This window comes from Dama dama, chromosome 16 (genome assembly GCF_033118175.1).
Source record: "Dama dama isolate Ldn47 chromosome 16, ASM3311817v1, whole genome shotgun sequence".
NCBI lineage: Eukaryota > Metazoa > Chordata > Mammalia > Artiodactyla > Cervidae > Dama > Dama dama.
In genome coordinates this window covers 26,333,127-26,455,022 of record NC_083696.1, presented here as the reverse complement: position 1 = coordinate 26,455,022, position 121,896 = coordinate 26,333,127, and the positions used below count along the sequence as shown (strand labels likewise).

General features: G+C 49.6%; 1 protein-coding gene across 5 annotated transcripts; it reads left to right on the top strand.

The window, feature by feature from the left end:
• The first annotated feature begins 347 nt into the window (after positions 1–347).
• On the top strand, positions 348–92,260 carry PHF2 (PHD finger protein 2). 5 transcript variants are annotated; one of them, XM_061163601.1, is made up of 22 exons: positions 348–376; positions 55,407–55,492; positions 60,683–60,797; positions 66,384–66,544; positions 69,315–69,456; positions 70,256–70,442; positions 71,502–71,664; positions 72,633–72,720; positions 73,191–73,297; positions 74,881–74,972; positions 76,280–76,369; positions 76,980–77,339; positions 78,683–78,802; positions 79,239–79,357; positions 81,136–81,314; positions 81,461–81,531; positions 82,374–82,537; positions 86,819–87,093; positions 87,903–87,998; positions 88,514–88,623; positions 89,215–89,620; positions 90,273–92,260. In XM_061163601.1, the coding sequence occupies exons 1-22, from the start codon at positions 363–365 to the stop codon at positions 90,359–90,361; spliced, it is 3,234 nt and encodes a 1,077-aa protein (XP_061019584.1). In that variant the 5' UTR covers positions 348–362; the 3' UTR covers positions 90,362–92,260. The 5 variants fall into 5 exon arrangements, with proteins under 5 accessions (XP_061019584.1, XP_061019585.1, XP_061019583.1 ...); XM_061163602.1 differs by lacking the exon at positions 348–376 and adding an exon at positions 9,731–9,879 and having other exon boundaries at positions 76,980–77,033; XM_061163600.1 differs by lacking the exon at positions 348–376 and adding an exon at positions 9,731–9,879 and having other exon boundaries at positions 86,840–87,093.
• The last annotated feature ends 29,636 nt before the right edge of the window (positions 92,261–121,896 follow it).

Below are 121,896 nucleotides of genomic sequence, written 5' to 3'. Positions count from 1 at the left end.
TAGGGTTGTTGTAAATGTAATTAGTTAGGTTAGGATGATGTCATCCTGGAGTGGGTTGGGCCCTAACCCAACAAATCTGTTGTCTCTATAAAAAGGGGAAATTTGGACAGAAACAGACACCCACAAAGAAAATGATGATATGAAGACTGGACTAATGCTACCACAAGCCAAGAAACTACCAGAAGCTGGAGAGAAGCCTAGAACAGACACTTCCTGGGGTCTTCAGAGGCAGCATGGCCTTGTTGGCACCTTGATCCCAGACTTCTGGCCTCTGGAACCCTGAGACAACACATTTCAGTGGTCCTAAGTCACTCAATGTAGTACCTTGACAAGGAAGCCCCAGGAAGCTTGATATACTCTGCATGCTGCTGTCCTGGTAAGTTGCAAACTGTGTTCTGTCCAAGGGTCTCTGAAATCATGGGGGGGGGGGGGGGGGCGGTGGGGGGAACACCACCATCCCAGACCCTTAGCTGGGTGTGACTTAGCTCTGGATGCATGTGTTTCTTTTTTCTTGACACCCAGAACAGTGACCAGAAATGGCCCAGTCAGAGCTGAGTGCAAATGGTTCCACTTGGAATGAACCTGCAAGAACTATGGCCCTGCCTCTCAGGCAGGCAGAGGCTAATTTCAGGCTGAAGATCTTAGGTCTTTCTTGCTTAGAGAGATTCCTGGCTCTCCACTGGACTCTTTATCCATCTGTTGGTCCCCTGGCTGCTTGGAAGCTCAGCCATGAGTAGAACAGAGACCTGTCCATACTGGTTCACTTCCTCTGAGTGGACAGTCATGTGGAAATGCAATGCAAAATTAAACCCATGTGAAAATGCAATAGCAATGATAATACACTCTATGAAGGAAAATGCAGAGGAAAGTAGGAACTTGACCATGATGGAGGAGGGTATCCCTCTGAGGGAAGATGTGGAAGCCAGGTGGGAATTACCCAGGAGAGCTTGAGCTGCTTCAGGGTGGGTATCCTGGCTGGCCTTAGCCTGCTGTGCCTGGCAGGCACTAGCACCCATGATAGACCTAGCCAGACCTGTTCACATCACCTCTTGGCATTTTTGCATGTCCATTCCTGCAGACCTGACTAACCCAACAGTGGGCTATAGGAGGGCCACCTTATCCCAGTTTGACCAGAATAGCCTTGTTTTTCCCTGTTCTGGTGTTTTATTACCAGCACGTTTTTGGATAGTAAATTATATGGTCATCCAGCTGAGGGACCTTGATCTACAAACTCATAACTTCCAAACATCACTGGGCCATCCTAGAGATGGACAAAAAGAAGGCCAGTCTTTCATCAGTTCAGTTCAGTTACTCAGTTGCGTCCAACTCTTTGCGACCCCAGGGACTGCAGCATACCAGGCTTTCCTGTCCATCACCAACTCTCAGAGTTTATCCAGACTCATGTCCATTGAGTTGGTGATGCCATCCAACCATCCCATCCTCTGTCATCCCCTCTCGTCCTGCCTTCAATCTTCCCCAGCATCAGGGTCTTTTCCAATGAGTCAGCTCTTCACATCAGGTGGCCAAAGTATTGGCGTTTCAGCTTCAACATAAGTCCTTCCAATGAACACTCAGGACTGACTTCCTTTAGGATGGACTGGTTGGATCTCCTTGCTGTCCAAGGGACTCTCAAGAGTCTTCTCCAATCAATTCTTCGGCGTTCAGCTTTCTTTATAGTCCAACTCTCACATCTACACATGACTACTGGAAAAACCATAGCCTTGACTAGACAGACCTTTGTGGGCAAAGTAATGCCTCTGCTTTATTATATGCTGTCTATGTTGGTCACAACTTTCCTTCCAAAGAGTAAGTGTCTTTTAATTTCATGGCTGCAGTCACCATCTGCAGTGATTTTGGAGCCCCCAAAGATAAAGTCTGTCACTGTTTCCACTGTTTCCCCATCTATTTGCCATGAAGTGATGGGACCAGATGCCATGACCTTAGTTTTCTGAATGTTGAGCTTTAAGCCAACTTTTTCACTCTTCTCTTTCACTTTCATCAAGAGGCTTTTTAGTTCCTCTTCACTTTCTGCCATAAGGATGGTATCTTCTGCATATCTGAGAGCCCCATGAACAGTATGAAAAGGCACACTTTCATACCTATCAGAAAAACCCAGAAGGCTTCTGAAGTTCCCATGGCTTACTGTTCATTTCAACTGCTTCTGGTTTAGCTCACTGAGGTCCAGGTAATCCAAGAAGAGCCTGCTCTTAGAACTTTCTTTGCATTCATCACATGAACTCGTCCACTAACAAAAGCACACACCCAACCTTGAATTAGTATCTCCTTTCTGACATCTCTCCCATGACAGCTATTAGTTGTCTGTTTCCTGCTCTGGCATATGAGGTAGGAATGGTGTATGCCTTGTCCATTACTATAACATATGCACTAGTTGTGTGCCTACACATTGGATAATCTAGATTAAATGAACAAATTCCTAGAAACACACAGCCTACCCAAATTGAATCATGGAAAAATAGAACATCTGACTAGATGTAAAGAAAAACTCATAATTTAGCTTCACTGAATTCTATCATGCATTTAAAGAAAAATTAACACCAATCCTTCCTAAAGTCTTCCCAAAAACTAAAGAGGAGGGAATATTTCCTAGTCCTTTCTATGAAGCCAGGATTACCTTGACAAAAGCCAAATAAAGATTCTGCGAGAAGACTACAAAACAATATCCTTTATAAACATATGTTGAGGATGCAGAATCCTCAACAAACTACTAGGAAACCCAACTCAACAGCATATTCAAAGGATCAAACACCCTAACCAAATGGGATTTATTCCTGGGATGTAAGGATGGTTCAATATCCTTAAACTCAATTCTAAAAAATCAGTGTAATACAGACCACATTAACAGAATGAAGGGGAGAAAAACAACCATATGATCATCTCAATTGTTGCCAGGAAAAAGCATTTGACACAAAACAAACAAACAAAAAATAAACAACAACAACAACAAAAAATCTACAGACTAAGAATAGAAAGAAACTTCTTCAATATAGTAAAGGCCATATATGAAAAGCCCAAACCAAACATCATACTCATACTTTCACCTACTCAATGGTGAAAGACTAAAAGCTAAAAAAAAAAACAAAACACTTTCCCCCTGAGATCAGGAACAAGAGAAAGATGTCCACTTTCATCACTTCTATTCAATGTGCTATTGGAAGTTTAGCCAGAGTAATTGGGCAAAATAAATAAATAAATAAATAAAATGAAAGAAAGAAAGAAAAGGCATTCAAATTAGAAAGGAAGATGTAAAATTATTTCTCTTCATAGATAACATGATCTTACATAAAATCATCAATATTTAAGAACTCTGAGGACTCTACAAATAACAGAACTAAAAAACAAACTCAGCAAACATAGAACATACTGAATCAATAACAAAAATCAGTTTGTTTCCATATACTAAGAATGCACAATCCAAAAAGGAAATTAGAAACACAACTCCACTTAAAATAGCATCCAACAAATAAAATACCTAGAAATAAACTGAGCCAAGGAGACAAAACATTTATACACTGAAAATGATAAAACATTGCTGAAAGCAATTTAAAAAGACATCCCATGTTCATGGATCAGAAGACATACTGTTGTTAAGATGTCAATACTATCCAAGTGTTCTACGGATTCAATGCAATCCTTGTCAAAATTACAATAGCCCTTGTGCAGAAAGGAGAGGCCAATCCTCATGGCTCAGATGGTAGAGAATCTGCCTGCAATGTAGGAGACCTGGGTCAATCTCTGGGTTGGGAAGGTCCTCTGGAGAAGAAAATGGCAATCCACTCCAGTATTCTTGCCGAGAGAATCCCATGGACAGAGAAGGCAGGCAGGCTACAATCCATGGGATCACAAAGAGTTGGACAAAACTGAGTGACTAACACACAATCCTCAAATTAATATGGAATTGCATGGGGCCCAGAAAAGATACAAGCTTGAAAAAGAAAAGCCAAGTTGGAGGTCTCATCCTACCAAATTTCAAAGCTTACTACAGAGTCATAGTAATCAAAATAATGTGGTACTGGCATAAAGATACACAAACCAATGAAATACAATAGAGAACCCAGAAATAAACCCTGGTCCAAATGGTCAAATGATTTTTGTCAAGGGTATGATGACCATTCAGTGGGGAAAGGACAGTTCTTTCAACAAATGGTGCTGGGAAAACTGGATATTCACGTATGAAAGAACTAAGATGAACCCTTACTTCACACATCCTATACAAAAATTAATTGAAAATGGACCAAAGTCCTAAACTTAAGAACTACAACACTTTTTTTCTTTTTTATATTCTTAGTTTATTTTTTAGATTGCATATGTGAGTAATAACATACAGTGTTTGTCTTTCTCTGACCTATTTTACTAAGGATAATTCTTTCAAGGTCCATCCGTGTAAAATTACAACACTCTTAGATGAAAACATATGGAGGAAAGCTTCATGATATTGAATTCAGCAAAGATTTCTTGGATATGACATCAAATGCACAGGCAACAAAACAAAAAATAGATGAATTGGGCTTCATCAAAATTAAAAACTTAAAGTGCACAGGATGGGAGAAGATAATTGCAAATCATATATCTGATAGGCAATTAATATCCAGAATATATTAAAAAATCTGCAACTTAGCAAAAAGCAACCAACTCAAATCAAAAATGAGGAAAGGATTAGACTAGACATTTTCCAAAGAATATATATAGATAGCCACTAAAAACACAAAAGATGCTCAATATCACTAATCATTAGGGAAATGCAAATCAAGGCCACAGTGATCATGGAGTTTCAGTGGAACTAAATTTTTGCCATTAAAAATTGGTATTATATTGGACTATATATTGAGAAATCAATCAAAATAGAAAAAAATGTACTTCAAAAAAAAAAAAAAAGAAACACAATGAGACACCACTTCCCACACATTAGGATGGCTACAAAAAATAGAAACAAACAAACAAAACCCAAACCAGAAATAATGTGTTGATGAAGATGTGGAGAAATTAGAACCCTTGTGCACTGTTGGTGGAAATTGAAAATGCTGTAGCTGCTATGAAAAACAGTATGGTGGTTCCTTAAAAAGTTAAAAATAGAATTACCACATGATTCAGCAATTTCACTTCTGGGTATACACACAACAGAAGTGAAAGCAGGGACTTGAGCAGATATTTGTACACCCGTGCTCTTAGCCAAATGGCGGGGACAACCTGTGTCTAACAACAGTGAGCAAATAAAGCAAATGTGGCACATCCATACAATGAAGTATCTTAAAGTCTTAAAAAGTAAGGAAATTCTGACACATGCTACACCATGGATAAACTTTGAGGACATTCTGCTCAGTGAAATAAGCATCACAAAAGGATAAATAATATATGACGCCACATATTGAGGTCCCTAGAGCAATCAAATTCATAAAGACAGAAAGTAGATTGGTAGTTACCAGGGGCTGGAGGTAAGAGGTATTGGGGAGTTAGGGTCAGAATTTCAGTTTGGAAAGATGAGAGTAGTTGTAGAGATGGATATGCTTGATGGCTGCACAATATTGTAAGTACACTTAATGCAACAGAGCTGTACACTGAAAAATGGTTAAAATGGTAAATTTTATGCCATGTACATTACCACAATGGGAAATCCTGCACCTGCCTGTGTACATTTTGTTGAGTAGTGGGTGAATGAATAAACATACTGGAAGAGGCTGCTTTTCGACTGGGTAATAAGGTGACTGAAGCACGTCGTGTCCTCAGACGCTTTCTGCAGAGTATGCAGCACTGCAGTCATGCTTCACCAGAGCGCCAGGGTGGAGGGGCAGTGCGTGGGCCATGCAGTTTGGCAGCCCACCCCCTCACCCCTACAGTATGCCAGGGGTGAGTGGTGAGGTCTCAGACGCTTGCACAGACTCACGGGTGATGTGCCACGAGGAATGGGGCAAACTTGGGCAAATGGGTGTTGAGGCAAGGGGCAGACCACATGGAGGGCCACTGATCTTAGGGTGGAAGAGTACCAAGGCCACCCCCCATTTTTTTTCTAGGTCTTTCCATGTACGTTCCCTTTGTTTTCCTTCCCCGACTCACCACTTCTAGGCCTCTGCTTTCAGGTCACCTCAGAAGCTCTCCACCTCTGCCCAGCCCTGACCCTGTGCCAGTTTCCATAGGGCGCTATGATGCTCAGCCCACTACATGTGTTGCCGTCTCCCTTAACAACCATATGAGCGTCACAGCACTTGGGGCTGCTAAGTGCTCTGTGGCTACAACACTGCTCAGGACATAGCAGGTGTTCAATATATGTTGACATCAATATATATGGAAATAAATGACAGAGAGGGAGGGCACAAAGATAAGGCAGGCTTTCTGAGAGAGGATAAGAGAGAAGTCATAGGGAGAAAGTCTCTTCCAAAGAGAGGAAGAGTCTGGGACCCATATTGAGACATTTTAGTCTGTAATTGGCAGGCAGCCTTGGAAGTGCTTTGAGTATTAGGAAAGTATCTCAAAAGACACTTCCAGATACAAGAGGTCATGGATGTAGACAGGGGAGTCCTTGAGGGCAGGGGGTGGAGATGGGTGGGGTGGGGTGGCCAGAGCCACCCCAGAGGTCTGCAGTGAATGACCTGGGGTGGAGGATGGGCTCCCATGCCTACGGCATGTGCTTGGGGTGCCCTTGGAGGCGACCAAGGGGTGGCAGTGCAGGCTCAGGCCCTGGAGAAGTCTGGGTTCCTGGCTTGCTCCTTCCTCTCACTAGTCAGCTGACTTTCTCCATTCAACTGCTCTGAGCCTCAGTTTTCACTTTCAGAAAATGGCATCAATACTCTACCACATCTATTAGTTGCTCGGTCGTGTCTGACTCTTTGCGACCCCATGGACTGTAGCCCGCCAGGCTCCTCTGTCCGTAGGATTTTCCAGGCAAGCATATGGGAGTGGGTTGCCATTTTCTCCTCCAGGGGATCTTCCCAATCCAAGAATCAAACCCCTGTCTCCTGCATTGCAGGCAGATTCGTTACCTTGGCCACCACGGAAGCCCTGTACCTCTCTACAACACCTGTTTATATACCTATCTCTAAAGTGGCAGCAGTAACACCTAAGGTGTCAATGTGAGTGCTGAGTTTGTAATAATCACTACCCAGGGGATATGCTAAGTGCTTTACAAGCAGCTGGGTGAGTTCTGGTCCATGTCTGAAGAACTAAACGCAGTGCACTGTACCTGGTAAGCATTTGATAAATGCTGGGTATCTATTATCATTATTTGTAAAGTAGGAAATGGAAGTGTCAGAGATGAGGACTGCCCACAGTCAGAATGGCTTACCCTGGACCACAGTCAAGTTGGTCTCTAGAAGTTTCTGGCTCCAACAGATGACAAGTGGAGGGATGGGGATATTGCTGATTTAAGTGCTTCAGTACTGCCATGAAAAGTGGAAAGTAGTGAAACTGTTCATCCCTCAGTCGTGTCTGACTCTTTGTGACCCCATGGACTGTAGCCCACCAGGCTCCTCTGTCCATGGGATTCTCCAGGCAACAGTGCTGGAGTGGGTAGCCATTCCCTTCTCCAGGGCATCTTCCTGGCCCAGGAATTAAACCTAGGTCTCCTGCATTGCAGGCAGATTCTTTACCATTTGAACCACCAGGGAAGCCCATTCAGTACTGACACGGGAGAAGGTAACTCAGCAGTGCCCAGGCCAGGCTCTTTGGGCCTCCTCGCAGACTTTGATCTACAGGCTGAGCACTGTTTACTTGCACCAATTCACATCAGGGTGTTAATTGTGGGCCATGCTTAATAGTTACTCTCTTTCCAGGGCCATCCAGGCCGTCATCAGAAGGATCAGAAGGAAGGATTCTGGAAGGGAGGATAACAGCTGGAATTCAGATAGGAAGGTAGTCCAGATCCTGGGCAGCTCACCAATGTCTAAGAGTGTGTATGTGTGTGTGTGTGGGGGGGGGGGGGGTGGGGGGATAGAGATAATTCCTTTCTCCTCACTTCCCCTTTCTCCAGCTTCTTTTCCCCACTGTCACCTAGTCCCTCCCAGCTAAGGCCCAGCTCTGGGCATTGCTCAGGCTGCAGTTGAGGGGTCACCTGTAGAGGGAAGGTGGGCAACAATGTGAAGGCAGATTTTGACTCAACAGGAGAGAGGGCTTCAACTGAGCTGCCTACAAGTGGAGCAAGTGACCCTTAGGAGCTGTAGGCCTTGGTCGGGTACCTGTCAGGGATGCTTCTGTGAAGTGAGCTGGACCGGGTTTCCTGCCCAAAATCTGGAATTCTGTGCTTGTGGTGGCCAGCATCTCCTAGCACCATACAGGGAAGATGGGGAAGACCAAGAGAGTGAGGGAGCACAGACAGGTTCCTTACTTTGAATCAGGAGCCAGCTCTGCTCTAGCATCCTGAGATGATCTCAGATGGGCAAAGTATGCAGCAGCTGGGTAGCAGGCAGGGGAGAGTCTGCTATAGAATGCCTTGGGAAAAGATTCCTCAGAGCCAGGGCCTGAACCCCTCACCCCCCACCCCCCCAAAGACCCTGACACTCATAGGTGAGGTGGGATGACCACTAGCCCAGAGCAACATGGCAGCCCTCTCCTCCTATATTCTTGTTTCTCATCCTCCTATATCCTTGTTGCCACGAGCAGAACTCAGCAGTTTGGGACACAGACAGGAGGCCTGGGGCCTACTGTCCTTCCGGCACGTTAGGTCTCCCAGGCCTGGGAAGTCCCACCAGGGCTCCTGGGCAGCTCAAATTCCAGGTAACCTCTTCCTCTTCACAGAGCTGACCCTTGCCGGCGTGCTTCTGGAACCTTTGAACTATGTCCTCCTCTGCGGGCTCAGCATCAAGGGAAGTCCACAGATCTTGTGAAGGAGGGAGGGCAGTCCCCAGCCAGGAATAAGGGAGAAAGGGAAGTTGTATTCCAGCCAGAAACTCAGTTGGGAAGGCAGGAGGGAGGAGGGAACAGGAGGAACAACCCCCAAGCTGCCCCCCTGCTCTGCTGCTTATCAGAAGAAACTTAAGAGTCAAGTAGTAGCTCCTCTGCCTTCTTAACCAGGAAGGACGTTTTCCTTCTCCTCCTCTAGGGTCTCACCCCACACTCAGGGGTCTCCCAGACCTGCTTTCCCCTTGTATCCTCAGTCCACCTTCTAACCCGGGAATCCCTTGACCCACCTTCTTCCAGGTGACGGTCTTCCAGCTCCCCTTCTCCCCTTCAGGGGTCTCCTTGCCCACTCTCTCCCTTGGCAGGGTCTCCCCAGCCCACCATCTCACCCTGCAGGTCCCCCGACCCACCTTCTCCTGGCAGGGTCTTCTGGTCCCTCTTCTCCCCCAGCACGGTTCCCCCGGACCACTTTCTCCCCCGGCAGAGGGGTACCCCGGCCCGCCTTCCCCGCGGTCCCCGGCCCGCCTTCCCGCGGCGGGAGCGGCGGCCCTGGCTGGCGGGCGGAGGCGGCGCCACCCGGGGCGCTGACGTAGAGGCCGCTCGGCGGCCGGGGGTCCCTTCGGTGGGGCCGCGGCTCCCCGCCCGCCGCCCCCGCGCGTCCATTCCCTTTTGTGTCCCGCGCGCGGCCCGCTCCCCGCGCACACTCGCGCCCTGCGCCCCGCGGGCCGGCGGGCGGCTCCCGGCGCGGCCCTGCACCGCGCGCCCCGCTTTGTGTGGACGCGCCGGCCGGGTGCGCGCGGGCTGTCGTGCGCCCCCGGCCCCGTCCCCGGCCCCGGCTCCGGCCCCGGCCCCGGCCCCGGCCCCCGCCCGGCCCGGCCCGCCTGGCCCGACCCGGGAGCGCAGCGCGGGCCGAGGGGCGGGCGGGCGGCGCGCGAACATGGCGACGGTGCCCGTGTACTGCGTCTGCCGGCTCCCCTACGACGTTACCCGCTTCATGATCGAGTGCGACGCCTGCAAGGACTGGTTCCACGGCAGGTGAGAGCGCAGCCGCCCGGCCCCGGCCCCGGCTCCGGCCCCGATCCTCGGCCCCCGGGCCCCCGGCCCCCCGGCCCCGGCCCGGTCCGGTGAGCGCCCTGCAGGCCCCCGCCCGCCGCCTCCCGCCGGCCGCGCGCCCTTTTGTGCCCGGGGCGGGGGCCGGGGGCCGGGGCCGGGCGGGCGCCCCTCACCGCCGCCGCGCACAAAGCGGGTCCGCGGGGGGCGGCGGGCGGGGGCCGGGCCGGGAAGTTGGGGCGCCGAGCAGGCCGGACCGCCTGACAGCGGGCCCGCGGAGGCCGGGCTCCCGAGGCCCAGGCCCGGCGCCTCCCCCGCGAAGTTGCAGGAACTTTCCCCGCGCGGGCCCGGGAGACGCGCGAGTGGCGGGCTCGGACGCCGGCGGGGCTGGGACGGACGTGGGGCCCGGCCAGGTGGCGGCGGCGCGCCCACCGTCCGCCGCAGCCCGGAGCTCCGGCACCTTGTCCGGGAGGCAGGGACCCCTGCCCGGCCCCAGCGGGGCTCCTGGACTCGGTCGGCCTGCACATCCCCGGCAGGAGTGTGGGTGACAGAATGGTGGGTCTATGTGGGTGTTGTGGCTTTGCCGCCTCCTCTTTGGCCGTCACGTTTCCCCGTTCCCCTCCTCTGTGTTCCAGACACAGGCCCACCCTGGTTTTGACTTGACCTTCTGCTCTCAGAGGAAGATGGGGTGGGGGGAGGTGAAGCTTGGCCTTTGCCCGTGACCATGACCTGGCCCTGTGCCGAGTTTTCAAAAGCCAGAGGCCCCTTCCCACCCAGAAGTAAGTGGCGGAGGAGGAAGAGGAGGTGATCCTGGTGCCCAAACTGCTCCAACAGGTTCTCTAGTGTTTGGGCCTCAGCGGAACCGCCAGAGGCTGGCCAGGGTAGTGTGCCCTCCTAGGCTCCAGTCTTGGACCCAGCCGGAGCAGGGCTGGGGGCAAGAGACTGCGTGTGTGCTGGTAGCTGGTCCTTCAACTTCCAGAGAGGCGAGTCCCATCCCCCCCGCCCCCCACCCCGGTTTTAACTGTGGATGGGCGAGTGGCCCTTAAAGGTAGGTTGTGTTATCTACTTCTGACAGTTTGCATGTGTGGGGGCTAGGCAGCCAGATGTGACAGGGCTTGCTGAGGTTGGTCAGTGCCAAGCCTGAGTCCCAGCTCAGTGCCCGTGACAGGGACTCCAGTGAGGAGGGGTGAGACTCCATGGGATAGGAGCTCCCACTGAAATTGTGGGGCTCCTGGGCTGCCTTCCCAGGACTGTGGAGACCCTGCAGAGCCGTGGAGGGTGGAGTCTGAGCACCGGGCTCTGCCCAGAACAGTGCTGCTATGCACACCCACCAGTTGGCATCCTCTGAGCTCATGTCTGGATCAAGGGTGAGAGCTGCCATATGATCATTCATGGCTCCTCAGGTCCAGAGATGCTGAGAAGCTGGCCTGGAATGCCCTGAAAGTGGTGGGACCTCTCCCTCCTCCCCCACCCCTACCCAGGGCCTGCACGCCTGCCCAAGGTGCCCAGGCTGGAGGAGTGTGAGGGCCTGGGAGGACCCTTGCCTGGCTTCCCTCCTTTGAGTTGGGCAGGCAAAAGCCAGTTCTGAGCTGGACTTTGAGAAGGGGTGTAGTGAGTGGGAGGAGTGGAGGGGGTATGAGAGCAAGCCAGGGAAAGGGGCTGAGGGCCGGCCTGAGGGGATGGTGGCATTTACTGGGTTGGCATAGGTGGAGACAGGGAGAAAGATGCGCCCTGACACCTCAGAGGGGATGTTTTGGGGAAGTCTTATCTCTTTATTTCTTATTTCTCATGTGACATCTTTGATTTAATCTGATATACACACAGATCGTTTGATCAGCACAGATTCATTTCCACCTATGTGGGGTCACCCTACGGTCTGAAAGGGGCTGTGCTTCCCTCGTGCCGTGGGGCACATCTTCTCTGTGTAATGAAGGGTTGCTTACAGAAGTGAGTGAACCCTGAGGGGCCAGAACACCTCCTGTAGTCCTTAGTCTCCTGAGTGGCAGGGAGGTGCTGGGATGGGAGAACACCGGGTCAGAGTTTGGGACCATTGTTGGCGAGGCTGGGCAAGGCTATATGCGGCCCTCACACCCTTGGGCAAACCTCCCACCTCTCTTGTCATGACCCTTCTCCACTGTGACAGAAAGGTGTGTGACATGATCCACAATGTTTCCAAATCTCCAGATATTCCTGGATGGATGACCCGCTACTCTTTGCAGATCCATGGACCATCTGTACTGTTGTTCACTTCATATCCAACATCTCAACTCACTTTCTAAAAGTTTGAATACTTTGTAACTTTTTATCTTGAGAGAATTTGAAGAGTTACAAAAAAAGGTACAATTTCCCTATACCCCCACACCCTGCCTCCCCTGAAGTTAACATCTTATCAAATTATGTTGCAAGCATAGAAACAGGCAGAAACACTGGGGCTGCACTGCTAACCAAACTTCAGGCCTTGGACAGATTTATTTAGTTCCAGGACCCCACATTGCATTTCACTCTGGTGTCTCCTTACTCTCCTGAATCTTTCTGTTCCAAGGAAACTTCGTATCATTCCCTGAAATAGAACATTAGTATAACTTGCTGTAGACAGTACTTGTAAAAATAAACATAACTGTGAAAGTAACAGGCTCCCTCTTGTTCCACCTGTGACCCTTCACATCCCTACAATGAACCCCACTTTGGATGGATTGGAAGGGAGTCTCTGAAGTTACTTTCACTCCCAGTGGCCGTAGGACTCTAGCAGCAGTGCTGGCTGAGATCATGGTTGGGGCAGTCTCCTTCTATAGGGGAAGAACCTGCTCCCAGGATGTGTCCATCATGGCAGGAAGCCTGTAGAACCCTGACTACCCCTTCTGGCATTCTCTGCAGCAGTCTTGCTGCTGGACTGAGCTGGTACTTGGGCAGCCAGGAAGGCAGGAGCTCATGTTCCACCCTGTCTTGACCATAACTGGTCACTCCTGGGGCTAGGATAACTTGTCAACCCAATCTGCCTTCCTTGCACTCACTGCAGTGTCACCTGGAAATTGACTTTGACTAGGAAGGGATGGATTTTGTGGCTGGGTGTCCTTAGAGCTGTCTTATGTGTCTGAGCAGATATGGCAGTGCTCAGGCATTGGGAACCTTCCTCCTCAATTAGGGTGTCACAAAGCCAGTTAGGCCAAGCAGTGGGGGGCTTCTCATGCTCTGCCTCCTGCCAGACCCTGTGTGTCCCTCCATCCCTGCCTTTGGCAAGGCATCTGACTGTAGACCAATAGCTCTAAGGGAGTGACCTGGGCATCTCACCTTCTTACCATCTTGATGTGAAGCGTCTCTGTGGAATATAGAAATGCTTCTGTTGAAATATCAGAGATCCTGAAGCTTCCTGACCCTCTTTAAGCTCCTGTTGTGTTGAGCTTGAAGGGTTTTGGGAAGCATAATCAGTAAAATTGATTTTAAAGAGTTTGAAAGCTGAGGTGCTGTGCCAGTCCTTTAGAGGCGGAAGTTCCATTTATTCCTCATCAAGTACTATGGGGTGCATGTTCTGTGTGGGGTGCAGTGCTAGTTTTGTGGTTTCCTGGGGTAACAAGGCAGATCCCCTTGCCCCTTACAGGTGTTCTTCTGTGGGAGTCAAACTTGTAGGCTGGGAGTTCCATCCCAGCCTGGGGAGTGTTTCAGAGCCTGAGGGAGCACTGCAGGGGCAGGGAGGCTGCATCAGGGACAGCCCGCAGGTGTGGCTGGAGACGGGAACCCCTCTGGGGCGCTGAGCAGAGCAGTAGGAGGGGACTGAGGACTTGACAGGGCCCCTCTGGATGCTGTGCGCACAGCTGGGGAAGAGGACAGGAACAGGAGCCCCTGCCCAGGTGAGAGGTGACAGGCAGGACCTGGGGGTGAGGACTGGGGTGGGGGAAGGGGTTGAATTCTACAAGTACTCAAAGGTGGGCTGGCAAGACCTGCCTGATGTAGATCCCCTCTGATTCCTGTGTGTTTGTTCTGCCCTCTGGACTGCACGTGCCCTCCTCGCCAGGGTCCTATCGCTGTGCCCATCCTTCCCAGGACTGGTTGGCCTCTGTGGGCTTTTGCCATGTGTTTCACCAGCTTTCAGCTTTTTAGGGCAGATCCTCTTCCTGGGTCCTTGGCCCTCATGGCTGCTCAGTACCATAGAGTGGGATGGTGGCTAGCTCTGTTGGCCAGCGAACTATGTGCACTTGGAGAGAAAGAAGGGCCTGCCAGGGCTCAGGCCTCAGTGTTGCGATCTGGGAGAGCAGAGCTGGCAATTAAATCTTCCAATGTGAGATCCCTTAATACAGTGGGAAGTGCCCTTCACATGGCGACTGAGTTGTGGCATGTTTGACGTGGTTAGGAATAATGATTTGTCATTTGAAAATGAAGAATTCTCACTGAATGAGCTTAAGAAATTCCAGAAGAGGTTGGGGGAATGTCCTGCCAAATTATAGAGGGCAGAACAGATATCCCCTGTCCATCGATCCTTTCCAAATGAGATGAATCTCAAAGGAAGCTACTTGGAGCTCATGGTAATCACCAGAATGTTTGCATGTTTGCTTTTATTGAAAATATTGGCCTGGAAGCATGCTTGATGTGAGCCTCTGCACTGCAGCCTATGTTTGTTTGGGGCCTCTTGGGCTTAGGTGCGGCTACATATGGCCTGAGTTTGGGCAAAGTTTGGGATACTTGAAGTGGACCCTGCCCCTCTCTGGTACCATCTGTAGTTCTGTCCCCTCACCTCTGTGATCATGGCACTTGGCCATGTGGAGGGCCTTTTTCCAAAATAATGAGAAGTTTTGCTGTTGGGAGGGAGTGTTGGCCAGAAAATAATGTTCCACAACAAAGTATGCTAGAAGAATCTTAACTGCTAAGATTCTGGTGTGGGTAAAGCAAAGCTGTCAGTTGACTTCTAAGTGACTGATGTGACTAGTAGCACTGCAGGGCTCACACTCTGTCTGGCTTTTACGGTGTCAGAATCAGTTCCCAGTCATCCTTTTTTATTGGATGGTGGTGAGCCGGACGGGCCACCTTGGCCTCCCACTTATAGTAGAGGGAGAGGGCCCTTGTCTCCTCACCCACAGCTGGTGTATGCATCTTTGCCAGGGGTGGGGGCAGAAGTGGCATTTGGCATATTCTGGCTCAAGTATGTTGAAAACTCCATACCTGCCCACGGTTTTGAAAATGCAATGTGGGTAGAGACATCTCAGCAGAAAGGCCACATCCAGTGGCAGGTAGGGAAGCTGGGCTCTCTGCAGCACCCTTGGTGTCTCAGGTGTCCCCAGCATCCCCCTGGCCCCCCACTTAGAGCTGCGTCTCCATCTCTGCACCTTGCCTCCACGTCTCACTCCAGCTTCATCCCCTACTGTCTGTCTCACTTCTCAGCTTTTGGGCTCGGTGGTGAGGCTAACGGCGCTCTTTGGAATGGGTCTTGGCCCTGTGCTTTAGGACACAGGGTCTCTTCACTTCCCCCCAAAGTTTTGGGTCATCTGTGGAAAAACATAGTTAGAATTCCAGCCGGTGACTGGCTTTGCCTCTCAGCATAAGAACTGAAGGTCCTTGTGGTGTTTGTCCAGGCAAATGGAGAAACGAGCCTCTCATCCTTTTTTAAAAAATTAGGGTGAAATTCACATGCCGTGAAATTAACCATTTTATAGTGCACAGTTAATAGCATTTAATACATTGAGGATATTTCACAGCTGTCACCTCTGTCTAGGTTGTGAACATTTTTATCACCTCAAAAGAAAACCCATTCGACAACTTCCCCATTCCTCCTCCCGTCAGTCTTGGACAACCACCCATCTGTTTTCTGCCCCTGTGGATTTATCTATTCTGGACATTTCGTATAAATGGAATCATACTGTATGTAGCCTTCTGTGTCTGTCTTCTTTCACTTAGCATAATGTATTTTTAGGATCATCCACATTGTGGTGTGTATCAGAACTTCTTTGATTTTTTATGGCTGAATAATACTCCAGTGTAAGGATATACCACAGTTTGTATATACATCCATCTGTTTATGGTTATTTGGGCTTTTTCCACCAATGGCTATTGTCAGTAGTGCTGCTGTGAACATTTGTGTGAAAATATTTGTTTGAAGACTTGTTTTCAATTATTTAGGGAATTGCTGGGTCATATGATCATTCTATGTTTAACTTTTTGAGTAACCAGCAAACTGTTTTTCTATAGCAGCTGCACCATTTTAACATTCTTACCATCAATGTGGGAGCACTCTGATTTCTCTTCATCCTTACCAACACATTGTTTTCCATTTTTAAAATTATGGGCGTCCTAGTGGGTGAGAGGTGGTATCTCATTATGATTTCATTTTGCATTTCCATAATGGCTGATGATGTTGAATATGTTCTCATGCATTTGTCCATTTACATATCTTCTTTGGAGAAATGTCTGTTGAAACAGGTTGCCCATTTGAAATTTTTTTTTTTTTTTTTAATTTTAAGAGTTCTTTATATATTCTGGACAATAGACCCTTATCAGATACAAAATTTGCACATGTTTTTCCATTCTATGGGTTGTCTTTTCACTTCTGTGTTAATGCCCATTGATGTACAAATGTTTTTAATTTTGATGAAGTCTAATTTGCCTTTTTTTCCTGTTGCTTATGCTTTTGGTGTTATATCTAAGAATCCATTGCCAGATCTGGAGGTCATGAAGATTTACCCCTTTGATTTCTTGTAAGAGTTTTACAGTTTAGTTCTTATATTTAGTTTTTGATTCATTTTCAGTTAATTTTTATATATGATTTGAAATATGGATCCAACATCATTTGTTTGCATGTGGATGTCCAGTTGTCCCAGAACCATTTGTTGAAAAGACTATTTTTTTCCCTATTGAAAGTCTTGGTATCCTTGCTGAAAATCATTTGACCATATACACGAGGATTTAATTCTGTACTCTATTCCATTCCATGGTCTATATGTCTATCCTCAGGCTAGTACCACATTGTTTTGGTTACTGTAGCTTTGTAGTAAGTTGGAAGTGTGAGACTTCCAACCTCGTTCTTTTTAAAAAGATTTCTTGAATTTTTGGAACTCCTTGCAAATTCCATATGAATTTGAGAATTAGCTTCTCCATTTCTGCATAAAGGGCTTTTGGAATTTTGACAGGGATTGCATTGAATCTGTAGATCACTCTGGGTAGTACTGACATTTTAGTATTACATCTTCTGATGTATGAGCATGGGGTGTCTTTCCATTTATTTAGATTCATGTATTCCCTGATTGCTTTCAGCAATGTTTTGTAGTTTTCAGTGTACAAGTTTGAAATTTCTTGATTGAGTTTATTCCTAGGTACCCCATCCTCTTGGATGCAACTGTAAGGAGGATTGTTTTTGTAATATCTTTTTTTTTTTTGTATTGTTCATTGCTAGTGCTCTTACCCATTTTTATTTAAAAAAAAAAATCAGCTTTTAACATGTGGCAGTGAAATTTCCTGAACCAGACATGCTTGGGGTGCAGGTGCTGAGGTATTCACACACTCAGCTGCACGCCTTTGGATGTCTTGTGTCCAGAGTGTCTGCATACCCTGGGAGGCATGCTACTTTCCTTTTTAATCTTAAGTGTTCATTGAGCCTTCCCTCTGTTACATCCTGGGTTAGGCACTTTTCATACACATGTGGTGGGGGTGCTTCTTGTGTTGTCTGGGGATTGCCGTGCAGGTCTCTACATCCTTTATGGTGACCGTTGAGGAAGCTGCAGCTGAGTAGTCAGGGCTCGCTGCTGGGCATGTAGTGTATGTGGCCTTGCTGACCTTCCCACTGCCTCTGAGTGCTTGGTGGTGGGCTTTTCTGAGGCGAGCAAGCTGAGGCTAGAAAGATCAGCTCTCTGAGGTCAGCACTACAACATGATAGGCTGGGACAACAGCAGCTCCCTCTGCCAATGACCCTTCATTGATGTTAATGACAGGATTCAGTGCCCAGGACCCCAGAAGGCGAGAGTTCCCAGCGGTTGTGAACCTGCGGGTTGGGTCAGCACTGCGCCTTGGACTGAGCAGGGCATGAGGGCAGTGAATAAGCTCCTGGGATGGTAGTGCATCCCTGAGCCTTATGCTGGGGCAGGCCACTTACTTGCCCAGGAAACTTTGGGCACAGTCTCTGGCTGGGTGTATCTGGGTCTGGGTCTCTCCAGTAGGGTGCCGTTTTTTGCTTCACATAGAAATGCAGGATGGAACTCGTTTCTTGTGCTCTACACAGCATGGGCTGGGCACAGGTCCCATGGTACTGGATAAGTGTGAGTGGCTGGACAGGCCTTGGAGACTGCCCTGGGGCCAGGTCTGAGCTCATAGATGCCTACCACTGGGACAGACAGACTTGGGCTGGTAATCCCAGACTGATGCATGATCAGCCCAACTGCATGGACTCTGATACTTGAAAATCTTTTTGTAACTTTGTGACTTTGCCTCTCATTTTATCCAACCCTGAAGAAATGCCCCCAGATCAGAGTCTGGATGTGAATCCCAGCGAAGTTGGGCTGGAAGGGGAGTGAGAAAGTGCTTTCTGGGAACAGTGGGGGCACATAGGCCCTTCCCTGCCCAGGCTCCGTCTCACCACCCTCCTGGGCTGACTTGCTGTCACCTGGAGGGATGACACAGATTTAGGGGTTCAGCCCCCATCTCCTGCAGAAGAGGCTGAGGCCTGGGGCCCTGTGCAATATGACTCGGCATCCTGGGACAATCAAGAAACTGCGGCCTGGTCCACTCTGCCTTCCAGATGAAAAGGCCCAGGGAGGTGTGCAGTGAGCTCCCTAGGAGGACAGCCTGGACTCTGTGGGGAGGGAGATCCCACAGCATCCTGTGAAGCAACACAGCGGGTGTGCATCAGAGCTGGGATGGGTTCTCACTAAACATCCTTCTGCTGCCATTTGCAAAACTCCAGGGTTAGTTGCCTTTGTTGGTACTTGTGGAGTCTCTTTCCTGGAAAGAGACTATGGCTAATCTCCCAGCTGTTTTGGAGCTATTGCTCATAAAAAAGGGGGTACCTGGGGGCGGTGGATGGGTGTTTCTTGCCTCATTGCTCCCAGCAAAAGATACTTTCTGTCATTCCCTTGTTCTTTTCAGCAGCTCCCTGAGGGCACTACACTTGGGTCTGCTTAGGAGAATTTGGCTTGGAGAGGGCCAGCAGCCGGCCTGGGTTGCTGGCTGATAAGTGGCATGTGTGGCTTTGCCACCCTGCCTTCCCCTTGGCACATTCAAAGTCTGGCAGGCACTACTTCCCCCGTGCTGTTGGAGGGTTAAAGTCTTAGCTGCTGTCTGGTCTTGTGGTCCTCATGATACCTTGTTGTCATGGTGACCTTTTGATCCCAGTTTGGGTACTTATGTAGCCGACCCCCGTCCTATCCTGGTACTGCCCCTGGGCCTCTCCAGCATCCCTCTCAGAATCCTGGGCCCCTGTCTGCCAGAACCCCTGCTCCCTGCCCAGTGTGTAAGCATCAGGTATTTGCATTTCAGTCCCTGGCTCCAGAAGTGGAGGTGGACAGGTGAACCTGGGAGTAACTCACTAAGGGAGGGTGGGGCATCTTTGTGAGTCCTGGGGCCATGTTGTATTATACCCCCTCACTTCACGGGGCCACGGCTAGGTGTGGGACTAGGGCTCTGAAGACCTTTTCCCTAGGTTCTGCCTCAAAAGCCGTGCTTTCCCAGACCCTCCACGCCATGTCCCAGTCCTGCCCATCCGGTACCCTTCTCCAGCTCCCCAGGGCACGTGGTTCCTTTCCTTTCCTCCACAGACAGTGTGACCCTCTGGAATAGAAGGTGGGTGTTGGTGGGATCAACATGTGGCTCTGCTCCTCCCAACGCTCAGCAGCCGAGATCCGGAGGTGCAGCCCTGCGTGATCCTTCTGCAGAGCAGCCGTCCCAACCTCAGGGCTGTGAAAAAACCAGGTGCTGGATTGAAGCTTGGAGAAAGAGGCAGACAGATTTGCATTCAATTTGAGAAAAAACTTTTTGATAATTGAAATCGGCCCCAGACTGGACATGTCTGGGGAAATACACCATGCACGTTAGAGCAGGATCTCTCCACCTGGGCTCTGTGAACACTGAGACCAGAAAGTTCTTTGCTCTGCGGGATGTGGAGCAACCTTGGCCTTTGCCTACTAATCCAGGAGCACCCGCCCCTCATCTGTGACAGCAAAAGTGCCTCCAGGCATAGGCTGATGTCCTTCAGGGGATAGTTGTCCCTGGTGGAGGCGAAGAGGTGACTGAACATCTGAAGAAACATATTCACTTTTGTTGGGTGGAAAATGGAGCTTCTGACCCCTTTTCTTTTTTTATGTTTATTGTGATAGGAATAACTGCATTTATTCACTTAAAAATAGTTATTTGAACAAATTGCAAGTGGAACACTAGGACATGACTTTTTAAAAAGGAGTGTGAAGGAATCAGTAGTGAAAAGTTATCTTCTCTCCAGAACCAACTCGATTGCAGCTCTTTAGGAAAAGCTCCAGGGAGATTTCTGTTTATACAGCATTTGTGTGGCGCAGCCCGCTCCCTTTCCTCAGGCACACAGGCACATAGGCACATGCTGCGGGCACGGTTCTGCCTGGGATAGGGTTCTCACAGAGGCCTCCGTTGTGCCATCTGCGCTCAAGGATGCATTTTCCTGACTCCTTGGTCCTGGTTGGCGTTAAGCTTGCTTCTCATCTGTAGCAACTACAGTTTTGCGCAGGGAGCATCCTGGTACATACAGTTATGTGGTCACATGTACAACTTTATCTGTTGGATAAATCCCAAGATATAAGGCTGCTGAGTTGAAGGGGACTGCATTATAGGTTTTAAAATTGCCAGATAGGTTGTACAGATTTCTCTACACACTGGCAACGCATTTTCTGAACTTTTTGATTTTTTTTTTTTGTCAACTCTGTCTAGAAGGTGAAAAATTGTTTATCTCACTGTGGTTTTAGAGTACAGTTTTTATATATTATTATTTCAGTTTGTAGTTGTCTAGTTATTAACTCACTTTTAAATTCTTTTCGCCCTGCAATTGTAGGATTTTGGAAATGGCCCTGATGCTTTCTAATAAAGACAACAAGAGCAGGTTGAATCTGAGAAGTAAAATGAGAGGCAGCCTTCTTCTGTTGGGTCAGGGCAGGGTGGGATGGGGGTGTCACTCCCATGCTCTCCCTCCTCCTGCCCCAGTAGTACTCTGAGCCCCTGCAAACCTCTAGGACTGGCAGAGGGTGAAAGCTCACTTGTTTGCTAAATACTGCCTCTCCCTTCCTTTTTAAAATAATTTTACTTATTTATTTTGCTGTGCTAGGTCTTTGTTGCTCCATAGGCTTTTCTCTAGTTGCAGCGAGCAGGGGCTACTCACTGCTTTCAATGAACTATTTCTCATCACGGTGGTTTCTCTTACTGCGGAACACAGGCTCTAGGGAGTGCGGACTTTAGTTGTTTTGGATCCCGGGCTCTAGAACACAGGCTTAATAGTTGTGGTGCATAGGCTTAGTTGCTCTGTGGCATGTGAGTTTTTCCTGGATCAGGGATCAAACCCATGTCTCCTTCACTGGCAGGTGGATTCTTTACCATTGAGCCACCAGGGAAGCCCCCACCCCCCCACCTCTCCTTTCCTTTTGAATCTTATTGTGAGGTCAGCCTCATTTGCTTTTAATTCTTTATCAACTTTTATTTTAGACTTGTTTTAGGTTTGTAGAAAATTTGCAGCCTTGGTCGAGTTTGTGCATACCCTGGCTTAGTTTCCCTGACTGTTAGCATCTCACATCACTGCCCTACCCTGGTCACAGAGCAGGAGTTCACATTGTTCCATTGCCATACACTCCCAACTCCTCGTCCTCCCCACAGAACCAGGTTTACTGGAGGCTTTGCATGCCTTGTCGTGGCCTCTCAGATCCCTTTGTCCTCTGATCCTGACACTGAAGACCCTCCAGAGTTTGTGTACCTTTGAGGAGCCATGTCTCTGGCTTGTGTGACTTCCTTGTGGCACCTTCACATACCCCTAAGCCTGGGACCCCAGCCCCAACATGGGGACTCTAACTGCTCTTGGGGCTGTCTGTGATCCTGTGAGAGAGCTGGGCATCACTCAGCAGCCCCATGCGGCACAGACGTGGGGTGTATTCCACGTGGTCCTGATCACAAGAGCTGCCATTTAGGATCATGGTGCTGCTTCCCTTTCACAGTTTCTTCTAGATCTCAGACTTGTTTTGTTTTATTAGATTTCAAACTACTCTTTGGAAAAGAAAGATGTAATTAGAGTGGTCTTTTGCACCTCCTCTCTGAAAAGCTGACTGAGAGAGTGGTCCCTCCCCATCCCTGTGTTCTGCCTTAGGGACCAGTGTTACCACCATCCAGACACTTCAATGCCTCCTGCCCTCCAGACACTCCACTGGAGTAGGATGTGCGAGTGGGGGTGTCCCAGGGAGCATTTGGTCCAGGGCGCTCTTTTGCAAATGAAAAATGGAGGCTGCCATCAATCTGTGTCCTCTCTTAGCCTGGTGCTCTTTCCAGACCCTGGGGCGTTTCCCACAGATGGGCTGGAACTCTCTTGGTTGGTTCTGCCCTTGGGAAGGCCCCCTGCCACCGGTGCTGAGAAGCACGTTTGAGTGCTGGAAGCCATGTATCCTCGTGATTCAGTGAGTGACGACTGTGAGCCCCTATTCGCCTTGTGGTCAGGCTGCCTATCTGCAGTGGGAGGCTGTGACCAACTGGCCTTGAGGTTCTGGGGTCAGTAGGAGGCGGCCTGATGCTGTCCTGGTAGAGGCGTGCCCACCTCTGGGTTATCCTGCTGGAGCCTCCCCTTTCTGCCTGCCCTTTTGCCCTGTCCGCAGAGCCTCTATCACCTAGGAGGCCTGGCCAGCTCCCCGAGGTTCCTTGTTGGAACCGTGGATCAGGATCCAGCCTGTCTTTGACACCTCCTGCCACCCCAGAGCTGGTCACTAGAGGCCTGAGGGATGGCAGAGCTGGGCCTGGTTGTGGCCTTGCTACTTCCCTGCTGACACTCTGGGATTCCAGGATTCAGTTCATTTTTAAACTCTCAGGGGAGTCTGTGTACAGATGGTCCCTGTGCTGGGGCTGCGGGTCTGGATGATAGCTCACGGTCACAGCACCCCGTTGTACCAGGGGCTCGCTCCTCTGGGAGCGCACAGTCACCTCGCAGTGCTGGCCTGTTCACCGTGATCTGCACGCATTGCGAGTTAGTGAAGGAAAAGGCTCTTGGCGAAGTCACCCGGCAGCGATTGGCAGCCTGCCACTCTTACCAGTCGCTTGGCCGGAGAATCTTCAAGGCCTTTCCGGAAGTGTCCAGTCTGTGGGGCGGAGCTATGGACATGGCCCAGCTTGCTGGCATCGTCAGTGTCGGATGGACAGAGGGCCCTGGTGCCCCTGTACAGTGAGATCTGGGGTCTTTGCGTGCCTCATCTCATCCGCAGGGCCTGTTCCAGGAGCCAGGTGAGGCCCCTAACTTAGGCTGGATGTGGTCAAGCGCAGCCAGTGTCCTTTCATCATGCTCACTGCCCACTGGCTATGCTGGCTGTGCTGTTAAAGTGTCCCTTGAGGCCCAGCTTGTACCATCCTAGCCTCATGGCCTGGTCCCCTGCGGGATAGGTCCATCAAAAGGTGCATCATAAGATGCTTATCTCAGAGGGCCGCAGCACATGTCTGCTCCAGGCCCCACACCTTGTGTTTGTGCATTCTGAGAGTCTGGAGCAAGGGCCCACTGGAGCCCATCCAAGTTTCCATATCCTGATCTTTGCTTTTCTTGTCCTCTATGGTAAACACATGAACACACACATACACACACAGACCAAAAAAAAAAGCAAAGGACAGATACTAGAATGTTCCAGCAGGATAGAAGCACACCAGTGAGTCCTCCATCCAGATGTAGCCACACTACAACCAGAGCACACCCTTCATCTGTACTGTCACTTGGAGGGTCACGGCACAGACCTCCATCCCAGGCCCTACCCCTAAACACCCTCCAAGGGATATGTTAGGGGCTGAGGACAGGCACCTCACCTCCCCGGGCCTCGAGTGTTATTTCTGTTGATATGACCTTGGATTGCATTTGCTCTCAGGTCAAATTTGTCTTTCCAGCCACCTTGTGAGTCTCTGAGGGTTTTATCCAGATGGAAGGCTGTAATTCCCAGAGCTTCTTTTTGCTCTATATCTGCATACAATTGGTTTCCTTAGAAACTGCTGGAATAAATGCTCCAGAACCTGCTTTTGATTTTTAAAGAGAACATGCCATTTATCTGGAATATCTACTAAAAATTCACCGGAACAGGTTTAAAAATATATAAAGAGACATTTTGAATATTCATTTAATATATCAAGGATTCTAGACTCTTATTAGATTGAAAAGATGATTAAATAAATTATAATGTACTCACAATAGGAAATTATCCAGTCACAAACAGTGATGTTTATGACAAGATTTTAATGATATGGGAAAACATTTATGCTATAATATTAAGTAGGAAAATAAAACAAGATGCTATATCATCTATATAGGATGTTAGTTGGTATGAATCAATTAAAACAGAAGACATGCTGGAAGAAAATGTTAAGAGGGTTGAGAGTGTTTTTTTTTTCCTGTTGCTTTCATACTTATCTGTACTTTTCAGCTTGTTTTCTAGGAACATAAGGTTACTTTTATAATCAGAACTAAAATAAGCATGAAAATAAGATTGTCAGAGTGTAGAGGTCATCCTGCCCTTCCTTGCATTTCATAGGTTTTGTAGACTATAGTAAGGCCCCTGTATATGAACAAGCTCTGTTCTGAGAGCAGGTTTGTTAAGTCCAATGAAGTTAGCCTAGGTACCTAACTAACACAACTGGCTATATAGTACTACACTATGATAGGTTTGTATTACTTTTCACACAAATAATACATAACAAACAAACACAAAAAATAAATACCATATTTTTAATCTTACAGTACAGTGCCTTAAAAAGCACAGTAGTGCCAGCTATATTGCTACTGCTTTTACGCTTGCTTCCAGACATCTTGGGCTTGAAACAGACACTATACTATGGAACTCTATACATTGCTGTAGTAAATACACAAAAGTACAACTGCTTGTAGAGAAAGCACGCATGTGACACTTGTGTGATTGTACATGAGAATGTACATTCGCGTCTTTGAAAATTCTCGAGTTGAAGGTTCATATGTAGGGGACTTACTCTATAGGTTTTATAGACACTAGGGAATGAGTGTCTCCCAACCTCACAGCCACCTGGAAGCTAGGCTGAGGGCGGCCTTCTTTAGGACCCTTGACTCTGAACGTCCTTCAGGCAACCCTTCTTCTGATGCTATCCCCCCCAACCCCCAGTAATGCTTAGTAGCCTGGCCTGCAAACTGTCTGCTGAGAAGGGGCTCCGTCTGCCACCCTTGTGGAACTTCAAGCCTCATAGGACCCTGTACCCACTTTGGATCTCCCAGGGATGGGGCCTCAGGCTAATGGGTTGAGGTAGGCCCCTCAGCTAACTAGGAGCAGTGACTGAAGCCCAGTGACCACTTCCCAGAGCAGCAGGACCATCCCTGTCACCAGCTGCTCTCATGTTGGAGTGTCCCACTCTATATGGGGACCCAAGAGTGCAGCCAGCTTTGGAGGACAGAGCCTGTAAGCCAAGCTCCTTCTGGTCTGTCCTCACATTTCTCTTCTTTAGACTGGCAGCTAAGCCCCTAGTTACTGCGCTCCATGTGAGGGATGAGCAAGTGGGGCCTCAGTGCCCCAAAATGTGGTTTGCAAGGCTTATGGGGCTGTTACCCAAGAGGGGGCCCTTGGGAAGATACCAGCAGACAGCAGTCTTACCAGACATGCTAAAGGCACAGAGCTTTAAGCCGTGACTTAGACATGCCAAATAGTTGCTCATATGTACTTGGATACTAACAGATACTAAATTAATAGAGTAACCTAAGGCCAAAAGTATGGAGAGCTACTTTCAATTGGTTCTACTTTAGGGATGATAGCAAAGAATTCTGAAAATACAATATAAGCCATAAGAGATTTAGGATTTGGTGTTATAGAAAATATTTCCTGACCACATGCACTGTGTGACCCTTCATTTTCAAAATGCTGATTCTGGAATGCCCTGAGAACGTGTGCATCTGTGTGTCTGTGCACATGTCCTTTCTGAGTGTGCCAGGTGGCGGAACATCCCACAGACGCACCCGCTGGGCACGTGCCCTTCCCAAGTACGCCTGTCCACACAGCTGGTTTGCACCAAATACGTGCATATTCAAAGAGGCCCTATTCTTTTTTTCTTATGCATTTTACAAAATTCAGTTTTATTCTTTCCAGCTTTATTGAGTTACAACTGACAAAATTGTAATATATTTAAAGTGTACAATGTGATGATTTAATATAGGTATACATTGTGAAAAGATCCCTACAATTGAGTAAATTAACTTATCCATCATCTCACATAGTTAATTTTTTTTTTTTTTTTTGGGTTGGAACACAAGTTTTAGTCTCTTGGCAAATTTCAGTTATATAATACAGTATTATGAACGCTAGTCCTGTGTTATACATTAGATCCTCAGACTTGGCCCTTTTACCAGCCTCCCCAACTCCCCACAAAGATGCCTTGTCTTGGAGGGATGGTAGACCTGGGATTCCTAAGATGACCCCATCAAACAGAAAGTCAACATCCCTAAGATAAGTCACTTTCTTTACTTCACTGAGCTCGTATTACTGTTAGTTTTACTCCCATCACACAGGTGATACAGTACTGTTTCAGATTTGAGAACTGGTTTCTGTTTGAATTGTGTCTGTGGCAGTCAGCAGGAGTGGATGTTTTCCCAGTTGCTCACTTTCCAACTGTCCATCCTTTTGGGTGAGCTGAACCCAGCTATTCCTGACTTTTCTTTGGAGCCAGGCTCCTCCTCTCCTGTTTTCTGGATATGGGGTCTGTGCTGAGACAGCTGCAGGGTGCTTGAAGCAGAAGGGGCAGAACCAGGTTGAGTGGGTGGCCCTCCTGGGGGGCAACCTTGAACAGCTGTGGGTGAGGAGAAGTCAAGAAGTCAAGGAGGTTTGCTTGTTTCTGTTAGGACCCTGTGCCCTGAACAGGAGGGAGGGAAACTGCGTGTAGCACTGGGTCAGCAACCCAAAGGGGTCTGGAGGTACCCACCGAGAACCAGAGCAGAGACCACCCTGCAGAGTCTGGTAGCCTTGTTGGGCCTTGCCTTCTCCACCTAGCCCAACCCCGTGTTGCACGGGCAGGTACTGGGGCTCTGGAAATGATGAGCAGGCTGTCAGGTGTGGCTGAGACCTCTAGAGGAGGAGAAGATGATGTCAAATACTTTCCCAGCCCTAAAGTCCTGCGCTTCTTGAATGTGATTGTTTTCTATGGTTGGTTGGGTCTATCCTGGGGAGAGAGAGGGTGTCTGGCCATTGCAGCTGGTCCCCAGAGCTTTGAAGAGCTGGTAGGCAGGGCCAGTGGGTAGAGTTGTTCTAGCTTCTTGGGGGCTTGCCTCCTGGGATGATGCTGATGCCGACAACTAAAGGTGTGTCTCTGGACGGAGTTAGGGCAATTGTGCCTGAGAATCTCAGAATTTCTGCCAAGTCCTAAAAAAAATACAAAGTGCCTGGCTCTGAGGTACTGGGAAGTGTGCAGCAGGAGAGGCAGGCATTCTGGGACCTTTGTTCTGGTTCCTCTTTGCTCCTGGACCCCCACCTGCTGGCTATGGGAAGGGGGAAGACAGAGCTCTGGAAGGAAGGAGAGCGGAGGCTGCCAAACCTCAGTTGCCCCACCTGCGGAATTGGAAGTGGCTGCTGCTGGGTGTGTGGGGCGGTGGACATGCAGTGCCCAGAGTGGTGTGGCTTAACAGCTCTGCTTATACTGGGACGTGAGAGATGGCTGAGTGTTCTGAGGTCTGCTGGGGAAAGGCCCCTGATGTCTCTCGGAGGAACCTGGCACATCCTCTCAGGAGTCTGGGACCTACCCTGTAGGTGACATTTCAGTTTCCCAGCCGCTGAAGCCCTGTCATTCATCTCCTACTGCTTTCATGGACTCTTTCAACCTCGCTTTCTATTCAGTGTGGGAAATACGTGAACAGCCACAAGTAGGGGGTTTTTAAAGAACTCCTCTCTTCCTATCTCTCTGTTTCTCTGATTTTCCAACTCCTTCCCTGTCCAGGAGAGCACCTCAGCCTGGCATCTTCCTCCTGTAACACCCAGAAGGGGGATGACCAGATGTGTACCGTGGTGCTCAGGAGCACCCTCTTAAGTTTCAACACTTCATGCAGCTCAACTCACAGGCCTCTGCACTTCATCTTTCTGGAGGGCCAGCCAGTCTGCCCCTGTGGCCTTTGGCTGCTCAGCCTTGGTGGGAGGCCTGCTGCCTATCTCATGACCACCAAAGTCCAGAGGCCACTAAGAGAAGACAGGAGAGCCTGATCCATTCAGGCACAAAGCCCCCTGTGAACCCTGTTTATTCTGACAGGTGAGAATCAGGCTGACAGATAATGATGACGCCAATTCCCTATGAACGTGGCTACGCTTTGTGGGAGCCTTGCCAACTTCCTCGTTGCCAGATTGTTGACACTTGGCTCCCATCCCACCAGAAAGGCCATGACGAGGGGCATTGGGTATTTGCAAGGGATGGGCAGCCAGCAGGGACCCCATGAGCTGGATGCAACTTCCACAGGTGGTGGTGATGAGTAGGGAAAGCCACCAGCCTCAATCAGAGTGCTGTGCGCCCGCTCGTCCTGGCCCTGACGGCTGTCCTCTGGAGGAGGGCACGGCCCTGCATCCTGGCCCTTCCCGGGAGGTCCCGCTCACCTTTCAGGCTGTGAGAAGGCCCAGCAGGGTGGCCCTGAGGCTTGGGGTGGGGTCCCCTTGGCCGGGAAGATGGGTTGAAGAGGAGCACAGGCCTTTTAGGCCAGGCTGGCTCCACAACTGGAGTCTTGGTTGCCGTGTGCTCAGGTCTCATCCTTGTTTTGTGTCCCCAAGAATGGCACCCTCAATGCTGGCCCCTGTGGGCCTAGGTCTCTCTGCCCCAGGACTGGCTGTGATCCAGAGAAGAGCCCAGGAGGGTGTCCTCTTGACCCTGAGCCCCAGAAAGTACAGTTGTCCTCCGGAGAATTCTACCACGGGCATGTGCTGTTGAGTGTGTCCTGGCGGGTCAGCCGCCTCTGACCCCAGGAGAGGATCCGGCACAGAGGTCCCTGTGCAGGGGACTTGATCACTCCCAGGAGGGCATTTCCCTGAGGCCCCACTCTGCCCCCGCGCTACTGGGGGTCCAGCACGAGCCCCCACCTTTCCACACGAGTGCTTCTTGCCTGTACCCTCAGAAACTGTTTTTATTGTGTGTGTTCTTTGTAAGTGATTTCAGTTGTACCAGTTTTGTTCCGCAGCCCCTGCTTCCCCTTCACTGCAGGCCTCAGCAGGCCAGCCCTGCTGGACACGCTTGGTTGTCCCAGAGTCCCAGGGTGAGGTCTGCTGACCAGCCCCCGCGTGAAGGTGGAGCCGCTGAGACACCTATGGACCCTGCAGAGGCTCCCAAGGGCAGTTTCAAGGGTGGCTTGTGGGGCTGGGGCTACCCTCAGGGTTAGTTTTCATGTCCCGTACATTCACCTTCCTGGGGCGGTGGCAGGCAGGGAATCAGGTGGCACTGGGCTGGCCTGGAGGCAGACATGCACTGCCCCGGAGCAGGCTCACGGGGCACACACTGCTGCCGCCCCTCCACAACCCTGGGTCAGCCTCTCTGATCTGTAAGTCCAAGAAGTGAGTTTCCAGAGGGATCAAGGAGAGGGTTTCAGACAGATTCTGGGTGAGCGATGGTCAAGGTTTTGTAAGGAGATGGGGAGTGCCCAGAGGATAAAAGACCAAGTAAAAGGAGTGTGCTACATTCATTGTTTGAATGCCAGTGTTTCAAAACAAGACCCAGTGCCAGTAAATAGCTCGTGAGGGAGCCAGCCTGCCACCTGGAGTGTTTGATGGCCACGCCCGCATTTCGCCTTTCCTGGTCTCCACTAAAGCATGCAGTGTCTCAGCCGAGACAGGTGGGGTCCAACCACCGTTTCACACATTGTGGGGGTTCAGAGCCAGAAGGGACTTAGACATGCAGGTAGGAGTGCTAGATAAAATTAGTTTCAGTTTCTATTTATCAGAAATTCATATCTGACCGGGTGTCCAGTATTTCCATTTGCTAACTCGGGCCACTCTGTAGCCCACACCTGTATCTTTGTCAGCCAGGAAAGGTGGACTCCCAGGCTCCCAGCACTTTGCAGGGAGGGAATCTGGCCATTGGGGTACCTTGTGTCCCCCAGATTGATCCAGCCCGCTTTACCAGTGAGAGGAGAACCTTGCAGTGGTGTGTGTGTGTGTATATATGGAGTACATGTGGGGGATGTAGTGTGCACGTGTAGAGTGTATATGTGTTTGTGTGTGGCATGTGGGGTATGTGTATATGTGTTGTGGTGTATTTGTATATTTGTGTGTGTATATGTATTTTTGTATATGTGTATGGTGTATTTGTGAGTGTGTTTGCATGTATATGTGTATGGTGTGTGTGTGTTATGTGTGGTGTGTGTGTGTGTGTGTGGCAGCCACAGAGCAATGCAGTAGCATATGGCCACCTGTGTCAGCACCCTGAGAATTCGGGAGGGCCCTCGTAAAACGTCGAGGCCATGGATGCTGCACATGCTTTCTCCAGAAAAGCAGACACACTGGGAGGAGAGTCTAAGAATTTTCCTGAGCATCACCTTGTGAATCTCTTGGTCAGAAATCTGCCGTCACTGTGGGAGCCCAGGCCAGTGCTCCACTGATCTGAGACCGCCTGGCCTTCCTACAGGGTGGGATGGTTTTGTACCCTCGGATCTGTGCAGCCTCCTTCAGCACCTGGCCTGAGTGAGCCCCTCACCTGTCCCAGCTTCTCACCTGTAAAGTGAAAGTGGTAGGACCACTTCGAAGGTTGTCGTGCAGATTGAGTCCCAGGCCAGCAGCCACGCTGTGATCACACCCTTGTGGCCTGTCAAACTCAGCAGGCCAGTGTGGACAGGGTCTCAGCCCTCTAGCCTGGAGGCAGTCAGCTGGAGCCCCCTTGGCTCAGCAGGGTAAGTTTCAAGTAGCATTATGTCATAAAAGAGGTAAGCTTTGCTCAGGCCTGAGAGAGAGAAAGACTGTCATGACCACAGTCATGTTGAGTTTACAGCCAGGCTCTGACTGGTGGAAAACACACAAAGTGGGGTCTAATCCTTTTTTTTTTTTTTTGATGTGTTTATTTGGTAAAAATTAGAGAAGAAATTAGGCAAATTAGGCAAATGGACTTTAAAAACCAGAGTTTTGGATTATTTGGCATTCGGAAGGGGTAATTGATTGCTGGCAGGAAAATCGGCATCCTTATCCCTTTCACTGTTCCCAGGAGGGTCTCCATGGGCCTGAGAGGACGGTGCCCAGTGAGAGCCCCAGCGCCTAATGGGCACACCAGAAAGGCTCCCAGGAGGGTGGGAGCAAAGCCAAAACATTGTTTCTGGAGGATGAAGGATGAAGGAAAGGACCCGAGGCTGGTGGTACGGCTCACCTGTTGCAATATTGCCCCCTCGGGGCACACAAGTGTGGTTCTTGTGCTGTGACGGACTGGTGAGGCCATCGGGAGCTGCTGCTAAGTCGCTTCAGTCTGTGCGACCCCATAGAGAGCAGCCCACCAGGCTCCCCTGTCCCTGGGATTCTCCAGGCAAGAACACTGGAGTGGGTTGCCATTTCCTTCTCCCCACAGGGAGCTAGAACTTTCTAATTCTTCCAAAGCCTGGGGTTAGGGGCCCTGCTTAAGAGTCTTTCCTTCAGGGAGGAGTGAAGGACCCCTCCCTAAGAGGGAGAACCCCTGAATCTCCTGGACCAGCGGGGGCACAGATGTGGGAAGGGAGCTGAGACATGGAGACAGACTCCCAGATCTGTGGTTTCCCTTCCCAGGGGCCCAAGGCTGCAGAGGCAGTTGGCCCAGGTGATGGCGCTGGTGCTGGGAGCCTCACAGTGGTGCCCTGGGTCATGGTGCCCAGTTAGGACAAGGCCCAGTCTAGACCCCAAGCCCCCTCCCCCAGGGCTCTTTCACCACTTGGTGGGCACTGGCAGGCAGTGGACACAGTCTGTCCTTTGGTTGACTCTGACGTGCCATGGGACCCCCAAAGTACTGCTGGCACTGGATTCCCACTGCCCGCACAGCTGGGGTCACAGTCCCTCCCTCCTCCCCAGGCTAGCCCTCGCCTCAGGGCTTTTTCAGTTGGTTTCTGCCTGCAGCCTCCCTTCGCTCAAGCCCGCCTGTACCTGCTGCCCAAACATTCTCTCCACTAGGGCTGACTACATGGAGACCTGGATGCCCACAGTGTCTGCAGATGCCCATGGCAACCCTCAGCCTGGGTTGGGACATGCTGGGTGCCCCTGAGTCCTTGCCAGCCTGTCTCAAGTCAGGACCACACAGGCTTCTTGATGCACCCTATACCTTTGCCCAGCAGCACCCCTTACCTGCAGACCTGCTTGTGGAAGGAAGCCTTATTCTCCCTTCAGGCTGGCTTGTTCCGGATACTGCTGGAGCTTTTATCTGATCGCATCCCCATGGGATTGTATGTTGGGCCTGGCCGAGTGCACTCACCTTCAATGCTCACCTTGTCGTTGCCCCGTTAGTCAGCATCTGGAGGCTGCCCAGTGGCCACCTCTGAATCCCCAGGCCACAGCCAGTTCTGGTCCTGATGGGCTCAGGGTCTGGGGTGGTCCATCCTATACTCACTCAACCCGGCTAGAGTGTCTGTGGCCATCTCAGAAGCCTGCTGGCCAAGGGGGCATTTTTGCTATTTGAGGGGACACCCTGATCCTGACCTGGGAGCATATGCGGGAGCACCGAGAGGGGGAAGGAGGAGATCCTGAGATAAGGAGGCCCCTCTGAGGTGGGAGACAGATGGTGCTCCAGATATGAGACCAAGAGGCAGATGGTGGGTGGTGGGTGGAGGAGCCCCTTCACCAGGTGGGTGCTGAGGGTCAGGGGGCCTCAGCCTGGAGCCCTGAGCTCTGCTTCTGGCATCAGGGAATGAGGGAGAAGAGTGAGCTTAATGGGGGTGCTTTTCAATTTAGAGAGATGATTTACATTTGTATCGGGTTCCAAAATTAAACAGCAGCATATTTCACCATCTCATTACCCAGTAAGTCAGCATTTCTTATATCCTAGTTTTTGTCTGTTTGCTTGCTCATTTTTAAGTTGTTTTGGGTAATCTGTGAGATATATATTGTTTCTGTAGGTTTTTATTAATATTTCCTTCATAAGATTTTCGTAGCTTTTCTTCAGCATTCTCACTGGATGGCTCCTCCCCATGTCTCTCTGGGATTTTTCAGTTAGTAAGCATGTGGACACATCTGGAACTTTTCCATGTGATTAAAAAAAGACTTTTTAAAAGTAGTTTTAGATTTACAGGAAGATTGTGTGGAAAGTGCAGAGTCCCCATGTATCCCTTCATACTCATCTTGTCAGTGTGATGTATTTGTTATAATTCATGAGCCAGTATTGATACGCTATTACTAACTAAAGTCCATAGTTTACATTGAGATTCACTCTTGGTGTTTTACACTCTATGGGTTTGGACAAATGTATAATGACATGTATTCTCCATTATAGATATATTACTGAGTATTTTCACTGCCTTAAAAATCCTCTGTGATCTCTCCCCCCATCCATACGCCCTGGCAACCACTGATCTTTTACTGTTTCCATGGTTTTGACTTTTCCAGAATGTCATATAGTTGGAATCATACAGTATGTAGTCTTTTTAGGTTGGTTTCTTTCACTTAGTAATATGTATTTAAGTTTTCTCCATGTCTTCTCCTGGCTTGATGGCTCATTTCTTTTTAGTGCTAAGTAGTATTCATCATGGCATGGATATGCCACAGCTTTTTTATCTATTCAACAACTAAAGGACATCTTGTTGCTTCTAAGCTGAATAAAGCTGCTAAAAACACCCATGTGTAGGTTTTTGTGGGAATGTTAAGGTTTCAATTTATTTGAATAAGAACCAAAGAGTGCCATTTCTGGATTGAATGATAAGAGTACACTGAGCTTTTTTTTTTTTAAATTGAACTATTTATTTTGTATTGGAGATTAGCTGATTAACAATGTTATGATAATTTCAGATGGACAGCAAAGCGACTCAGTCACACATATACATGTAACCATTCTCCCCCAGACTCCCCTTTCATCTAGACTACTACACAACATTGAGCAGAGTTCCCTGTGCTGTACAGTAGGTCCTTGTTGGCTATCCATTTTAAATATAGCAGTGTGTACCTATCCATCCCTAACTCCCAAACTATCCCTTACCCCTGGTAGTCATAAATTCTTTCTTGAAGTCTGTGAGTCTGTTTCATAAATAAGTTCATTTGTATTGTGTCTTTTTGAATTTACATATAAAGGATGTCATATGTTATTCTGCTTTTCTAACTTCTCTTCACTCAGTGTGATAATCTCCAAGTCCATCCTTATTGCTGCAAATGGCATTATTTCATTCTTTTTAATGACTAATATTTCACTATGTATATGTACTACATCATCTTTATCCATTCCTCTGTTGATGGATGTTTTAGGTTGCTTCTGTGTGCACCCCTATGTTTATTGCAGCACTGTTTACAATAGCCAAGGATACACTTAGTTTTCAAAGAAACCGACAAGCTGTTTTCCAAAGTGGCTATACCATTTGCATTCCCGCCAGCAATGCATGAGAGCACCTACTGTTGCACATCCTTCCCAGCTTTTGGTGTTATTAGTGTCCCGGATTTTGACCATTCTAATTGGTGGAGCTGTATCTCATTGTTTTAATTTGCATTTCCCTGATGACATATGATGTAGACCATTTTTTCATATACTTATTTACCAGCTATGTACCTTTCTTGGTGAGATGTCTGTTAATGTCTTTGATTCATTTTTAAATTGGGTTGGTTTTTTCTTTTTTTCATTTAATTAATTTATTTTAATTGGAGGATAATTACTTTACAATATTGTGGTGGTTTTTGTCATACATTGTTGAATTTTTAATAGTTCTCTCTGTATTTTGGATACTAGTAATTTTTCATATATATGCTTTGCAAAAATTTTCTTTCAGTTTGTGGCTTATCTTTTCATTCTCTTAAAAGTGTCTTTTGCAGAGCAGAAGTTTTTAATTTTAGTGAAGTTCAGTTTATCAATTTTTTCTCTCAGAATCATGCTTTTTATTGTATCTAAAAGTTGTCACCAAACCAAGGTTATCTAGGTTTCCTTGTATGTTATCTTTTAGGAAATGTATAGTTTTGCATTTTATACTTAGGTCTCCCACCCGCCTCCTTTAAACAAATATTATTTATTTATTTTTGGCTGCACCGGGTCTTAGTTGAGACATGTGACTCTTTTCTGTGGCCTGTGGACTTCTCTCTAAGTTGTGGCACGTGGTCTCCAGAGCACGTGGGCATGGTAGTTTGTGGCACATGGCCTCTCTAATTGAGGCACGTGGGCACCGTTGTGGCACACAGGCTTTGTTTCCCTTTGGCATATGGAATCTTAGTTCCACAACCAGGAATCCAGCCTTCATCCTCTGCTTTGAAGGGTATATTCTTAACCACTGGACTGCCACTTTTTGCATGTGGATGTTCAGTTGTTCTAGCACCATTCATTGAAATGACCATCTTTCTCCATTGTATTACCTTTGTTTCTTTATCAAGGGTCAGTTAACCATGTGTATGTGAGTCTATTTCTGTCTTTCTTTTGCTGCATTGATCTGTTTATCCATTCTTTCACTGATACCAAGCTATCTTGATTACTTCTGTTTAACAGTAGTAAGTCTTGAAGTTGGGTAGTCAGTCCTCCAACTTCTTTCTTCTCCTTTAGGGTTGGCTATTTTGTTTAAAATTTATAATCAGTTTGTCAGTATCCACAAAATAACTTGCTTTCTTTTTGATTGAGATTGCATTAAATCTGTAAAGCACGTTGTGAAGAACTAACATCTTGACAGTGTTGATTCTTTGTGTCCATCAATATGAAGTTTTTTCCCATTTATTTAGTTCTCATTTGTCAAAGTTTTATATTACAGTTTTCCTCATATAGACCTGTGCCTATTGTGTTAGATTTATACCTCAGTATTTCTTTTTTGGGGGTGCAAATGTAAATTGTAAAGTGTTTTTAATTTTAATTTGTCATTGTGATATATAAAAAGAAGTTTACTTTTGTATATTAACATTGGTATCACACAACCTTGCACTAATCACTTATAGTTTCAGAGATTCTTTTGTTGATTGCTTAGGACTTTCTACATAGACGTCATGTCTTCTGTAAACAAGGATAGTTTTATTTCTTCCTTCCCAATCTGCATATTTTTATTTCCTTTTCTTGTCTTCTATTATGAGCTATATTTTAGGAGCTTCTAGTTCTGTGTTGAATGAGAATGGTGGTAATTAATATTTTTGCCTTATTCCTGATCTGGTTTCTCATATTAAGTATGATGTTAGTTGTGGGGGGTTTTGTGTGTTTTTTGTTTACTTGTTTTTTTAGGTCTTTTTTACCAAGTAGAGGAAATTCCCCTCTGTTCCTAGTTAGCTGTGAATTTTACATGAAGGAATGTTGGATTTTGTCGAATACTTTTTCTACAGCTATTGATATGATTATATGATTTTTCTTCTTTAGCCTGTTTTATGGTGGACTGTGTTATATTTTCAAATATTGAACCAATATTGCTTATAGGGGAAATAAATCCCTCTTGGTCTTTTTATATACTGTTGAATTTGTTGCTAACAGTTTGTAGAAGATTTTTGTGTCAATGTTCATACGAGATATTGGTCCATCGTTTTCCTTTCTGTAGTCTTTGTCAGTCTGCTATTCCTTTCTCTGTCTTTGTCTGGTTTTAGTATTGAGGTAATGATGGCCTCATAGAATGAGATCGCAAGTATTTCCTTTGCTTCTAATTTCTAGAAGAGATTGTAGAGAATTGGTATAATATTGTCCTTAAATGTCTGGTAGAATTAATCAGAGAGCCCATCTGGGCCTAATGCTTTCCGTTTTGGAAAGTTTTAAAATATTGATTCAGTTTTTTTAATATAATAGTTATATAGTCATAAGCAGATTATTTCTCCTTGTTTGAGGTAGATTGACCTTTTAAAAAAATTTTTTTCATTTAATCTAGGTTATCAAATTTTTGAGCACAGAGTTGTTCATAATATTCCCTCATTAACCTTTCAGTGTCCATGGGATCTGTAGTGATGGCCCCCTTTCATTTCTACATTGTGTTGTCTCTCTCTTTTTCTTTGTTAACCTGGCTAGAGGCTCATCAATTGATTGATCTTTCCCAAGAACCATACTTTGCTTTCTTTGATTTTTTTTCTATTGGCTATTTTCAATTACATTAATTTTTGCTCTTATTTTTATTGTTTGTTTCCTATGCTTACCTTGGATTTAGTTTTCTTTTTTTAGTTCCTCTAGTGGAAGCAGAGATAACTGATTTTAGATCTTCTTTTGTGGTGTTTGCATTCAGTGCTATAAATTTCCCTCTAAGCACTACTTTTACTACATCCCATAAATTTTCTGAAGTTGTGTTTCATTTTCATTTAGATAGAAATATATTGAAATTTCTCCTTAGACTTAGTCTCTGTGTTATTTAGAAGTGAGTTGTTTAATCTCCAAGTCTTTGGAGGGAGGGGAGTTTCTAGGTATCTTTTTTTTACTTGTTTCCAGTATAATTCCATTGTGGTATGTGAGCATCCTTTGTATGACTTATAGACTTTTAAATTTGTTAGTGTATGTTTTATTGCCCAGAAATGTGATCTTTCTTGGTGAATGTTCTGTGTGAGCTTGAGAAGAATGTTTATTCTGCTTTTGTTGGATGATGTATTGTATAAATGTCAATTAGATCAACTTTGTTGGTGGTGGTGTTCTGTTCAATTATGTCCTTACTTAGGTTTTGGACTGTTGGATATGTCAACTATTGTTAGAGGATGTGAAAATCTCTAATATAATGAATTTATCTATTTCTCCTTCAGCTTATCAGTTTTTGCCTTTGGTATTTTGATGTTCTGTTATTAGGCATAGACACATTCAGAATTGGTATATCTTCCTGGAAATTGAACCCATTTATCATTATGTAATGCCTTTCTTTATCCTGATGATTTTTGTTCCTCTGAAGTTTATTTTGTCTGAAATTAACTTAGCTACTCTGGCTTTCTTTTTCACTAGTGTAAGCAACAATATATATTTCTTCATTCTTTTGCATTTTCCCCTTCATCTAAAATTTTTTACTTATTTCCTAATAGACTTTTAATTTTTAGAGCAGTTTTAGATTCAAACTGAGCAGAAAGCGCAGACAGCGCCCATCCTGCCCCACCCCCACATTGTCCCTTTACTTTTAATCTCTCTCTTAATATTTAAAGTGAGTTTCTGGTAGAAAACATATGTTTTATTCCCCCCACTCTTATTGTCTCTTTTAGTTTGTATATTTAGATCATTGATGTTTAAAGTGTTTATTGAAAATGTTGGATTAATATCTATTTGTTTCCTTTTTCTTTTTGTTGTCCTTGCTATTTGTTTCGGTTTTTGTCATCCAGTCTTTTTCTACCTTCTCTGGTTTTAATTGAGCATTTTATATGATTTTATTTTTTCTCCTCTCTTAGTATATACTTCTTTTTAAACTGTTTTTTTTTAGTGATTGTCCTTGAGTTTGCAATATATATATATATTTATGGCTAAGCCAAGTCCACTTTCAAATACACTCTACCACTTATGGATAACTCAAGTTCCTTATAAGAGTGTCCCCTACTCCTCCCTTTCATCTCCTATGATATGGCCATCGTTCATTGCACTTATCCATAAGCTATAACCATCAAATTCATTGTTGCTGTTATTATTGTGAACAAATAAGACTGGGCACGCAGTCTCCAGTAGTTGTGGGACATAGGCTCAGTTCCTCTGAGGCATATGGAGTCTTCCCAGACCAGGGATCACACCAGTGTCCTAGCACTTCCTCTTGTTCCTTTCTTAGGATTTCCATCTCTGAGCTCACCTGGCCCATCTGTTCTTACATGTTGTCCATTTATTCCATTAAAACCCTTAACAAAGTGATCATGTGCTGTGCTTTGCTGCTTTGGTCGTGTCTGACTCTTTGTGACCCCATGGACTGTAGCCTGCCGGGCTCCTCTGTCCCTGGGGATTCTCCAGGCAAGAATCCTGGAGTGGGGTGCCATACCCTCCTCCAGGGGGATCTTCCCGACCCAGGAATTAAACCCACATCTATCATATTGCAGGCAGATTCTTTACCGTCTAAACCACCAGGAAAGCCCATATAGTAATCATAGTTATTTTAATTCCTTATCTGATAATTCCAACATCCCTGCTTTCTCTCTCTCTCACATATCTCATGCTTTCTCTGTTTCTTCAGACTTTTTTTTTTTTTTGCCTTTTGGTATGCTTATTTTTTTTTGTTCCAAAAAAAACATTTTAACGACAAGAAAACTGTCCCCTCTCCAGTGATGCTCACTTGTAACCATTGTTCCCGGTCACCTCCCTCCCGTCTCTCGTGTGTGGATGTCGGGATGAATCAGTGTGCTGCTTCCTGTATTACAGCATAAGCGTATCACCGTCAGTACACACCTTTGGATGCATAATGATCTGATAGGTGGAAACTGACTGAGCAGCTCCCCTGTGGTTGGGTACTTTAGTTTGTGAGTTTTTTAGTCTCTCCTGACCTGGGGAGGCTGGAAAGCAGGTTTTCTTGTTGTAGTTTATGGACACGGAGGCTGAGAGAGGCCCAGAGGGGCAGCCCCCCTCCCGCCCCCAGCCACCCTCCTGCATCCTGCTCACCCCGATGCTGCTGCAGGCCTGGGTGGGACTAGGACTCTTGGCATCCCGGCGTCGTGGCGTTCCACATGCTAGCTGTGCTGTTAGTTCTGCAGGTCAGGGTCCCGGGGGAGCTCCAGGCCCAGAGTCTCCTGGACAGATGCAGTCCCTTTGTTGCCGTACTGCCTTCCAGCCAGAATGTGTGCAGACCCCGTGCTGGTGGGGGAGGAGGGGTTGCTGCAGACATCACTGAGGCCTGGTCAAGGACATCACTGGAAGGCCTCAGAGGCTAGTGGCACCTCTCACTACCCTGACACTGGGCCGTGCAGGAGGGCCTCCGCTGGGCTCAGCTGCCCAGAGCAAGGGGGTACCTTCTGACCTTGTGTCTGGGGTAGGGGTGGAGCTTGCAAACTGCCCACTGGACCACAGGTGTGTGCTGGGCCCATGATGTTGGTCCACACAGGGTTTTCAAAAAGAGTTCCATTAGCTACAACATACTAAAATCATGAGTTCCCTGGTGGTTCAGATGGTAAAGCGTCTGCCTGCCGGGGTCCAGCCTCAGCAGGATCCAGGGGTACCCTCAGGATGAATGGCTTCGGCGAGAGAGAGAGAGAAGACACATAAGACCAGCCTTGATAGGGTCAAGTCTGCGAGGGAGAGAAAGAGAGAGAGAGAGAGAGAGAGAGAGAAAGAGAGAAAGAGAGAGAAATGACCAGACGGGGGTGCTTGCAGGGTCTGGCAGAGTCTGGCAATGCTTTATTTTTTACTGTAGCTTTTATACCCTAAGTTAGTACATTTTTAGGGGAAGAAAGTTTAACATTACATCATCTTGTCCCTCAGGAAACCAGGGTGTTTCCAGTAACCTCTTTGTGAGTGTCTTATACATTATCTTCTGGCCTTGGGGCCTATTGACATTTTATGACCTAGGTGAATGCAAAGCTGTTTCCCTGTAATCTATTCTTTAATGAACACAAAGGTTAGTCCTTTTGCAGAAGTTATTAGTTGAATTTATCTAAAAGGTTTACAACACAAAGACTCTGCAGCTCCGGTGAGGCAGCCCCTGTTTAGCATTCCTGGTTAAAATGAACAATTCTAACCACTTTTAAAATAATATTTTTGTGTTACATTAATACGCATTTGCCAAGCAGGCTAGAATGCCAGCAAAGGGGTCTAAATTGAAACACTCCTTTCATCCTGGATAATCTTATAGGATACTGCTGTCTGGGGGACATGTTGATTAAAGTTCTAAGTTGATTCTGTTTGGAGAGAAATCGGGGAAGGCCTTCTACCTGTGTCACAGAACTTAGGGAGTAGTCTAGTATAGCAAGCATCAGAAAGACAGAGATCATCTTTAAGGTGAGCGCTGGGGCAGCTTTTCGAAATTCCTGAAGTCCTGATCTGCCTTGCTTGTCACGCCTTCTCCTCATGACCTTGTCATGGGTGGGATCTCGTGTGCTGGCTCCCGGCATCTGCCTGCAATGCGGGAGACCTGGGTTTGATCCCTGGGTCAGGAAGATCCCCTGAAGAAGGAAATGGCAACCCACTCCAGTACTCTTGCCTGGAAAATTCCATGGATGGAGGAGCCTGGTGGGCTACAGTCCATGGGATCGCAAAGAGTCAAACACGACTGAGTAAGTTCACTGGTTCCCTGGTCACATAAAGATGCGCATTCCTAGGTTTTCTTGAACAGTTGGGAGATCTGACAGAGCTCCGTGCGCATCCAGTGGGCATCCACAAGGTGCCCCCAGGGGCCTGCTCGGCCCTGGGCTGTGGTATCCTCATCTCCATCGCTCACTGAGCTGAGCTGCACCTGCCCGCTTTGCCCTGTGGCCCCCGTGCAGCGTCCACTGTGCATAGTCAGGGCCCACTTGGCGGTTGTTCTGGATGACCCTCAGATCCCCGCCGGGCAGACATGTGGTGGGTGTCTGAGGGCCGGCCGCATGGAGACCTGTGAGCGCCAGGCTTCTGTTGTGTTCTTAGAGCTGTGTCAGGGAAGGCTGTCCCCGTGCGCTAGGCAGCCTGCTTCCTGCTGTGTCCCAGAACAATGCTAAACGAGATTCGTTAAAGGAATTAAAGCAGGGTGGGCAGGCCGGCTGACCATACTTAGCCTTAGTGTCCTTGTCTCACAAATGAGAGGCTGGACGGGATGGATTTTTGCTGAGAGTACTTTCATTTCTGATGCTACGAGAGCCTTTAATTCCAACCTGCTTGAAGCAGCTCTCAGAAAGTTCTGAGCACATACCATAAGCACATGCCAGCACTTGTTTATGACCCACATTCTATGCAGATTTATTTTCAAGAGCCTAAAGAGTATTTCTTTAAAAGTTTATTTGTATATACTTAAAAAATTCAAATAGCTCTGATGTGAATCAAATCAGTTTATTGGGATTACAGTTGTTTTTTATAATGTTTAAACAGAGATAGCAATATGTACACACAGGAAAAAACTTGTCTTCAGTGATAAGTCTGTCTCCTCCTTACTGACCACCAGGCTTCTCCAAAGGTAGCCACTGGGGTTCAGTTTCTGAGTCTTTCCAGAACATTCTGATTACAGAGGAGCATGTGTTTGCATTTTCTTCAGTTCAGTTCAGTTCAGTTCAGTCATGTCCGACTCTTTGTGACCCTGTGAACTGCAGCGTGCCAGGCCTCCCTGTCCATCTCTAACTCCTGGAGTTTACCCAAACTCATGTCCATTGAGTTGGTGATACCATCCAACCATCTCATCCTCTGTCATCCCCTGCTCCTCCTGCCCTCAATCTTTCCCAGCATCAGGGTCTTTTCAAATGAGTCAGTTCTTTGCATCAGGTGGCCAAAGTACTGGAGTTTCAGCTTCAACATCAGTCCTACCAATGAACACCCAGGACTGATCTCCTTTAGGATGGACTGGTTGGCTCTCCTTCCAGTCCAAGGGACTCTCAAGAGTCTTCTCCAACACCATAGTTTAAAAGCATCAATTCTTTGGCACTCAGCTTTCTTTATAGTCCAACTCTCACATCCATACATGACTACTGGAAAAACCATAGCCTGGATGAAATGGACCTTTGTTGACAAAGTAATGTCTCTGCTTTTAAATATGCTGTCTAGGTTGGTCATAACTTTCCTTCCAAGGAGTAAGCGTCTTTTCATTTCCTGCAGTGCCCTCCAAAACGAGTGTGTGCCCTGCCCCCTCCTACAACTTGTGCTCTTTGCCGCACAGTGTATCCTGGAGATTGCTCAGATGGCAAGTGTAGAGTTTGTATTTCTTGGCGCTCCAGACATTTGCCCAAGTCTCCCCTGGATGGGGACCTGGCTGCTGCTGCAGTCAATGCCCTATGCACACCTTCGCTAGTGTACCTGTGCATTCTTGGAAGGGGGCCGCAGACAGGATGCACACGTTCCCAGTATCAGCAGCTCCCATCCTAGAGGCTTTGCCAGTGTGTGTTTTCGCTGAGAACATAGAATGCTTGTCTGTCTATGGTGTCACACCCCAAGTACTCTCCAACGTCTTAGGGCTGTGCCGGCTAACAGGTGGGAAATCTTGCAGTTTTAGTTTGCATGTCTTACTACAAGTGCTGTTGCATCCCTTTCCATATGTTGAAAAACCGCCTTGTCCTTTTCTATGCATTGTTTACTTAAAGCCATGATTTGAATCACTGGTCAGGCAGTTTCACTGGTTTTTTTTTTTTTCCCTACAAAAAGTCTTCCTACTGTTTCCACCATTCTTGACATGTGGTCCAGACCTAAACTGAGGTCTCCCCGAGGCACATAGCTCTCCACAGAAAGCTGTCATTGATTTGGGTACTTAGTATTTTTGACTCCTGCTGCTGATGTTCATTGTTTGGAGTTATTTGGATTTTTGCGTCCCTGAGGCCAGAAGCAGGGCACCCGTTCAGGGCCGTGGGGAGGTGTTCCCCGCAGCTGCATCTCTGTGGGGTGCGGGAAGGGCCCGGTTTCCCTCGGGGCCCATGACCAGCCCTGATGTGGCCTTGGTTAATTAATGAGTGCCAGGAGCCTCTGTGTCCTGCTTGCTTCTCTCCAACAAATACTTGCCTATGCAAAACCTGCAGATGTGGTTTTGTACTTTTACATGCTTTAGGGGTAAGATTTTAAGAAGGCAACCCTTCAGTTCAGTTCAGTTCAGTTGCTCAGTTGTGTCCGACTCTTTGTGACCCCATGAATCGCAGCACGCCAGGCCTCCCTGTCCATCACCAACTCCCGGAGTTTACTCAAACTCTTACCCATCGACCCTTAGGAGGATTGTTTTAGCTACCTCTGCATGAGCATCATGGGACCTTCAGTGCTGACCTCCCTCTGGTCCCCTCCTGTTCTTGTTTGCTCATGGTTGAGGGGTGTCTGCTCCATGCTGTTCTCTACTGGGGCCTCTGTGCTGACTGGAAATCAAGGACTTCCCTGCTTCCTCTGGGATGGGGCTGCCTGTGAGTTTCTAGGTTGTGGAATTTCAGTGCTGTTGGGACTTGGGAGATGCGCTGGGCAAAGCAGTTTGCTTAGGGCTGAGTAACAGGGTTCATGGAGGATAAGTGACTTATGTCCCACGTGGAGGGGGTCTGCTCCACCTGTGGTTTCCACCAGTCAGTCGCTCTGGGGGTTTTCCTTTAGCAAATATAGTCAAGAAATGAGGCTGAGCAGTGAATTCCTAGGTGAAGCTGGCACCTGGGCACAGATCATGGCCGAGGGCCAAGGATGCTGACCGGGAGCAAGCCTGGGACTCATGCTGTGCATGTGGCCTGCTTTTCTGCAAGGGGTTGTAGCCCAGTGAAGGAAGTTATAGCCCCGGTGGCTCACAGAAACCCCAGGTGAGAGCTGAAAAGAGCACAGGCTTGGCCCCACTTGGCTTCCTAAAATAGGCCCTGCTCTCGCAGCTCCTAGGCCTAGCTTGTCTTTAGAAATGGGTCTGATCCAGTAAGTTAGGTGGGGCTTGGGATCCAGATCTTCAAAGCCTTCCCAGAAGTTGTCTAGACATATTGCCAAGACAATATATTTGCCAGGACATATTGTTAAGTGGAAACTCCAGGGCAATAACTGGGTCAGCCCTGGACACTGAGGCCGTAGGTCAGACGTTGCAGGGGCAACAGAGTGACCTCCCTCCCCTCCAGAGTCCTTTTTGACCTGGTAGTGGGCCTGTCCCACCCAGGAGACTCCAATCTGCATGTCCATAGGGGCACAGCTTGACGCATGGGGGCACAGCTTGACTCAAGTCTGTGATCTATGCCAGCGCTCCGCATGGGGCACTCATGTCAGAAATGCAGCTCAGGTGTGGTCGTGCAGAAACACCAGGCAGTCCGGAATGCAGTGTACATAGGAGACCACCGGCCTGGAGCCTGTGAAAGGGAGCACCCCCTCTCCCATTTAGGACTTCCCTGGGAACTCAGCCAGTTATCCAGAATCTGCAGGAGACCTGGGCTCGATCCCTGGGTGGGAAAGATCCCCTGGAGGAGGGCATGGCAACCCTCTATAGTATTCTTGCCTGGAGAATCCCCATGGACAAAGGAGCCTAATGGGCTACAGTCCGTGGGGTCACAGAGTCGGACACAACTGAGCAACGAGGCACACACAGCAGCGCCCCCATTTCAGGAGCCAGAGGCTGGGCAGCTGGTGCCATGTGTGATCTGGGGTCAAATGCAAACAGCTGTGAGGAATGTTGTTGAGACAACTGGGAAAATATGGCTATGTAGACATGTGCTTTAGGATATGTCTTATGGTGTTAACTTTGATGTTGTGGTTATGGTGGAGACAGCTCAGTTCTTAGGAGACTGCAGGGTGATGAATTAGGGGGCCGGTCCTCACGTCTGTAACAGATTTGCAAATGTTTCAGAAAAAAAAAAAAAAAAAAACTACAGAGATATAAAGCAAATGAGGGGAATTGTTAACCATTGGAGAACCTGAGTGAAGGGGACACAGGTATCCATTGCAAGTTTTCTGTAGGGTTTAAGATTTCAAAACGGGCAGTGGGTTGGGAGAGCCCTCTCAGGTGATGGTGACATTGGGTGGACAGCACACTGTCACCTGTCTGCCTCTGCCTGTGTCCTGTCTGTCCCAGAGTGGCACCTGGGTGTAGACTCCCCAAGGCTGCACTCTGCCTCCCTTGGGACCCTTCCCAGGCCCCTTTGCTTGCTCCCCTGACCCCGCTCCTCTCTGTCCTGCCAATCCTCTCACTGCCCCTCACACTGCCTTTGTGCCTGTACCAGATGAAGGAGACTAGGAACGTGAGTCATTTGCCTCAAGGTGGCTGGCAGAAGCGGTATGTGAACATGGGGGACCTTGACCTCCACCTCTACCCATTAGAGTGAGCGACATCAGTTTATAAGGTCATGACCCACCTTGTTTAAACCTTTGAACTGGGAGAGAGGCGTTTCTTCCCCTACAATGATGCTTCCTTCAGATTGCTGTGAGTGGTGCTCTTGGGTTGGCCTGGAGGATGAGGGACACTCCTGTCCATGCTTGTCTGCCTATGGCTTCTAGCCCCCTGGGGCTTTGATCCCCCCATTGCTTTGTCCCCCATGTTCCCCCATATCTTCCACCCCCCTGGAAGCTTATGTTTCCCTGGGTGCCCCATCCTGCTGAGGGCAATGTGGAAAAGCACTAACAAAGACATTACAGCCAGGAAGGAAACGCTGTGGGCACGATGGGGTGGGTCTCAGCTGATCAGGGGCCACTGGCCCCTTATTCTCTCCTAGGAGACAGGGAGGGCTGGCTGGAGTCCATTCACCTCTGAGTCCTGGAGGAGTGGACATGACACATCTGGGAATAGGAATAGATGTTGGCATTCTTTCCATGCAGATTCTTTGTTTTGCACTGGAATTTTGCTCTTTCTCAGCCACTTGCTGACAGAAGGGAGAGCTTGTGTCATGATCCATCAGCTCATCAGGAGAAAATGATGACAATGACGATGCTGGTGATGCTGGTGATGATGATAGTGGTGATGGTGTTGATCATGATGGTGATGACTATAGTGACCGTGATGGTGATGGTGAAGGTGGTGATGACTACAGCAGGCAGTAAACTGTCTTTGCAGGCTCTTGCATTGTGTCAGGCATGGCGCTGGGCATTGTACATACAGTCCTTTCTGAGCTTACTTGCCTCACCGGCAGGGGTTAGGAGAACAATTGTCCTTCACGTTCTGGAACCTCTTTTCATTTCTTCTGAGTATTCAGTCCCTCCCCACAGCCCTAGTTATCTGTGACTGTGTAATAGCCACCCCCAAACGTAGTGGCTTCTGACAATACCTGCCTGGGTTTTTTGTTCGAGTCTACGTCTGGGCTCAGCACCACCAAATGGGGGGCTTTGCCCCCAGCAAAGCTCTGTCATTGCTCTATAACTGGGTCCCCACAAGGCCCAGATGGAAGCCACATGGTCTGTGTGATCCTTGTTGTTCAGTCTCTAAGTGATATCCAGCACTTTGCGCCCCCATGGACTGCAGCATGCCAGGCCTCCCTGTCCCTGACTATCTCCTGGAGTTTGCCCAAGTTCATGTCCATTGAATCGGTGATGCTGTCTAGCCATCTCATCCTCTGCCTCTTGCCTTCTCCTTTTGCCTTCAATCTTACCCAGTCAAGGTCTTTTCCAATGAGTTGGCTCTTCACATCAGATGACCAAGATATTGGAGCTTCAGCTTCAGCATCAGTCCTTCCAATAAATATTCAGGGTTGATTTCCTTTAGGATTGACTGGTTTGATCTCCTTGCAGTCCAAGGGACCCTCAGGAGTCTTCTGCAGCACCACAGTTTGAAAGCATCAATTCTTTGGTGCGCAGCCTTCTTTATGGTCCAACTCTCACATCCCTACATGACTACTGTAAAAACCATAGCTTTGACTCTACGGACCTTTGTCAGCAAAATGATGTTTCTGTTGTTCAATCTGCTGTCTAGGTTTGTCAGAGTTTTCCTTTCAAGGAGCAAGCGAGCATTTTTTAATTTCATGGCTGCAGTCACCGGTGATTTTGGAGCCCAAGAAGAAAAAAATCTGTCATTGCTTCCACTTTTCCCCCTCTATTTGCCATGAAGTGATGGGACCAGATGCCATGATCTTAGTTTTTTGACTGCTGAGTTTTAAGCCAGCTTTTTCCCTCTCCTCTTTCACCCTCATCAAGAGGCTCTTTAGTTCCTCTTCACTTTCTGCCATTAGAGTGGTATCATCTGCATGTGTGACCCTTGGGGGTCCTGATATACTGAGTCCTCAGGCTGACTGCCTTCCAGAGTTGGGAGCGAGACCCTCCTCTGTGGCACAGTGTCAACTTCTGCTGCTCCCCCCCCCACCCCGCCGCCCCAGCCCCAGGCCATGGCTGGCACTCTGTCATCCCGGGCACACAGGCAACCCACTGGCAGGCTCTTCCAGCTGGGCCAGGTCTGGCTGTTTCCTCTTTTCTGTTCCTCTTTATGAACTTGTCCTTTGAGGGCTCAGCTGCACCGGGGGTCCAGTCCTTATTGCACCCCCGCCTCCTTCTGTGGCAGAGTGTTTGCTACCCACTTCTGCACAGCAGGCCTTGGCTGGCTGGGAGCTGTGAGGGCTCCTGAGGTGCATACGAGGTGTGGGCTGCAGACAGACCCGGCTGACCTCACCTGCTCTTGCCCCACTTCTGTGTGGTCTGGGCAAATGTGGGCCTCTCTGGGCCTCAGTTTCCCCCTTGCACACAATACCTGAGGGTCTTAGGGTGAAACCACAAAACCTGTGGACAGCTGCTGCCTGGGAGCATCTTGGGAGCACCAGACATATTGTCTTGAGCCCCTGTATGGCTCTGAAGGTGTCAAATCCCTCCTCCCGCTGTTATTTCTCCCCGTTGTGTGGAGGTTGTGCGGCTCCTGGACTCGTGGCTGGGCACTCAGTGAGTGGTTGCTTACGTGATTAGGGTCTAAAGGACCACCTTAAGTTTGATGATGTGTGGCTGGTGACCGTCTTGAAGCAGAGTTGTGACTAAGTTGTGGTCCCTATGGCTTTGTCGTGTGGAAATGTGCCAGTGACCAGTTTCTGGGCACCTGCTGGAGACTGCAGGCAGGAATGTGGGAGAATGCAGGAGGAAGGGGATGGCCCTGAAGTGGGGCTGGCTTGACATGGGGTGAAGTCATCATGAGGGGAATCGCTGAGCACCCCCAGGCCTTCTGGGGCTCCCTGGCCCACCCAGGCTTGCATGCAGGTGTCCACCTGCCCTGCCTCTCCCTGTTGCCTGCAGCGTAGACTCTTCCCTCCACCAAGCTCCTAGGGGAGACCCAGGGGCCCTGAGATGGGTGTCCCAGGATGGAGAGCTCAGGTATCCCCCTTCTCAGTGGGATACCAGGACCTGAGCAATGTGGAGGAGATGAGCTAGGAAGGGACATGGTTCTCATCTTCTGAATAAAGCAAGTCTTTTGCTACTTGTTATGAAAAGGAATACATACTCATTTCAGTGATTTAGGAAAATACAGAAAGTGTAAAGAGAAAATAAGCTTGCCATTGCCCGGTACCAGTGTGGAGCCCTCTTGTGTCAGTATGTGCCGGGGCTGTAGTTTGAGTGTCTGCACATTGTGAACACGTAAACTCAAAAATGTATAAAACCTGAGTTTTGACGGCTTTGTGATATCCTGCTATGTGAGCATAGCATGACCTGGGTCTCTGACCTCCTGGCTGGAAAAGTTTACTGTTCTTAATTTTTCGCTATTGTGAATAATCATGGGGTGGACCATCTTGCATATGAATCTTGTGTGCATTTCTACTTTCTGCCTTATACTAGGTTTGAGATTGTGGAATTACTGGCCCAAAGGATGGAAACCTTTTTTAAACCCAGGCACACACGACTGTGTCTGGGGAGGCTTCTTCCCATGTTAGTTCCTCCACGGGCAGGATGAGTCCAAGTGGCCCTATGTGCCATGACCATTATTGACACTTCAGCTGTGCCACCTCTGCCCTCCTCGGTGCTTCACAGTGCGGGGGCTGGAACATGAGGGGAGTTCTGCCCTTCCACCTTCCCTCTGGAATTAAAAGAGGCCACCTCCTTTTTTGGAGGCTCCTCCTCTAACTTAAAAAAATCAAAACAGTGTTACAGAAGTTGTGATTTACGGTAAATCAACATCCTTGACAACACAATAGGAAAAAACCACAATGCAGTCTAATTTTGGATTCATGAGAAAATTCCAACCTTGATTCTCAAAGACTGAGCAGAAGAGAGTGGTGCCCAGGCTGGGCCAGGAGCCTATGCCCTGGGGAGCTCCTCTGGCAGGGCCATTACCACGAGGTCATACCTTGCTTGCTTGGGGGTAGGATTCTAGAACGTGCTACTGGAAGTTGCCCTACTGGCAGGCAGAGCTGCGATTCCTGTGGGATGGCCACAGAAGAGCTGTTCCTCCCTTGATCCCCCTTGGCCCTTGGTTCGCGAGGGTCTCACAACCGGAGCATCTCCAAGGGGTAGTTTTGGATTTTTCACAAAGAACAGGGAACCCAGGCTTCCTTGGCAGCAGGACTTCCTGGAGGGGGGATAGCCGCTTTGACATTTCTGACCTCATTTTGCCACCTTTGCAAGTGTCTGAAACTTGCAGCATCAAACTCCTCAGTTCTCTTTTTCTTGGTCATCTTTGGTGTCTTATCTCCCACTCACCTCTGTCTTTGAAAATTCTGTTGTCTTTCTACTTCCTGGGCTCTGGGCACCAAATGAACATAACACTTGTTTGGGGTAGGCTTTCTGGCATGCTGGGGTCAGATCAAACCAGTCCCTAGCCTCACCAGGTCATGAGCCCCTGAAAATGCAGTAGAAACGTCACTCATTCATTTCAGCCTTCTCCTAGGGACCTGGGGTCCTGGGTGCTGACGACCTGGATTTTCTCCAAGGTAGGGAACGTGGGGTCAGCAAGGTCCATGTTGATGTCTTAGGTGGTCCTGGCAGTCTGTGCTTCTGCCTGCTGTCCACCACCTGGGTGGACCACAGCTTTCCACCCTGGGCACTGGGGCTGGGCAGGCTGGATTTGACCCTCACAACTTCCTGTCCTTTAAAAAGGCATGTGGCCTGTGGGGTGCTTGGGGGACCACTATTCTCATCAGAATTGAAAAGGACAAATGCTACAATTATCTGGCTGCCTGTGTCTTTTTGCAAAGGTGTCAGAGCTGTTGAAGCTGTTCTGTTTTTGAACGGATATCCTGGGTGACGTTTGTCCCCATCTAGCCTCTGAGGTCTACGTAGGGTTCCCCTGCCTTGGTCCCACAGCACCTCTCCCAGCTTCTGGTTTTTCCCTTCTGCCCTGAGCTGCCTGCCTCCACTTTCCCTCTCTCTTGCTCCCCTCCCCTGCCTTACCCTCAGGCTCTCCCCAATCTGCTCACCTGGCCAGCTCTGCCTGAGGCCTGGCTGACTCTCCCAGGCTGCACTTGGGACTGCCTTGTGCGGCTGTGATGATCCTAGGGACACGGATGCAGCTGGGCCCGGCCACGTTTGAACCCTTTGAACCCTTGCTTGGGCCTGGAGTGTGTGGCAAGCTTCAGTGCCTGCTTCCCAGGAGGGCAATACCCACCTTCCATTGAGAAGCTCCTGAGTCTGGGGCAGGGCGCTGCGAGGGCCATTCTCACCACCTCTTTGGCTCACTGTGTCCGCAGAGAGCCTTTGCCTGCTGCAGTTCCACCAGGGACAGGGACAGGTGAGGATCTTGGGCACCTTGCCACAGATGCAGAAGGACTAGCAGGCTGGGCCTGCTGAGCTCCCAGTGTCCATCCAGAGAAGTCATTGGGTGCCCAGCTCTTGTTGTGAACCAACAGGGGTCTCCAATGGAGGGAGGGCCTTCCAAATTCAGTACAGTCTGGCTGCTTGGGTTCAGGTGGCCCTTAACAGGACTGCTGTAGAGGGCATGCATGTGCAGGCACATGCATATTTGGAATTTTCTTCAAACTGATACTCCTTGGTGGCTCAGCAGTAGAGAATCCACCTGCAATGCCCAGAGCTGCAGGAGGTTCAGGTTTGATCCCTGGGTTGGGAAGCTTCCCTGGAGGTGGAAATGGCAACCCATTCCAGTATTCTTGCCTGGAGAATTTCATGGACAGAGGAGCCTGGCAGGCTACAGTCCATAGGGTCGCGAAGAGTCAGACAAAACCGAAGTGACTTAATGTGCATGCTGGATGCTCTTTAATTATTGATACTTGCCCGCTGTACTTAGTGAGGGCAAGGCAGGGGTTTGGTGTGTATTAATGTGAAATGTGTGCTTCTTTTTTTGTCTTTAAATATTGACTCATCACACTAGCAGCCACTTAATGTGAATACGTCTGCATTTCTCTTCTCACCATGGGATGGCATTAATCACGCACACTAAACGTGTGATCGATGTAGATGCAAGTTGGGGTGACAGTCTCCATCAGAACAGCAGTGTCTTTGCTTCTGGCTTTGGGGCAAGAAAAATGCTTCTGATGTTTCTGTTGTTCTGATTTTTTATAATTTCTCAAATAATTTCTTAGGAGCCCTCAGAAAGGCTTAATGTTGGGATAATAAAATAAAAGAACTGTTTTCAGTAAACAACGCTGACAGAATGGCAGTGAGCAGATGTGGTCTAGTGCTCTGCCCCCAGGATCTTGAACTGGGCAGTGGGTCCCGGGACCCTTAAGACAGGATTAGGGGCGGTTCCCCCCTGCACATGGTATACCCAATGGGCTGGATCTGGAGACTTCATTTCCACATGCCAGGTGGCCTTGTTAGGGTCATGGGCACAGACAGGCAGGGTGGTGATGCATCTCTCTAGGGGGGTAGTTGCTGCTGGTATTTCCCATTAGGAGAGGGCAGGCATGCCTGGGGTCACCCCACTGGGTGGCCCAAGCCCTGGGTTGCTCTCCTAGGTGAGGGGCAGCCCTCAAGTGTGCCCAGCAGAATGGGGCCCACCTTCCTTGTCTCTCACTTTTGCTTTCAGTCCTGGGGCCTTCCTGCTCAACACAACAAACAGCCAGACCCATCCTGGCCCAGGTGAGACCTGTGCCCCCCAGGTGGTGGTATTCTAAAGAGGGGGCTCCCAGGGGTGGGGTGGGGGTATCTGCATGCACAGTTCACATGGCTGTGACCTCTGGGTCTCAGTTTCCCCATCTGTCACAGAGGCCCCTGCTGTGGGCCTTCCAGAGCATGATGAGGCTTCAGTGATGTGTGGGACCAGCAGGTGGTGTTTGGGGGAGCCAGTCCCAGGAAGTAGGCCTGAGAAATGCCAACTGGGGGGGTTGTATTTAAGGCGCTTTGGTTTCCTTCCCTTTGATTGACTTGAAACTCAACCCTTATGAGGCCTTTGGGTGGGAGTGGTCCCCCCTGTGCCCTTAGAGCCTACGTTGGAGAAGCCCCTTGGGCCTGCCATGGTACACCTGACTCCTGACCTGTTGAATGGGCCTTGTGTCACCTGACCTGAGACCTTCTGCCTGCCTGCAGGGTCAATGCTGGCACATAGAGGCCTTGCAGCAGAACCATTGCAGCCCTTCTCATTTGTCCCTGGGTCCCTGGGCAGGCAGGGGTTCGCAGTGGGCTGTGGGTATGCATGACCTCTGCTGGGACAGAGACAGACCCTTCAGGGGAGGTCGCCATCCTCAGCGTTTGTGAGCTCCAGGAGCTGCCAGTGAGGAGCAGCCTAGAGCCAGTGCCCAGTGTGGACATGCAGTCTGCACGGTTGATCTAAACTAATAACACAGCCAGCTATTTTACCAGCAAAATGGGTTTATTCAGGCACAACAAAGAATTACGGTTTGAGACATGCAGTCTCTGGTGAGCACAGGCAAGTCCAGGGAACAGAGGAGAGGACCATTCTTTTATGGAGGAAAAGGGAGAGTTGGGAGGAGCTGCTGTTAACAGAGGCCCTTGGAGGAAACTGGGAATTTGAAGTGTAGTGGCGCTACCGGTAGGTCTCCGTCTTTCTACATTTACCTATGCTGGGTGTGATCATCTGAATGGAATCACAGTTTGTGGCCTTCTATGTCTGGCTTCCTTTGCTCAGCACAATGCTTTTCAGGTTCATCTTTGTTGTAGTGTGTATCAGCACTTCGTTCCTTTTTAAGGCCGAATAGTATTTCGTTGTATGGCAGTGTTGCAATTTGTTTATCCATTCATCAGTTAGTGGACATTTGGGTTGCCTACATCTTTTGGTTCTTGCAACTACCGCTGCTGTGAATATTTGTGTATAAGGATTTGTTTGAGAAACTGTTCTTAGTTCTTTTGGGTCTATACCTTGGAGTGGAATTGCTGGGTCATCTGATACTTTTATGTTTAACTTTTTGAGGAACCGCCATACTGTTTTTACATAGAAATTGTACCATTTAACATTCCTACCTGTGATATGTAAACCATTATGAAAGTCACTCAGTTGTGTCTGACTCTCTGTGACCCCGTGGACTGCAGCCCGCCATTGTCTTCTGTCCATGGAATTCTCCAGGCAAGAATACTGGAGTGGGTTGCTGTTGCCTTCTCCAGGGGATCTTCCCGACCCAGAGATCAAACCCGGGTCTCCTGCATTGCAGGCAGATTCTTTACTATCTGAGCCACTAGGAAAGCCCTGTGATAGGAGAGCATTCTAATTTCTTTGCATCCTCACCAGTCCTTGCTCTTTTCCCATTTTCTTTTTTTCAACTATAGCCATCCTAGTGAATGTGCAGTTGTATCTCATGGTTTTGATTTGCATTTCAGTGGCATCCAGATGACTAACAATGTTGAGGATCTCTTCATGAGCTTGTTGGCCATTTGTATTTCCTTGGAGAAATTTCTATTTGGAACCTTTGACCATTTTAAAATTGATATGTCTTTTTTGTTGTTGAGTTGTGAAGTTCTTTATTCATTTCAGTGATAGACCCTTGTTAGGAATATGATTTGCAGATATTTTCTCCCATTCTATATAGTGAAAAGCCTTTTCACTTTCTTGATGTCCTTTAATGCAGAAAAGTTCTAAATTTTAATGATGTCCGATTTGTTTCTTTTTCCTTTTGTTGCTTGTACTTTTTTTTTTTAAACTTTTAGTTACTTTGTCTTTTATTCACAATGTTTGGGCATATTAATTTTATCTTTTTTTTTAATGCTATTTTTAAAGCAACAGTGGAGGTAGGAAAATATCTTTTACTCTTGAAGATATTGTTAGCATGGTCTTCTTTAGTTGCTAAGTCATGTCTGATTGTTTGTGACCCCGTGGGCATAGCCTGCTAGGTTTCTCTGTCCATGAGATTTCTCAGGCAAGAATCCTGGAGTGGACCGCCATTTCCTTCTCGTGTTGCTTGTACTTTTGATGTCCTATCCGTGCCCAAATCCAAGGTCGTAAAGATTCACCCCTGTGTTTTCTTCTAAGAGTGTTATAGTTTTAGCTCTCATGTTTAGATTGTTAATCCATTTTCAGTTAATTTTTGTGTGTGTGGTGTGAGGTAATTGTTCAGTTTTACCCTTCTGATATCTAGTTGTCCTAGCTCCCTGGTTCAGCTCCCTAGGGAAGGTGACTTACAGCAGTCCTCTTCATGGGGTCCGGAGGGGCCCTGCCCATGGCTGCAGACTCTATGCTGAAATGATGGGAGTGCCTGGGCTCTGAGACACCCCAGCTCCCGCCTCCTGCCTCAGCCTCTCTGGACTCTGTAGTGACAGGTAGTGATGGCTCTCTTGGAGGCAAGCCTAAGGTCTGGCCAGTCCCCTCTGCCTCTCCCAGTCACACATGGTGAGGCCTTCCTTGACCCTCCCTCTCCATTTTGAGTCCCCCACCCCATCCCTGTAAGCTACTGTTGCCACACGTACTCCGCCCCAACTGCCCTCACACCACCTTCCCTTTCTCCTGAGGTGTTGCCGAGCTTTGCAGGGGAAGCACTTTAGGAGTTGCTGACTGCTGGTGATAATCTGTTTCTCCTCCGTTTCAGCTGTGTTGGGGTGGAAGAGGAGGAGGCCCCGGACATCGACATATATCACTGCCCAAACTGTGAGAAGACCCACGGCAAGTCCACCTGTAAGTATGGCCCCTTGTTGCTGCCCCTCACATCTGACGGTGCGGCTGAGGTCTCTGTGTGACCTTGATCCCAGCCCCAACTGGACCCTACCTTGCTGGAGTCAACTGCCCTGTGTAGTTGCAGCCAGGGGCCTCTGGTGCCTAGGGACCTCCTCCTGTCTCATTTATTGCCCCTCATGGCCTTAGTGGGCCGGCTGCGGCCCTCCTGATCATCTCCTGCCTGCAGATGCAGCTAGGGCCCCTCATGGCCTTTGCAGAGAGCCCGCCAGCCTCTAAAGGCCTGGACTAGGGTTGCAAACTCAAGCATTTGCAGTGACTAGGCAATGTGAGATGGGGACATAGACTGGGAGATGTCCAAGGGGCCATCCATCCCATCTCTGCCCAGCTCTGCCCAGCTGGCCACTTCTTATCTGTGTAGCGGTCTAGGAATGTGCATTATTGGGGACCTGTTCTTCCCATCTCTAGCACTCCTTGCTTGGAATCTTAGTGATCCCCTTTCTCTATCTTTTTTTCAGCAATGAAAAGCATTTTATTTCCTGTCAGTTCCACATTATTAATAAAGAAGAGTACAGAGAGGACAACTAATAGTTTTTTTTTTTTTCTTAATTGAAGTATATGGCCAAGGAATTTTGTATTTTTGAAATGCAAAAGAATTCCCATTCTCACACTACTATTTGTGCATCACAAAGACTTTATCATGCTCCCCTTCCATGTGGCCCTTTGGGGGTATGGGGGAGGCCCAGTGGCTGCTCTCCAAGGCATGGGCTTATCCAGGGTGGCTCTAAAGGGCCCCACATCAAGGCTGGGAGGCAAGTTCCAAGGCCAGGTCCACATGGGAGAAGAACCATGATCTGCCGGGGCTGGAGCACTGGCGCCCTGGTGGGGTAACCCTGTGGATCCAGTGGGCATAGAGGTGTGGAGTCCTGTGGATCCACTGGCGCAGGGTGAGCCCACCCCCAGCAGACCCCCAGCAGTCCTGTTCTGTGGGTTGAGGCCGGCCAAGGGAGCCCGTCTAGCCCTTTGGGAAGCTGGGTGAAGAGCGGTCTTGTCTCACCTTGACCTTTCTTGGGCCTCTCTCTTTGCCTGTGCTCCATCATCTCTGAGTGACCGTAAGAACTATATTCATTTTGGCTCTTGTGCCCTGCTCTCCAGCACATTGTGGGCATGTGGTAAATGCATGAGCAGAAGATGAGAAGGCCTGGTGGCTTCTGAACTTCCCAGGCGTGAAGGTTCTCAAGTTCCTAACTTAACCCTCACAACCCTAGCAGTTGACAGCACTGATGCTCACAATATGTCTGCCCTAAATTACCCCATCCTTCTGATAATGGCTTCACAGCAGACACAGGAGGATGTCTGTCGCCCCGTGGCTTAGTCTGCATTTGTAACACCTTGTGAAACTCCAGGAAGGCTTGGAGGCTAGGGGAGATGAACAGGGTATGCACTCAGGCCTGCCCCTCATGGCCCTGGGAGTGGGATGGGGGGCCAATAAGGGCTGGAGCTGGGAGACACCTCCCATATAGATCTGAGTGCCAGGGTAGGCACTACCCTGGGGTGTGCTCAGGGAGGATGGGGGGCCAGGACGCCTCTATAGCACTGTTCTAGATCAGCAGTGTGGGACTGCAGCCTGGGGGGACCTGGAAACCCCTCCCTGACTGTGTGCATTGCGTGTGTGCATGCACATGGGCGTGCATATGTGCTTGATAAATTCTGTGGATCAGACTCCCCTGATGGGCTGTGTGTCCAGCAGGGATGAAGGCACACCTTCCGCCAGTGCGCATTCCTACACTGCCCATCACCCTTCATTTTACATGTGTGTGCCCTGACCCGAGCCTGTCTGTGACAGACTGGTTGGTTTCTGCTGCGTGGACTCCAGTCACACCTTCTGCAGGAAGGCCCCCTGATGACCCTGTGCCCCCTGGGAACCACCCAAGCCCACGTGCCTGCCTCATTTCCCTGTCCTGGCCTGGGTGCGGTCTGTGGTGGGCACAGTGAGCTGAGGCCAGCAGGAAGAGGGCCAGGACAGGATGGAGTGGGGATGGAGCACTAGGAACGGATGGAGGCAGGGCTCCCAGAGCGAGCTGGACCTGAGGCCACATCCCTCGTGCTTTGCCTTGTCTTTACAAGATCAGAGGATTCCCCCTCCACACTGCTGCCATCTGTCCCTTGGACTGATTTTGGTTTGTGACTCTCAGGCCCACAGGTTTACCCATGAAGGCTCATGGGAGGCAGGTGACATGACCCTTAAAGTGATTTTGAATCCTAGTGTTGCCTCTTTTTAGCTCCATGACTGCTTAAGAGGTTTTGTTGTTGTTCAGTTGCTCATTCCAGTCCGACTCTTTGTGACCCCATAGACTGCAGCACGCCAGGTTTCCCTGTCCTTCACTATCTCTTGGAGCTTGCTCAAACTCATGTCCATTGAGTGGGTGATGCCATCCAACCATCTCTCTGTTGTCCTCTTCTCCTCCTGCCTTTGATCTTTCCCAGCATCAGGGTCTTTTCTAATGAGTCGGCTCTTCTCATCAGGTGGCCAAAGTATTGGAGCTTTGGCTTCAGCATCAGTCCTTCCAATGAATATTCAGGATTGATTTCATTTAGAATTTAAGGAAAATTTTAAGAGGTTACTTACTTTCCTTTTCTTACTTTCCTTTTCCCTGAGGCAAGCATCGCTGTCACACCTTTGGGATGGGGCAAGCCACACTTAGGAGGGTGGGCTGGGCTGTGTTGCCAAATGTCTTAGGGATACCTATTGCCCCTGTAACCCAGGGGGGATCTGCTGAGTCCCCTCCAGCTTCCAGTTTTTCCCTGGGTACCTTGTTAGAGGGTGTCTTGGGCCACCCATAGGCAGGAGAAGACTCAGCCTCAGAGCTCAGGAGGGTTTTCTACCCTGGGGAGAGAAGGAGCCCACCAGTCAGGGCTGCAGAGGTGTTCAAGAGTAGCCCTGTGAGCTCAGACCTGCCTCACAGCTTCATCTTTGGCTGTTGTCCTAGCATCCCTGCTCCAGCCACAGTATCAGGCATATTCCAGCCTCTACATGAGGAACTTGAAGCTGCCCAGTCCCGAGTGAAGGCCCGGGAAGCCCAGATGGCCCAAGACTGCCACTGGCTGCTGGTCAGCAGGGGCTCCAGGCCTGGCTCCTGGCAGACAGAGGAGATGCTGCTTCTTTCTTCTGCTGCCCACTGCTGTATGCATGGGCCCCCTGCATGTCTGCTGTCTCTGGGCTGTATGCCCCCTCCAAGACTCAGTCACCCCCTGTGTCTCCTGGCACAGGGCCCTCCATACTCAGGAGGAGCCCGGAAGGCCAGGATCAGCATTAAAGATGAGACAGAGAGACACCCAGTAACTTGCCTAGAGTCACACAGCTACAGGATAGGTGGGCAAGAAAGATTTGGACTCCTCTGTGGGTCTGGTGGGGCTTCCCTTGTGACTCAGATGGTAAAGAATCTGCCTGCAATGCGGGAGACCTGGGTTTGATCCCTGGGTTGGGAAGATCCCCAGGAGAAGGGAAGGGCTACCCACTCCAGTATTCTTGCCTGGAGGATTCCATGGACTGTAGTCCATGGTGTTGCAAAGAGTTAGACATGACTGAGCGACTTTCACTTTCACTGGGTCTGGTGTTACCACCAGAAGTTCTAGCTCCAGCCCCTCCTTTCTAGGACCTGGCCTGATTTCCATAACATGCATTTGCACTTTGGTCTGGGAGATCAAGCATGATGTAAATATCACCTATTTTAGGAGACAGTCTCAAGGAACTCTGACTTGATAAGACAGGGAAGAGGCGGCAATTTGGAGCAGAGGTCAGCTCAACCACCCTGCACCCAGTGCCTTCCTCTTCCTGCTTTAGGCAGGTCCCACCCAGGAGTAGTCGTCAGCTCCCTTCATCCCCACAACCACTGAAATACAGGCGGACTGCAGCCCCCACCTGATCCCTGTCTGTGAAAGACAGACACTCTAAGGGCCCCGCCAGCTCTCCCTCACCTCCAGTCACACCTCTGCCTGAGGATCATGTTTAAAACCCTGACAGGCAGCCCCCCAGGATGGGTCTCCATGCCTGGCCCATCTTCACTCACTGAGTTATCCATGGCTGCCCTGAATAGGGCAGAAGGTATTACGGAAATAGCTTCCTTCCCTCTGGGAGCTCGAAGTCCAGTAGGAGCGTATGTTAGTGTGTGTGCATATTTGTCCTTATATTTGTGTGTGTCCTAGTGTGCATGTGCGTGTCCTGGTCCAGTAAGGGCATGTGTGCTTACATGTGGATGTGCATATGTGTATGTGCATGAGCATGTGTCACAGTCCAGGAGGGACAGGTGTGCATTCTCATGTGTAAAAGTCCAAGATGCGTGTGTCCAGTGCCCTGGGAGCAGGTGTGATAATAGGATACCCTGAGGATGGGCAGGCAGTGGTGGGCAGGGCGTGGGGAGGGCAGTGGGCATAGAAGATACCCTGAGGACGGGCAGGCAGTGGTGGGCAGGGCGTGGGGAGAGCAGTGGGCATAGAAGATACCCTGAGGATGGGCAGGCAGTGGTGGGCAGGGCGTGGGGAGGGCAGTGGGCATAGGAGACACCCTGAGGATGGGCAGGCAGGGGTGGGCAGGGCGTGGGGAGGGAAGTGGGCATAGAAGATACCCTGAGGATGGGCAGGCAGGGGTGGGCAGGGTGTGGGGAGGGCAGTGGGCATAGAAGATGGGTCTGGCCTGCCCTGCCTGCGAGTTGTGGGCTGTCATGGCAGCAAAGATCCCAGTAGGGAAGAACAGTGGTCTGTCTATTTAAGGGCAAGTCTGAGGGTAAGACAGGTGAGAGGGGTCCTGAAAAGTGAGCCTGGGTGGGAGCTTCTCAGGGGTCACCTCTGATGAGTTCTCAGCGGACTGAGTGCTGAGCGAGGTGGGGCCCTAGGAAGCCCCAGCTTTTGAGTGCCATTGTCTGAGTCAGCAGGATGGGGAGTATGGGGTAAGAGGTGAGGTTGGGGGCTGTGACTCAGGATGTGAGAGGTGGGAGTTCCTGACCATGTGTCACCCCGGGGTCCTGAGAGGCCGGGGAGGCTGGGTGGGTGGGGGCCAAGGAACCCCAACTTCTTTGCCTCTGAGAGGTCTGAGTCTTGCAGCATTCATGGTGGCTGCCCTCCTGGCTGGGTCTCTGCAGGCATGGGGAGAGGCGGGGGTTGCAGGTGATGACCTGCCTCCTGTTTCCCCCACAGTGAAGAAGAAGCGAACCTGGCATAAACATGGCCCCGGGCAGACGCCGGAAGTGAAACCCGTGCAGAACGGCAGCCAGCTCTTCATCAAGGAGCTGCGGAGCCGAACCTTTCCCAGGTGAGCAGGTCTTTTCCTCTCCAGCCTGAGGTCTGGATACGCACCCCACACTGGGGCTCCAGGGCCATCGGCTTCCCTCCAGGGGAAGCAGCAAAGTCCCAGAAGCTCCAGGTGCTCCCAGCACGGGAGCTGATCTCTCCCTTCTCAGCACCTCCGAGGATAGGTGATTGTAACCCTCTTCACAGCCCTGGAGGGAAGAGTCTTATCTCCCCTACCTGGTATGGCCCTTCGCACAGCACATTCCTGAGAGACAGCCACTGTCCTCACTTTATGGACCAGGAGTGGGGGCTGGTATCCAGCCTGAGACCACCCTTTGGATGTGGCGGGTCCTGGTGTCATATAGCCGTGGGCTTTCCTCCATGCGCATGGCCTGCAGGGGTGTCCCTGTTCTTCTTAGAGTGCTCCTCCCCCTGTACACCCTTGTCCCATGTGAGGGCAGAGGGCAGGATCAGGGTCACAGGAAATCACTTCTGGTGGGGGGGCACCCTGACTGCGTGGATATGTGGTTGTACAGACAGCTGCTCTGAACCACCCTTGGCCCTTCACAGCTGGAAGACAGCTTCTGTTTGTCTGACAAAGTCTTTCCTTCTTTTTTGAGGGATAATTTGATGGACACAGATTCCTAAGTTGGTGGGTTTTTTCTTTTAACATTTTAAATGACTCATTCCACTCTCTACTTGAGTGCATGGTTTCTGGTGAGAAATTCAGTGCAACTCTTTTCCTTGCTGCTCTGTGGATAAGGTATTTCCCCTCTCTGGCTTCTTTCTTATTTTCTTTTTTCCCATCTTTATTGAGATATAATTCATATACCATGCAATCCATCTATTTGAAGGGTAGAGTTCAGTGTATTCCCAGCTCTGGGCACCACCTCCAGTTAATTTTGGAGGGTTTCCATCACCTCAAAAATAAATTGATGATCCACATTCCTCCCAGAAGTTCTGCCACTAATCATGCTTTCTATCACTGTAGATTTGCCTATGATGAACATTTCCTCTAAAAGAAATCGTATAATATGTGGCCCTTGTGACTGGCTTACTTCACTTAGCATAATGTCCTCAAGGTTCATCCAGGGAGTAGCAAGAGTCCTTTTGCTTCATTCCTTTTTTTGTGGCTGAGTAATATTCCTTTTGGATAGATCGCACTTTGTTTGTTCATTCATCAGCTGATAGAAATTTGAGTTATTTCTGATTTTTGACTACTGTGAAGAATTCTACCATAAATGTTCTTGTAAAATACTTTGTTTGGACATATATTTCCATTTTTTTTAGGGGTTACTTAATATATAATTGTTTGAAGAATTGCCAGACTCTTTTCTTTTTTTTAAATTAATTAATTTTTTAAATTGAAGGATAATTGCTTTACAGAACTGTGTTGGTTCCTGCCAAACATCAACATGAATTAGCCATAGATAGACATATGTTCCCTCCCTCCTGAACCTCCCTCCTCCCTCCCTCCCCATCCCACCCCTCTAGGTGTAAGAGGGTTCCCTTTTCTCCACACCCTCTCCAGCATTTATTGCTTGTAGACTTTTCGATAGCAGCCATTCTGACTGGCGTGTCATGGTACCTCATTGAGGTTTTGATTTGCATTTCTCTGATAATGAGTGATACTGAGCATCCTTTCATGTGTTTGTTAGCCATCTGTATGTCTTCTTTGGAGAAATGTCCGTTTAGTTCTTTGGCCCCCCTCTAGGTGTTACAGGGCCCTGGTTTGAGTTCCCTGAGTCATACAGAAAATTCCCATACCACTTTCCCTTCCCACCAGCAGTGTCTGAGGGTTTCAGTTTGTGTCCTTACTAGAATTTGCTATTATCTGACTTTTTGAGTTGCTTCCCTTGCGGCTAAGCTGGTAAAGAATCTGCTTGCAATGTGGGGGACCTGGGTTCGATCCCTGGGTTGGGAAGATCCCCTGGAGAAGGGAAAGGCTCCCCATTCCAGTATTCTGGCCTGGAGAATTCCATGGGCTGTATCGTCCATGGGGTCACAAACAGTTGAACACGGCTGAGTGACTTTCACTTTCATGGTGATTCTATCTATCTATCTATCCTTGCAGATGTGAAGTGGTCTCTCACTGTGGTTTTAATTTGAATTCCCCTGATGACTAATGATGTTGAGTACCTTTTCATGTTCTTGTTGGCTATTTGTCATTTGCCCATTGAAAGTTGTTTTTTGTCTTTTTGAGTTGTAAGAGTTCTTTGTGTATTTTAGATACAGACTCCTTATTGGATATATGATGTACAAATCCTTTCTCCAATTTTGTGGGTTGTCTTTTCATTTTTTTGGTGTCTCTTGAAGCACAAAAGTTTTAAATTTTCATTAAGTCCAAGTTATTTTTTCTGTTGCTGCTTGTGTTTTTAGACAAAAACAAAAAGAAACTATTGCTAAATTTAAGGTCATGAAGATTTATGCCTATGTTTTCTTGTAAAAGTTTTGTAGTTTTAGCTCTTATATTTAGGACTTTAACTCATTTTGAGTTAATTTTTGTATATGGTATGAGTTAAGGGTCCAACTTCATGCTTTTGCATGTGTATATCCAGTTCTCCCAGTTATTAAAATAATTATTCATTTGCCATTGAATTATCATGATACCCTTGATGAAAAGCAGTTAACCATAGATGTTTGGGTTTTTTCTGGACACTCAATTCTGTTCTACTGATCCATATGTCTCATATTATGCCAATACCACACAATCTTGATTACTGTAGCTTTGTAGTGAATCTTGAAATTGGAAAGTACCCTCCAACTTGTTCTTCATAAAAAATATTTTGGTCATCTGTGTGCCTTGTATTTCCTTCAGTATTTTAAGTTCATCATGTTGTTTTCTGCAGAATAGTCAGGTAATATTAAGATAGGGATTGTGTGGAATCTGGAGATCAGTTTTCTATTATTTCTTGAATCCCACTCCTTCCTTCAAGATTTGGTTTCCTCCTTGTTGAGTTATATCCTTTAGTAGTTCTTTCAAAAAAAGCTCTATAAAAATATTCTCTATGTCTGAAAATATGTTTATTTCATCTTTATTTTTGCATGATTCTAATTTTCTAAAATGGATCTAAAATTCTGGTTATAAGTTATTTTCCTTTAACTCCAGAGATATTATAATATTTTGTTTCTTTTGACATTTCTTGTTACTGATATCAGCCTAGTTGCTGGAGTTTTTGTTTTGTTCCATTTTCATTTTTGGTGAATAATCTGTTTTTCTGTCTGGAAACTTTTGAGATTTAAAAAAAAATTTTCATATACCTTACGTATAATGCAATGCTGCTAATATGTTGCTTTTATTTATCCTTCTCAGGACTCAGTAAGCACTTTTAATTTGAGGAATCATATTTTATCTACGTTCTGAAACATATTCTGTTCTCTGTTTTAATAGCACTTCTTCCCTATTCACTCTTACTTTTTCAGATCTTTTTTTTTTTCAATCAAATTCAATGTTGTTTAGCCAGCTACCGTATAATGCATCTGCTGAGTTGTAAAAATTTCAATCATCGTATTTTTCTTTTCTATAATTCCTATTCCTTTTCATTGTTGCCTGTTCTTTCCCCTCCTCCTCTGTTCTTCGCTTTATCTTCTCTTTATTCCTTTGAATGGATTTAATGTATTTGTCTTAAAATCCCCTTTATGATTATCCCATTATCCTCAGTTCTTGGGCTCTACTTCTCCGGGCAGAAGAGGCTGCTGGCTCTTCCTCCTGAGGGTTTACCTCCTTGTGTGATGCGTGATCTTCAGAGGGCAAGATTCCCCTGGCAGCCAGTCTGCCCTGGGCTCTGAGGTGTCCCCACACGATGGTTTCATATTTGCCTCTTGCTGGGTCCTCATGGGTTTTGTAGCTCCAGACCCAATCCACTGGGTATGGTGTGAATCCGGAATTCTCACTAGTGACTAGAGAAGAGCCTGGGATTCCAGCTCGTCAAGGGCAGCCTTATACCTCCCGCTGCCTTGTGGCTTCCACGGCTGACTCTGCTGTCCCAGTGCTCCCAGAGCTTCTCACCGCAGATGCCCAGCACACTCCTTCTTCCTCACTCTCCGCTCTCTCCTTCTGGTTTATCTCTAACACTCCGCCCAAACCCCAGAATCACTCTTCAGTGCTCTCTTTCACTGGCCCCTGTTAACATATGGCAGTGGTGCGGGCGCCCCTCCTGGAGTCCTGGCCTCCGCGGAGACCGTGACACCATGCTCTGCTGGCTGTCCTGCCCTCCTGTCTCCTCACCTGCTCACAGCTCTTCCTGAGGGATTCTGGGACCTCCGCTCACTCCCCACTCTCTATTTCTCTGGCCTCATAGATTGTCCCTTGGCCAGCGGTTCCTCAGCTTCTTTCTCCAGCCCCTAGTCCTTCTGAGCTCCTGACCTGTCTGGATGTGCACCTGCATCCACTGGCCAGTCCCAACAAGTGTGTCCCTACTCAGTTCTGGGTCTGCTCCAACCCCACTCCTGCCCCATCCCCAGGCCTCAGTCAGCGGCCCCAGTCCCTTGATCACAATGACCAGTCCCTCGGCTGCTCACCTTTGCCCACACATCATCTGATTCTTGAGTCCGCCACCCCCCTCTCACTGTCCCCTTCTGGTCCAGGCACCGCACGCTGAGCCTCTTCCTCCGTGGTCACCTGCCCCACCTTGGTCCCGCTGCTGTCCGCTGTAGGTCTGCAGAGCTGCCAGATGAACCTCTGACTGTCCCTGCCCTGCTCACGCTGGCCAGTGGCTCCCCGGTCCTCTTGGCATGAGGTGGCCTGGCCCACCACTGACTTGGGTGCTTCCCTCTGCCCCCCTGCCTCAGCCACCCAGGTTCTTCTCATTCCTCACACTTGTTGCATTTTCCTCTCCCCAAGGCCTTTGCTAGTACATACTTTCTGCTCGGACCCTGCCCCTCTCATTCCCATTCCCCCAGGCTTCAACAGGCCCTGTCTGATCCTGCTTCCTTCCCTCTCTGCTGTAGCACTGCTCTCAGCTGTGGGTTAATGGCATTGTATGCTCGTCTGATGAAAACCCCTCTCCAGCATCAGCACACAGGGGTCTTTGCAGCTGGGCCCCGCAGGTCCCTGGTGCCCAGGGTGGCATCCAGCGCACAGGAGACAGGAGAGCTGCTGACCACAGCACCCCAGCCCAGCCCTGGGTCCTGTGCTTAGATTGTCCAGGGGGTAGGTTCTCTCTGAAAAGAGGTTTATCTCCATCAGCTGTGCCCATAGGATCTAACCCCTGTGCAGCAGTTTGACCTCTGAGTACTCAAGAAGCGTACTATTGAATGAGAGGCGAGCGGAGAGCAGGGAGGTTGAGGAGGGATCTTGCTCACACCTCTCAAGCCTCCCTCTGTCGTAAGAGGGGCAGGTGTGGTGTGTCCCCATTCTCCACTCACCCTGGCCCTGGACTCCTGGACCTCGAGGGTCTTGTGATGAGTGTGTGTGTGGAACCCTGCCGTGTCTACCCTGTGACCACTGAGTGAGGTACTGCCGCAGGTCCTCCTTCTGGGGCGTGGGGGCAGGGGTGGTAGGGCTCGAGCTCAGGCTCCGTGTCTCCGGCCCTGAGGCCCTGTCCAGGCCTGCCGTGGAGGCTGGGACCTGGGCTTGACGTGACCTCCGACTTGTACTTCCCTGCAGTGCAGAAGATGTGGTAGCCCGCGTGTCGGGCAGCCAGCTCACGCTGGGCTACATGGAAGAGCATGGCTTCACCGAGCCCATCCTTGTCCCCAAGAAAGATGGGCTGGGCCTGGCGGTCCCAGCCCCCACCTTCTACGTCAGTGACGTTGAGAACTACGTGGGTAAGTGTCATCTCCTGCGAGTGAGTTATGAGTCCCCTGAGCCAGGAGCCCCTGTGTACACTGTGAGCTGGTATGACTCTGGATCCCTCCCCATGCTCCATTATGGGTGCTCTTAGAACGAGACCCCATGCCCCAGCAAATGATGTGTGACCCAGGCCTCCTGCCTTCTCCCTGCCCACACAATTGAGGCTGCATGGGGTCACCTGGCTTCTGCCAGCTACAGATTTCGTTATTGTTGGGCGCTAATGACAGTCATGCCTGGGAGGGCCTCAACTGTGTGGTCCTCTGCCCCTGAGGTTTGGGCCGTGTCCTCCCCAGCTGACCTCCCTTGTTTGCCCCAGACATGCCGTCCCGTGGCCCCAGGGCTTCCTGTCCTTCTGGATCCCTTTGGGTTCTCGCTGGAGCTGTTGGTGCTCTGTCTTGTGTTCCCCGCAGCTCTCAGTGCTGTGGACACACTTGATCAGGACACCTCTGGGTGGAGCAGGTGCTTGTACATGCTGGCATCATCTGGCACAGAGAGGCCAGATGTAGCCTCTCTCCAGATAGCCCAGCATCATCTGGCACAGAGGCCAGCACACGCTTGCAGTGACCTTGGAGGGGCTGGTGGCCACACTGCCCTGGCTCTGAGGCTCTCATGGTTGCCAGGGCTTGGGGTGGTCACAGGGATGCCTGGGTGGCCAGTGCAGAGAGGGGAGAGGAAAGAGCCTGAAAAGGCAAATGCCTCAGCCCACTCTGGCCACATACTGGACAGAAGGGTTCAGGTACTTGAGGCGCTCAGACAAGTTGTTCAGTCTATGAGCTCTTGACCCTCTGCATCCCTGATGCTGTGAGTTGGGGGTGGGGGGCAGATGGGTGTGAGAATTCAGGGAGATCATCTGTACAAGCCATTCAGGAAGTCAGTGGCATTCTGGAGAATGGGGCTGGGGTGGGGAACACTCCTTCTCTAGAGCCCACCAGGGGAGAACGCCAGGATGACCAGCTTGTGGCGGGGAGGAAGAAAGGACTCACATTTTCATTCTGGCTGTGACCACCGTCCAGGGCAGTTTCTGCCATGTCGTAGCACCTATAATAACAGGTAATATCTAATGAGTGCCTACCAGGTGTCAGGCATTTTTATAAGCAATTTCTACATAGGAGCTAGTGTTGTCCTGCTCACAACTCTGTCCCCAGGCCCCAGGCTCAGCCAGCTGCAAAGGGCAGGGCCAGCCCTGACTCGGATGCTGCCTCTCCTGCTCCCCAACCAGCTGTGCCTACAAGAGTGGGAAGAGGCTTACCGAATAAGGGAGGAGATGGTTCAGAGGTTTAAAGGTCTTTCTTTCACTTCTTAGTTAGTTTTTTTTTTTTTTAAATGCAGCTTTTCATACACACACAGAATAAGAGAAGTAAGCAGTGAACCCCTGTGTATCCAGTACTGGTCACAGAACCCATCAGCTTTGAGCTGTTTATCCACCTCCCCAACTCTGTCCTCCCCCAATTATTTGAAAGCAAATTTCTGGTACATAACGTCATTTAACCCATGAAGATTCCAGTACACAGCACTAACAGTTTTCAAAAATATATAATCATTATTATATATTCCATTATTATTGTTATATTATGTAGTTATATATTATATAGTTATATATTATATAATTATTATTATATAGTTCCATTATTTCCCTTTATGACATTAATAATAATTCCTCAAAATCACCTAAGGCTCACCTGCATTCTCCCCAAATGCCTCAAAAACACCTTTCTTTGTGTCTGGATGTTTGAATCTGAATCCACACGAGACCCTCACACTGCATTTTGGGTTTTATGTCCCTTCAGTCTCTTCTGTATCAGCCCCCATCCTTTTCCCATTCCCTTGGTTTGTTGGAGAAATGAGGTTGTTACCCCTGGAGAGTCTTTCATATTTGTGACTTGGGAAAATCTTCTATTGGGGATTTGGTTGACAGCATCCCAGTGGTGTCATCTAATGTGTTCTTCTGTCCCAAGTGGTTCCTGTAACAGGTGGTTAGAGGTTGCTTAGATTTGAGTTCATGTTGTCGGCAGGACTCCTTAGGGTAGGGGTGTTGCCACCCACTTCTTCTCAGTGGTCAAGGCAGTGCGGTCTCAACTCTCCACAGAAAGCTCCATCAGCCTTTCAGCTCATTGTCTGAGCAGTGGTGAGGACTGTTGCAAAGGAAGAGTTGGCTACTTCTGTCCTTTTCTCTTCTTCTATTATAAGTCTTCTGTAAAGAACTTTTTCTCATTACTTGGTTATCCAGAATGCTATGTCTGTCATTAAAACATTTTTACCCTGAACTTTCCCCATCAACTATAGAAAACGTAGGATCAATGTTTTTCCTTTTATTTATCAACCTTCAGAATGTGGAGTTGGTGGCCTAGAAATACAATTTTTTGATTTAAGAAGTTTTTAAGTGTAAATATGTCCCATGCGTTATTTTGGACATATCTACACTAAAAGCACCTCCATTGTTTAGCTGAAGTTTAAGTTCATGTGGTGTCCTGTATTTTTATTTGCTTATCTGGCCGCCTCGGCTGAGGCTCCTGGTTGTGCCACCCCACTGCACCAGGGGATCTTCATGGTCACCCAAGGGCAGGAGTGGGCAGGACAGGTGGGAGGAGGGTCAGATTTTAGAGCCTAGAGCCTCAGCTTTCCGCCTTCCCCTCAGTTGTCTTCAGAGGGTGAGTGAGCATTCTCTCTGCATATCCTGGCCCCCGAACTCATGGGAGGCCACATCACCATCCTGGGTGCACTCACCCTCCCCCGCTGCCTCCCCAGGCCCAGAGCGAAGTGTGGATGTGACAGACGTCACCAAGCAGAAGGATTGCAAGATGAAGCTGAAGGAGTTTGTGGACTATTACTACAGCACCAACCGCAAGCGGGTCCTTAACCTCACCAACCTTGAGTTCTCTGACACCAGGTGAGTGGGGCCAGGGCGGAGGGATAGAGAGAAACACGGGTTTGGAACATGCGGAAGATTTAAAGAGGAGGGCCTGTGACTGAGGCTGTTGAGGTCAGGGTGGCCTAGTTTATGATTTGTGACTGTCTTGTCTGAGCAGGCATGACCCTGAAGGCAGAGATGTGCCCAAGGCAGCAGGAACACTGAAGCCCTGTCCTCGGCTTGGCTGAGGTGTCACCGCACAGGTGCTGCTGAGCTGGACGCTTTTGATGCAGTACTGTGCGTTCTGTCCAGGACAGTGCCATTGAACAGAATCACAGGCTGTCTTTGTCTTTTCTCATCTTCCCTGGAGATGAGATCTCTGGTCTGACATGGCCCAGCCTGGCGAGGAGTTGCCGCAGCCTGTTGTCTGTTCTGGAGGGCGGTGGCGTTTCCTTCGCCCGGGCTATTCATGAGCAATGACGTTTACTCTCAAGGCCCCATCGTTCCCAGTGATGCTAGCACGAGCCCACCTGAAGTCTCTTTCCAGTTCTCCAAGAAGGAAGTTATTTCCGGGGTAGATAGTTCTCGGGCCTTCTCTTTGGGTGGAGAGCCCAGTGTTAGATGCCTGCCATAGCTACACCTGGTAGCTGGGCTCCTTCCTGCTCTGTGAACCTCGGTTTGCTACCCGGGAGAATGGGAGCAATGCCCTGTAGCCTGAGGTGGAGAAATAGGTGTGGGACTCATATCGCAGAGCACCTTGCCCTTCTTCCCCAGGGGCATAACAAATGTGCTGACGGTTCCTGTCACTGTTGACCGCCCTTCTTGTCCCTGACCCCAGAATGTCCAGCTTCGTGGAGCCTCCTGACATCGTGAAGAAGCTGTCCTGGGTAGAAAACTACTGGCCTGACGACGCACTACTGGCCAAGCCCAAGGTGACCAAGTACTGCCTGATCTGTGTGAAGGACAGCTACACCGACTTTCACATCGACTCCGGGGGCGCCTCTGCATGGTACCATGTGCTCAAGGTGAGTGCTGGCCTCTGCTTCCCACGGGGGCCCTACCTGAGCCTTGAGGGCAAGACCTGCTCTTGACCAGAGCTGGCAGGACCGTCTGTAGTCCCCACAGGCCCTAAGAGTGGCCAGCGTCAGGTGGGAGGAGGGACAAGATATTTCTTCACAGAAAGGACACAGATGTTGGGCCCTTGGGGAGCAACTCAGGACCAAAGCAGCACATGTGTGGTGCTTTTTCTAAAGATTGAGGCTCATGAAGCAATGGGAGGAGGCCCACTGTAGTGGTGACCAAGAGCTGTGTCTGGGGAAGGGAGAACAGTGCTGGGGAACCTTCCTGAAAGAGGGGGTGAGGGAATATCCCTCACTTGGAGAATGAGGGGTTGGCTGGGGGCCAGGGAGCAAGGCTGCGGTGGCATCTGAGCAGCAGAGAGAGCTAGGGGACTTCTGGCTGGGAACATATAGGGAAGCTAGAGGAAAAGGGAAACGTGAAAACAAGACCCTAAGCATCGGGCTCACCATCCCGACTGGAGTCTCCCAGACATGCTGGAGGCTGGGCTAGGATAGGTGGCTCAACTTCTGATCCCAGCCCTTTGAGGGCCTGAGCAAGTCCTACTACCCACTCCTGCACCCTTTGTGCATCTCCTGGCCTTAGCCTGTCTGCCCTGGGAGTGAGGACCTATCGATCTCCCTAGATGAAGCGCAGAGCTAGGCTATAGCTGGCAGGGGGTACCATCCTTCCATCTCCAGTGGGACCCAGGCTACTGTCAAGAGAAGAGCTTTCTTAGAATTCGTCAGACTGCAGGTCACAACTTTGTTCCCCTTGGCATGTACAGCATCCATAGTGCTGCAAAGATATGGAGTGTGGAGTGGCAGGGGTTGCCCTGAACATGCTGGAGCCACCTATGCCCAGGATCTTCCTGACATGCACACTTCTGGATTGCAAAGCACATGTGGCCCCAGTGTTTCGGGGGAGGATGGTGTTGAAGCTGGGACCCATCCAGGGACATGGTGGGCATTACCCACCCCCAGCATCCCAGCATATGACAGTTTCTGCCAATGGCCTTTTGTTGGCAGGGGGAGAAGATCTTCTATCTCATCAAGCCAGCTTCAGCCAACATCTCCCTGTATGAACGCTGGCAGTCGGCCTCAAACCACAGCGAGATGTTTTTTGCCGATCAGGTGGACAAATGCTACAAGTGCACCCTCAAACAGGGCCAGACCCTCTTCATCCCCTCGGGTGAGTGCCCTGCCCCTGTGTTATGTCCCCCACCTCTGATGTTTGGGAGGTCATGCCTTGGCTGTGTGCTGCCTTGCCTTCGGGTCAATCCTGCTCTGTGGTCATTTCTGGGGCCACCGCGGGGCCATGAGGCCCTGCAGCCTCCAGCCTGGCTGTACTCCTGGAGGCCAGGCCTGTGGGATTGCATGGGGCCCTGAGAGCCCAGCCCAGAGAGCCCAGTCACACTGTCAGAGGTGGTGTTTGCTGATCTGGACATTTCAAACACAAAGGGGAAACCAGGATACAAGCAGATAATGCCCTTTACAGATGTCACTTTGCTTCACCTGTAAATACTTCACCTTTTAAGGTGAAGGTATCTGTAAGTTTTCTTTTTAAAAATAACATAATTACAATACTATCATCACACTTTAAAAATGAACAGTTAACCATTCCAGTATTACCCAATGGCCAATCAGTGTTCAGATTTTCTGGTTGTCATATATGGCGGCCCTCACATTTCCACTGACTTATGTGCCTCTGAGTCCTTCCTGATCTAGCCCCTACTCCTGTTTCCTACAACCACAGTTATTTCCCAGAGTCTGGGGGGACAACCTCGGCTCTCCTGGGAGTTGTGGCAGCTCTGCCTGTCCGTCCGTCCTGCATGTGGAGATCAGGAATGCCAGGCAGCCCACCCCTGGGTTGGGCCTGAGCAAGTCTCCTGGGCTCCTGGGCCTGGGTTTCCCTGTCTATACCACACAGGGCTGGATAGAACAGACTGGGCCAGTTCGAACACAGGCTGTCCTGGGAGGGCACACCCACTCATTACATAGAAGCCAGGGCCAGAGCACCTGCCGGGTCCCCGGATGGATGGGGGCACAGAGGAAGGGCTGGCAGGAGCCGGAGCCCATGCTGGCTGGAGTCAGGCCAGGTATGCCACGAGCCTGGCATGAGAATACTGTGAAGAGGTGGCCTCATCCCTGTCCCCGCAGGCTGGATTTATGCCACTCTGACGCCTGTGGACTGCCTGGCCTTCGCGGGACATTTCCTCCACAGCCTGAGTGTGGAGATGCAGATGAGGTAGGGCCACACCTGACTCCCAGGCTCCACCATGATATGATGATACCTCCCCTGAGTCCTGGCTGGGCCCAGCCCATGGGCGACCCTCGGCATGGCTGTTTGCCTAGCCAGGTGTCTGCGTGGTGGGGAGGAAGGAGGAGATGAGCTGTGATCCTCCCAGGGCTCCTGAGTTGCCTGGTTGCTGGACAGCCTCAGGCCTGTAATAGACCTGGGGGGAACTGAAAGGCCAAGCCGCCTTCTCCTTGGGCACTGACCCAGAGCTCTAGAAGCCATGGCCCGTGGGGCTCACCTTCACACCAAGTGGTCATCCTGAGGTGGTCCCCTGGTTCATCTTGCTATTAAGGCCCCGCAGGGAGGCCTGAGCGGGCATGGCTGCAGTGTAGCCTCTGGTTGTGGCGTGGGTTCACCTTCCTTTAGCATTACCTGCTCAGGGCTTCATACACTGAATAGTTCTTTGCTGTGGCTTCCAGAGCATACGAAGTGGAAAGAAGGTTGAAACTGGGCAGCCTGACTCAGTTTCCCAACTTCGAAACTGCCTGCTGGTACATGGGGAAGCACCTGCTGGAGGCGTTCAAAAGTACGTCATCTCCCGGTCAGCGTCTTTGCCTGTGGCTGTGGGCAGTTTGCGGGTGGAGCTCAGGGATGCCGGAGAGTGGTCACAGTTCTGCCATCATGCAGCAGGGCGGCTGGGCCCTGGGGCACAGGCTGAGCGCTGCCCTCATGGGGCCTGAGCGGAAAGTCCCTGCAGCTCCCAGGCCTTGCTTTCCCTGTCTGTGTGCTATGGGGCTGGAGTGGGCTCTTGCCTGCAGGGTTGTCTGGTGTTGCAGAAGGAGCTCTGGCCACATGTTTCCAGACCTGGTGTGTGTTCTGCTAGGTCCCTGTGGCCCTGTGTGGTTACTGACAGGGCTCAGTTGGGACATCGAGAGGCCTGGGGTCTGCCTGGCTACCAGCCGAGGGACCCCAGTAGCATCCCTGCTGTACTGGGGGAGTGTGGATGCCAGAGTCCCCCAGGGAAGGCTGTGGGGCGGATGGGCTTTGCTGGGTCCCTGCCCTCCATGAACATGGCCCTCCATCCTACGTCCTGCCAGCCCTGCCTTTGGGATCAGCTCCAGGTGGCCAGCTCCTGCTCAGGTCTCCAGACTTTCTGCAGCCATGTGAGGGATACAGGAGGAGCATTTGCTTTCCTGGAGAGCTTCCTTTTTCAGCAGCACCTGCCTTCCAGGAAGCTGCTGTTTTGTGTTCTGATAAGAGCCGCAAGTAGAGACCTTCTTATCAGGACTCCTTTGTACTTTGACTCTGATTTGAGATCAGAAAGCTGAAAATGGTTCTTAACCTGGGCTGGCTAGGTTTCAATGAAATTCATCCATCATTTTCTAAACTTCAGCCCTGTACTCCAGACAGAAGGAGTGCCCTGCTCTGGGGTTTCTTGCTGGGGAGATGGAACGGGGGTCGTGTGGGCAGAATCACACCCTGGGGACCTGGGGACAGCTTGACCAGGGTGACCGCTGACTAGCTGGGCCTTGCTGGGCTGCCCTCGCCTCTCTGCCCTGGGCCTTCCTCTGTGATGGGACTGACAGTTCAGCAGCCTCAGAGCTGAGAGGGCCCAGGGGTTTGCCACAGGCCAGACATGGTCATCTGGTGGTGTCAGAGCTCAGGGCTGCTCCGCCTCCACGGTGAACTCTCTGCCTGAAGGGGGAACACTCTGTCCCTTCTGTTTGGGGGCAGCTCTGGCTCCCAAGGATGTGATTGAGGTGGTGCTTGCCTTGGGCTACCCCAGTGGGAAGTGGGCCCACTGCCTCAGCTATGCAGGGGGCTGTGAGAGGGTGGGAATCAGAAAGCATTGGGGATGCCTGGTTTGGGGCATGACTGTGGTCCCTCACTGTTGCAGGCTGGGGACCAGTGCAGGGGGGAGCCAGCCCACCTGCCTGAGGGGCCTGGTGGGTGGACAATGGGAAGGCCAGTCCTGCCCTTTGGAGAACATCTTAGATGGGCATCCCCTGGGTTCCAAGAGGAACCGTTGGCAGTTGGGCAGGTGGTGGTGGGTACATGCCTCTGAAAGGTCTGGCCCTGAATATCCCCTACCACTGGGGCTCTAAGTCACCTGCAGGTGGCAGGGGAAAGTGGGTACCCTCCTGAGCAAACCCGTCCGTCTTCCCCCAGGTTCTCACAAATCTGGGAAGCAGCTGCCCCCTCATTTAGTCCAAGGAGCTAAAATTCTCAATGGTGCTTTCAGATCATGGACGAGAAAGCAGGTAGGGAAGTGTGCTAGGCGTGACCCAGGGCAGAAGGGAGGGTGGCAGGCGGGGCGTCATCCCTCGGGCTTGTCCTTCCTTTGGTGGGAACTAGCATGAGAGGAGCAGGTGGGGGCCGCCTGGCCAGTCACATATCTGTTGGTGGGGGCAGATGCGGGAGAGGGCCTGCCACCTAGGGACCTGGCCTGAGGGGTGGGGCTGGGTGGCAGGGAGATTCAGTGAGAGGAAATGAGGTGGTAGAGACAGCACTGCGTGGACCCTGAAGGCCAGGGAGTGGGGAGGACTTGGGTCAGTGACTGGCTGGAGGTTCACATTCTGAAAAGGAGAGTGGAGATGTCCTCGTTGTCCCACTGACTGGTGCAGGCATCACCTCAGGGGCTGGCTTTGCCCCAGTGACTAGGACAGCCCCTTTGCCCTATGCCCCTCCGTCCCCCCCACCCCCGACCACAGGAGCACTGCCCTGTGCCCCTCATGACTCCCTTGAAGTAGCATTTCTGGGTGCCCCCCACATTGAAAGCATTAGCACCCTCACTAGCATCCATGCAGTGGCTACTTCTCCTTAGGGAGACTCCAGAAAAGCAACTTCCAACTTCCCTTGGCATCCTGCCTGGATTGTTGGTACAGAGGGAGGGGAGAGGCCTGGTGAGCCTTGGGGCTCCCTGTCTACTGCCTTGGGAACCCCTGCCAGTCAGGGGTGCCAGCATAGTCTGAGCAGATCCCACCAGGCCCCCGGAAAGTCTTGAGGAAGTGGGGAGTCCAAGAGGGGAGCACTGTGCATCTCTCATGGGTGGGCTGAGTGGGGTGGGGCAGCAGGTACCCTCACAGGGCCCTCCTTTGGTTCTCAAAGCCTGGAGTGGGACAGGGTGTGCCCCCGACTCACACCAGTTGTCTGGCCAGGTGAAGTGGCCTTCTGCCCAGGAAGAAGGGATGGCCTACATTCACATCACAGCTGGTAGTAGCACTGGGCACCCTCTCCCCTCTGGGACTTACTTGTCCATCTGTAAGAGTGGGATCACGTCAGAGCCTCCTCGTCGGCACAGTGTCTGGCTAGAGTGGGCCAACTCCCTTAGGGGCCCCAGCAGCCAGTCCACGCCTGTGACAGGGCCTTCCCCTCTGCCTGTCTGGGCAGCAGTGGTGCTGGAGGTCCTGGCTGGGTAAATGGGGGACAGCCTGGAGGGACAGAGGGCATGAGTCAGGAACCACAGCAGCTGAGCCTCCTTGGGGCCCCTGTGAGTGGAGGGGGGGTGGGCGTCTGTGCCCAGACTTGGCAGCTGACCCGCTGACCCTGTGCATGGGCTGTCCTGCAGGCTTTGGCAGAACATGAGGACGAGCTCCCAGAGCACTTCAAACCCTCGCAGCTCATCAAAGACCTCGCCAAAGAGATCCGGCTCAGTGAGGTAGGGCTCACCCTGGTGGCCTGCTGACCCCGTTGGAGGGATGTCTCTGCCTGTCTTCCCTGGTCATCCTGTGAGGGTCGGCCACGTGAGAGGCAGCCCCTCCTCCAGCCCTCTGGGGCAGGGTCGCCTGCAGGATGACGCTGGATCCTAGGCCCTGGGGGCAGACTCGCAGTCTCCTGGTGGGATCCTCGGGAATGAGAGAGTGTGGGGACATTTGTGCAGCCCCCTGTGGGGTGGGGAACGACTCTGCAGCAAGGACTACTTCAGCCCCTTGAGACCCAGCTTGTGCGAGCCTGTCTAGCCCCCAGCCTCCCCGTGCCTTAGGCTGGGACAGCAGTCCCCACCAAGGAGGTAGAGGGGTCAAGTGACTGCCGATGTGGATGGTGTGAGACAGTTGTGAAATTGTCATATGGATGGTGTAGATGGTGTGACTGTGTTCATAGATGGTGTAGATGGGTGTGAGCTTGTGATACAGATGGTGTAGGATACATGTGAGCGTGTTACCAGTGATGCAGACAGATGCCCCTTTTCTGCCTGTTTCCCGTGGCCTGGGGCTGTGAGACCCTCCTAGCAGGGCACTCTTGGTCACTTCTCCCTGTCCTTTTCCCAGAATGCCTCCAAGGCCTCCCGACCTGAAGTGACTGCGGCTGTCTCCTCAGACGAGGTCTGTTTTGGGGACCGGGAAAAAGAGGAGCCCCCATCCCCCATTGAGGCCAGCCCCCCACGGTCCTTCCTGGAGAAAGTGTCCAAAAAAAAGACTCCCAAAACCGTGAAGATGCCCAAGCCGTCCAAAGTTCCCAAGCCCCCCAAGCCCCCCAAGCCTCCCAAATCACTGAAGCTGAAGGATGGGAGCAAGAAGAAAGGGAAGAAGTGCAGGGGCTCAGCGTCACCCACCATCCCCAACCTGGACCTGCTGGAGGCCCACACTAAGGAGGCACTGACCAAGATCGAGCCTCCTAAGAAGGGCAAGGTGGGTGGTCTTGCCCTCCCTACCTGTAGTCAGTGGGCCTGCAGACACCTCCAGGGGGCAGGCCTGTGGACTGGTGCTGGACCTGCTGTGTCCTTGTGCTGGAGACCCAGGGCAGCTGGGCTCTGCCCCAACAAACTTGGTATAGTGGGCAACTGGGGAGAGACCCTCATGATAAAGGCAGCGGAGTCTGTCCTGGGTCAGGGTGGTACCATCAAGGGTCACCTGGGGGGACAAGCCGACTGAGTCTTCCCTGGGGCCCAGACATTGGCTGAAACCTAAAGGTGGGTGAGGCACCCAGTGGAGGGCAGTGGGGAGGCAGAAATGGAGATGGTGATGGGGCCAGGCTTCCTTGGGGCCCTGAGCCTCTGTGACAGTAAGAGAAGCAGGCCTGGCCCTGAAGACCCGTCAATGTGAGTAGAGGGTCTTAGGTATGGACGTTGGGGACTATGAGTCTCTGAAAGCAGGCCATACTGAATGATTTCCTGCTAGTGGGAGATCATTACCCAATGTTTCAGGGCTTAAGTGGGGCACATTGGTTTTCCTTTTCTCAATGCAAAGAGGGTAGATGAATGTATGAATTAATAGATGGGTGGGTGGATGGAAAGAAGAGAGGGAGGAAGGAAGGGTAGGAGGAAGAAGAGTGGTTGAATGAATGGGTGGGTGAATGGCTTATGAGTGGGTGAGTAGATGGATGAATGGTTGGTGAATGAATGAGTGGATGGGTGGGTGGATGGTTGGATGGTGGGTGGGTAGATAGGTGGATGGTGGGTGGGTGGGTGGTGGATAGGTGGATGGTGGATAGGTGGATGGTGGATAGGTGGATGGTGGATAATTGGATGGGTGGGTGGATGGATGGATGGTGTGGATGGATGGGTGGGTGGGTGGATGGTGGGTGGGTGGGTGGATAGTGGATAGTGGATGGTGGGTGGTAGATAGGTGGATGGTGGATAATTGGATGGGTGGGTGGATGGATGGATGGTGTGGATGGATGGGTGGGTGGGTGGATGGAGGGGTGGGTGGGTGGATATGTAGATAATGGTGGGTATGTGGATAGGTGGATAGTGGATGGTGGGTGGGTGGATAGATGGATGGTGGGTGGGTGGATAGGTGGATAGTGGATGGTGAGTGGTAGATAGATGGATGGTGGATAATTGGATGGGTGGGCGGATGGACGGATGGCTAGTTGGATACGTGGTGGGGTATATTGATGGATGGATGACTGATGTATGTAGGCCAGCAGGAGGTGGGGACTCTGTGCTATGAGGTTCTCACTTTGCACTGTAGCCTGATGAACCCTGCTGCCCTCCCATGTCTGCTACTAGATCATGGCTAGTATTTTCTAGGCCACAAAGAATGTCCTGAGTGTGCCCAACAAGGAGGTGGTCAGCACGCAGAATGACGTGGAGCGGCTGGAAATCCGAGAGCAAACTAAGAGCAAGTCAGAGGCCAAGTGGAAGTACAAGGTGAGGGGTGTGTGTGTGCAGGTGTGCTGGTGAGTGCGTCTAACCCCAGGGAGGGCTGTGTTGGTGAAAGAAGGTGGTGTGTGAGGCAGGTGTGGGCTCGGTGGTGTGTGCTTGTAGGATATGTCAGGGTGTGTACTGTGAAGGTCTTTGAGGGTCTGGGCATGCACCTAGCCTCCTGGAGCCACCTTCTGAGGGTTGGTGAGGACACGTCTTAGCCTAAGAAGATGGACAGTGTTGCCCTTAGTGGCCTGCCCTGTTTCAAGCTGGCAATCCCTGGAGCTGGTCAGCATCCGAGGGCAGTTCCTGTGGACCTGGGGCTGCGGTGGGAATGGGTCCTCAGGTGACATGTCAGAGGGAGGAGGCCGGCCTGTCCTGCTGCCTCTGCCCACTGGTCACCTGCATGGGGTTCAGGGATGGTCCTGGGTTTGCTTTGCAGAACAGCAAACCCGACTCCCTGCTGAAGATGGAGGAAGAGCAGAAGCTGGAGAAGTCTCCTCTGTCAGGGAACAAGGACACCAAGTTCTCCTTCTCCTTCTCCAACAAGAAACTGCTTGGGTACGTGAGTGCTTGTGCCAGGAGGGGCTGGTTGTACACTTACCACATGTCGCACACACATACCCTGAGCGTCCCTTCTCCACATCACACACACACATGCCCTGCTTGTGCCCACCTCACACACACACATACACTCTCCTGGAGGACTCTGCAGGTGAGCCCTTGTCCTGAGCTAGAGGATGTGGCCAGGCACACCCCTCATGAGGGTCTCACCAGGCTGACCCCTTTCCTGCTTCCTAAACCAAAGAGCTCAGGTAGGCATGGAGCAGTGGTGTGTGCAGCAAGGAGGGGAGGGTATGATTGGGCAGATATTATCTAAATGCTGTCCTGGGCTGTCACAGAGGACATGCTAGGGGTCAGGATCTCGGCCTAGGAGTCCAGAGGCCAGTGGGGAGAGGCTGGTGTGAGCCCAATACTGTCAAATCCACCTGAAATGATGGCTGTGATTGGGGCCATGGAAGAAGGATCTGTGGGGCCTGGGGTGCTATGGAGTCCTTGGTTGCCCAAGGGAATTGGTTGGAGGGCTTCCTGGAGGAGACGGCCCTAAGCTGAGAGGTTGGGCACCCAGCCTAGGTGGGTCTAGGTGTGTGAGCTGGTGTGTTTAGGTCCCAGACTGTATAAGGGATCTCAGTCGGCTGACCAGTGTGGTGGGCTGGCCAGATGGGAGGTGGGTGGGCCAGGAACCCCGTACCCACCGAGAAGCCCCTCGCTGGCCTTGGTCTGACAGTTGTATGCTGAATCCAAAGTGCAGTGTGGGTGCCTGACAAACAGGAGGCAGACACATCCCAGTGGGAACGGGGCCACTTTACGCCTGTGGATCTGAGTTTTCTCCTCTGCAAAATGGGAGAAGGCCATTTTCAGGTGGTGAGGGACAGAGCTGTCAGTGTCTGGTGGTCTTGCAGAGCCCAGCACAGGTGGGCCTATTTTTCCCAAGAGCTCATGGCAGTGTGCCAAGGCCTCTTGGCAAGCAGATGGGTTGGATCTGTTGCCATGACTTCATGGCCCTGGGCATGTCCTTGATTTATCTGAAGCTCAGCTGGTGGGTGCCGGGGAGCTTTTGACGGCCTTAACTGTATGACTGACTGACCGTGCTAGAACTTAGAAATGGAAGGGAGATAAGGAGACATGATTCTATAACCATGTGTGTACATGGGGATGTGTGTGTACACGTGTATGTGTGTTGCATGATGTAGCTCATGCCCACACCTAGCAGGGCTTACTGCCAGCTGTCCTTGGTGTTTCCATGGTTGGGAATCGGAGCTGTACCCATTGGGAATTGCAGACGCCCGTGCCCTGCACAAGTGTGCACTTATGCCCTCAGCTGACCCCGGGGGCAGCAGCTGGAGCATCGAACTCTCCTCGTTTGCAGTAGCCCTGTAGCCCCAGGATTTGTTATGTTGTTCCTACACCTCAGCCCTGAAATTATTTTTCCATAATAACTGTGTGAATAAAAAACCCAGGCCAGTTGGCACTGGCTGTGTCTGACTCTGAGCTTGTATCAGGCCCCAGAGCAGGCTGACAGAAGTCTTTGCTCATCCAGCGGCTAGGATTGGGGAGCAGTTAGGGGCACAACCTCACACAACCTGAGGAAGGGCCAGGCTATCCCGGGGGTTGTGTGCTATCCTTGCTGGGGTCATGGCGTTGGAGAGGAGTCTGTGGGGTTGGGAGGGGCCCAGCCCTTACTGTTGGTCTTCCAAGGCCTGTTGAGGGATGGAGTGCTGGGGACACTGGCCTGGCTGTGCAGATGCTCACTGACCGACCCTTTTATTCCACCCCAGCTCCAAGGCCCTCAAGCCGCAGCCTGGCCCAGGGGTGTTCGGGGCCTTGCAGAACTTCAAGGAGGACAAGCCCCAGCCAGTGCGGGATGAGTATGAATACGTGTCGGATGATGGGGAGCTCAAGATTGATGAATTCCCTATTAGGAGGAAGAAAAATGCTCCGAAGAGGGACTTATCCTGTGAGTTGGGGGGACACAGGGAGGGGGCAGGCCCAGCCCCGTAAGGTCCATCCCGGGCATGTGGAGTGGGCGTTGGATGTAGCTGGACTAGAGTCCCCCTCTGCCCCTCTAAAGTTGCCATTGACTCCCATCTGCTCTGCTTTCAGTCTTACTGGACAAGAAGGAGCCGCTGCCCACGCCCGTTACGAAGCCAAAGCTGGACTCGGCGCTCTACAAGGTAAGCAATTGCCTTCTGGGACACTGGTCACAGGAGTGAGTGAGACAGCCATCCCTGCGTCTGGCTGTTCTTGAGGCAGTGGCCCGCCTACCACTTGGTGGGACATCTCTGACTGAGCTTTCTGGGTGGAGTGTGGAGGGGAACCTTTTCCTGGGGAGGCTGGCTGGGCTCCAGATGTGGGACTGTGAGCCCTGGGGCCCTGCACAAAGGGGCAAAAGCAAAGTCGGGACTTGCAGAAGGTCTCTAGGTGTCTGGCGCTGCGCTCCTCAGTCAGATCCACAAGTTTCCTTGATGTTTGAGGATGGTGGTACAGAGGGTAGTAGGCCAGGCTGCTGGGGGTTGGTTATGGGGGTTACGTTATGGGGGAGGTATGGGGGTTACGTTAGATAACCTCCAAGGCCGTGCATGTCCAGCCCAGGATGTGGTGGCCATCTCCCAGGAAGCCAAGTTCCAGGAAGACGGGTGATACCCTACCTGCAGAGCCCAGGGTGTCCCTGCGGAGCCACCGGCCAGGGGCTGTTAACTGGTGTCCTTCAGGTGCAGGGTCACCCGCCTGATCCCTGTCCAACCACAGCAGCTCCTCTTGTATCTGTGCTCAGTACTGGGGCTCTCACATAAGGTTCTGTAAGCCAGGGCTCATCTGGGAAAGTGGTGCAGGTGGGGCACCAGGCTCCCAGCGCAAAGCTCTGGCGCCCACGCTCTGCAGTATGTGTCTGGTCAGTTAGCCTCCCGGTACTCAGCACAAGGACAAGCTCTTTAAAAACTTCTTTTTCTCACTGGCGTGAAAGAGTCCCTATCTCTACCTCCAAGCCCTTTTCTGACTGGCTGCTCTGTCCCTGCAGCAGAGCGATGACTCCTCTGATGAGGGCTCACTGCACATAGACACGGACACCAAGCCCGCCCGCAATGCCAAAGTGAAGAAGGACAGCGGGGGTTCAGCCGCGGGCATCCTGGACTTGCTTCAGGCCAGCGAGGAGGTTGGCGCACTCGAGTACAACCCCAACAGGTAGGCCTGGTGCCCTTGGGGAACTGGGGGGAGTGGGTGCTTCCACGGAGTTGGGCCAAACAGGACTCCATCAGCCCACGTGCTGGAGGCTGGACAGTTGGAGTGGGATGCCTGCCTGGCAGAGGTGGTGCCAGGTGGCCAGGGAGGTGAGCGGGGGCTGGCTATGTAGGTCCTTCGTGTTGCAGAGCTCCTGTGTGAGGACTGTGGGGCCACCATACCTGTGGGAGCCTGTGGGGAAGCAGGGCCAGGCTGGGTACCTGGAGGGTATCGGGGTGTTTCCAGACTGGGATGTCCAGCTGTCTCTGCCTCATCATTTCCCAAATGTCATAAAAATGACCTAAGAAAATTCCACGGTGTGTGCCCGGTGTCAGGGTAAAGAGCATTCATGGGCCTCTCTGGGACCCCAAGCTGGCTTCCCTGCAGAGCCATCATCTGCAGCAAGGGAGATGATGGCTTCAGAGCTTGGGACGTGAGAGCCCACTCCCTGAGAAGGGGCTGGATCAGCCAGGCTCCCAGACTCCCAGCCCAACTGGGAGTGTGTGCGAGCTAAGCCAGGCTGCCCTTGAGACCTGTTTGAGTCCACATGTGCGGCCTCAGGCCCCACTCACTGCTGGTGTATATGCTGCCCTTTCCCAGAGGCCCTGAGCTTCCAGGCGATCAGAAAGGCCAGGACATGTGTCTGCTCAGCCCAGGTGGTCCTCCCTGCCTAGGCCTGCCCAGTTTCAGTCCTTTGATTTGAGAGAAATGGATTAATTCTCATGGGGTTTTGCATTGGATGGGAGGCCATGGGGCTTGTTTTTCTCATGATTGTTGTCATTTAGTCGCTCAGTCATATCTGACTCTTTGTGACCCCGTGGACTGTAGCCCAGCAGGCTCCTCTGTCCATGGGATTTCCCAGGCAAGAATACTGGAGTGGTTTGCCATTTCCTTCTCCAGGGGATCTTCCCAACCCAGGTATTGAACCCAAGTCTCCTGCCTTGTAGGTGGGTTCTTTACCACTGGGCCGCCAGGGAAGCCCCTTTTTTCAGGATGGTCCCAGTTAAATTCCCTTTTGGTCCCAATTGGCTCTTGTTTTCAAGCATCATGGGGCATTTTTTTTTTCCCTCACATGGAATTTCTACAAGTACCACAGACAGACAACCAAGGGATGGAGGCCTGTGCCCCCTGCAGCCTCCCCATCCTGGAGATGTCTGCCACCATGGTGAGGGCTGGCTCCCTTCCTAGTTCTTGAGTCATCAGGAGATTCCTGCAGCATCGATGGGGAAACTGAGGCTGAGAGAGCTCAGGTGGCTTGCTCAAGGCCACACAGCTAGGGGGCAGCAGATAGGACTAGAAGCTCCATTTGCTAATGATGGAGCCCAAGCGTGGGGGTCCTGGAAAGCTGACCATGCTAGACGGTGTCATCCAGCCAGGGCGGGGTGACTTGGCCTGAGGGAGGCAGGGCTTACATGGTCTGCTTGGCATTTGTTTGGTCCTCCAGATCTGCCTTTCAGCCCATGCTACCAGGATTGAGGTCGGAGGGCTACCTGAGCTGGTGGAGGCACATGTCAGCCACATCTCAGACAGCGGGGCCCCAGCAGGAGGATTAGGGCTTGATTGAAAAGTGTTCTTCCTAAATCAAATGGTTGTATTCTCTTTCACGGATTACCATTTTTTGTGCAGTGTTATGCTCACAGATAGCCATAGGCACCTTCTCTCATGGGAGTGGAGTATGGTTGGAGGCTTCTACAGAGCTGCGGGGGTACAGATTTCCTGTTCAGCATGAAGTAGTTTCTGTAGATAAAGCAGACCCAATCCCCTCAACTGCAGAGACGCCCTGGTGGTGGCAGGAGGGACCCTGGCCTGGGACCCCTTTGCCGGGAGGAGAAGCCTGGCTGTGAGCCCCCTTCTGCTGGAGGGGGCTGGCGCCTGGGATGGCCCTGCACCTCTTCAGAGGTGCTTATTTTCTGGGAATGCTCTGGCTAGCTGGCACCTCAGCGACTGAATGACGCTCACCCAGGTCCCCTGTGAGCTCCATGGAGAGCTCCCGCCAAAACCGGATGAGGGCAGATGAGGCTGGTGCCAGAATTCTGCCCGGAGCTGGGACACAGGGCCTGCAGCTTGGGCTCCTGACTGAGCCTGGGCATGGCCTGTTGGGAGAGGGTGGCCAGTCTGTGGATGCACTGTGAACTGATCTGTATGTACACACGTATGTACTCACACACGCCTGCATGTGCCTGCCGGGGCTGGCCTCCTTGGCTGCCGCAGGCAGTTCCTTTCCCAAGTCTCCCATTTGGAGTGTAGGTCAGTGTTTGATGGTCCATTTGCTCTGTTTTAAGTATTTGCTTTTTTGGAAAAAAAACAGCTGAAGAAAATGGAGGAAAATATGTTAATTTCTTGTGGATGGTTTGCTGAGTGTTTACCGCCAGGGGGAAAGGAGAGGATTTTGGTATGATAATTGGAGGATTAAGGTATTATTTTCCATGCACACTGGTTAGACTTTGCTCCTTGATTTGCCAGCCCACGTGGCCAGTCTGCAGCCCTGGGCTCCAAGGCCCCTCCCTCTCAGTTGCAGCTGAGCTGGGCTGGGACCACGACGTCCAGATGGCACAGGCAGGCGGCTGACTTCCATGCTGGCTCCCGGAGGACCCTCGTGGTGGGTGTCCTGGCCCCCACCCTCCCATCCCTGCAGGAAGTCTGGCATTTGTCCAGGCCATGAGGCTGGGTGAGGATGCCTGAGACCTTCAGGGCCTCATCCGCAGAGCACTGGAGAGCCTGGTGCGGAGCGTGGGGGGCCATCTATCCGCTCTTGCTGGCTCTCATACTTGGCCGGGGGTGGGGGTCTGTCCCTGCTCAGAAAGCATCAGTGATGATGGTGTAGCAATGATACTACCATTACCAAACGCCATGTGCTCCTGACTGGGTCCGGGCATCCCTTTGCCCTCATGGCACGGGATAGTGGGGGTTGGGAGGACACTGGGGCAGGTGGAAGGCCTGGTGGATGGCTCCTAACTCTCCACAGCGGTCTGATCATACTTGATTTTTCCCACTGTTTGTGGCTTTGGAACCATAATCCATCCGCTTCTAGCAAAAGCCCAAAACACTGCGGTCCAGTATGTCTCGGGCGGGGCTGGGGGAAGCGGTATTCATGGAGTGCTGCCCAGAGAGGCGCCCACCCATCGCTGCCTCCTGGCTTAGGGCAGAGTCCCTGGCCTGGAGCCAGCAGTACCCCTCACAGGACGACTTTTGTCCAAGCTTGTCTTGGTGGGCCCCCAGGAACACAGGGGACCACCTTCTGTGTCTGTGCTTCCTGGGGCCAGCTCCATCTCCCTGCACCCTCCAACCTCAGTCTTGGGAACCTTATGTCTGAGCAGGGATTTCTTCTCATTTTAATGTCTTACTAGAGATACTTCAAACACTTCTTGGAAGTGGGGGAGGGGGCGGAGACCATGCAGAACCACCAGGGTGGTTCTGTGGGGACACTTTTGGGCGCTGCTTTTGTGTTCTGGCAGCCCTGTGGGTGTGTCCATCTCCCGGGGGCACATGAGACAGGCTGGAGGGGGCCTGAGTATCGCACATGCAGGACGGGCCCGCTGCTGGGCCTCCGGGGCCTCCTGGGTCTGTGACCAGGGAGAAAGCCAAGCTGTGCCCCATTCCAGGCCCTGCTTCCTCAGGAACCAGGGGGCAATGAGAGGTATAGCCAGGCTCTCCAGAGGCTGGGGTGAGCTGTCCTGACCCAGGTGGACAAATGTCTGGGGTGATGGGCAAGGGTGAGGGTGTGGGTGCAGGTGCAGTCATGAAAAGACGGTGCGGGTCACCGGGGGGAGATCGAGTGCCATAGGAGGGAGAGGCCTGAGCCACCCCATCTCAGGTGCTGGATGAGATGTGGGGGAAGCACCCATGACTGGGGCTTAGTGCAGGAGCCCATGGTGGGCTCAGGGGTGCACAGAGAATGGAAGAGGGAGAGGGAGGTGGCCTGGGCCCCTGGGGGGAATCTGCTTCATGATAGGAGAGATCAGGAGTACCTTTGTCTGCCACGGTCCATCTGTCTGCCCCTCCCTCGACCCCTCCCTCCACTTCCCCTCCCTCTTTTCTCTATGTATGCCCCTCTCTGTCCCAAGGCCTCCAGCCCTCCCTTCTATGTTGGTGGGGTGGGGGGCAGAGGGTAGAGGAAGCGGGTAGCTGGTCCTTTCCATGGGGAAATCATCAGCCGCTGCCGTCCTCCCCCCACGCCCTCTGCTGGCCGCTGAGTGGGAGGATGTGTGGGCCGTGGGCTGAGTGCCTGTCTCTCTGTGCCTCCAGCCAGCCCCCCGCCTCCCCCAGCACACAGGAAGCCATTCAGGGAATGCTGTCCATGGCCAACCTGCAGGCTTCCGACTCCTGCCTGCAGACCACGTGGGGTGCTGGCCAGGCCAAGGGCAGCTCGCTGGCCGCCCATGGAGCCCGGAAGAACGGGGCTGGTGGGAAGAGCGCAGGCAAGCGGTTGCTGAAGAGGGCGGCCAAGAACAGTGTGGACCTGGATGATTATGAGGAGGAGCAGGACCACCTGGATGCCTGCTTCAAGGACTCGGACTACGGTGAGCGTGCCTGTCCTGGGGGCTGGGAGCCAGACCTTCTTGCAGATGTAATCCACAGACCTTAGACGTTTCCCTTTAGAAGCATGCAACTCAGTGGTGCTTGGTGTATTCAGAGGGATGGATGTGCCGCTGTCAGCACCCCCAGTTGGAGAACACTTCATCAAAGGAAACCCTGCCCTGTGCCCATTAAGAGTCAATATGCCTCCCCTGATTTACGCTGATTTATGCCAATGCATAGATTTTCCTCATCTGGATGTGTCATGTGAACACAATTGCACAGTACTTGGTCTTTGGTGCCTGGCTTCTTTCATTAGCATACGCTTTTTTTTTTTTTAACTTACAGTAACACATTATTTATTTATGCATTTTTTTTGGCTGCGCTGGTCCTCACTGATGCATGTGGGCTCTCTTGAGTTGCGGTGAGCGGGGTGTACTCTTCTTGTGGTGTGCGGGCTTCTCACTGTGGTGGCTTCTCTTGTCGTGGAGCACAGGCTCCAGGCACACAGGTTTCAGTACTTGCCACACGCAAGCTCAATAGTTGCCGTGTGTGGGCTCTAGCGTGTGCAGGTTTTGTTAGTTGCTCCCCAGCATGTGAAATATTCTTCCTGGACCCCAGGGGTGCCTGGGCTGAATGATTTCAGAGGCCAGCTGTGCCTATGCACGGGGCAGCCACTCTGGGAGGGCTGGTGCTATGGAGCGTGCAGACAGCCCCGGGGGATGCTGGTCACAAGGTCTGCCAGCAGCCTGCAGCACCCATCCTCCTGGGGCCATACCAGCAGCTCAGTCCTTCCTCCTCTTTCCCCCTCTAGTTTACCCCTCCCTGGAGTCGGATGAGGACAGTCCTGTTTTTAAGTCCCGGTCCAAGAAGAGGAAAGGCTCGGATGACGCCCCCTATAGCCCGACAGGTAGCGCTGGGGGCTGGGAGGGGAGCTCTGTCCACACGGAATGCCAATAGTCGTGTTGCACACCCACTGGCTTTGTGGCTCAGACAGGGTGTCTGTTGCCTGCGGGAGCCCGATTGGGGTTCCACTTCAGTCCCGGAACCTCAGCCAAGTGCTCTCGCAAACAATCAAAGGCGCCCCGGCTCCTGCCTGGGGGCAGTGCAGTGTCCCTGGGGTGCGCTGGCCCTTGGCCTTGGTTCTCATCAACGAGAAACACTGGGAGGGTCCCGTGTGCCCCTGGCCCCCACCATGGCAGCCAACAGAGTGGGGTCTGGTTCCCCTAACACACTCCCTTCCTGACCCCTCCCTTCCTGGTGTAGGGCAACCAATCCCACATGAAGCTGGGGCTCTTGCTGACCTTCCCCAAAATGTGACTTGTCCCTGGGCTGTAGGGGCAGATGAGGGCAAGGCTGGGAGATCCGGGAGGGCCCTCAGGTGCTGGGTGGCGACTCGAGGCAGGCTGACCTTCTTTCCTGCAGCGCGGGTCGGCCCATCGGTGCCAAGGCAAGACAGGCCTGTGCGTGAGGGGACCAGAGTGGCCTCCATTGAGACTGGGCTGGCAGCTGCTGCAGCCAAACTGTCCCAGCAGGTGAGGAGAGCGTCCCCGCCTGGGCTTAGGCTCCCCGCCGATGCCTTTGTGCCCCCTACTGTCATGCATGGGGATCACCCAGACTGGGGCTGTCACAACCTTGGGGACATTTGAGTATTGCTCACCCTGGTTCCTTCAGGTTCCCAGGTCCATGCTAGTGGGAAGCAGAGAAGCTGGGAACTGGTGTCAGACGCCCCATGGCAGCTCACAGTGGGGTGGTGGGGAATGGGGGGTTAGGGAGATGGGGGAGGGGCCCATACTACATGTCCACCAGTAGGTAAGCTCAGATTGGGCATGAGTGCTGATGCCATGTCCTGCACGTCCCCATGTCCAGGACGGCCTGCCTCACAGAGTGGGGCCTGGTGGCCTCTCCACAGACCCCCGTACTGTTCTGGGGGGCTCGTGGTGGCTGGAGGTGGGCTCGGGCATGGTCCAGCCCTTTCTGCTCCTGCAGTGCTGCCTTGCTCAGCTCCATGGGAGAAGCCTTGTCCAGAGTAGACCAGGCTGCTCCCAGGCTGCAGGCTGCTCCCCAGGGTCTGAGGTCTGGCCTGCCCTGTGGGGTGACACATCTGCATGCTTTTTTGTTCAAAGGAGGAGCAGAAGAGCAAAAAGAAAAAGAACACCAAAAGGAAGCTGGCTCCCAACACCACCTCCCCCTCTGCCTCCGCCTCTGCCGGCACCACCTCGGCCAGCACCACCTCGGCCAGCACCACCTCGGCCTCCACCACCTCGGCCTCCACCACCTCGGCCTCCACCACCCCGGCCTCCACCACCCCAGCCTCCACCAGCACGGCCAGCAGCCAGGCCTCACAGGAGGGCAGCTCACCCGAGCCCCCGCCAGAGTCCCACAGCAGCAGCCTGGTCGACCATGAGTACACAGCAGCCGGCACCTTCACTGGGGCCCAAGCCGGCCGTGCCTCTCAGCCCATGGCCCCCGGGGTCTTCCTCACGCAGAGGAGGCCCTCCTCATCATCCCCCAACAACACCGCTGCCAAAGGTACCTTGCTTGTCGACCCTGAGTTGCTTGTGAGTGACCACAGGTCTCCGTCCCTGCAGCCATGGGTTTCTGGGGCCAGGCCCTCAGTCAGTGTGTGAGAGAAAGGGCTCCTTTCAAGATGTGAGACCTCTGGTTACTCACCAAGGGGGTTCTGGGTACCTTGGAGCTAGGTCCATTCCTTTAGACTACCAGGGCCTTGGCTTTGGGTCCTGGCCTGGAGACAGTGTGGGTGATGGTTTGCTGAGGGTTCACCAGGAGTGGCCTAAGGTGGCCCAGGCTCCTCCGTGTGATTTAGGGGTGGAACAGCTGGCTGGGTCCTGTGGTATCCCCACTGTCACCCCAGGCCCGCTGCTCCCTGGCCGTGAGCCCCAGCCAGCCATGGACATGGGGAGTGTGGCTGTAGGTAGCCCTAACGCCATCCCTAGACTGTCCCTGCTGCACATGCCATGCTCTAGCCCCTTGTCGACACGGCCACTGAGTGGGGCATCTTGTGGACAGTTGATGGTTTTGGAGGGATGCAGAGCTCCCTGTCCTTGGGCATTGCACGCCCATCTTACAGAAAGGGTGTGGGCTCAGTGAGGGATTACAGACCCCCATCCCATATGCTGCTCCTCTCACTCACCTGTCTTTTTTGTGTCTCCACCTCCCCCAGGAAAACGTACAAAAAAGGGCATGGCCACTGCCAAACAGAGGCTGGGGAAAATTTTGAAAATTCATCGGAATGGAAAACTGCTCCTTTAAAGTTTGGAAAGCCAGGATCCTTCTGCTCCACTCAGGACCCCCGGAGCCCCGCTAGAACATCAGTCCCCAGGAGGGTGGCCTTGCTGCCTCACCCAGGGAGGGCCTGGCCTCCTCCCAGCAACCACCCCCCTCACATGAGCATCTGTTGCTTCAGCAGGCGGAGCTCGCCAACGTGGGCAGACGTCCTTTCTCAAGTTGCTTAGAGTGACCAGTTCCCGAAACATGGCCCCGCCCATTTGAGGACCATTCCAGTTTCAGGACAGCCTCCAGGCATCCCCGAGCATGGGTGTGATTGCAGGGCCTCTGCAGCTCTGCTGGGAGCATGAGTCCTTCAAGGAAGGAGGAGTGAGCCAATGCTCACCAGGCCCAGAGTCTGAGCTGGCCACAGACTGGTAGCCTCCAGAGGCTTAAAAAAAGGCAAAGAACACTAGAGAGGAAGAGGAGGAGAAATCGGGGTGTGTATGTGCCCCCCTTCTCTTCCCAAGTGATTCTCAGACAAGTCCAGAGAGTGTTCGGTCCGGTTAGGAGAGGAGCCTCTGTGCTCCCCGGATAGTGGGTGGTGGGCCGGATGGTGGGTGTTGTGCCCTGAATGTCTAGGGCATTTCTTGGGGCCGGCTGGGGCTGGCAGCAGGGTCGGTGTGTCAGTGGGGGCGAACTGGAGCCATCATGGGGTCCCCGGGGAAGGGCTCGGGCCCAGCCACAGTGTGGCACCCCAGGGGCCCAGGCTAAGCCACGTGGGTGGGCCTCATCCAGCCTGACCATCTATACTCCGAGAAGCACTTCCCAGCCAAAGCACTCCGCCATATGCCTGGTGGGTCAGGTGGTGGCCGGGTGGCCCAAGGACTTGGAGGCCAGGCACTTCTATCTTGTCACTTGTTGACGTTTGGTGTCGAGTGCATGGGTGGCTCCTGGACCATGTGTCTGCCCATCGACACGGAGGGGCTGGATTTGTTTCTCAGGCAATCCTGTATTTTAATTTTAGATGTATTTCCTGAAGCATATTTTTCATAGAATGTAGCGTGTAAATAGCTTTTTAAATAACTTCTTTTTTATAAGAGTAAAAGTATCTTTAGGAATTTCTTTCTATAGAGTCCTTCATTAACATTTATACGAGTTTTTTGCCGAGTATGATGAACAGTTGGGTTTCCGATGCTTTTCCTTTTCCTTCTTTCTTTGTATTATTATGGTTATTATTATTATTTTTTCTTTTAGGAACTAAGGTATTGCCTGAAAAACAAGTGATGTCTGTGCAGCCTTATATCTGTCTTTACAGAAGCAAACAGTACACAAAAGATCTATTTCAGACACATTTGAAGAGGAATCTTCAACTTGAATACCAGCTCTTTCTTTCCTTCTTGTTGATGAAGGGGGTGGGGGTACAGTTATTTTACTAGCACCTTGTGAAGTGTTTCTGTGTTTTGTGATGCTGTAATTTATTAATGTTTGTAGCTTTTTATATTTGTACATTTCTTATAAGCTTTGTTTATATGCCCATCCCTGGGTGTTCTGTCCATGAGGAGAGGCAGCTTCGTGTGGGCCTTGCCATCCTTGCTCATCCTGTTTGGGGGACACAGCCCCAGGGCCCAGAGGCTGGAAGGGGCGAGCCTCACGGGGCCCTGACTATTCTGACCCAGCGTTTTGAAGGTTTCCTTTCCTGTCCTTGTTGAACATTTATATAATCTAACCTGGCCATCAAGCTGTTCTCTCTCTTCCTCTCTTTTATTTTTTTAATTTTATTATTATTATTTTGGCAACATGTACATTTCTAACAAAGTTTATTGTGGCTATTAAAGTGTTTTATTTCCCAATTCATATTACTCTTGTATCGAGTCCATGAGGTCTAAGGTAACTTAGATCAAAGTTTTAAAAGAGTAAAAATATTTCCGGTTTTGTACAGAACCATGTCTTTGTCGTTTCTGCCTCGTTCGCTGTTGTCCACTCTGCAGTGAAGATGGTTGGGGTCTTGGACACTGGGGAGAGGAGTGGACCAGTGTGGTGGGCTGGGTTTGAGGATGGGCAGTCAGGCCAGGCCCCCTAGCCAGGCCCAGGCCCTGGCTGCCAACATTCCCCATGGAAAGCCCTTGGGTTGCCCATAGGGCATATGTACTATCCTGTACCCCAAAGCTACAGCACCCTGAGCCAGCCTGTAGGAGCAGGCAGAAGAGACCCTTGGTCAGAGTGGGCAGCCTTTGAGACCCTGGCAATGCCAGCCCCAGCGCCAAGCATCCTCAGGTGCCTATACATTCTCAGTGTCTCAGTGTTCACAGGCATGCAGTTTAGTGAGTCCAGTGACAGACACCCGAGAGTGTGTGCAGGATTTCAGTCTAAATCTGATGTTATTTACAACGGATGAACAAAAGCAGACCCCCACCTCCCATCCCACCCTAACAGATGCACAGTGAAGGGCACAGTGAAGATCAAAGATTAGGGAGAAAGAGCAGCTAGCCAGAGGGGACCGCCACAGAGGAGACCTTGGGCCCACGCGGGGGCTGCCCCAGCTGCCTGGCATCTCAGACTTTGCTGGGCCCTGGGATGCAGTGTTCAGCTGCACAGCCTGAATCCGCTCTGCTGGACCCCACAACTGTGGCCTCTGCACACCCCCAGGTTGGGCACTCACCCTGTCTGGCAGCTCTCCTATCCCTGCCCAGATCCAGCCAGATTCTGCCCTATGGCTCCCCCAGAGGTCCCCACACCCTCATCCCATAGCCGCTGAGAGACCATGCTGAGCCCTGGGCTGTTCTGAGCATCCTGCCCGCCCCCAGGACTGGCTCTGGCTGCCCAGCCTCTGAGTTGGAGTCCTTGAGGCTGAGTTATCTGGGTGCTCCTTGGGCCTCCCTACCCCAGCATGGTTGTGGGGATTGTGTCTTCAGAGGGCCACCTGAGACCTGGGGCCCTGGGCTTGGGGGGGGCTCCCAGAAGGTGCCCAGAGTCTCTTCCCTGGCCCTAGGCCCTGTCCTGGGCTGTACCCACATCGTCCTGGGGCAGCCTGGCCTGGTTTTGCCCTGGGCCCTCTCTGTGACCCCAGCAGTCCACATGTCCAGGAATGACTGTAGGTGGACCCAGGCTGTGCTTTTCTCGGAATGCCTGTAGTGGGGGCAGCAAGGGGCCTGTGGTTGCTCCATGCTTGGTGCTGACTGGCCCTGCTGGGGTCTTCTCATCTCCATGCAAGGCCGCTGAGAAAGCTCCCTGCCTGGCCCCACGGACCCAACCCCTCACTTGACAGATAAACTAAGGCTCAGACTGAAGCCCTCCGTGGATGAGACTTGAGTACTCCGGCATCGTCCCTTGCTCAATCATTATTTCTCAACCTCCTGGCAACAGGTGGCTGGCCATGTAAGTGGAACACCACCATCTTATCAAGGCAGCTCCAGGGGGCCACAGGATGCTGGCAGCAGGGTCCTGGAGAGCCATCTGACCAGCAACAAACTTCTCAAAAGGAAATGTAAAGGGTTGCGTGTTAAGCCTCTGAGATGCTGGAGCTGTTTGTTTGTTATTGCAGGCTGCCCTGGCTCTGCCTGAGACTCGCGAGTGGCTGGTGTCCTGTGCACTGAACATGGCATAAATAACAAATTGCCTCAACTCAACTTACAAATTTGAGCTGAATTTTGCAGTCATTTCCCTGAGCACCTATTGAGTTCCAGGCTCCATGTTGAGAAACTTACCGAGGCTTCATCAGGGTCGATTTTGCCAAGGGGAAATTTTGCCTCACCTGGGACTCACAGTCACCTGCTCCCTTGTGCAGCAGGACAGTCTGTGATGAGACATCCATGGTGTCGTCTTACACTCCAGGTGAAAGAAGGGAGTTTGGGAGGTTCCCTGGAGCAGCCCATGAGATGAAAATGTCTTCAGCAACACAAGCAAAGGCCTCAGGGCAGGTGACCAGACCTCAGGGTGATCAGATGGTGGGAGGTGGGGCAGCAGCTGGCTCAGAGCCGCGGAGGGTGTCCACACAGTAGGGATGTGGCAGGCCCTGCAGGGGAGCAAGCAGCCTGCTGAAGGAGGCTGAGGAAAAGGGGATTACTTTCCACCTGGGCTCCTGTCCCCCTAGGGTCCCGCTCCTTCTAGGGCTCCCTCCCCTTCTGACATCTCCCCCTGCCACCCCCCTCTACCCTTGTGCCCATCAGGCACATGTTACCATCGTTCAAGTGGAGAGGGAGCTCAGCACCACCAACAGCCCAATCTGCTTTGCATTGTCCTGCCTAGATGCTCAGCCTTAAACCCACCCAGGTCCAGTCCCCAAACTTGCAGGAAAGGGTCCCGTGTGGTGCCTTGGGGCAATACTGAGAGTGACCACCAGGGGGCAGGGGAGGGCCAGGAACGACCTGTCCTCCAGCGATAGCAACGTGAGTTCATTTAGTGCTGGGTGTCCTTCAGGCAAGACCCTGGGGCTGATGGCGGAAGGGACTGATGTGGGCAAACAGAAGTTACCAGCATGCTGTGAGGGTTGGGAGGGAGATGATAATAATCGGTTCACCTTGGTCCTGAACTATTTAAGCGCTGGATGTGCCAGGGCCTGTTTAAGTATCTGGTATATATTATTAGCACATTCACGCCTCACAACTGTCCTCTGACGAAGGTCCTACAATTGTCTCTGTCTTACCAAGGGGGACGCTGAGGTACAGACTCACAGCTGGTGGAGCTAGGGTGCAAGTCAAGTCCAGGGAGGACAGTTACAGGGCCCCTGAGCTTATGAGAGACACCCTGCTGCAGACTCCCCAAGATGGCAGGAGAAAGAGCTGTGCCAGAGAAGAAAGGAGCAACTGTTCAAAGGCCCCGAGGTGGGGACAAGGTGAAGTCCCATCTCTGAGAATGGATGGAGTAGAGGATGAGCAGAGGGGAGGAGACAGAAGTCAGGCAGGGCAGCAGTTTTCTTGCCTGACTCTCTGCTCCATCACAGGGGTCTCCCCCTTTCCCAGTCTGCACAGAGACCTTTGAATCCCCCCTCCCCAAACCCCATGTTCCCCTCTGGACCCAGCCCACCCTCCCTCTGTGCACAGCCCTGAACAAGGAGCCCTCTTTGCAGATGAGGACCCTGAGGCAGGTCTTCTGTTGGACACGTGGCTACCGGGGGTCTCTGCTTCCTTGCCCATGGTTCTGAGAGGCTGCACAGTGTGTGGGAGAAAGAGTGAAGAGTGCTTACCATCCAAGGTTTAAAGAAAAAGATGCTGCTGATATAAAACTTAAGACTGTGTTCCCAGACCTGTGGGAAAAAAACCCCTTAGCAGTAAAGATAATGGTACATAAAATTCATGTCAAAGACATTAGATGCTGGTGCTAAATTCCATGGGTTTCATGTTGTGATTATGCTGCCAGTGTGGTATACTTTCCTGAGTGCCTACTGTGTGCTGGGCAGAGTGCCATGCAGTTTCCCAATACTAACCACTTACCACTGCCCCCCTACACCTCAGGTTTGGGTCCTGGGGCTGGGAGGCCTTTCTGAGGAGGTGACCTTTGGGCAGAGCCCAGAGATCGTGGGGGAAAAGTGCCAAGGCCAAGTGAACAGTAGAGCAAAGGCCCAGGGGCAGGATCAGGCTTTGTGAGGAACCGTGGGGATGGTGTGAGTGGAGAGCTTGGCAGGGCCTGGGTTCCAGCAAGGCTTCTTCTGCCCCAGTCCTTGGTCCAGGCTGCGTCCTCTGCCATGAGTGGCTGTATTTCTGACCCAAGGAGCCCATGGAAGACCTCACCTCGCCTGGCTGTGGAAACTTGGGGCTGGCTTCAGCTTCTTCATCTTGAGTGACCGATATCTCAAACACACACAGAAATTCCATGGGGCCGACTTCTCCCTATGGGTCACCATTCCCACCTGGCCCTTTGCTGGAGCATGCTCCTGTCTTCCACCTGCCTGACCTGGCAGCCTGCTGGCTGTGTTATCTCAGGCAGGTCACTTCCCCTCTCTGGGCCTCTTCTTCCATCAGCCTTCCTGATGATGAGGAGAGGGATGAAGCCGGAAGCTGGAGATAAAGGGGTGGAATGTCCCCACCTGGTCTCCCCCAGATCTTCTCTGCTATGGCCTGCAGACAACTGCCCACTCAGGAGGGAAGCTGCAACAGGACAGAAGACACAGCCAGGCCTCAGGTGGCCAGGCCTGGCCCGAGAGGTCTGCCAATGGACAGGCCATGCACACCCCGACTTGCAGAGGTGTGTGGAGCAGAGGCTGCGCCCTGGGCTGGGTGTGAACCCAGGTGGTTGTGTCGATGCTCAATTAAATGTTTGCTCACTTCCAGCTTGCAGTCTCCTTCCCATATTTTGGAGTGGATCCTTACTTCTCACCACTCAGGGTTTTGCGTCCCCAGAGTGCTTTGGATGGAGGGACGCCGGGCGGGGCTGCGGAGCTGAGGAAGGGTGGTGGTGGGAGGGGTGCTCTGTGGGCTGTCGGGCAGCCTGACAAATGGGCTCCCTCCTTAGCCGCTAGCCCGCCTTTCCCAGGCCGAGTCCCATCGGCTGCCTCATCCAAACATCCCAGGGGATGCCACCTCGGCAGAAAAATGATGCTGTTCCATTAACATCTGACACGGATTTGCAGGCCCCAAACAGACGAGCGTGCATGTAAACACCCGGCCTAGCTGGGCCCTCGCCCGGCTCAAAGCGGGATCCTCGTAATTAATTGTCCGCCTGCCGGCCCACCGGCCTGAACCCACACTCCAGCCAGTGTTATTTCAATCCCTCCTGCCACCCCCGCTCTCAAGCTGCATTCACCAAACGGCGGCGGCTATGCTGGAGCTTGTAGGAAGGAGAATGGAGATGGCCTTGGCGCTGCAGGCCTCGGCTTCCTCCCTGCAAAATAGAGGTGTCGTCCTCGCCTCCTCGACGGTCAGGGGAATGGGGCCCCTGTGCCTGGCTCATGTTGGGCCAGAGCACCCGCACACCCACAGGCACGCTGTCTCGGCTGCCTGGCCCGAGTGGATCAGGTGCTAAGCGAGCAGCTTCCACAGGTCAATGGGGTCTCCCACGCCCCGGATGTACGCTCCACGCGCCTGGCATTGCCGCTTATCTTTTCTCCTCATTTTGACTGATTTAGTAAGTGTGTAAAACCACATGTGTTACAACTTGTGATTTTTTTACCCTGAAGAGGGTGGATTTTTGTAGACTGCTGTTCTAGAATGTGGTCTCCAATCAGTCTGTATAGGTACACCACAAATACTTCTGCTTTTCAAAGAGAAATAGCGTATGAATGGGCTACACATTTTGTAGAGTAAGCTTTGGTCTGCCACATTTATCTTTCCTTCCTTTTTTGGTTCATTTCTCTTAGAGTTTAGGAAAACTGCATGATTTTGCCTGTCATGGGGTCTCAGGGACTCCTTGCTCTGCACCTGCAGCTGATGGAGATGCCACCTCTAGGAGCTGCAACATGGGGGCAGATATTTTACCTCTGATGGAGTCATAGGGATAAACCAATGCCAGGCTCACAGATAGGTTCCTGCAATGTGTTCTGAGGTCAGTATCTTCGCTCAAGTGTCATTTACTTCACCTCTAAATCTGGGGGAAAACCCAGTCTTATTTTCTTATCCTTTTCTTTTTGGACCACCTAACTGTGACCCGCTGTGGCGAACTGTAATGACCAAGAGTTAAGATCCTGAGTCTATCCTCCATCGACATACAGGCATTTGTGACCCATATCACATAGAAGGTTATTGGTGGCTTTCTCTCAGTGGCTGCGGATTAAGCTCTGGAAAGTTTATTGGTGTCTGTTCTCTGCTCTTTCCACGGGGTTACCGGGAGAAGTGTCAGGGTTAGGAGATGTGTGTGTGTGTGTGTGTGTGTGTGTGTGTGTGTGTGTGTGTGAGTGTGTGTGTGGTGTGTGTGTGGCGGGAGAGGTTCCTTGAGAAGGAGACATCTGGGGGTGTGTGTGGCAAATGTGAATAAGGATGCTTTCTGGGGAATTTTTTCTTTTTTCCTCTCTGTTTCATCCATTCTGACTCAGACCATACAGTTTTCATGCTTGCAGCTTTCGGATGTATTTCCAATCTCTCAGACCTTCCCTTTGCTTCTTGAATTACTGTGCTACAATCTGTGAAGCAGTTGTGAAGGTGGGGAAAGGTGTCCTCCAGTTACAGTCTCCACTCCGGAAGGAGGGGCTCCCTCCCTGTCTGTTCAAACCCTCCCTCCTCCTCTCCCCAGATGCAGACATTCTCTGGGCTTAGCTCTCCAGGCTCCACCCTGCAGTCTTCTGGAGGACCCTCAGCTGCGCTCACTCAGCTGCTCCAGACTCTCATTTCTCACTGCCTTGGGCTTCAGAGGTCCTTTCTGTCCTTCTGCCAACACGCTTAGATGGGTTGGTTCTGGCTCCATCAGGTCTCATGGCCCTGCTGGCCCCACCTTAGCCTTCCCCAGAATGCCTTGTACCAGCTCTGCATTGGCTCTGTTTCCCTGATTCCCTTCTTCATAGTCCCCAAATTCAGCCCCAAACACTACCTCCTCTGGTCAGTCTTAAGCTCAGCCGCTGTCTGCCTGCAGTATCCCCAAATCCCAGGCCTTCCATCCTTTCATGCCTCAACTCCAACAGCCCCATCAGGGGTGCTCTGTGTGGTCAAATGGACCCCCTCCTGACCTATTTCACTCTAGAAGGTAGTTTATGTCCTTGATGTGGGCCCTGGAGCCATGGGGAGCCCCTGGTCCAGGGCAGGCAAGGGTACCGGTGGCTGATAGATGGTGGGAAAGCAAGGTGGATCAAGGACCCTAGAGAAGGGAGGAAACAGAAAGGAGGGAGGGGGACAAAAGAGGACTTAGAGAAGAGGGGTATTCAAGTGGGGGGAGGGAGCTTACAAGGAAGGGCGCTCCAGACGGAGGAGCTCATGGAGTGTGTGGAACAGGGGCTATTAATTCCTGCTCTGCAGGGGTGGATTAGGACAAGCAGCCAGGGCAGCCCTTCTGGGACCTGGGGTTATCACTGCTTCCTCTTGTAAGGCTGCTGGTGATTCATGGCCTGAGGGCTGATGGGCAGGTGGTCAGGGGCATGGTTAGGCCAGCAGGGAGGGGTCATAAGACATTCCTATTGTGGTGGACCAGGCTGACCTGTGCAGGCAGGACCAGGCTCCTGGGAGCCTGGGTGGCAGAGTGCAAGATCCCCTAGCTATAGCCTGGGAGCCCACTTCAGACAAGTGCTGTCTGGCCTTCAACCCCACACCCCTGATACCTCTGGTGGGGCATGAACATCTTCCTGGATTCTCTGACTCACTCTTAAACTTGGCTGAACTCAGAGATCTGGAACTTGCCCTCTTAGGCTGGCTCTGGAAGGACTGGAGAGGAGGTACTCTGGGGCTTATGTCATAAACCAGGTCCAAGAGAAGGAACCCTGCAGCTCTGGGGCAATTTTTCCTGTCCCCATTTTCTGGTGGTCCACTGGGTGACTGAAGCCATGTGGTGCAAATGACATGGATGTTCTTGGTCACCCATTTAAAAGTGGGGGCTGCTCCTAGAAAGCATAACCCAGGCCTATAGGGGAACTAGATCATGCTCTGCTGGGAAGTCCTGTGGGGCCCAGGTAATGGGAGCATTGTGATTTGAGAAAGGTGGTGTAGGGACATATCACTGTGTTGGAGGCTCCCTCTGGAAGCAAAGGTGGAGAATGAGAGGCGGCAAAGGGGTCAAGAAGAAGGGACGTGGCCACAAAGCCCGAGATGGGACCAAGGCCAGAGTCATCAACAGGACAGGGTGGTTTCAAGAGCCACCTGGCCCTTCCAAGACCCCCAAGAAACTTAGAAAATGTCTAGTTAGGAGAGATGAGATCTGTTGAGAAAACAGACCTTCCACCCTTTGGAACAGTGCTGACCAAAATAAACTATTTTCAATGAAGAAAATGTTCATATAGTACAGTTAAACACTTGAAATATGGCTAGTGTGGTTGAGTTTTGAATTCTTACTTTTTATTTACTTTTACTTTTAAGTTTACATTTAAATGGCTATGTGAAACAATTACATAGAAAATGGAAAAAAAATAAAGAAAATTAGTGAACTCCCAATTTGGTTCTTTGTAAAGATCAATAACATTGATAAATCTCTAGCTGGACAGATAAGAAAATGGAGAAGATACACATTTCCAATATAAGAGTGAAAGGATGGTCATTACTGCTGATCTTGCAGTCATTAAAAAAAAAAAAACAAAAGCATATATGATCAACTTTATATAAATTTTTGACAACTGCCATAACATGGACAAATTCCTTGAAAGGCACAAACAACCAAAATTGATGTAAGAAGAGAAAATCTGGATAGTCTTCTGTGTGTAAAATTTTTTGAATTAATAATTAAAAAGCCCCCATTAAAAAAAAAAACAAAAAAACAAAATTCCAGGCCCAGATTGCTTTACTAGTGAATTCTAATGTCTAGAAATTTATCCATATGTATATGGTTTATTGATTTCTAACAAAGTTACCAAGGCTTTGATATGAATTCAAATTCACTATGAAAAGAAAATTCACTATGAAAAGAAAACTCTTTTCAACAAATGGTACTGGACAAACTAGATGTCTACCAGGAAAAAAAGGACTTTGATCCTTACCTCATTCACACTCAAAAATTAAGGTCAAAAAGATTAGAGACCTTAAAATGATAAAACTATACATCTTTAAGAAAACATAGGAGAAAACCTTCATGACATTGAATAGGTAAAGATTTTTTAGAAAGGACAAAAAATAATTTAAAAATTGGCAAATTGAATTATATAAAAATAAAAATGTTTTGCTTTCTGTAAGTTTCCACTAAAAAAATAAAAACCAAGCCATATGAGAGATATAAACATTCAGATTCAAGAAGTTGAGTGTTTCCAAATCAGATGAATCCAAAGAAATCCATACCAACCAGACACGTCAGAGTTAAACTTGTGAAATGCAAAGACAAAGAAAAAATTTTATTTATTAAAAAGATTTATTTTGGGGCATGGTTTGTGGAGTCCTAGTTCCCTGACCAGGGATTAAGTCCAGGCCTCAGCAGTGAAAGCACAGAGTCCTAACCTTTTGACCACCAGGGAATTCCCTAAAGAAAAAATAATTTTAAAATTCAGAAAAATATTTCAGTGGGTTTTGTCATACATTGATATGAATCAGCCATAGAGTTACACGTATTCCCCATCCTGATCCCCCCTCCCACCTCCCTCTCCACCCGATTCCTCTGGGTCTTCCCAGTGCACTAATAAAAATAAATAAATAAATAAAAAATAAAAATTAAAAAAAAAATTCAGAAAAATAAACACAATAAAGAAAGTCTAGGGACTTCCCTGGTGGTTCATTGCTTAAGAATTTGCTTTCCAATGCTGGGGATGCAGGTTTGATCCCTGGTCAGGGAACTAAGATCCCACATGTCACAGAGCAACTAAGCCCATAAGCCACAGCTAGAGAGCCCTCCGGCAGGACCACTGAAGTCGACGTGTTCTGGAGCCCACATGCTGCAACTTCTGAGCCTGTGCACCGCAACTAGAGAGTCCATGCCCCACAATCAAGTATCCCAGGTGCCACAACTAAGACTTGGTGAGCCAAATAAATAAATGTTTTTAAAAAGTTTAGATTGAAGAGAGGCTTCTGCACATCACTCAGACTGGTAAAATAGCTATACCACTAGGCTGTGATAAGTAGTATCTGGTGTGGTAATACCGTGAGCCACCACTAATGAAACTATACAGATCAATGTATTTAAAGTTATTTAAAACTATTGTAAATAAGTCTGGTTAGCCTTATTACTTAAAAAAGTAATCTCAGAAATGTTCAAATAACCTATCAGAAGCCGAGAAAAAATAAACAGAGGGATAGATACAAAAGGAACAAACAGAAAATAACAATGAAATGACAGATTTAAGCACTAACATGTCAGTAATTGCTCCAAATGTAAATGATACAAGTACATCAATTAAGAGACAGATATTGATAAAGTGATAAAAAATGTTCCAATTATAGGCTCTCATCAAGAAATTCACTTCATATATGTTTCCATAAACATTATAAGGTAGGGATAAGACTATTCTATGAAATTAAGAAACAGTTTACCTAAACAAGATACCTCCTTGAATACAAGACCACCTCACTTCTGGTAGATGAAATATCCGGAAGCAGGGCCAAAGTTTTGTTCAGAAAACCCTTCTGAGTTTATTACATTAAATATACAAATGACTGATATGCATTTGTTTGCATTGGAGGACAAGACAGCAGAGACCATAAAATATTGATCAGAGCCATAAAAAGAAAGAAAGAGGAAAAAATAAGTCTCTTTGCGACATTAAATTTAAATAATGTGTTTTTTCAGGTTAATGGGAACTGTATACATATTGACTTCCTATAGGGTCATCTATAAGCCAATAACACATTCAGTATAATCTGTCCAGCATAAAAATTTGGGTTTCAAAGAAATTGATCTTTTTTTATTCACAGCAAACAGAATAAAACTTATCTCATGAATTAAAAAAAAGTCACTTCAAACATAATGGCGTAGATAAGTTGAAAGTGAAAGAATGGAAAAAGATATATACATTCCAAGTACCAATTTCAAAAAGGATGAGTGACTATGTTAATATCACATAGAGTAGAATTTAGAGCAAAGAAAATTCCTAGGAACAAAGAGGAACATTACATAATAATAGAAGCTCCAATCCACTAAGAAGATACAGCAATCCTAAATATTATGCATGAAACAACAATTCTCTCATGTGAATTGATAGAGCTGAAAGGAGAAATAGACAAAGCCATAATTATGCTTGAGAATTCAACATCTCACTCTCAGCAGTGAGAGAACACAGAATATATTACCAAGCAACAACAGAATACACATTCCTTTCAAACAGCCGTGGGATGTTTACCAAGATAGGCTATAATCTAGGCCATAAAACAAACCTCAACTTATTTAAAAGAACTGAAATCATACAGAGAAATCAATACGGTAAAGACAAAAGGAACATCTCCAAATACTTGGAAAGTAATCATCAACATATTTCTAAATAACCCATGGAGCAAAAAGGGAATTTCAAAGAAAATATAATAATAAATAGAACTGGATAAAAATAAAAACATGGCATATCAAAAATTGTGGGATACAGCAAAAGCCATGCTAAGAGGAAAATTTATAGCCCTTGTTGTTGTTTAGTCTCTCAGTTGTGTCTGATTCTTTGCAACTTCATGGACTGCGGCACCCCAGGTTTCTCTGTTCTTCACCATCTCCCTGAGCTTGCTCAAACACTTGTTCATTGAGTTGGTGATGGCATCTAATCATCTCTTCTGTCACCCCCTTCTCCTCCTGCCCTGTCTTTCCCACCATAGAGGACTTTTCCAGTGAGACAGCCCTTCGCAACAGGTGGCCAAAGTTTTGGAGCTTCAGCCTCAGCATCAGTCCTTCCAATGAATATTCAGTCAATCCTTTAGGATTGACTGGTTTGACCTCCTCGAAGTGCAAGGGACTCTCAAGAGTCTTCTTCAACACTACAGTTCAAAAGCAATTCTTCAGTGCTCAGCCTTCCTTATGGTCCAACTCTCACATCCATACATGACTACTGGCAAAACCATAGCTTTGACTATATAGACCTTTGTCAGCAAAGTGATGTTCCTGCTTTTTAATATGTTGTCTGGGTTTGTTATAGCTTTTTTTCCAAAGAGCAAGCATCTTTTAATTTCATGGCTGCAGTGACCATCTGCAGTGATTTTGGAGCCCAAGAAAATAAATCTGTCACTGTTTCTAATTTTTCCCCATTTATTTGCCATGAAATGATGGGATCGGATGCCATGATCTTAGTTTAATCCTAAATGCTTATGTTAGGAATGAGGAAAGTTCTCAAAACAATAATACATGCTCATACCTCAAGAAGTTAGGAAAAAAAAAAAGCAAAATATACCCAATGCAATTTAAAGGAAGAACTAATAAAGGTAAGAGCATAAATTTATGACATTGAAAAGAAATAAAACAATACAGAAAATTAATGAAAAATATCATTAAAATTGATAATCTTTTAGCAAGGCTAAGATAAATAAAAGACCCAAATCATCAATATCAAGAATGAAACAGCAGATATTACAAGAGATCCTGCAGTCATTTAAAACATAGTAAGGGAATACTACAATAAACTCTATGAGAATAAATTTGACAACTTAGAAAAAACCAATTGACTAATTCCTCAAACATTACAACAACTAAAATTCAATCAAGGTGAATGAGACAAACTGAGGAGTAATGTAACTGTTAAATGAATCAGATTGGTAGTTTTAAAACTCCTGAAAAAAAAAAAAAAGAAAACAAAACTGAAAAAGAAATCTGCAGGCCAAAATTACTTCAATGGAAAGCTCTAGAAAACATTTAGAGAATTATCACTACTTCTGCAAAATCTATCTCAGAAAATATAAAAAGAGGGAACACTTGCCAACTTATTTTATGAGACCAATGTTATTTTGATACCAAAACCAGAGAAAGTACAAATAGATAGATAGAAATAGAATGAAAAACTACTATGTTTTGGGAACCTAGAAGCAAAAGTCTTCAGCAAAATATAAGCAAATCAAATCCAGGAGTATAAAGCAAAACCTTATATACTCACAGTAGGATTTATTTCAGAATTCAAGTTTTGTTTAATATTTTAAAATCAACCAATACCACGAGCATCAACCGGTCAAAGGCAAAAAATATGATTATACCCATGGATGCAGGAAAAGAATGTGACAAATCCAATAGCCAATTTTTATTTTCAAAAGCCTCAACAAACTTAAAATAGAGAGGTGAACTCATTCAACTTGCTAAAGAAAATCTACCAAAATACCTACAGCTAATATCCTGATATACTTAATGTTAAAGAACTAAATACTTTATTTTTAAAAATTTTTATTAGGGTACAGTTGATTTTGGCTTCCCAGTTTGTGCTAGTGGTAAAGAACCGTCTGCCAATGCAGGAGACATAAGAGACACAGGTTCGACTTGTGTCAGGAATAACCTCTGGAGGAGGGCATGGCAACCCACTCTAGTATTCTTGCCTAGAGAATCCCATGGACAGAGGAGCCTGATGGGCTATAGTCTATAGGGTCGCAAAGAGTCAGATACGACTGAAGCGACTTAGCACATACAGTTGATTTACGATTTTGTTAGTTTCAGGTGTACAATAAAATGAATCTTTTGTCAAATACATATATCCACTCTTTTTTGTATTGTTTTCCCATTTAAGGGCTAAATGCTTTCTTTCTGAATTTGGGAACAAGGGAGAGATGCTTGTTCTTACCACTGTTATTTCACGTAGTGCTAGAAGTTCTAGCCACTGTGATAAGAAAAGGAAAAAAGGCACACAAATTATAAAGGAAGAAATTTAACTGTCCCTATTTGTAGATAACATTATGGTATATGTATAAAATCCAAAGGAATCTACAAAATATGAGAACAAGCTCTTAGAGGTAATAAGCATGTTCAGCAAGGTTAAAAGATAAATGATCAAAAACCAAAAGTTTATTTCTATACACTAACGATGAACATTTGAAAATAGACATTAAAGCCATAATACCATTTATACTCACTCCAAAGAAAATCAAACTCTTAGGTGCAAGTGTAACAAAACATATATAGGATCTGAAAAGCTGACAATTATAAAATGTTGATGAAAGAAATCAAAGGAGACCTAAACAAATGCAGACCCAAACCATATTCATGAACTGCATGACTTAACATGGTAAACAAGTCAGTTCTCCCTGTATTTGGAGATTTGTGACCTTATTTGGTGATACAGTCTTTTTTTTTTTTTTTTTAATTTAAAAGATCTAATTGGCTTTATTGAACAACTCATGAATCAGGCAGCATCTCATCTAACACGTCAAGGGGAACTGGAGACTACTTCATAGCCATGGTCTGCAAGACCCAAACCAATCAAAATCAAATAAGTCAAAGAAAGACCCCATTGAAAGAGCCACCTTTTTACACCAAGTGACTTGTTCAGTGATCTCATGTAATCGAGTCTCAGTGGAGACAGTTTTTACTGAAGTAATCAAGTCAAAATGAGGTGACTAAGGTGGGCCATAATTCAAAGAAGTGAACCTCAGTCTAAATGTAGCACCTTGTACAAATATGAATTCAAAAAAGATTATAGATTTAAATGTAAAACTAAATAAATTTTAGGAAAAAACAGGACAAAATCTTTGGGACCTAGACTAGGCAAAGAGTTCTTAGGCCTGACATCAAAAGAATGATCCATAAAAGGAAAATATATCAAAAGTAAAAATTTTTGCCCCTCTATGAAAGATCCTTATTGAGAGGATGAAAAAATAAATTGCAGACTGGGAGAAAAATTTTGTAAGCCACATACATGACAAAATACTAATGCCTGCAATATATATGGACCTCTCAAAATCTAACACTAAGAGACAAACAATTCCATTAGAAAATGGGCAAAACACATAAACAGGCATTTCACTAGAGATGATTCACAGATGGCAAATAAGGTTGTGAAAAGATACTCAAAGGCAATAATCACTAGGGAACTGTGATATTATTACATGCCTATCAGAACAGCTAAAACAAAAAAGTGTGGCAACACCAAATCCTGTGGGATTCAGAGAAACTGGATCCCTCCTACAGTTCTGGTTGAAATGTATGATGGTGCAGCCACTTTGTAAAATACTCGGGCAATTCCTTTTCAACTTATTAACGGAGTTACTAGAAGACCCAGCAATTGTACTCTTGGGCATTTATCCCAGAAAATGAAAATGTATTTTCACACAGAAATTTGGACAGGAATGTTTATTTGTAATAGCTGAAGTTTGGAGAGGATCCAGTGACCCTCAGTGAGTGAGTATGGAAATACTGGTACATCCATAGCATGATACACACTGCTCGGCAAGAGAAAGGAATGAGTATTGACACACACAGAAATATGGATGAATCTCCCGGGAACAAGGCTCAGTAAAGAAAAGCCAATTTCAAAAGGACACATACTGTGGATTCCTTTTATATAACATTTATTAAATAACATAATTATGGAGATGGAGATCTGATTACTGGTTGCCATGAGGTAGGGATGGGATGGGAGTGGCTATAAAGGGGTAGCATGAGGTAGTCCTGTGGAGTATCTTGATCTCGGTAACAGTTATGTTAAGCTACATGTGATAAAATTGCATAGAGCTACACACACACACACACGCACACACACACACATGCATAGTGTATCTATAACTGGAGGTATCTGAATAAGCTCCATGGATCAGATCAACGTGAATCTCCTCATTTTGAGGCACATCGTGGGGGCACCAGGCTAGGGTGTTCTCTAGCACGTTCTTATCACATGATATCTTAGGTTTGGGGGGAAGTGAGGTGAAGAATGTACAGGACTCCTCATACATTTTTTTGCAACATGCTTTAAATCTATAGTTATTTCAAAATAAAAAGGTATAAAAGAAAGGCAAGCTAAAACTCAGAAGGGATAAAAATCTAAATAGAATGCGTGTAACCAAAACACACAAAGAACTCTTACATATCAGTAGTAAGACAAACATCAAAAATAGGCAGAAGAGTTGAAAGATCCTTTTCAAAAGAAGATATTCAGATGGCCAGTAAGCACTTGGAACGGTCTCGAGTACTGAAGTGGGTTACCATTTCCTTTCTCCAGGGGATCTTCCCAATGTAGGAGAACTCGCGTCTCCTGCCCACATTTCAGGCATTGCAGGCAGATTCTTTACCACTGAGCCACTGGAAAAGCCCATATTATTCATCAGGGAAATGCAAATTACAACTGTAATGAGCTGTCACTCACTAAGTACCATTAGAATGCAGATATTACTTTGACTGACAATACCATGAGTTGAAGAAAATGTGGAGCATGTTGGAACTTGCATACACTGCAGGTAGCATATCAAATGGGTCACCCTGGGTGAAACATCTTGGTGGTTTCTTGTTAAGTTGAACACACAGTTACCCTAAGACCCAATACCTCAGTAAGGTTGACTTAGTAACATGTTACATGTGTCCCTTCATCGGAGGCCGAGATTCTGCTCTTTTAACAACCCCCAGTGGCCCAGCTTGCCTGAATGGCTCACCATGTACCTCTGGAGTGGAATCTTCCATGTGAAAGTGTTTTTCTCCTTGTCTGCTTTAGGTGACTACATACAGACCACTGACCCTCTTTGGTCCTGGTTGGCCTCCTCTCAGGGCCTTCCTTCACTCCTGGTCTGTCCTTTCTTCTTTATCCTTGTAGTGTTTGGTTCAGGGAGTTCTTCCTTCCAGAAGCTTCCCCTGATTCCCCAGGCTGAGTCAGGTCTTTTGTGGGTCCCCCAGTGTCCATGCGATGTCACAGCACTGACCTGCGGCTCTGTCTCCCCCTCTCCTGGGATTCCCTCTGGGCTAGGACCTCTGTGTCTGGCTGGCACAGGGTCTTCACATGCTTACTGCTGGGTACACAGAGCCTGCCTCCTGTTCCAGGCTTCTACTCCACGTGGGAGACAGAAACCTGCATCCAATCTCCTGAGCACCCATACCTGTGTTTGGAAATGCAAGCCTGACAGGTGGGTTGGGCTGGTACTAGAGTTCAGGGCTGATTCGTTAAAAGGTTTTATGAAAGCATGCTAAATAGACCGTGCAATTGTGAGAGTAAGTCCTTCTCTGGTGGAAATTACTCAGCCATTTGGTTTTTATTTTTGCAAACGCAGTTCGGCCCTTTTGAACACTCACTTGATATGCCTTTGCTGCCAAAGCAACAGGAAGATATGCTTTGAATTCTCTGTAAAACCCCCATGTAAACACCAGGCTTACGGGTAATTGCAACAGAGCACCGGCTCCACTCCGGGAGCTTTCACATGGCCTGCCTTCCCCGACTACTGCGGGTAAACACACATTACCCCTGGGAGCCTCTGCCTGCCCCCAGAGCACCCACCCCCAAAAGCTTCAAGGGTCGAAAATGAGACATTTGGGTCGCCACCCTAGTCTGAGAGGCAGGGCTTTTAGAAGGGTTCTCTCTGTGGAGAAAGGAGGCTTCCATCTTCCTGGGGCTTCTGGCCTCGGGAAGCACTGTCTCCCCACCTCTGCTGGTTAGTTTTGTTTGCGCCTTAACTTCAGTCGACAGAGTCTAGTCCTGGGGATCCTTTCCTGCCTTGGCTCAGGTCTGAACAGCTCCTGCCCAGCTTTTGGATGGTGTTCAGCCTCCAGGCCCACTCCTGCAGCTTATCTTGCAGGTTTCCCCAGCTGGGCCTGCCCCCTCTGACCTCAGCTTGGAGAATGCTCTAGCCTGGTGCCCCCACGATGTGCCCCCAGCCTGCTTGGTTCTCCTTGCCCAGCTCCCGGGGAGGCTGTTGCCTGGAACTGGCCATTTGCAATTCCATTCAGTGCTCACCTCCTGCTACACCTCAGCACAGCCCTTCCAGTGCTCCCAGTTACATGACTTTCTCTTGCTTCACAGCTTTCCTGAACTTTCTCCAGGTCCTGTGTGTGGTCTGCCTGCATATCTGGGCCCTGAGTTGGGGCCCATGCTTGCCTGGGAAGCCTTATCCAGGGTTCAGTTCAGTTCAGTTCAGTTGCTGAGTTGTGTCCGACTCTTTGCCACCCCATGGACTGTAGCATGCCAGGCTTCCCTGTCCATCACCAACCCCCGGAGCCTGCTCAAACTCACGTCCATCAAGTCGGTGATGCCATCCAACCATCTCATCCTCTGTCATCCCTTTCTCCTCCCGCCTCCAGTCTTTCCCAGCATCAGGGTCTTTTCCAATGAGTCAGTTCTTCACATCAGGTGGCCAAAGAATTGGAGCTTCAGCTTCAGCGTCAGGCCTTCCAATGAATATTCAGTATTGATTTCCTTTAGGAGCGAGGGTTCAGGACTGTTGAATGGAAGTTTCAGTCAAAGTCCCCTGATACAGTAGATGGGACATTCCAGAGGCAGATTTGGAATTTCTGCAACTCTAACCAGCACGGCCCAGGGAAAGGGGTCAGGGTCCTGTGGGACCTACAGAGGCTTGTCTCTTCTGCTGAGAGACCCCTAGCTTAGAGGAGCAGAGAGGTCACCAGGGGTTGCTGGTCAAAGCCTTATCTCCAGGCCTGGGATGGCAACTGGCATGGGGACCCCACTCTGTCTCTTGGAACCTAGGCCATACTCTGGGTGGGTCTGATGGTTGCCCCTGCCACACACTCTATACAGCATCAGGTTCTAGATTAGAAATGAGAGTAACTGTATGATGGCTCACCCTCTAGGACCTGGAGAAGTCTGGATAGGCTGGTGTCCGTCCTGGGCAGGCATGGGGGTACACTAGGCACATGGAAAGGGATGAAGTGGCCATCTCATCTCATCCCTGGATGAGATGGCCTCAGGGAGCTATGTGTTTATACCCCCATAACATTGTGAGGAGCTGGACACCAGAGCCCAGAGAAGAGTCCTTCTCTTTTGTTATTTATTCACTAGTCACCCCTCCTCATCCACCAGCACCTTCTGCTAGGCTTTGCTCTGATCCAATGAGAAGCCTTGAGGGGCCCATGCCAGTGGGGAGGTTGTTGCAGAAATGCATGCAACCCCAGAGGAACTTCGGAGCTTCAGAGCCCAGTGGGACCCCTGGCCCAGCCCAGGGAGGACCTGAGAGGGGGCTGGCCAGGTGGGGGATGGTGTGATGGGTGATACTATGCTCCAGGTGGGGGACAACACAAAGGCCTAGGTATGATAGTGGTGTAGGTGGGGGCTGCATCTGGCCAGGGGAGGGACCTCTTCTTCCTATGGCACACAGGCCCATGGAACTTGGGGGTCAGAGGGTTTGAAGGCCCCCTAGTCCAGCCTCCACCCAAGACTGGAAGCTTTGTCCTGCCCCAGGGTGACCTGCTTCTGCTCATGTGCCAGCAGTCCCACCCCTCCCAAGGCATCTCCCTCCATCCTGGCTGAGCTGGGAGGATGTGCCTCCCACAGAACCACTGGAGTCTGAACTGGGCAGATATTGAGGCAGAGATAGTGCAGAGATGAGTCTTTGAGGGACAGAAAAGAAACTGCTAGTATTTGGGTGTCAGGCCTCTCTGTGGCTTTGGGGGTCACAATGGATTCAGTCACTCAGCCTCATTATGCCTCAGTTTCTTCATCTATAAAAAGATGGGGCTGTTCATCTTGAACTTGTAGGACTGTCTTGAGTATTAAGGATAGTTACATGGGAAATTCTTACCTCCTCTGAGCATGTGATGGATATGAGTTACTGACACAATTATTGACTCTAGAAATGCCCTCACTCTCGAGCCAGGGCCCCACCTCTCGGGTACATGGGACTGAAGGGCTTGAAAAATCATGGGTACAACTGGCTGTGGGCACTGGTTCTGGTGACTCTTATCCTGAGATGCAGGGGCTCACTTCCATTCTCAGGGATTCAGAGACTCTGACCTGCCTGGTGGGACTGGGTGACCCTCAGCCCCTGATATTACAGTGTTTTGGAATCTCTGCAGTTCAGGGCAGACAAGGACTTGGGAGCAGACTTGACTCTATTATGGGGAACCCAAGTCACCTTATTCTTGTTATAAATGTTGCCAAGAGCAAAACTCAAACCAGCTAGATAGTTGTGCTGGGGAAGAATGGCTAATTTCCTGGCTGTGGGGCTGTGGCAGTCCATGTCCTTCACCTTGGCCTACATATATCCCATCATCCATTACCACTGACAATTGTCCTTCATTCCAGTGAAGAGATGGAGGTCCAGAGGGGCTGGCTCCTCCTCAATCAGACTCAATCAAGGGTCTGAGTGCATCAGTGAGTGGGAGGAGCCCCAGGAAATGACAGAAGAAGGAGGAAGGGAGTCAGGGAGGAAAGAGCCCAGCAAAGTATGTGTCTTCTGGCCAGCACCCTTGTAGGTGTTCATGCACAAGTCCAATCTCAGTTTCCCCACCCGAGTGAGTTGGGCACATCTGCTGCCACTCCTGTCAGCAAAGGGCACTTGATCCTGGTCCATCTCTCAAGGACACAGAGAATCTGGTTCCCTGTCACATCTCCATGCCTAGAACTTGGCTCGGCCCAGAGATGGAACCCATACATTCCAAGTGGGGCCTAACTTGGAAGACTCAAATGACTGCAGACCTCCAGAACCATCTGGAAGATTCTTCCTCACAGGCCCAGCACATCCAAGAGAAGACCTCACTTTTTGATGAAACGTCAGAGGATTTGTAGCCATGCTGAACACCACCATTTAATGTGTTGGATGCTGGTCTGGGAGTTTTGCAGGCTCAGGACACTGCTGTCTCCAGCCAGACCCTTGAGGAGGTGGGTGGTACAGGTAGATTTAACTCGGTTTCCTTCTGAGCTCTAGATCCCTCCCCTCGCCCTGCTTCTGTAAACCACTGAACTTCATTCTTGCATGAAAAACTTCTTCATTCTGACAGCAAATGTTTACTGAGTTCTAGTCATGGTGACCAAGCTGGATGTGGCCCCTGTTTCCTGGAGTTCACGCACAGGGCTCAGAAAACAAGGAACCGTTGTTGGGCTGGGCTTGGGTCAGGTGAGTGAGGGTGCTGTGCGGAGGTGTCCTGTGGCAAAGAGCCTGGGAAGGCGACTCTGAGAAAGTGACTTTCCATCTAAGATGGCAGAGCAAAGAAGGCCTGAGGTGAGTGCAAACCTGGGCAAGGGCTCTCTAGGCTTTGAGACTAGCTTGTGCAAAGGCCCGAGAGGGCTGCTGAGCTGGAACATCTGAGGGCTGAAAGAAATGAGTTAGGAGGAGAGGGAGAGGCTATGAGTGCAGAGGTATGGAGCTGTCATGAGGGCCTTGCAAAGTCTTGAGTCTTGAGGAGGAAATGGGATGGAGGAATACATGAACTGTCCACGGGGCTACCTCAAACCCAAACCTTCTTTACCCACAGGCCACATTTGAGTCTGCAGGGCTGGCCCCATGGGGACTGGGCCAGCTCTGTGGCCAGATGCTCTCCTCCTTCTCCCGCTCCTACCCTCTGTTCTGGGGTCCCTGTCAGGGAGCAGGGCACAGGCGGTGTGGATCAAAAGCCCCCTGGGGGCTCGGCCTTGCCCATCAGGCAAACATCACATTGCTCTGGAATGAGGTGATTTCGAGCAGCCGATGCGAGGAAATGGGTATTTATGTAACGGTGGGCATGGTTTTTATTTTCCCTAATTTTCAGATTACTTTCGATTAGGCCTCTTCGGAGTAGAAAAGGCTTGAAGTGAAATAGATCCTGCCTAAATCATTATGGCCCGCCCGGCCCCGGGCTGCCTCTGCAGACAATTACCCCAGACCCTGGGGTTAGGGGGCAAACTCCAGGCCGGGGCACTTCCTCGGTGTTCGCAAGGCAGGGAGAGCCCAGGTCTCAGCTACACGGCCTTTTGTGCCGTGTGGACACACAGCGGCCATTGATTCCACTGTCCCTCTGGCCAGAGGGGCTGGGGGGAGGGAGAAAAGAGAAGTTAATTCCCACCAACATCTGGACTCTATCTCTTCTCCCCACCCCCAACTCAGGACAAGGCGGGGGAGGGGGAGAAGGAAAAAGGAAAAAAAATGCCCAAGCCAAATTCAAATGCTTTCATAAATTTTGCACCAGAAATGTTTTGACGTGAATATTTTTGTCAGTCTCCAGCGTTTGCCAAAAGAAACTCAACTCCACACGACAGCTCGAATATACTCCATAGATGACTCTGGAGCCGCTGGGAGGCTGGGCAGGCTGGGCCCCCAGCACCTGCAAGGCACGCGGAGCCTGGCGCCTGGCCTATGGTGGGCAGAGGGGGAGGTGCTGGGGACCCGAGGCCTGGTGGGTATGAGACCTTGAGCAGCACTGGCCTCCACGGAGGGAAGGCCTGGTGTGGCACCTGGAGGCCAAGGAGCTCTTCCCAACGCCCACCCATGAGGTAGCAGAACCACCCAGCCCAGCTGAGCCCAGGGCAATTAGCTGCAAACAACACCTACAGGAGGTAAACCGAAGGATGGATTGACCGCATGTTGATACCTCTGGAGGCAAGCATACACATGTGTTAAAAGTGGGTTTCTTCCGCAAAATTGAAAAAAGCGATCATTTTTTATTTTCTTTCTTTCTCAACTATATTTTCCCCACTTTCTTGCAATCAATGTAAATTATTAAAAGACTCATTAAAAAATATCTCTCTCTCTCAAGCAATGTATATAGAATTATCATATATCTAATAATTTCACTTCAGGATAAATATGCCCCCAAAAATTGAGATCAGGGTCTTGAAGATATATTTGCACTCCCATGTTCGTAGAAGTATTATTCACAAGCCCAAAGGGGAAGCAACTCACTGATGTATGAATGGATAAGCAAAATATGGTATAGCCATACAGTGGAATACTATTCAAACTTAAAAACAAAATTCTGACAGAAGTTAAAGCACAGATGAAACTTGAGGATATCTTGCTAAGTGAAATAAGGCAGTTACAAAAGGACAAATACTGTGTGATTCCACTTATACGAGGTTACTAGAGTAGTTAGACTCAAAGACAGAAAGTAGAAAGGTGGGTGCCAGGGGCTGGGGGAGAAGGGACTGGGGAGTTAGTGTTTAACGATGATTGAATTATAGTTATGCAAGATGCAGATTTTCTGGAGATGGATGATGGTGATGTTTGCACAACACAGTGAAGGTACCTAGCACTACTCAGTTGTCACTTAAAATTGGTTAAAATGGTCAACTTCATCTTATGTATATTTTACCACAATTAAAGATAATTTGACAATGTGATCTCCACCTTGCCAAATCAATTATCCCATCTGGTGTAGTGGCTCTATCCAAAGTTGTCCCCTGGGGGCGGTGGTCTGGCTGGGATGTGCCCTAACACTGGCTGGCCCTGTGAACTTGTTTTTTCTCATCTGTAGAATGGGACTCTGCCTCTCTTCAGCATGAGACAATGGAACGGATACCCCATCAGGCGTCCAGGATCAACATGGGGGCACTAAGGACTGAGCTGAGTGGACGTTGTCTTTGGACTTGCCTGGCTTCCAGGAGTTAGATACCCCCTGTTGACATCCAGTGCATCAAGAGCTTTCTAGAGGGGGTGAAGGAGATGGAACCCAGGGTTGGTTCTGAGCCTGCAGGCAGGAGGGACGAGGCCCCAGAGGCTGATGTAGCCCACGGTGGGCAGGCCAGCACAGCCCTCTCCTCACTCTACAGTCCTCAGGTGGCTGTTGGGAGTTGGTGGAGGCCATGGCTAAAGGCAAGCTACATGCCTCAGTCTCCCCATCTGTAGACCAGGAAGATGATGCTAACCTCAAGGGCTGCTGTGAGGAGTAAATGAGAGCAGGTTTTGCCACCCAGGAAGCACACAGTACCCAGTGCTGGGTTATTAGGCTAGTGCTTGCCACAATCACAGATAACTAAACAATCTGATCACATGGACCACAGCCTTGTCTAACTCAGTGAAACTATGAGCCATGCTGTGTCATGGTGGAGAGTTCTGACAAAATGTCCCATGGAAAAGGGAATGGCAAACCACTTCAGTATTCTTGCCTTGAGAACCCCACGAACAGTATGAAAAGGCAAAAAGATAGGACACTGAAAGATGAACTCCCCAGGTCGGTAGGTGCCCAATATGCTACTGGAGATCAGTGGAGAAATAACTCCAGAAAGAATGAAGGGATGGAGCCAAAGCAAAAACAATACCCAGTTGTGGATGTGACTGGTGACAGAAGTAAAGTCCGATGCTGTAAAGAGCAATATCGCATAGGAACCTGGAATGTTAGGTCCATGATCCAAGGCAAATTGGAAGTGGTCAAACAGGAGATGGCACGAGTGAACATAGACATTTTAGGAATCAGTGAATTAAAATGGACTGGAATGGGTGAATTTAACTCAGATGACCATTATATATACTACTGTGAGCAGGAATCCCTTAGAAGAGATGGAGTAGGCAAAATAGTCAACAAAAGAGTCTGAAATGCAGTACTTGGATGCAATCTCAAAAATGACAGAATAGTCTTTGTTCATTTCCAAGGCAAACCATTCAATATCACATAATCCAAGTCTATGCCCCGACCAGTAATGTTGAAGAAGCTGAAGTTGAACAGTTCTATGAAGATTTACAAGACCTTCTAGAACTAATACCCAAAAAAAGATGTCTTTTTCATTATTGGGGACTGGAATGCAAAAGTAGGGAGTCAAGAAACACCTGGAGTAACAAGCAAATTTGTCCTTGGAGTACAGAATGAAGCAGGGCAAAGGCTAATAGAGTTTTGCCAAGAGAACACACCGGTCATAGCAAACAGCCTCTTCCAACAACACAAGAGAAGACTCTACACGTGGACATCGCCAAAAATCAGATTGATTATATTTTTTGTAGCCAAAGATGGAGAAGCTCTATACAGTCAGCAAAAACAAGACCTGGAGCTGACTGTGGCTCAGATCATGAACTCCTTATTGCCAAATTCAGACTTAAATTGAAGAAAATAGGGAAAACCACCAGACCATTCAGGTATGACCTAAGTCAAATCCCTTACGATTATACAGTGAAAGTGAGAAATAGATTCGAGGGATTAGATCTGATAGATAGAGTGCTTAAAGAACTATGGACGGAGGTTCGTAACATTGTACAGGAGACAGGGATCAAGACTATCCCCAAGAAGAAGAAAAGCAAAATGGCAAAATGGTTATTTTAGGAGGCCTTACAAATAGCTGAGAAAAAAAGAGAAGCAAAAGGCAAAGGAGAAAAGGAAAGATATACCTATTTGAATGCAGAGTTCCAAAAAATAACAAGGAGAGATGAGAAAGCCTTCCTCAGTGATCAGTGCAAAGAAATAGAGGAAAACAATAGAATGGGAAAGACTAAAGATCTCTTCAAGAAAATTAGAGATACCAAGGGAACATTTCATGCAAAGATGGGCACAATAAAGGACAGAAATAGCATGGATCTAACAGAAACAGAAGATATTAAGATGAGGGGCAAGAATACACAGAAGAACTACACAAAAAAGATCTTCGTGACCCAGATAATCATGATGGTGTGATCACTCACCTAGAGCCAGACATCCTACAATGTGAAGTCAAGTGGGCCTTAGGAAGCATCACTATGAACAAAGCTAGTGGAGGTGATGGAATTCCAGTTGAGCTATTTCAAATCCTCAAAGATGATGCTGTGAAAGTGTTGCACTCAATATGCCAGCAAACCTGGAAAACTCAGCAGTGGCCACAGGACTGGAAAAGGTCAGTTTTCATTCCAATCCTAAAGAAAGGCAATGCCAAAGAAAGCTCAAATTACTGCACAATTGCACTCATCTCACATGCTAGTAAAGTAATGCTCAAAATTCCCCCAAGTCAGGCTTCAAGAGTGTATGAACAGTGAACCTCCAGATATTCAAGCTTGATTTAGAAAAGGCAGAGGAACCAGAGATCAAATTGCCAACCTCCACTGGATCATAGAAAAAGTGAGAGCATTCCAGAAAAACATCTTCTTCTGCTTTATTAACTATGCCAAAGCCTTTGACTGTGTGGATCACAACAAACTGTGGAAAATTCTGAAAGAGATGGGAATACCATACCACTTGACCTGTCTCTTGAGAAATCTGTATGCAAGTCAGGAAGCAACAGTTAGAACTGGACATGGAACAACAGACTAGTTCCAAATAGGGAAAGGAGTACGTCAAGGCTGTATATTGTCACCCTGCTTACTCAGTTTATATGCAGAGTACATCATAAGAAACACTGTATTGGACAAAGCACAGCTGGAATCAAGATTGCTGGGAGAAATATCAATAACCTCAGGTATGCAGATGGCACCACACTTCTGACAAAGGCGAATAAGAACAGAACCAAAGAGCCTATTGATGAAAGTGAAAGAGGAGAGTGAAAAAGTTGACTCAAAACTCAACATTCAGAAAACTAAGATGATGGCATCTGGTTCCATCACTTCACGGTAAATAGATGGGGAAACAGTGGAAACAGTGAGGGACTTTAATTTTGGGGGCTCTGAAATCATTGGAGATGGTGATTGCAGCCATGAAATTAAAAGATGCTTGCTCCTTGGAAGAAAAGTTATGACCAACCTAGATAGTTTATTGAAAAGCAGAGACATTACTCTGCCAACAAAGGTCTGTTGGTCTGTCTAGTCAAAGCTATGGTTTTTCCAGTAGTCATGCATGGATGTGAGAGTTGGACTTTAAAGAAAGCCAAGCACCGAAGAATTGATGCTTTTGAACTGTTGTGTTGGAGAAGACTCTTGAGAGTCCCTTGTACAGCAAGGAAATCCAACCAGTCCATCCTAAAGGAAATCAGTCCTGAATATTCATTGGAAGGACTGATGCTGAAGCTGGAACTCCAAAACTTTGGCCACCTGATGTGAAGAACTGACTCATTGGAAAAGACCCTGATGCTGGGAAATATTGAAGGCTGGAGGAGAAGGGGACGACAGGGTATGAGATGGTAGGATGGCATCACCAACGCAGTGCACATGAGTTTGAGTAAACTCTGGGAGCTGGTGATGGACAGGGATGCCTGGCATGCTGCAGTCCATGGAGTTGCAAAGAGTTGGACACGACTGAGTCACTGAACTGACTGACTAAGTGCCTTAGTACTCAACATGGGCAAATGAGCAACAGTATTGGCTGCAATAACTTTTATGTGAAAATGGGGATCCCATGTGCTCATTTGTTGTTCCTTCCAAACTACTGAGTACCTGTCCTGTGAGTCTGGAATTGGCACGGGGCTGGCCCTTCTTGGGGGCTGCAGTTCAGGTAGGAGGACAGGAACAATGGGATGATCCCAGACAAAAGGGTCAAAGGGCAGGAGGGAACCTGCTGAGAATACGTACTCACGGGCCTGAGGGATAGGATTCTTGAGAGGTACCTTCTTTGGGGAGAGGAGGAATGGTTAGGGCAGGGAGTGATGGTGTGTACCAATCCCTGCACACACGGGATGGGCAGCCTCTGTGTTTAGCTATCTGCCACGTCTGGCTTCCAGCACCTCTCGTTACTATCTCATAGTCCCTGGACACAACCCCGTGTGCTTGGGCCACATCCTACCTGAGATGGGTTCTGTGTGGCCTGCAGGCTGACGCCAGCCTTGACTCACCAGGAGATGGGATGGCTAGCTGTGGGGTTAGCTGGGACTTCGTCCAAAGGTTGTGGCTGACTTGTACCCCACGGCCCATGGGGCCCTGTGGATGAGCAAAGGTGATGTGTCCTTTCCGGGTCTGAGCATTTGACTGTAAGGGAGGGCGACTCTACAGTGCTTTCTCCTTGGTGCGGAGACATCTGGGATGGAGGCAGCTCCTCCAGCCACACAGAAAAAATCCTCTCCATGAGTCACACAGGACAAAAATCATGGTAAACCATGGGAATGAGGGGCTCCTGAAGATTTTGTGGGACACAGACAATGAGTGAGCAAGGTGGAAAAAAAAGGCTGTCTTGTTTCCAGCCCCTGGGATTTGAGGTTGTTTTCTGCTGCAGCAGAACCAAGATTACCTTGTGTGATACAGATATTTTACATAATGATCCGGATGTCTGAATTTTTAGAAAAAGTTGGGAGTTCTGGCCACATGAGGCTAAATTTTCCACAAGACCCTGAGTGGATGGGCTGAGTGGCAGCTTTATTGGAGGGCAAGACTGTCCCACTCTGCCTCAGTTTCCCCTGTATTCACTCATGCTGCCACTACCCCTAGAGGCCTCTGTCACTCTGAATCTACCACTACTGTGAACCTCTGCTCCAAGGAGATGCTCGGAGACTCTGACATCCTGATGTGGGAGGGAAAACTACCCTCTAGGGACCTTGGCATCCAGGGCTTGGGATGGTAGATGTTCATACTGTGTCTGCTACTAATGAACTCTTGCGCTCAAGAAATGACACAATCAGTGGAAGGAGTTGCCCTCACGTGGAAGTCTGACCACACCCATGGCCATCTCTTCTACAGTCAGACTGCACAGATTCTATTCTCAGGGCTCAGAGGAAGATGGTAGACACTGGGAATAAGAGGCTCCTAGGTGACCTGATGAAAGTCACACAGTAAGTGCAGAGAGGATGCGGCTGGCCAGAAGCCAATGCTTACATTTGCTCACAGGATTTCCTTGTGCAGCTCCCCTGGGGAACGGAAAGCTCTCCTGCTTCTCCACCTACTTTCCTCAAAGGTCATCAGGCTTTGTAAGGTCTCCAAAAGATACTTAGTCTTACTCCTTTCCAGAGGAGAAATCACCTTGGTGCACTGCGTCAAGGGGCTGCTTGTCCAGTTACAAGCAAATCCCTTGCTTTCCATCCTGATCACTCTGCTTTGAGAGCCTATTTTCTTATACTTCCATCTTAACATTTCTGGAGGAAAAATGTATCAGACCAAGAGAATGTGCCTCTTTCAAGGTGTCCATGTGAAACACATTGAAGGAATGAGGCCAGCCACCAGTAAATCTCCCCTAAAGGAGCTTGTAGACGATGCACCACAGCAACAGAGCAGAGCCCAGCTACAAGTCCATTGAGGCAGATTCTGATCCTCCTTTTACTGATGAGGAAAGCAAGGCACAGAAAGATGGAACAACTGGACCAAAGACATACAGTGAGCTGGGGGCAAAGACTTGAGCTAAACCTTCTGCTTTCAAATCCTGCATTTCGCCACCTCTGTTATTATAAATTCTCCTTCTAGTCCTAGAAATCAGGAGAGAAGATTCAAGCAAACCTGGATTTTGTTATAGACTATTCCACGTACTATGACTGTGAGACATGGGCAAATCTCAATGCCTCTCTGAGCCTGGGATTCTTTGTTAGTAACATGGGGTAAGCACACTCCATTCACCACATGGGAGGATTAGTTCTGACTGTGGGAGGCTCATGTGTGATTAGTTCTATCCTGTCACTCATAACCCTGGGATATTTCTAGAGCTACTCCGCTTGGAACGCAGAGTCCCCTTTGTGAAATGCTGGGATTTCCATCTGGAAACAGAATGAGTATTTCCTCTTCACCTGAAAAATTAAGACTGCAAGAACAGGAGAAATTTCTCCCCTCCTTCAACTCTCTTCTTTGGGGATTAAATTATCCTTCTGTTTACTTTGGAAGTATACATACCCAGCCTAAGAGATCGTTTGTAAGGAGGCTGGATCAGGAAAGGCAGTCCACTGGCACTGTCAGGCACGGATAACAGCCAGGCTGTTTCATCTTTCCTTCCTTTCCTTCTCCTTCCCCTTCCTTCTTCCCTTCCTCCCTCCTTCCCTCTCTTCCTTCCCTTTCCTAATTATATCTTATTGGGCAAAATATATATAACAAAATTTACCATTTTACCCATTTAAAAATATACATAATTTTAAAGTGATGAAACTAAGTCTCTACCATGTCTCCAGAACTTCTAAAAAATCATCTCAAATAGAAACTCCATAGCCTGTAAGCAATAACTCCCCATTCCCCACTCTACCAGCCCCTGGAAACCACCTTTCTATTTTCTGTCTAGGTTTCTGATATAAGTAGAATCATGCAATACATGTCCTTTTGTGTCTGGCTTATTTCACTTAGCATAGTGTCTTCAAGGTTCCTTCATGTTGTAGCATTATCAGGATTTCATTCCTTTAATGGCTGAATAATATTCCATTGTATGTACATATCAAATTTATTTATCCATTCGTCTGTTGGTGAACATTTGGGTTGTTTCTACCTTTTAGCTATTGTGAATAATGCTTCTATGAACATGGGTGTACAATGTCTCAGTCTTTGCTTTCCGTTCTTCTGGGTATATGCTTAGAAGTG

Excerpts from the sequence above, each read along its gene's own strand:
- PHF2 (XM_061163599.1), top strand. The coding sequence starts at position 9,782 with ATGGCGACGGTGCCCGTGTACTGCGTCTGCCGGCTCCCCTACGACGTT. Across the intron at positions 66,545-69,314 it reads TGACGTTGAGAACTACGTGG|GCCCAGAGCGAAGTGTGGAT; the intron begins GTAAGTGTCATC and ends CTGCCTCCCCAG. Across the intron at positions 74,973-76,279 it reads GATCATGGACGAGAAAGCAG|GCTTTGGCAGAACATGAGGA; the intron begins GTAGGGAAGTGT and ends GCTGTCCTGCAG.